At 39.8% G+C, this 144,179-nt stretch overlaps 7 protein-coding genes, 1 long non-coding RNA gene and 2 pseudogenes across 17 annotated transcripts; 5 read left to right on the top strand and 5 right to left on the bottom strand.

Annotated features, from left to right (window-relative positions):
• Window positions 1-4,771: 4,771 nt before the first annotated feature.
• LOC104443234 (disease resistance protein RUN1-like) lies at window positions 4,772-6,455 on the top strand. The gene is made up of 2 exons (XM_018872718.2): window positions 4,772-5,331; window positions 5,540-6,455. Exons 1-2 carry the CDS (start codon window positions 4,772-4,774, stop codon window positions 6,453-6,455), a joined length of 1,476 nt encoding a protein of 491 aa, XP_018728263.2.
• Window positions 6,456-13,055: 6,600 nt separating this feature from the next.
• LOC120292649 lies at window positions 13,056-17,334 on the bottom strand (annotated as a pseudogene).
• Window positions 17,335-42,122: 24,788 nt separating this feature from the next.
• On the top strand, window positions 42,123-45,926 carry LOC108959241 (toll/interleukin-1 receptor-like protein). Of its 2 annotated transcripts, XM_039311211.1 has the most exons (4): window positions 42,123-42,831; window positions 43,027-44,130; window positions 44,575-44,856; window positions 44,941-45,926. In XM_039311211.1, the coding sequence occupies exons 2-4, from the start codon at window positions 43,507-43,509 to the stop codon at window positions 45,901-45,903; spliced, it is 1,869 nt and encodes a 622-aa protein (XP_039167145.1). In that variant the 5' UTR covers window positions 42,123-42,831; window positions 43,027-43,506; the 3' UTR covers window positions 45,904-45,926. The 2 variants fall into 2 exon arrangements, with proteins under 2 accessions (XP_039167145.1, XP_018728266.2); XM_018872721.2 differs by lacking the exons at window positions 44,575-44,856; window positions 44,941-45,926 and having other exon boundaries at window positions 43,027-43,487.
• Window positions 45,927-51,504: 5,578 nt separating this feature from the next.
• LOC120292786 lies at window positions 51,505-59,463 on the top strand. Of its 6 annotated transcripts, none has more exons than XR_005550391.1 (13): window positions 51,505-52,500; window positions 53,112-53,201; window positions 53,422-53,470; window positions 53,596-53,906; window positions 54,006-54,124; window positions 54,236-54,375; window positions 55,400-55,493; window positions 55,775-55,882; window positions 56,156-56,274; window positions 56,961-57,101; window positions 57,882-57,977; window positions 58,075-58,271; window positions 58,989-59,463. It is a non-coding gene; the product is annotated as an uncharacterized LOC120292786 (long non-coding RNA). The 6 variants fall into 6 exon arrangements; XR_005550392.1 differs by having other exon boundaries at window positions 51,505-52,513; window positions 53,601-53,906; XR_005550388.1 differs by having other exon boundaries at window positions 51,506-52,500; window positions 53,601-53,906.
• Window positions 59,464-60,963: 1,500 nt separating this feature from the next.
• Window positions 60,964-66,709, bottom strand: LOC120292785 (peroxisome biogenesis protein 16-like). The gene is made up of 8 exons (XM_039311213.1): window positions 66,501-66,709; window positions 63,654-63,711; window positions 62,950-63,166; window positions 62,561-62,865; window positions 62,210-62,478; window positions 61,974-62,041; window positions 61,814-61,875; window positions 60,964-61,712 (listed from the first exon to the last, which is right to left on the bottom strand). The coding sequence occupies exons 1-8, from the start codon at window positions 66,567-66,569 to the stop codon at window positions 61,651-61,653; spliced, it is 1,110 nt and encodes a 369-aa protein (XP_039167147.1). The 5' UTR covers window positions 66,570-66,709; the 3' UTR covers window positions 60,964-61,650.
• Window positions 66,710-68,879: 2,170 nt separating this feature from the next.
• Window positions 68,880-71,707, top strand: LOC104442193 (serine/arginine-rich splicing factor RS31). Of its 3 annotated transcripts, none has more exons than XM_010055548.3 (6): window positions 68,880-69,062; window positions 69,199-69,335; window positions 70,362-70,474; window positions 70,611-70,840; window positions 70,930-71,175; window positions 71,320-71,707. In XM_010055548.3, the coding sequence occupies exons 2-6, from the start codon at window positions 69,230-69,232 to the stop codon at window positions 71,348-71,350; spliced, it is 726 nt and encodes a 241-aa protein (XP_010053850.1). In that variant the 5' UTR covers window positions 68,880-69,062; window positions 69,199-69,229; the 3' UTR covers window positions 71,351-71,707. The 3 variants fall into 3 exon arrangements, with proteins under 3 accessions (XP_010053850.1, XP_010053849.1, XP_010053852.1); XM_010055547.3 differs by having other exon boundaries at window positions 68,882-69,062; window positions 70,930-71,184; XM_010055550.2 differs by lacking the exon at window positions 68,880-69,062 and having other exon boundaries at window positions 69,200-69,335; window positions 69,817-70,474; window positions 70,930-71,184.
• Window positions 71,708-72,070: 363 nt separating this feature from the next.
• On the bottom strand, window positions 72,071-72,967 carry LOC120292876 (calcium-binding protein KIC-like). The gene has a single exon (XM_039311400.1). The coding sequence runs from the start codon at window positions 72,682-72,684 to the stop codon at window positions 72,280-72,282; it is 405 nt and encodes a 134-aa protein (XP_039167334.1). The 5' UTR covers window positions 72,685-72,967; the 3' UTR covers window positions 72,071-72,279.
• Window positions 72,968-73,810: 843 nt separating this feature from the next.
• Window positions 73,811-77,425, bottom strand: LOC120292707 (annotated as a pseudogene).
• A 12,908-nt stretch (window positions 77,426-90,333) lies between these two features.
• LOC104442190 (myb-related protein 308) lies at window positions 90,334-92,193 on the top strand. The gene is given in 4 exon segments (XM_010055544.3): window positions 90,334-90,727; window positions 90,730-90,744; window positions 91,070-91,219; window positions 91,222-92,193. Coding segments are annotated over 4 exon segments (888 nt in total). The 5' UTR covers window positions 90,334-90,612; the 3' UTR covers window positions 91,830-92,193.
• Window positions 92,194-100,866: 8,673 nt separating this feature from the next.
• On the bottom strand, window positions 100,867-101,749 carry LOC120292676 (probable alkaline/neutral invertase F). 2 transcript variants are annotated; one of them, XR_005550281.1, is made up of 2 exons: window positions 101,404-101,461; window positions 100,867-101,303 (listed from the first exon to the last, which is right to left on the bottom strand). XR_005550281.1 is itself a non-coding variant. In XM_039310975.1 (2 exons), the coding sequence occupies exons 1-2, from the start codon at window positions 101,588-101,590 to the stop codon at window positions 101,100-101,102; spliced, it is 249 nt and encodes an 82-aa protein (XP_039166909.1). In that variant the 5' UTR covers window positions 101,591-101,749; the 3' UTR covers window positions 100,867-101,099. The 2 variants fall into 2 exon arrangements, 1 of the variants encoding a protein (XP_039166909.1); XM_039310975.1 differs by lacking the exon at window positions 101,404-101,461 and adding an exon at window positions 101,546-101,749.
• Between the last annotated feature and the right edge of the window lie 42,430 nt (window positions 101,750-144,179).

The following is a 144,179-nucleotide window of genomic DNA, read 5'->3' as shown; positions in this document are numbered from 1 at the left end:
TTTACAGTTAATAATTTAGCCACCAATCAAAGATACGATTGGAGGAAATTTTCCTAACGAAGTACAGAAGAAAATATTAACCGTGATTAAATGCAACTACATCATTTAAAAATGAGGAAAATCACTTTAAATTAGATAAATTGTCATGACACTCTTAAGGTTCCATGAACGTGAAACCTCATTCTTACATTTAGGGAAAATGTTATTTTACCCTCATAACTTTCCAGTTCTTCATTAATTTACATTCCCCCTCCCCTAAACCAGAACTCATATAATTATACACTAGTTAACCCCAATAACCTTTTCCCTTAACATGTGTCGTGCACATGCCACATCTAAAAGTTCCTTTATCAATTAATAATATGTAGTAATTTAAAGACGATAAATGTCACAAGTGGAAATTTCAGTTGGATTATTAACGTTGTAGTGAAGGAAAGTCTGAATTGTTTTTTTCCATGTTCATAATTATTAGGATTAATACCCTAAAAAACCCCAAACTGGTACACTTGTGACAAATTTACCCCAAACTATTTTTTTGACCACCAAAAACCCCAAACTGGTATACATTTGACAAATTTACCCCAAACTAGTACACTTGTGACAAATTTACCCTCTGTTAGTTTTCGATAAATTTTATTCTCAAAATATTAAGTTAAATAACACGTGACGGTTGGCCGGTATACCAATTTAGGATTTTACGCTCCGTTTGTCACTGTTTACAATTTTTGTGATTTTTTTGTGGTATTAATTCAATTTAGCATATGGTATATTTGTCACAAATTTACCATTTTGGGGTTTTTTCAATCAAATAAATTAGTTTGGGGTGAATTTGTCATAAATGTACCAGTTTAAGGTTTTTTATAGTCAGTCAGGGTAACTTTGTCACGGGTATACCGGTTTGGGGTTTTTCATGGTCAAAAAAATAGTTTTTGGTAAATTTGTCACAAGTGTACTAGTTTAGGGTTTTTTAGGGTATTAGCCCTAATTATTAACTTGCTTGATTGATAAGTCATAAAAGTTCTCAAATTATCATACATTTCAATTGTCCATATTAGAACTCCATAGGCCTTCAAATTTTAGGCAATGCAATTAGATAGTTATACTTCTACATTCTAACTCGAAAGTTATTGGTAGTTGGATCCTCTCTCTCTCTCTCTCTCTCATAAAGAAAGAACATGAAGAAGCCTTCCCGTCGCTCGGGAAGAAAAAGAAAGCCAGTTGAACGAGACATACTATAGTGTAGCTATCTGAATGAGTTTGAACGCATGTGAACATGTTGATAACTTGCTATAGCATCTAAAGCAAACATATGATTGAACTAGACTTACAGGCCAAATTGCATAGCTTTCTAAATGACTTTAGGTACATTTGAAAAAAGTTGAGCAATTTGAACTATACTTTCCATTAAAAAGGAAAATTTAAAGTGGCTTTTCTCATGTTTTGGGGGTAGTTGGTGGGCTCTTATTGGGTGTTAGGTGGAGATACCAAGCATCGATCTTTTTGCTTTCAGCGTTTGTTCCTGGAATGGGGTGCATTGTTAAGTTATTGAGGCTGTGTGGATCCAAGGAAGATCTTAGAGAGGATTGAGATGGGGATCCTCTGTTGCATAAAGAAATTCTCTTTCCTTTGCTTTTTTTTTTTTTTTTTTTGGTAAAGGTAAGATATCTCTTTCTATTGCTTTTTGTTTCTGAAAAAAAAAAAAAAAGTAAATGCACGATAATAGACTTGTAAAACCAAGGATGAAGAAATAAAGAGCAGAGCGTGATAGATTGCATTATACTAGCCCTACAAACCCATTCTTTACTGAACGGAGGACCTCCATCTCGGTCCACTGGATATTCCTTCAATTTGTGCAGGCTTAGCAGGTTAACAACGTACCTCATTCCAAGAACAAACACTGCAAGTGCCGGTTTGATTAATAAGTTTCTCATTCCACAGAAACAAAAATATCTCTACCAAACACCCAATAAGAGCCTGCCGCCTTGCTTAATTCTGCTGATCTTAGTCTTTTGATTTAGCCCAAAAATATAAATTAAAAAATTATGCGTTTGGAGTACTAATTCAAAAGTCATCCATTAGGGAAAAAGCAAGATGCCGGTCAATCTTTAGGGCCTACAAGTGCAAAGAGTCAATCAAAGCGACCCACTCTAATTGACTCCTTTGCATTCGCTAACCCCTAAAAAATGAGCAAGACGATTGTAATTTTCTTTTGTAATGGAAAGTCTAGTTCAACTTTTCTTAACTTTTTCAAATGCGTCCAAGCTCATTCAGAAAGCTATGCAATTTTTGGCTAGGAAGTCTAGTTCAATTGTGTGTTTAGAGTGTATGCAATAGCTTCCGAATTAGAATATGTAGGTAAAACCACCACCAGGTGTATTTGCCTCAAGTAGTCACCTGAAACTTGAAGGCATCTCTAGATTCCCAATGTAGACAAATGAAATGTACAACACTTTGACAGATTTTTTGAATTATCAATCAAGTTCTATATGCACTTCATCCTCCCACCTCACCTCCTACTTCCCTTCTTCCTCTTTATCAACGATACTTTGAATCTAGCGTGGAGATACTCAAGTGTCATTTTGAGCTCAAAACCATCCAAAAGAGTCAAGTAACTATCTTATTTTACAAGAAGATTCGACCAAAAAAAAAAAATCTTATTTTACAAGAAGACAATTGTAGTTTCCCCGCCTTGAAATATAAATTATGAAAAACTTGGTTCTACATGATCATAAAAAGTCTTGACTCCACATAAATGTCATACTAACAAAGCAAACACCATGTATTATGTATAATGAGAAAATAGGGACAAATTGAACAACGACTATAATTATTTGAGGGCTCAATTATGTATACCATCACTAAACGCGCATCTTTCATTTATAGCATGAGTCTAGTTTAGAAATATAAGCTCTACTATGGATAGTCATATTATTATTTTTTTTTTAAGACGCACGATAGGGGCTGTTTGGTAATGTTTCGTTTTTTTTTGTTCCAGGGGAACGAAACAAAAAAAAAAGTGTTTCATTCCGGAAACAATTTTTGAACAAAAAGATGCGTTTGGTAAATTTGTTCCGGGAATAAAAATGAATAAAAACACGTTTGGTAAATTTTTGTTCTTTTAATTTTTTAATATTTTTATTTTATTTTTCATTTTTTCCTTTTTTTTAATTTTTCTTCTTTCGGCCGGTCACCGGCCTTCGCCGACCGGTCGACGGGGCGGCAGCCTTGCCCGCCATGGCGAGGCTCGGCGGGGCGGCGACGCTCCGACGAGGTCGCCGACCCTTGACGGCGTCGCCGGCCCTCGACAATGGGCGGCCATGGCCGAGGCCGAGGCCGGCGACCGGCCAAAGAGAAAGAAGAAGAAAAGAGGAAGAGAAGAGAAGAGAGAGAAGAAGAAACAAGAAACAAAAAATTGTTTCTTCAAAATTGTTTTTAGAATGAGAAATAATTTTTTTTTGTTTCTCGTTTCTATTCTTTTTGAGTTCCGGGAACAAAAAAAAAAAAAGAATGCAAACGCAACCAAACGCGTTTTACTTTCTTTTTTTGTTCTCGAACAAAAGAACAGAATTTCTGTTTATAAACAAAAAAGAAAGTGAAAACATGCAGGGCCATAGCATCCCGGAAGAATTAGAACAAGAACAGCGGGAACTCATTTTACAATATTAAAAATTCCATAAAAGTTTACCAAATCCAGAAAGCTGTTGTTTCGAACGAAAGTTGTACCTGAAGGAAGGGGCTAAACATTCCCCAAACGGTACGCACACTTTGATCCAAGGAATTCATGTCGTAAGAGTCTTCTTCCGGGGTCCATTCAGGTCAGATCATAATCATCAACAAACTCATAATTAGAAAAAAATAGATTCAAGTTGAAAATTTAATTATTTTAATTGGGGCGTGGCATGTAATGTTTTGTTAGAATATTTAATTAACAAATTACACCTTAATCTAATGACTTAAGTTTTTAGAATAGTGGATTGTGCTCCCTCAAATCCTAAGTTCAAATTTTTACATACCCCGTTTGTCTCCCAAATTAAATTTCCATGTTTACTATTAGGCAAAAGACCAGGACTGAATTCGAGGGGGATTATTAGAATATTTGATTAATAAATTACTATTTCATCTAATAACTTAAACTTTTAGAACAATCAATCGTGCTCCCACAAAATCTTACTTATTTCATTGCGTAGTTGCTTAAACAAATCGTATGCAATCGCGTATAATGAGTTCATTAAATCTATGGCGCAATTATGCACAGCCGTTTGTTGAATGATAAGTATTATTATATCCTATGGAAGTGGTTAGGGCAAAGACATGATACGCGGTAATTATTTATAAAATTAAATTAGCGATTTAACAAATAACAGCGTAATCGATGCAAATCGGTGGGCCCCACCGACAACTAAATCCCACTTTGCCAGGAGAAAGGGCATGGGTGGTTCGCGAGGACGCCGACTTCACACGCAACGACTAAATCCAGTAGAGTGAAAAAATTGTACCAGTCGATGCAAAACGGTGGGCCCCGCCCACAGCTAAATCCCACTTGCCCTAAAGGAAAGGCATGGGGGTTCGCGCCAGCTTCACGCGACGACTAAATCCAGTCATTTTCTAGTAATTTGTCTACTTTTTCCTCCCGATCCATGTGCATCTTGAAGGTGTGAAGTTCCAAAAAACTCAGATCTCCACGGTCACCTTGTTGGGCAACCCGAATAGAGGCATTTCATTCTTCGATATTCACGGAGAGATCGGTTCAAGAATCATCGAAGGAGTAAAAATGAAACGTGATCTAGTGCTCGCGCACAATTCTGTCCAAACCAACGAGACGAGCGCACGTCGAAAAGCTGATGATGCCAGTGCGTGTAGCTCCTCCGCCGCTTCGACGGGTAGCGACAACTATGACGTGTTCTTGAGCTTCAGTGGTAAGGATACTCGCAAAACCTTCGCGGATCACCTCTACAATGGCCTTGTCGATGCCGGAATCCACGTGTTCAGAGATAACAATGAGCTTCGCGAAGGTGAGAAGATCGGCACCAACCTTCTCCAGGCCATTAAAAATAGTAAAATCTCGATCTCGATTCTCTCTCAAAACTATGCTTCGAGCAAATGGTGTCTGCAAGAGCTCGTTGAGATGACGAAGTGCATCAAAAGCGGGCACGTTGTCTTGCCCATATTTTACCATGTTGAACCGACCGATGTGCGAAACCAAAAAGGGAGCTTTGGAGAGGCTTTCTCCTGTTTAAGTAGGAAGTATTGGGAGGACGTTGAGAAATGGAAAGTAGCACTTCAAGAAGTAGCTTCCCTAAAGGGATGGGAATCGGAGAAAACTGCTGACGGGTACTTCATTTCCATCAAAGCTTTGTTTACTTTCTTGCAATAGGATCTTTCTTGTAGAGGTTCTACATTCGTGTGTTTCTCAACTTGCGCTCGGTTTTTTTTTTTTTTTCTTTTTTCAACTCTTATATGCTGTAGTGTTATAATGATGAGATATAATAGGATATGATTGCTTTTCTAATGCATTTTAGCTTGAATGCCTTATAAACAGCCATGAAGGAGAATTGGTGAAAGTGGTCATCAAAAAAGTTTTGAGTGAGTTAAAGAAGGCTTTTCAGCTAGTTGTTACCGAGCAACTTGTCGGAATCAATAATGTTGTGGAGAAAATTTTGAGATTGTTGGATGATAACCCTAGTGCTACCCAAATTGTTGGTATATATGGAATGGGGGGCATCGGTAAGACAACTTTAGCCAAGGTCGTCCACAATAAGCTCTCCGACCAATTTCAGTATAGTAGTTTTATCACAAATATTCGAGAATCGTCGCGATGCAATGGCATTTTTAACTTGCAGAATCAATTAATATTTGATCTGAAAGGGAGAGACCAAGTGTCTAATATGGATGACGGAATTAGAATTTTGGAATCTAGATTTAAACTTAAGAAAGTCCTAATTCTTCTAGATGATGTGGATGATCATGAACAGATCAAAGCTTTTGTTGGGAAACATGGCTGGTTTGAGATGGGAAGTAAGATAATAATTACCACAAGGATAAGGACTGTTCTTGATGATGGGGTGAACTGCAAGTACGAACTCCAGGAAATTGCTAAGGATAAGTCCTTGATCTTGTTTAGTAGACATGCTTTTAGGAGGGACTTTCCTCCATGTGAATTTGCATCTCTCTCTCATGATGTCGTGTCCACTACTGGAGGGCTCCCCTTAGCCCTTGAGGTTATAGGTTCGTCTCTGTGTGGGCAGAACCAAGGATTTTGGCAAGACACCTTAAAGAAGTTGCAGAAAGTACCACATAAGAAAGTGCGAGATAAGTTGATGATAAGTTATGACGCATTAGAAAAGGAGGACAAGCAGATATTTTTGGATATTGCTTGCTTCTTCATTGGAGATGATTTAAGATACGCATTCTACATGTGGGATGCTTGTAATTTTTTTTCCAAAAATGGGGATTGAAACATTGAGTTTTATGTCGCTAATAAAAATCGGAGATGATGGAAAGGTGCAAATGCATGACCAACTAAGAGACCTTGGTAGGGATATTGTTTGTCAAGAAGATTACGTGCCTATGAATCGAAGTAGGTTATGGGTGCATGAGGAAGCCTTGGAAGCACTTACAAGAAATAAGGTAATTGTTACCTTTATCATTCTTCTCTCTCTTTTGACATGAATTTTCTTGATTGGAATGAATTGTTAGACCTCATGGCCAAAATTACTCTCTTTATATTATTTCCTTGATATGATTAGGAAGCATCTGTACATGGTAGACATTTCCATCGAATTGGAAAAAAAAGGAAAAAAGGAGAAAACTTTAGGTTTAAACAATAAACTCACTACTATTTAGTGGTTATTTGTGCAATTGGTGTCAGTATCGCCTTTTTTTCGCTTGAATTGACCTATTGCGCTGATCCTCTAATCGGATAAAAGAAGGAATGTAAGCAAGGGGAATAATTTCATCATAGAAAAATAAATAATCACATATATGATAAAAAAATGTGGTCTGAATTGAGCATCAACGTCACCACAATAGAATGAAGGTAAAGTGGTATATATGGGTCCACTGTTAGTTGATTTGATGCAACATTTGTGAAGGGAAATCAAAAGGATCGCGTTCAGGCCCTACGTCTTGACGAAGAATGGATGCATTGGGACTCTTTTACTTTTTTAGGAAGATCGGAGAGGGAATTCACAACTGAACAATTTGAGACACTACCAAATTTAAGGTTCCTTTCAGTGTGTCGTGCAAAAGTGATTGGAGATTTCAGAAACTTGCTTCCGGAGTTACGATGGCTCGAGTGGAAAGAATGTCTTGCGTCCGTGGCCACCAATTTTTGTCCAGAGAAATTAGTGATACTATGTATCAAGAAGTGACATTTCCGAGCTTTGGGAAGATTGGAGTCATTTTAAGGTTAGAAAGGAGACCATCTTGTTTTGTCTTTTGTTTCTAATGACTTATTCTTAGCGAAAATTTATCAATCATTTTGTTTTGTAGATGTTGAAGCTGTTAAAAGTTCTAGATCTTAGCTATTGCAACTATTTAAAAGTTACTCCCAACCTATCAGCCTTCCGAAATTTAGAGATATTTCGTCTCAAGGAATGTAGGAGTCTGATGCAAATTCACCCTTCTATTAGAGTAGCCGAGAGCCTCATTTTTTTGGACTTAGAGGGATGTTATAAACTCCAAGAGCTACCCCAAGAAATGGATAAGTTGGAAGAACTGAAGGAACTTTACATAGCCAAGACTGCTATAGTGGAAATTCCTCCATTTATAGGTTCTTTGAAGAAGCTAGAGGTGCTTAATGCCGCTGGTTGCAAATCATTGGTTGGACTTCCCGATTCAATTAGCCTTCTGGTAAATTTGTTGACCCTTGACCTGAGTTTTTGCCCCGGGTTATGTAAACTTCCAGAGAATATTGGATCCCTCATGGAATTGCGGCGATTATCATTCGGATTTAAATATACTTCCCATCATATCACCGACTCTAGTATGTGGCACCAAATCGGATGAATTGAGACAGTTTGATGCAATTAGTTGTGATTCACCTGAATTCACCGGGAATTTGGATATGAAATTTGATCATATTTATAGGAGTAATGAATTGAGTAATTTACCTAGTACTATTAGCAAGTTGGGCAACCTTGAAGAATTAGATGCCTCATATTGTGAGAGCCTAGGAGGGGAAATAGATATAGATGGGTTGGCTTCATTGAAGATCCTTAGATTAAGTGGGATAAAAGTTTCGGGCTTCCATGGCACATTCAATAAGCTTTCTCGTCTTGAGAGACTTGAATTAGACGGCTGCGAGATGCTTCAGTCGCTGCCAGAGCTCCCTGCCTCTTTAAAAATTTTGAAAGTCACCGGTCAACAACGTACGTTTCCTCAATTTTCTCATTTAATCCACCAAGAAAAGCTCTATATTAGTAGTTGCCCATTGTTGGAATCCATGCCGGAGCTTCCTCAGGACTATTGAAACTTTATGTCTACGGTTGTCTTGAGTTGAAAGAGTTCCCGAGTTTGTCAACATTGGAATTCTTGTCAGAATTAAATTTTTTTGGTGCAAGAAGCTGACAGAGATCAAGGGCCTAGAGGGATTAAAATCCTTAATAAGACTTATTGTAGGTGACTGCTGGAATTTGTCCAACCTTGATGGCCTTGAACATCTAGAATCTTTGAAACTCTTGATTTTACGTTCAACTGATCCAATATGGAAAGATGGTCAAGTTCCAGGCTTTGAAAAATTGAAAAACTTGGAAAAGCTAACTGTACAGATCTGTGACTCCCTTGTAAGAGTGGACGTTTCCCAATTAACACATCTAGAGACATTAAGAATTCATAATTGCAAGAATCTACTCAAAATTAAAGGTCTTGAGAGATTGAAAAACTTGACACATTTAAGTCTTGTGGAGTGCCCATCCATGGAAACTTTACCAGACCTCTCGTTCTTCCATAACCTGAAATATATGTGGGTTGGCGGGTACTCGAACAACCCTGTTGTTTTGGCGAGGGTCAATCTCGCATGAACTTCCGGATATCGCAGAGCTCCGGGAATCGAGGCGTCCAAGCTCTAAAGGCATTCAGCGATGCAACTTATTGGACGAGTCAGAGGTATTTGGCCACAACGTGCGGAACGAGTCACGTTTCTTGGAGAAGGTAAATGAAGCAAATCACGCTATTCATTGTCGTCGTCTCCCACCACTTTACGGCCTTAGTCTCGAGTCTCACTTTTCAAGTCTTGATGTTCAGGAGGTCAAGTCCAATTAGGTGCTATTGGATATATGCCCTAAAGCTACTATGTAATAGTTATATATTAGGGATTTCAGTTGTAATATCATTATTATTATTTAATCAATGGCAATGATGTATTTATTCACATGTCCAATTATTTTATATTTATGGAATAAGATCAGTTGCAATCAGTTGCAACTAGACATATTCTTGAGACGTCAAGAATATATGTGGCAAATTCATAATTAGACTGAATCTTTAAATTGTTCCCGATCGATAGATTATTGAGTGGATATTAATAATCCTGTTGAGACCAGTGTGTTCTTAACTTCATCATTAATTATTGGATATTTAAGGGAATTATGAGTCATAAGTCATTGGGTATTATGATGCCTAAGTTAAAAAAACAGGTGTTTTTTTTTTTTTTTTTTTTTTGGTGACCTAGGAAATCCCAAAGCCGACAGCTAGCGGGAAGAACCCGGGCCGACGCAAGCCGGCCACCACACTCACGCCAGCCGGTTAAGTCACCCCCGACGCATTGGGGATTCGAACCCCTCCCCTTCATGAGGGGAAGAGGGCCCAAAGCCAGCAACGCCACCCAGGTGGGTAGTTTAAAAACACAAGTGTTTGTATTAGATAAGTTCATTGAACGTAATGCATATGAAACGATTAGCGACATGAAAGCTTTGAGCATGGTCAATGTCTAATTGTTTATGCTTTGATCTTGTGTAAATAATCCTTAGACCTGAAGAACAATGTTAACTTGTGTGTCGAACAACTATGGTTTACGGGTGCACATAATGCCAAGTCATTGATCCGTCTTTATACCTAATGGTCATAGTTTGTTCATATACAAAGTTGCACATGTGCGCAATATGGAATCTGTCTTCTTGTTACATGCAATGTATAATAATGACGTCCTATGCAATTTGATTATGACAATGTATTGAAATCTTCGGTCGGGATTGTAACCGAGAATAAATTGTTTATGTCTCAAATAAAATGTATGTCAATTAGATTTGTGCATATGATCGAATTGGTGACTTGATAAATATTCCATGATCTTTGTTTGATCGAGACATAATAAGATAGAGGAATTGAATTGCATTGTAACCAAAGCTGATAGGTTCATTATGTTTTTAAAATATTCACACTATTTGGGTAGCCATAACATATTGCTAAATGTCAATCATGGCTTATAAGACCTAAAAGATTAATCAAGACAATTAATTTTTTTTAGAGTACTAATGTGTTAGTACAAGTCTTATTATCAGCTTGATAATGAACCTAGGGATGTCACACACCATAAACAATTAGGAAGTGAAATATTGTTGCAAATGTGTTTGCAATTATTGCAATCAAATTCTGTCGATTTGAAATTAAATTAAATGAGATTTAATTTAATTTGTATTATAGTCACGAGCCTATTTGCATATGATGCACATATATGCTCAAAATGAATATATGTTAATGTATTTTCAAATGTACACATAAAGATTATGTCATATACATACATACATATATATATGTATGTATGTATGTATATGGATTGATTAGTTATTTTTATTAATTAATCTATGTGTGTTTCTTTTAATTATAATATAATATAATATAATATAAAATAAAATAAAAATTAAAGGGAGAGAATCGTGCATGAATGGTCAGCAATTGCTGACCAACCGCTCATGCACGATGGTTGTGCATGAGCGGTTATATAATTTTTATTTAAATTCTATTTTTTGAGGACAGAAAAAGGTGCTCCTGAAAATAGAGAAAAGGGTGTGTGTTCTTGGGTTGTCTTCAAGATGCAAGAAAGAAAAGATTTTCTCTCATCTAAGCCGTGACTAAAATATCAAGGACAAGGCGGATTGTCTCCATGAGATTGCTAGCATAATCATAGTGGTGATTATCTGAAAGTTCTCTCTTTCATTTGACGTCTATTGTTAGTGTGTCTGAACTAGAAATCCGACGTTTGTGGACTCGAATTGTAGAACATCTTAATCAATTTGTATAAAGCGCGCTTCGAGAGATAATTCGTTTAACTCTCTTTTTATATTCAGATTTTTTATTAAAACGCACGAACAATGCTTTCGGAGAATCATATATAAAATATTTTTTTTTTGTTTTTGCTGTGTTCATTTTGTTAATTTTACCTATACATGATTTATGAAACACCAACAGTACCGCCCATAACGTCAAAGTTAAGAAAGCAGAGGAGATCGAGTTCGAAAACAGCGCACGCAGCAACGTCATTCTTGGCGGTGAAATCCAGGTAAGTCCAATTAGCGCCTCCGGGGGGCGATGATGCTTCGAAGAAGCACGACAAGAAGGAACAAACGGCGTGAGTCTTTTTGTGTGGTGAAAATTGCTGAGAGCTTATTCATCCACGATTCTTGTTCAAAGGGGCTTTTGAAGGACGGGTTGCACAAAGTACTTGAATCTGGTGAAGCTCCCTGTACATGGGCTGTCTCCAAGAGGTACAGTGAGCGACGCCGTGAAGTTCCCCTCTCGGTCGAGTCGCTGCTGGAATCGTCTCTGGCGATGGCACGCTCTTCACCGAGGATGGGGGAAGGGTTTCAAGCGAGGGCGAAGCACCCGCTGGAAAAGATCAAAGTCGAGGACTCTGGCTACGGCGATTGTTTTTAGCCATCTCTTCTGCGGACATCATGATACAGGTGTGGTTAGTAAAACACGAACTAAAAAATGATTTTTCCAACGCACCGATAAATTAGTTAGTGATCGTTTTTTTCTTTTTTTTTCAAAATATACGAGCGTGCACTACAATAGAATTACAAATATTTCTATAGAATCAGTAAGTTACAAATTTCTTCTATCATTAAAAATTTTCCCCAACTAAAAATGTTTATAGTTGATCATGATTATTTTCGTTTTGTCTACTTTCCCTTTGCATAAAATAATTAGGTCGAATTTAATCATTTTCCACGACAACAGCGTAGTGTTTTCCTTCTCTTGCGTGATTCAAGCACCAGGGGAAGCTAATGGAGGAGGATGGCATGATGCTTCGGAAAAATCACTCTCTTGATAATGCGAAAAAGTCATCGGAATGCCTTCTAAGAACATTACGTGTTGTAGCCATCAAGTAAGATTGTTGATCCTAGATAACGACTATCACTAGCAAATTTGAGTTGTAATCTTCTCGAAGTATTGAGTTCGAAGATGATTTGCTTCCTCCTTGACATCTATTTGGTTATGTTTATTCGTCTACGCAGATACTTTTGATTACATTTTATCCATGAGGATGCTATGTTGTACTCTTCAAGAAACCCCCCAACTTCAGTACTTCAGTTATCTCAATCCCTTAAGAATTTAAGAATTCTTTTCATGGTAAGTCATTAACATATTTTTGATACACTGCTACATTCTCTTCACAAGTTTCCTTGGCTATTTTGGATTCTTGATGAGACTCGCGTGTCGAATTTGACCGAGGGCAGAATATCCATCAAATCAATCCCGTCTGGAAAAATCAGCTTCAGATTTTCTTCCTCAACCCCCCACGAAAATTGAACAAGATCGAACCCCAACTCTGAAGTGAAGTCTGCACAATGAGAACTTCCTTCCAGATGCAATCCAAGCTAGAAGCAAAATCTATTTCCAACAAAACCAAGAAACCAGTGTGCAATTGGGGATCTGCAGCAGAACTTCACCAGTTATTGCGTTATTTTCCAAAAAATCAAAATGTCAATTTTCATTGCCAAGACGTCGTCCCTCAACTTCTAGTAACTCATGAGGATAGTGGATACAGTCCGTGTATTCTGTTTCTGGGAGGCGTGGCAGCTCCATGTGTAGACCAGCTTTCTAAGGCTTCACTCTTATGAGCCCGACATGTACGTATACCGTGTTTGGGCTCCCACAATCAGCTCTATGACTTTTGCTGCATGAGTAAACATAAAGGAATGAGCACAATTGCCCATGATAAGTAGCCTTATCTTAGCCAACGTAAAAAATAGAAGCAAAATGGACACATAGGAACACCTGTAAGAGCCCCAAAAAGGGGAACAGGCTCCGACAATTTACTCTGCTTTGTCGAGCCTTTCCCTGAAATATCAGAGAAGGAACATGATTTACCATGAGGAAATTAATCCCAGAAATGTAAACTTCACACTGGATATAATTTCTAGTAGCTATAAGTGTACCTTGTGTATTTGCTTAAAAATGGATCTCTCATGAGGTAGGGTGCCCAGAGTAGCTTTCTTCTTTTCAACTACTTACGGGGAAAAAGAACATAAGTTGACACGTCATGAGAGAATCATTAATCTGGACATTAGATGGCTGAAGAAAGGCCAGTCCAAAAGCATTGTGATACAAGCCAGGGCATGCATGCTAAATGGACAAAATCAAATGAGCGAATACATATTTAGACTCTAACCTCATCTTTTTCTGAAGTGGTGTCCTGAAACTTGTGGTCTTTACTACCCCACGCAGACAAAGTAACTTGAGGAAAGATGCCAACGCCAACCACATCCATGGCCAGCGTAAGAAACCAAGGAGTCCAGGACCGAGTTCCATACTTTCTAATAAACAAAACATAGATTAGTGGCCTTGCGATAAATAGGATCTCCCCCATGAGAAATAAAGACCCATGAACGCCCTTCTCGGACAAAATAGATGACAATGTTGATTTCTCTACCTTTGGAGGTGTCATAAAACAAAATGCATCAGCGAAAGTACATCATACAACTTTACCAGGGTTCAACTAACAACCTCCCGACACACCTACCGAGAGATTCCACAATAGCATTCTGTTGCTGCACCCTGCACAACCACGGTGGGTCAGAAACCATTCTGACATTCTCTCCAAATCTGCTTAACGCTGACAGTGCTCTTCCTTCCAGATTCCACCCATTCTACCCAAAGCTATTCTTGAAAGAACCAGGCCCACTATAAAATCCAGGTTTTCTGGAATCTCCAGGTCTGGACTGTGAGGAGGAAACTTCTGATGCCTTCTCAGAATTTGGAATCTCTCCGCCCTGTAGAAGCATCATATAGCCATTATTCCGAAACATGGCTAACCTAACCAAATACCTGGTTCAAACAGACTACTAGAACATCAGGAAACTACACAAACTATGGCTACATGAAAAGTCAGCTAACATCATCTAAACTCACTTAATAGCCTCTGTAGTGGCAATGAAGTTCCACTTCTTGGTATCACCATAGTAATGTTGTGCAACAACTTCAACGAGTGTTTCCAAGTCCTGCAATGCAGATATGCATAACGAATAAGGAAATGTAGAAGGCTCAGGATGACAAGTGTGGATCTGAGATGCGGCGGTATCAATTATGTGTTCATTGACGGCAGTTATGACACCCAAGATAGCAGTCTTTGCAGTAAAATGACAAACTTTCCCAATAAACTACAAATTCTTTCATTACACATGAGGGAAAAAATGTGGAAAACAATAGTCAAAATTCTATAAGAACAGGCAGCCTAAATTTTAATTAACATGGGCTTGCGTTTGCACAGTTTACTCCTTGAATAAACCCGCACAATTTAAGGAAGTGATGGCCTATTAATCAAACATGCTCTCTTGAGTTTCTGTATATGTAGAGATTTAAAGCAATGAAAATACGGAATGTGCGGTTCCACTTTGACCAAAAAATCTCTCCTTTTCTTAGTAACTTTTCTGTTGTCCAGCTCACGTAGAGCTTTATGTCAATGCAATTGCAGACAATGGATCACTACAAGTTAGTCAACTGCGAAATCTTCCAAGTAAGAACCATATTGAGAAAGGAGATACAACAACACGATAAAAATTTATACAAGAAGAAGATCGACAAGATCCCAAAAGACTCGACAATAGAATTGATCCTCCAAATGATGGCCATTGAGAGCCATCAATTAATAAAGTTAGGTTAAGATTGCCAAAGATAGTGTGATGTGCTCTTCGACAAGCCACGCCCCTTAGAGAAGTACAATAACAAGAAATGGAACTAATTAAATGGCTTCTTATCCTCTCTGCACAATATTTTTCCTTCCAGCACATTTAATAATCCTTCTTCCCAAACTGAAGCTTCCACCACCCAATAAAGACCCACAATGATATGAACCAAAATCTATGGCCACCCATTCACAAGGAGTGCAATGAAAGATGGCTTAAGCCTTCTTATGGATATGACACGTACACATCAGCCAACTAGGATAATTCCAATAGAAATATCATTAATGACAAAGTCGTCCTCACCTGGATGCCCAGGAACGGGCTGCATCAACACTAAATAAATACTGACGAAAGGAATGCAATGGGCCTTGTTACGATCGATCATCTTTTGTCATACAACTTCGAAGACCCATCAAATCACAGAATGATATAGAAAGTGAGATAGCTAGTATAAGCACCTAGAGGGGGGTGAATAGGTGCATAAACAATTTATCGAGATACGGAAGCGATTCTAAGCAGCCGATAGAAAATAGTTCACAAAATGATTTACGATCAAAGTAAAGAGAGTAAGGAAGAGAAGATTGAACACAGGACTTATAGTGGTTCGGCTTATTCCAAGCCTACGTCCACTCTTCCGCACTGACAACCCACCGGCTGGATTTCACTATGAACAAAAGAGAAGTTACAGCTCATCTTTTCCTTGATTCCACAGTATAGATGTTCTATCACACCTCCTCAAGGTTTCTCACGAATATAGACTCTCTTTTGTATACAAGTATTCGCTCAAAGAAATTGTCTAAACAACAGGGAGCTTCAGACTTTGGAATTCTTCTATCGCGCACTCCTTAACAACTTAGAACGTCTTCCTTATATACTCATTTATGCCATCATACCCGTTGGCACTTACCAAAGGAATTCCTCCAATCTACCCGTTGGACGGAATCAATTAGGAAGATCATTCTGACTATTAAAGGAACGTGTCGATAGCCCATCAATCATGTTCGCCCATACAATCGGGATCTCGGTTTCCATAAGTAGAACCTTCCGATAATATTTAGGCAATCATCGATTCCTTAATCTTCGAGTCAATCACAATCAATCGAAGAATTCGGTTGAGTCTTTTCCAGCCACGAGATCTTCTCCAGTTGATAAGGTCAAGCCCTTAACAAAACATCCAGTTCTGGGTAACCTTTCTTCAACGGATTAAAGATCACAATGAGGATAGACTTTGAGTCTTGAGTCCGGCTGTCCGAGGTCTTCGGACTTTAAATAGCAAAGACGCAAACCTTCGGACTAGACTCGATGAAAACGTTTTGTCAGCTTCAAAATACTTCAAGAGGATTTCTCCAACAATCTCCCCCTTTTTTATGGTGACAAAACTTTCTTGCAGATTTGGACAACTTTGACCTGCAAAACATTTCTCAAACACATATGCATATCTTATAGAGATAAATGGCTAAATAAATAACACTAGAATCTGCAACCACAGAAAATAGTCTAATAAGTGATAAAGCCATCCATAAGATACCAATGATAGTTAATAAAAGCAGTCAAGTCCAAGTCTAGTTCAGTTCAGACACAAAAACAAAGTAAAACAATCCACAAAATCCAACAATCAGTCCAACACACCAACCACACGATTAAAAGTTAAAATGTTCAAATCTTGCATCTCTCCCCCTTTTTGTCAGCATTAAAAAGGTTGAGATGAAAATGGAATGAAGTCAAGATTGCTTGGGAACGCGGACAAGCTGGAAATCTCCCATAGATCGAACGATGCCTTCCAAATTTTCAAGTCTTCCTTCAGTGTGTGATCTCCTCACCCTTGGCATTGGCCTGAGTCTGAACAGTGAGGGCTTGGATTTTATCATTCAATGAACATGAAGAAACTTGACACGCAGTTTGCAAGTTTTGAACCTCGCATCCCAAGGCATAAATTTGACCTCACATCTCCAAGAGAATATCCATGATTCTGCGAAAATCTGCTGCATTATCGGTCCCGAGTACTTGCTTCGGCTCGATCTGATGGAGTAAATGTAGACGATGGTAGATCAGCATAATCTCGCAGGTTTGGCGATGAAATTTCATGACCTTCTTCTGGAAATTGAGAGGCATAAACATCCTCTGGGTCTGCAGGTGAGCGACTGACTCATTCACTTACGTCAGGATATGAGGACTTCCCTCTTTTCTCTTGATCTCCCCCTGTTTCCATGCCTACAGGTGAAGAAGAGTGTTCGTCAGGTTCTCCTTCCTCTCCTCTTTCTTCTTTTGTCTCAACTCTTTCCTTCTCAGCTTCTCTTTCTTCTTCTTCCTTCTCCTTTGCTTCCTTCTCCTCTACTTCTTTCGCCATTTGTTCCGATTCTTTTCCTAGAACAGGACGACTTAAGTTCTTCAAAGCTATTGCAGAGATGGTGAGATTTGCATCATCATCTTCATCTTCAACAATAAGAGCTCTTCTTTTCGGTTTTGAAGCAACCAAGGGCTCATTTCCTTTCCGCTTTGATGAAGAAGAGGGTTGATGAGCTTTGAGTGGAGTCTTCTCCTTGAATTTCTCCAACGCCTTGTTCAATTCCTTCAGATGCATCTTGGTCACCATTTTCAGTCCTACCACCATATGATCGCATGATCGAACACAAAAGATTTGCGGAGGCTGAATATTCAGATGTCTGAATAACTTCGTCACAAGACTTGGGTAAGGAAGTTGGCATTTGTCCTTCATCATGGCTCTATACATGTGGAACATAAGAGTGTGAGGAAGAGAAAACCTTTTCCCAGTGAGAATGGCATACATCAGCTTTGCCTCTGAACTTGAAACATCAGTCTTGGAAGTTGATTTTGGTCGAAGGCAATTGATCACAATCTTGTGAAGCAAGATGTTGAATGCACTCATCCTTAAGTAGGAAATCTTTTCCTCTGTTCTCCTGTCCTTGACAAGTTCCAATGTAGCACCAGCAATAGAAACTTTGATCGGTTGATATCTTCCCCTCTCGACTCCCAACACATCTGCCAGTATATCCATATCCACAACATAGTCTTGATCTTTGACACTGAAGGAAAATCTATTCGCATCTAAAAAGCTAAGATTTGAATAGAAATATGCGGTTAGTTCAGCACATGCCTCTATAGTGTTGGAGCAGAACTTTTCAAGTTGAAGATAACCGAGCTTTTCCCTCAAGTTCACATTTACAAAGATCCAGAAAATCAAAATTCACACTCCTAGGGTTTATTACCCCACGCTTCAACAATTTCGAGTACAAATCCTTTTGTTCCTTCGATCTGAACAAATCTCCTCTTTTTCCTCGACTTTCAACCGCAATACCCATTCTCGGTTGAAATTGACTGTACAATTTGTCATCATCATTCCCATCTACAGGATTCGGTCCCCAATCACGAGGATCACTCGGGATGTTCGCAAGTTTCCTCGGCCAGCCCTTTATGAGCAATTCCCAAACTTTCCATTCTTCACAGAAAGATGTATTCATTTCCATACCCTTTCTCTTTAATAAAATCATCGACATATTTCAAGGGAGTACGCGTTGCTTTTAAGGCACGATACAACTTATAAATAGAAGCGGGCTTTTGAACTCTTACGAGTCTCGCATCCTCGATGATTTCGTCATCTTGTTGATGATCAACGCCTTGAGGGCTAGATGGAGGAGAGTGATGCTGCTAAGAATGTTGTGGGCTCGATTGCTGTTCTGGAGCCACATCTTCTTCAGTGAGATCAAAGTGCGTAGGCCCCTTACTCATTCGACGTGGTCCCCTGCTTGCGATTCTCGAAGACTTTCTTGAAGACGACATCTTTCTTAATTTTTGGAAGATTCCTTGCTTGACTTTCCCAAGAAAGATGACAACTTTTTCGAAGATTAAATAGGGGAAGAAAACGGGAATGGAGGATCCATGCTTTCTAGGGTTTTGAGAGTGAAGTGAAGAGTAATCAACGGTACACGATCGGTTTAAAAGAAAGATAAACGAAGCGTCACATTTCAACATAACTGTATTTTTCCGCGAAAATAGTCATTTAAAAAATAACTTCCTTTTTTTTGAAAATGAAACGATGCAGTAATTTCATCGATTAAATATAGCAACAATCTAAACACAGTCTGACGATCGTACCTCTTCAAGATAAGATTCGAGAGAGAGAGAAAGAGAGACTAACTTACAGTCGACGGTCGTACCAAAACTAACTTAAAGTCTTGTATGTCTGAGTCTGAAAGTCTTTAAACTTTGATTTCCTCATACCTCAAAATGTTGAGTCTGGTATGGATAGACTCAAATTGATTTTTCTCCAAAGGCTTTGTGAATATATCCGCCGCTTGATTCTTTGAGTCAACAAATTGAATTGAAACATCTCCATTTTGAACATGGTCTCTAACAAAGTGATGTCGAATCTCTATATGCTTTGCTCTTGAGTGGAGAATTGGATTTTTGGTGAGGTTGATAGCGCTGGTGTTGTCGCAATTAATCTCTGTGCATGAGTCTTCAATTCCAAAGTCTCTTAGCTGTTGTTTTATCCACAGAATTTGTAAACAACAACTTCCGAGAGCTATATACTATGCTTCTGCCGTAGAGAGAGCTACTGTACTTTGCTTTCTTGAAAACCAAGACACTGTCCTGCCTCCAAGTAGTTGACAAGTACCCGAGGTGCTCTTTCTATCGACTCTCGCATCCAAAGAAGGTCAACGTCTGAATATCCAAGAAGAGTAAAGTCTCCCATTTTTGGATACTAGAGACCAAAGCTTGATGTTGATGAAATATACTTGATAATACGCTTCGCAAAGATTCAAATGAAATTCTTTTGGGTCCGATTGAAATCGACACAAATGCAAACACTAAACGAATGTCGTCTAGAGGCAGTAAGATAAAGAAGTGATCCGATGATACTCCTGTATAGCTTTTGGTTGACTTTCTTTCCTCCTTCATCTTTGTCTATCTTCAAGGAACTTGACATTGGTATGTCAGCCTTTTTGCAATTTTCCAGTCCAAACTTTTTGACAAGATCATTTGCATACTTTTCTTGGTGAATGAAAGTTCCTTCCTCCAGTTGTTTCACTTGGAGCCCGAGAAAGAAGGTTAACTCACCCATCATGCTCATTTCAAATTCATCCTGCATAGTCTTAGAGAATTTCTTGCACAAGCTTTCATTAGAAGATCCAAAAATAATATCATCCACATATATTTGAACAAGTAAAAAGCTTTTGCTTTCTCTTTTAATAAAAATGGAAGTGTCTACTTTACCTTTAACAAATCCATTTCGAATTAAAAACTTACTTAATCTGTCGTACGAAGCTTGAGGTGCTTGCTTTAAGCCGTACAAGGCCTTTTTGAGTCTGAATACTGAGTCTGGTTTCTTTGGGTCTTTAAACCCTGGTGGTTGTTCCACATAGACTTCCTCACGGATGAAACCGTTTAGGAAAGCACTTTTGACGTCCATTTGAAATAACCTGAAATTTTTATGACAAGTAAATGCAAGTAATAAACGAATTGCTTCTAACCTTGCTATCGGTGCATAAGTCTCGTCATAGTCGATCCCTTCTTCTTGTGTGTATCCCTTGGCCACGAGTCTAGCCTTGTTTCTTATGACTTTTCCTTTCTCATCCATCTTGTTCCTGAAAACCTATTTAGCTCCAACAATTGATTTACCTTTTGGTTTAGGAGTCAGCTCCCAGACATCATTAACTCGAATTGTCTGAGTTATTCTTGCATAGCTTCAATCCGGCTTTCATCGGATAAAGCTTCTTCTATGCTCTCACAGGTTCTATTTCAGAAATAAGAGCCACAACACTAGACTCTTCTTGCCTTTTGGATCTTGTGCGGATTCCTTCATTGATGTCGCCAATAATAAGATCTTTGGGATGACTGGACTTATGTTTCCAGTTGCTGGTTAATTTATCAGATTGATGGTCACTTCCTTCACCAGAATCTTCAACAGCCACTTGTTGCTGGTCCTTCAAAGTCTGAGCTTCTTCTTGAGAATTAGACTTTGTAGAGTCTAGAGTAGATTCAGTCTCTTCAGAATGAGTCTGAATAGATTCATTTTTTATAGAATCTTTGAATTTGACATTCATTGATTCTTCCACTGTTTGAGTCTTCTTGTTGTAGACTCTGTACGCTTTGCTTGTGGTTGAATATTCAAGGAAGATGCCTTCAACTAACTTTTCTTCAAACTTATCAACTCGATCATTTGCATTTTTCAATATGAAACATTTGCATCCAAATACATGAAAATATGAAACAATGGGCTTCTTTTCTTTGAATAATTCATAGGGGGTTTTTTCTAGAATAAGCCTTAGAAAAACTCTATTGATGATATAACATGATGTTGAAACTGCTTCAGCCCAAAACCGTAAAGAAATATTGCTTTCAATTAAGAGAGTTCTTGCCATTTCTTGAAGAGATCTATTCTTCCTTTCCACAACTCCATTTTGCTCTGGAGTATATGGAGAATAAAACAAATGCTTTGTAAACCAGATTCGTCACAAAATTTAGCAAAATCTTGATTTTCAAATTCACCTCCATGGTCTGTTTTTATGCTTGAAATAACATACCCCTTTTCATTTTGAACCTTCTCAGCAAATTTTTCAAAGTAAGAGAAAGTTTCAGACTTACTTGTTAAGAAATATACCCAAGTAAATCGCGAGTAATCATCCACAATTACTAGGCAATATTTCTTACCTCCAATGCTCTGCGTTCTTGTTGGTCCGAAGAGATCCATATGCAAGAGCTGCAGTACACGGTTAGTGGAAACATAATTTATTGGCTTAAAGGAATTTCTTACCTGTTTTCCCAATATACATGGTGTACATAGATCAGACTTTTGGTATGATAAATTAGGTAGACCGCGAACAAGCTTCTTTGCTGAGATTTTGGCTATCTCGCTTCATGTTGATATGCCCAAGCTTTTTGTGCCATAAGTTCGCTTCGTCTTGAATTGAGATTAGACATTGCGATTCATCTAGTTTCACGTCTAAGAGGTAGATATTTCCATGTCTTCGACCCATGAAAGACTGAGTAGAGTCTTTACTAGTTCCTGAACAAATACCCTCTTGAAAGTTGATTTTGAAACCGGCATCACAAAGTTGACTGATACTAAGCAGATTGTAATTGAGCCATTCAACTAAAGAAACATTGCTTATTGTGAGGTTCCCAATCATTACAGTTCCAAATTCCACTATTTTTCCTTTGCTGTTTCCTCCAAATGAGACTTTTCCTCCATTCACTTGAACAAGCTTTATGAAACAATTTGAATCTCCTGTCATGTGTCTCGAGCATCCACTATCTAGGTACCATTTCACATTTTTCTTGATAGTAACCTGCATTTAAAAAAAAACTCAAACTTTCTTTGATACCCATATTTTCTTAGGTCCTTTTGAGTTAGTCTGATATACGGTTTTTGCCCAGACTTTATTGACAGGTCTCCAAGCCATAGGACATTCTTTCTCAAAATGATCTGCACTATTGCATTTTGAACATCTAAGAGCATTGCAATCTACTTTGGTTTTACAAAGGTCATTTCAAAGTGATTTTTGTAAGCATTCCTTGTTGGTCTATGTTTAATTCTTTCTTTTACTTTAGGAAAATCGATTAAATGAATGGTTTCAAAAGTAGTCATTCCTAAACCAAATTTATTGAAATAAGGTCTTTGAATAAAAAGTATTTTCTCCAGTTTTTCAGATCCTAGAGAAAAATTTTTGGAAATATTTGAAATATCATTTTTCAAAAATGCATTTTCTTTCAAAAGATTATCTTCACTTTCTTTGAGAGAAGAAACATCCCGGTCTAAGCATTTCACTTTTTCTTTCAAAACATTCTCTTGTTGTTTTAAAGCAGAATTTTCCTTTTTGAGTTCAGAAATTCTTTTAAGAGAAGTCTTAAGACTAAAACATAATTCATCAATGTATTTTGAAACTTTAATAGGGATTTTGAAATTACTTACCTCGAATTCACTTTTTGAGTCTGAATCAGTCTCGGAGTTTGATTCTGAGTCTGATTGTGCCATTAGACATATGTTAGCATAATCATCATCATTATCTTCACACTCTGTATCACTCCAAGTTTTAGCTTTGAGAGCCTTTCGATACCTTTCAGTTTTTCCTTTCTTCTTCCTCAGAAGAGGACAGTTGGGTCTGATGTGTCCCTTTTTCTTGCATTCAAAGCAGACTACATCTGTGTTTGATTCATCATCTTCAGCAGACTTGGTCTGTTGCTTTTGAAAACTTTGTTTCCTTGAATTGAATCTGCTTCCTTTTCTATTCAGCTTTCTGAATCTTCTTATCATGAGAGCAAGTTCTTCATCATTCATGTCATCTTCAGAATCTGTTACATCAGAATCATCATTAGATTTTAATGCAATTGATTTCTTACCTTTAGGATCTTCGTCTTCATTGATTCTTTCCACTTCATAAGACTGAAGGGTCCCAACCAGCTCATCGACAGATAGTGGCATGATTCTTTGAGTCTCTCTGATTGAGGTTTTAATGTAATTCCAATCCTTGGAGAGTCCATGCAGTAACTTGTTTACTTTCATGGGATCGGACCATTCACGATTTCTGTAAAACGACTAAATATGTCAGTTATAGATTCTCCTGGTTTCATTCTGAAGGCTTCGTATTGACCGAGAAGAATGTTGATTCTTGTCTCTTTCACTCGATTGGTTCCTTCATAGGTAATGTGTAATCTATCCCAAACTTCTTTGGCTGTATCACAAGAAGATATTCTGTTATATTCAGTGGGTGATAAAGCACAATATAAAGAGTAAATTGCTTTTGCATCAAGAGCTTGTCTCTTGATTATCTCCTCCTGACTCATTTCGCTAAACTCAACAGTGTCCTTTCCTCTTTCTGAGACAGATGCAGCTTTAGGAATGATTCCTTTTTCTACAACGTCCCATTCCAGAGGATCCTTTGATCTTAAGAACGCCTTCATCTTGTTCTTCCATATGTTGTAGTCATTTCCATCAAAGTAAGGCGGTCCGGGTGTTGCTTTGTCCTTCTACCACCCGGAGCCAACATACTAGCCATGGATCTTTTACTCGAAGTAAAACACTTCAAACAAAGTGAGTATACGAGCTCGATACCAATTGAGATAGCTAGTATAAGCACCTAGAAGGGGGTGAATAGGTGCACAAACAATTTATCGAGATACGGAAGCGATTCTAAGCAGCCGATAGAAAATAGTTCACAAAATGATTTACGATCAAAGTAAAGAGAGTAAGGAAGAGAAGATTGAACACAGGGTTTATAGTGGTTCGGCTTATTCCAAGCCTACGTCCACTCTTCCGCACTGACAGCCCACCAGCTGGATTTCACTATGAACAAAAGAGAAGTTACAGCTCATCTTTTCCTTAATTCCACAGTATAGATGTTCTATCACACCTCCTCAAGGTTTCTCACGAATATAGACTCTCTTTTGTATACAAGTATTCACTCAAAGAAATTGTCTAAACAACAGGGAGCTTCAGACTTTGAAATTCTTCTATCGCGCACTCCTTAACAACTTAGAACGTCTTCCTTATATACTCCTTTATGCCATCATACCCATTGGCACTTACCAAAGGAATTCCTCCAATCTACTCGTTGGACGGAATCAATTAGGAAGATCATTCTGGCTATTAAAGGAACGTGTCGATAGCCTATCAATCCTATTCGCCCATACAATCAGGATCTCGGTTTCCATAAGTAGAACCTTCCGAGAATATTTAGGCAATCATCGATTCCTTAATCTTCGAGTCAATCACAATCAATCGAAGAATTCAGTTGAGTCTTTTCCAGCCACGAGATCTTCTCCGATTGATAAGGTCAAGCCCTTAATAGAACATCCAGTTCTGGATAACCTTTCTTCAATGGATTAAAGACTGTCAATGAGGATAGACTTTGAGTCTTGAGTCTGGCTGTCCAGAGGTCTTCAGACTTTAAATAGCAAAGACTGCAAACCTTCAGACTAGACTGATGGAAACATTTTGTCAGCTTCAAAATACTTCAAGAGGATTTCTCCAACAAAAAGGAACAATACCATATGGGAACATTTGTCAGGTCATTCATCCTAATAGTACTAACTCAATCTTGGTTACCTTTTGACGAGGGATCTACTGAAAAATGCTATAATGGGGGAAAAAAACGAAATACCAAGTGGAAGTTTAGTAAACTTAACTTTGAATTTGGTCCTTTTATGTGTTCTACTACGCACTTGCTTTCAAGTAAAAATAATCCGTTTCACTTGATCCAATACAACATCTTCTAAAAATTTTCCTTCTAATGTCTATTTGAACTTTTAGGTACTTATTTCTTTCCACATGCTTACCCCAAAAGTTTCTCGTACAAGTTGAAAACAGAAAAAGAAATCTTTTCACTTGCATATAATTTGATTAGCAAATACTCCATTTTTCCCTAGCTTAAGCCTAGACCTTTCCATACAATCGGAGAAGTGGCCAGTCAAAAACATCATATTTTTTACATTTCCTACAGTTGACATTGGTAATGGTGGGCACTCGATTCATCTTTCTAAGTAGACAAGACTTAGCAATATCGCTGAAACTTTTATGATGGTCATGACTCTCATAAACAAGAGCAGTCACTTTCTGATGAAAATTAAGATTATCCACATACAAACTAGCTCACTGAGGGAAACTTTAGCAGTTCTTTTATGCCTCCGAGAACTTGCGACTGCTCCAGTAAAGCATTTTGCGGATTACAGATAGTAGAAGCACATAAAAGTACAAGTACGCCTAAATTTATACGACTAGCCAATCAAGGGTGCTTCTTCAGCTCTTGCTTCTCGAGAACTTCTACTGAAACTTCCCATTTACACTCGTACTATTTGAACAGAATCACAAACAACAAGAATCCCCCTCGACGGCTGAGAAAATTTACTTCACACCAAACTAACCCACCAAAAGAAAAAAAAAATAATCAAAGAAGAAAGGGGTGGTCATGAAGTGAGTGAAGGGATGGAGGTAATATACTCATTGAACATGGACAGAGATTCAGGCCCGTGGAGGTGTCGTTTGGCAAGCAAAGCTGCTTCCATGACAAGAGAGAGGACGTCCATGGCATCCTCGACTTCGTATATTCATCCTTTGCATAATCCATCTTCTTCAACCTATGCTTGAAAAATTTTCTCATTTCAAATTCCAGATTTCAACCATAGTTCTCTCTCTCCTCCAACTCCAACAGTCCCAACTGTCAATGCTCCCAGTTTATTCAACAATTGTCCCGAGACGTACATTGTTGGCTTCGATGGTCTTCAGGAGTTGGAAGAGTAAGGCAATCTCTCTTTCAATTTTGGGACGACCCCGAGGATGGCTCTGATCAGGTTATTCTTCTTCCTTACTTCAAATCTCTTCATGTTCCTCATCTTATGATCAGTGCTTTCCCAGTCAGTCTCAAGAGATCCTTTCCATTCACCAGGATTCCATTCTAGCATATGTTTGTGTTGCGATTGGGGCGATCAAACAAAATATAGACAAAAGAAGAAAAATAAATCGAACACCAGGTTTACGTGGTTCAGTCGTAAAGACTTATGTCCACAGGGAGAGCAACAACGAATTTCACTATAGATCAAGCGATACAAGGAGATTACACACTCAAGTCACTCAAACACTCGGTGTTTCCCAAGCCCCAATTACACCCAATACACTAATTTTCTTGAATGTAAATCACGAATAAGCTTCGCAGCACGAATAACACGAAGACCCAAAGCCAAGCACCCAGCACCTACGGACGTCTCTCACAAACAGAGAAAACCATGGCACTCAAAATAAGAACGGCGCTTCGATCAACAACCAACTCTTCGGTGGCATGCAGCTTCTCCTTTTATACGTAGGTCTTTTTACCTCTTCGTAGGGTTTCTTTTCTTTTAAACCAACTTCACGCGCACGCCAAAGAAGGAAATCATGTGCCCATGGTCAAATAGTTGACCTGGGCCCACCAACGTCGGATTCACGCGTACATGTAGGCAGAGAGCTTTCCCTTTTTATTTATCCATCAGCCCATCCCTGTAATATTGAGTGCGCGTGTGTGCCCACGGTCAAACTTTTGACCTTGGGCTCACCACTTTAACAAATCTTCACATGCAGGGCTTCATATGAATGGGCTTCACTGCAGAGGCTTCTTTCTTCGGCGTGGATTGGATGAGGTAACTTGCTCCTTTTAATTTTATTTCCTCTTTTCGTAATTCCTTCGCGAGTCCACCGAATATCACATTTTAGCAAACGCTTAAACTCGAGTCATATTTAACAATCTCCACATTGGCTCGATGTTTGAGCTAAGTCACAATCGTTTCGTAAAAATTCAAATTCTGCCGCTACTTTCCCATAGCTCCCGACGGGCTCAACCGCCACAGATATTATCCAAGCCCAAGCTTCGCTTGAACTTCGCCATAACTGAGGACCTCATCAGAATACTAACTCCACATACACCTTTAACTGCTCCGCAAGGATTTTCCAACGCAACCTCCTTAACCGCAGATAAAGTAAAACCATTGTTACATTCATATCTGTTAGGAGATCGAATACATACCTTGTTAATATCAGCAGTTACAGCAACCGTTGGCTCTATAAGCTACACCTTGCTACAAGCATCATCTGTGTTGATTACTTTGCTAGTACTCGTACTCGCTACCTCAGGAGTTTCTGGTTGCAACTCCACCTTAAGCTGAACACTGTTTAGATCCGTATTAACATTGCCACAAACCCTCCTAGCCAGAACTATCGGAGACTTGTCAAGGGTAACTTTTCGGCTGTCAACAGGTGAATTTATATCTGGGCACCACAACAGATCACCCCGCTCACCTTATGCATAGCCATGGAATATGCACATTGCCCTCCCATCGAGCTTACCATCACTCACTCGAAAATAACATGGGCAACCAAACATTCTAAGGCTGCGTTCGTTTCACAGAAAATAACTTCCAGGAAAATGTTTTCCAGATTTTTCGGTGTTCGTTTCACGGAAAATCAACTATTTAAGGAAAATGTTTTCCATCAATAGTAAAAATTACCTTTAAACATAAGGAAAAGTGGAAAACATTTTCCATAACTTCTTCGCCTTATATCTTTTCTTCTTTTTTTCCTTTCTTTCCTTTTCATCTTTCTTCCTTAGCTTGGCCGGTGGCCGGCCCCAAAAGCGGCCGGCAACCGACCGCGGTCGCGAGCCAGCTTGAGCTCGGCCCCGGGCCAGCGAGGTTCCACCTAGCCCGATCCGTGGAAGCCTAGCTCGCCCGAGCTCGGCAAGCTCGGGCCTCGCCAGATCGGGCGAGGCGGAGCCTCGTCAACTTGGCGCGGAGCTCTGGCCTCGCCAGATCCGACGAGCTGGGTGGGGCTTGGGCCTCGCCCGAGCTCACCAGAGGTTTGGCGAGCCGTGAGCTTACGGCTCGCCGAGCCCGACGAACCTCCCGCCGAGCTTAGGCGAGATCGCCCGAGCCTCGAGCTCGTCGGATCTGGCGATCGGATCTTGGTTGGCCGCGGGCGATCGGCCATCATCGGGCGTGCGGCGGCGGAGGAAGGAGGAAGGAGAAGGAAAAGAAAAGGAAAAAATAAAAAGAAAAAGAAAGAAAAAATAAATGAACGGTGGAAGATAATAAAAAATTGTATTTTTTAAAAATACAAATATCTTTGGTCAATTAAAAATATTAAAATTTAATTTTTTGATAATTTTTCTAAACAATTAAATTAGTTAACGAACGGTGGAAAATGTTTTCCACTTAAAATTTAAGTTTTAGCCGAACATCGGAAAATATAGCCATTTTCTTGGAAAATGACTTCTGGGAAAATGTTTTCCGGAGATGGCCCATTTTCCGTGAAACGAACGCAGCCTAAGAATAGAATAATCAGCAACGTTACCTGACAACACTTCTTTAGGAGTCTGCCATTCAATAGCAGTTGATGGGGATCTATTCACCGGGTAGCTTACCGTACTTAGCACACCAGCTAGGATTCTCTTAGCAATACCAGCACTAGAGATAATTTTCCGGGCCGTCTCTAGTAATGTTCTGTTCATCAATTCTGCAAATTGTTATGATTTATTGGCATTAGTGCAGTCTCCCTCTCGATCAAAGCTCTTGACTGCAAGATCCTGACACCAGCATCAAACTTGTGCCTTGGCACAAACACCAAAGTCTTCCTCGAGCAGTCAATAGACTCTTGAACAGATGCATCCGACGTCTCCGCAGCGAAATTTATCATTGTCTTACCTTGAAGTTTATATAGGCCATCGTGCTTAATTCCTTTCATTATCACCAGGGCACCTCGAACAATCTTCATAACTCCACCTTTTGAAGAATACCTACAACCAGCTAAATCTAGGGCACCCAAGGAAATTAAGTTCTTTTTCAATTCTGGAACATGTCTTACTCCAGTCAATGTCCTCACAATTCCATCATGCATTCTGATTTTAACATCACTAACACCCACAATATCGCACTCAGCGTTGTTCCCTAACTGGACTTTATCACTACCCGTGCACTGATAAGTGATAAACAAATTTCTATTTGGTGTGACATGAAAAGAACAACCAGAATCCATAATCCATCCATCAAACGATGAATAATCAGTGACAAACAAGACATAATCAGCATTATCTGCTACAGCTGCAACATTATCTGCAGAATCAACTATAATTCATTTACCATTCTCATTCTTCATCTTAAGGCAATCCTTCTAAGATGCCCCCTCTTGCCACAACTCCAACAGACAACATTAGCAGTCCTAGATTGACTACGTCTGTTCATATTAGTACTACCATTACCCACACGTGTTACAAATCTTCCTCTATTTTCACCTACTAGAGCAGTAGATTCGCCAGATTCTCTTCTACGAATATCCTCGCTCAGAATTAAATCTCAAACCCCATCGAACGTCAAACTTGTTGACCTAGAGGAATTACTAACAGCGAGTAACGGTAGTATTCCAACTATCGTGCAATGAGGATAATAGAATCAAAGCACGTACCTCATCTTCAAAATCAATCTCAACTAAACTCAATTGACTAACAATCACATTGAATTCATTGATATGATCTGCAACTGACGCACCTTCTTTCATCTTCAAGTTAAACAGACGTCGCATCAAAACAGACCTTGTTGATCGCAAAGGACTTCTCATACATATCGATGTGGGCTTGCATCAAATCGCCAGGGTCTTCTCCTTCGGGATGTTAAACGCGACGTTACGAGCCAACGTTAGCCGAATAACAGCCATAGCTCGTCTATCCAGCAAATCCCAATCAGCTTGCTTCATCGTCTCTGGTTTCTCCCCAAATAAAGGTAAGTGCAGATTCATCTGGTAAAGATAATCTTCAATCTGCATTTTCCAGAAACTAAAATCATTCCCATCAAATTTGTTGATTCTCACTTTTACTTCTTCAGTCGCCATCGATTTGCTTCAACTTAACCAAACCTAGTTCGATACCACTTGTTGCGATTGGGGCGAGCGATCGAACAAAATATAGACGAAAGAAGAAAAATAAATCGGACACCAGGTTTACGTGGTTCAGTCAAAAAGACTTACGTCCACAGGGAGAGCAATAGCGAATTTCACTATAGATCAAGTGATACAAGGAGATTACACACTCAAGTCACTCAAACATTCTCTCGGTGTTTCATAAGCCCCAATTACACCTAATACACCAATTTTCTTGGATGTAAATCACGAATAAGCTTCGCAGCACGAATAACACGAAGACCCAAAGCCAAGCACCCAGCACCTACGGACGTCTCTCACAAACGAGAAAAACCATGGCACTCAAAATAAGAACGGCGCTTCGATCAACAACCAACTCTTCGGTGGCATGCAGCTTCTCCTTTTATACGTAGGTCTTTTTACCGCTTCGTAGGGTTTCTTTTCTTTTAAACCGACTTCACACGCAAGCCAAAGAAGGAAATCATGTGCCCATGGTCAAATAGTTGACTTGGGCCCACCAACGTTGGATTCACGTGTACATGTAGGCAGAGAGCTTTCCCTTTTTATTTATCCATCAGCCCATCCCTGTAATATTGAGTGCGCGTGTGTGCCCACGGTCAAACTTTTGACCTTGGGCCCACCACTTTAACAAATGGGCTTCACTGCAGAGGCTTCTTTCTTCGGCGTGGATTGGATGAGGAAACTTGCTCCTTTTAATTTTATTTCCTCCTTTCGTAATTCCTTTGCGAGTCCATCGAATATCACATTTTAGCAAACGCTCAAACTCGAATCATACTTAAGTTTGGTCGAAGAAAAGTTGTAGATTTAGGTCTTGTTCCAGTTCTGGACTCTAAATTCTATCAGTGGTACCTAAGGCTAAAACCTCACATGATACATCTCCGGGAAGGAGCCCGAATCGACCTAGCTTTGGAATTTTCTTGCTTCGAACTTAATCCTAGAACCTGGCTCGTTAGGTTTTCCTTTTACCTTCTGGTCTTCCTCTGCTAATTGGGCCTCTATGGATCACCCTCCTCGACATATTTGCCACTACTGGTTTCTCTCCTTAGGGTGCGAAGGCTCATGAGATAGAGGTCTCATGATCCATTCATCGAAAAATTTTGTGCTCTTGATTTTAATATGCAGGAAATAGAAAAGGTAACCTTGTGAGCTTGATATCGTTCATAATGGATAACGTATTCACTTGCGCATCATTTTTTAGATAATGACATTGCAATTGCTTGAACTTTTATTCATCATGACACCTAAACTTACCTTTGCCTAACAAGTATCTCAACGTTCTAAATTTTGCTCATTGAGAGACTTATGCACCATGTGACAAAAATATTAGTGACGATTGACACGAGATGTGCGTTTATAGTGATAGTTTTTTCAGTTTCTGAAGCAGCTTGTTGAATGGATGCAATTTATGAAGGTGGCAACTCGTAAAAATTGTTCTTGACAATTCAAAAAGCATGAGATTATGGAATAATATATCCAACTACTGATTTGTAAGATTGACACTTGACAGCGAGTTCCTTATGAACATCTTAACATTAGAAACCGAGGGCGTACATGCGGAGTATCAGGGCTGGGCATGAACTAAGTCAATATTCAACGATTTCCATTCGAAATTCTTTTGTTCAAGAGAGAACGTATTTGGAAGCTAGAACAGTTGCTGACTAGATGTCAAAAAGCTGTTTGTTGACGATTCAAATGTCTTTTCTGGACGCCCTTATAGTAAAATCAAATTCGTTTGTCCACATCGTGAGATTGTTAGCATTAGTTAATTAAGTACCGAAGTACAGCGTAGTTTGTTTAATTCACATTATTTGGCATTCTAAACTTGTACACGGGTCTTGAATTTTGACGTCCATGGCCAATATAGGTTCTTGTTTATGGAATTATAATGGAATTCCATAGTCAGTGTCCATTACTCTTCCAATTCTGCAGGAAAGGAAAACAGGGGCGCTTTACAGTATTCTCTTTTCTTTTTCCCATTTGTTGCAACGGAACAAGAACAGACAAAGACAAACAGCAGGAAGAAAAAAAAGAATTAAAGAAGAAAGGGGTGATCATGAAATGAGTGAAGGGATGCTAGGTAATATATTTCGGCAAGCAAAGCAGCTTCCATGACAAAGAAGAGGACGTTGATCGCATCCTCGACATCAGAGCATAGATTTCACCTTTCCATCTTCATCTTTTGCATACTCCATCGTCTTCAACCTCTTCTCCCAAATTTTTCTCGTTTCAAATTCCAGATTTCAGCCATAGCTCTCTTTCCCTCCAACTCCAACAGTACCTACTGTCAAAGCTCTCAGTTTCTTCAACTCTCGTCCAGTGCCGTACATTGTTGGCTTCGATGGTCTTCAGGAGTTGGAAGAGCAAGGCAAGCTCTCTCTTCAATTTTTGGACAACCCCGAGGATGGCTCTGATAGGGTTATTCTTCTTCCTTACTTGAAATCTCTTCATGTTCCTCATCTTATGATCAGTGCTTTCCCAGTCGTCTCAAGAGATCCTTCTCATTCACCAGGATTTCATTCTAGTATACGTTTGGTGGAAGAGAAGCCGTAGATTTAGGACTTTTTCCAGTTTTGGATACTAAATTATATCAGTGGTACCTGAGGCTAAAACATCTCTTGGAACAAGTCCGAATTAACTTAGCTTTCGAAATTTTCTTGCTCCGACTTACTCTTAGAACCTGGCTTGTTAGGTTTTCCTTTTACCTTCCGGTCTTCCTCGGCTAACTGCGTTTTCTCCACCCCCGAAAAAAAAAAAACCCACCCCGGGGACCTCTATCCATCACCCTTCTGGACATATTTGCTATTACTGATTCATATGTTAATGACCCGACCAATAAAAAAAAACTTTCTTATGATCCATTCATTGAAAAATTTGGTGAGCTTGATTTTTCATATGTAAGAAATAGAAAAGGTAACTTCGTGAGCTTGATTTCGTTTATGATGGACAACATGTACGCTTGCTGTCATTTTTCAGATAATGATGTTGCAAATGCTTGGACTTTTATTCATTAGATACCTAAACTTATCTTTACCTAATAAGTATCTCAACATATTAAATTTTGCCCTATGAGAGATTTCTGCACCATGTCACAAAATTATTAGCAATGCATTACAAGTCTAACTAGGTGAAAGTGTCGCATCATTCTTTTTAAACTCAGCCTGTCACATATTTGTTCTTTTTGCGCTTTGGTCTTTCTTCTTCTTCCGCACTCCATAGCAGCTGACTTTGCTCCGCTCCTCCACGGCCACTGTCATCAGGTTGCAACAGCACCACCACAAACTCCAAAACCGAATCAGTCGACCGTACTCAACGTAATGGATAGCAGGCAGCAACGGCTGCTTATAAGGTTCCTGCGTGGGAAGTTCTCTTTCGGTCTACACAATATTGTACAGCATCCCTATATAGCAGCAGCTTTTTGCCATGCCGTCGTTTCTAAGTTCGTCTACGTCAAAGAGATGATGTTACGATTATTGATCTCAAAGGGTAGTCAGCAAAATTGATTTGCAAAGTTTGCATTTATCAAATTTTTTGTTGGTCGTTTAAGCCCACCCATCAAAGACCAATGCAACATTTGATACACTCAACGAGCCAATTTTATAAAGGCAGAATTTCTTCAACCATACCTCTTATTGGTGGGTTATAAATTATGTACATGAGCTGCATATAAATTTAATCAAAATTGAATTTGAGATCTATTCTTGTAACCCACGAATCAACAGTATAAGTGGAAAGGAATTTTGTCTAACTGGGCTGTAGGAAAGATTTTGTAATCATGAAATTACTCTTTTGATGGAATTACTATTTTCTCCTCTAATATAGTACCTTCAATTATCATGAATTCGACTTTTCATTCCTTAATATCATACCAAATCAATTAAGTTCAATTCTCCGTTCTCTCACTTGATTCCATCGGAAATGGATGAGTTCTACTTCACATTCAAGAGGGAATCTATACCTATTAATTTGGCAATGTTATGTTGAGCGAAATCAGAATAAACGACATGTTGGGATGTCAAAAATCTACATTTACTAATTTATCAAATTAAGTTAAGTATCAAAGAAAAACATAAAACTATCTTTTTGCAAGTAGCGAAATCCTCTTAAATCTTACAAATAGATATCGATTTAAGTTGGTACCATGCACTAAATCATTGATAGAGTTGTTGCCTCGTGCTATTATGGGCTCCTGGAAACAACATGTCATCTCTTCACAGGGCATACATGCACACGTAATCTTGTATCAAACTTCTTGAATTCATTCATTGTCCTTGGGATAGAATACTCGCACGAAACTTAACTTTTGGTAACCTAATATTGACGGATCAGGCGACTCATTGACAGGGTTGTCCCGAGAGAGCGTAAATATTTTTCATCTTGTGGGGAATAACATTGCAAGTTTCGCTGGAGTCAATCCACCAACCTTCATCATCGTTCGCCATGAGAACCCCCATGATCATCGCAACCACGTCATTGTCCTCCGCCAAATTGGCTTCATTCTTCTTTCGTCATAGTAAAAGGGAGCCCCATGATCCATTTTGCCACTCCGAAAGCAAGTCTCGTTCAAAAATTCACTAAAATTACTAGATGCCGGTTCCTCAACATCATGAACTTTGTTCACTTTTTGCTTGGTTTTCAAATACATCATGATTTCTGGCCTAACTTTCAACTTAAATGCATTGAAGCGATCGATCCAAACTCAAAAGACTCTTTCTAATGCTTAAAAGCTTTTGGCAGTCTTTCCATGGAGATGGAAGTTTACCAACAATAATAGAAACGAGAAAGGTCTTGGAGATTGATTCATCCGCATCTGCATACGCAGTTACAATATCTCTCAATTCGTTGACTTCATCGGTGATAGGCATAGAATGATCATTTTATAATTGAGGTACTTGTTAACCAAGAAAGATGTTACTGGTGTTCTCATTTATGTGCCTCTATCGGACGCCTTTCCGAACATCATTAGCCGTCGATTCATGTGAGGATGTTGAAAAGAGGGTTGTCCATTGCGTCGTGGATCATGAATAGGCTGTTTCGGTCATTTTCCATTCGCTTCTTTGGACCTCGATGAGTTTCCTATTGGAAGATTCATCTCGTGCATGTAGTTCTTAGAGCATAGCCAAACTGTGCAACAATCAATTGGCAGCACATCTTCGTGCTCCATCTCCTGTGCTTGAAAGCATTGAATTTCTCGAGCTTTTCCACGTCTTGAACTTGTGCCTTCGGGAAGACGTAATCCATTTGAGACAATAACTATGTCAAACTTGCTGTGGAATAAAGGTCACAAATTCAAGTTGAACAAAATTGAAACAGGAAATTATAGAAGAATTGGACGGAGACACGGCATTACCTGTTCAAACTCCACCGTTCCAACAGAGGATCATTTAATTTGCTCAAAGCTGGTCAAATTTGTCTCATGGCACCAGTCCCTTCTTCTTATTTGCTTTTCTTCCTTCTTCAGTATGTAAGTCAATAAATATATAAATATCAAATATCAAACACACACACACACACACACACACACACACACACACATAAAGTGGGTAAACCTCACATGAGGTGAGTAACATAGCACATTCACATAGAAATTTTACCCAGCTATTTGCTTTTAATGGTCACTTTAACAAATCTCTAGTTCTTCATTTATGATTCTTAACCATACCTTTGATAGGTGTCCAAGTTATGAACTGTAAATTTAAATAAAATTAAATATGAGTATTTTGCAAACTTGTAACCCATCAATCAAGTATGACGTGGAATAAGGAAAACATTACCTATTAGACAATATTTTGTAATGTAAGTATTTTGGTGCATGGAGAGGGAGCCTTTGAGGAGTTGATGTGCCTTTATCGACACCTAACTCACTTTGCTTTTTGTTTTCTCCTTTTTTCTTAATTTCTCAACTATGTCATATTTTGTGTTGCTAGCTTCCTTTTAAAAATTGCAGATTGCCTCGAGAAAAATTAAAGACAAGCATAACAAGAGATCCCATAATTAAACTATTTATCATTATAATAAGTTGTCTAATATTAAAAAAAAAAAAAAAAAACTGCAAAGCCAATAGTATTGATAACATTTGGGCCAAAAGTTGAAAAAAAGAAGAAGTAAGAACATCAGTGTTTGATAATCAAATTTATTACTTTTGGCGTCCCAAATTATTATTTTTTCTTAAAATTAATAAGTTAATGAAAAGCAAATCGCGGATGTGCTCCCGCAGAAAAAGAAACCATTATTTTTTAGAGCTTAGAATTAAGCTTATAAAATAAATAGTGTCTAATGTATGATCTAAAATAGATGCAGTGAATCTAAAATAGTGGCCACTCAATGAAAGTGCTTTGGAGCATTACTTTACATTTTCTAACAAATTAGATTCACTATATCTATTTTAGATCTATACAACGGACATAATAGATTAGATCTATACAACGGACATAATAGATTTTTATTAGCTTAATTCAAGCTCCAAGAAAATATTACTTTCTTTTCTTGCGCTAGAACATCAACAATTTGATTTTCTTTAACTTATGAACTTTAATGAAATAATATGACAAGTGTACTGGAAATCCTAAAATTTGTCACAAACTCCGTAAAGGTTCTCTGTCCATGCACCATAATACTTACATCATAGATTACTATCTAATGGGCCATATTTTCCTTATCACATGCTATGCCTCTAATTGGTGGGTTACAAATATGAAGACCACTCACATTTAAATTTAATTAAGTTTACAGTTCATAATTTAGACACCAATCAAAGATATGATTGGAGGAAATTTTCCTAACCAAGTACGGAAGAAAATATTAACAATGATTAAATGCAACTACATCGTTAAATAATGAGGAAAATCACTTCAAATTAGATAAATTATCATGACACTCTTAAGGTTCCATGAACGTGAAACCTCATTTTTACATTTAGGGAAAATGTTATTTTACCCTCCTAACTTTGAAGTTCTTCATTAATTTGCATTTCCCCTCCCCTAAACCTGAACTCGTATAATTATACACTAGTTAACCCCAATAACCTTTTTCCTTAACATGTACTGTGCACATGCCACATCTGAAAGTTCCAATTTCAATTAATAATATGTAGGAATTTGAAGACAATAAATATCATAAGTGGAAATTTCAGTTGGATTATTAACGTTGTAGTGAAGGAAAGTCCGAATTATTTTTCCATGTTCATAATTATTAACTTGCTTGATTGATAAGTCAAATTATCATACATTTCAATTGTCCATATTAGAACTCTAGAGACCTTCAAATTTCAAGCAATACAATTAGATAGTATAACTAGGAAGTTATTGGTAGTTGGAGAATTCCTCTCTCTCTCTCTCTCTCTCTCTCTCTCTCTCTCTCTCTCTCTCTCTCTCTCTCTCTCTCTCTCTCTCTCTCTCTCTATCTCTCTCTCTCTCTCTCTCACACACACACACACACACATAAACATTGCTCGAGAAGAAAAAGAAAGCAAGTTGAACTAAATATACTATAGTGTAGCTGTCTAAATGAGTTTGAACACATGTGAACATGTTGATAACTTGCTATAGCATCTAAAGCGAAAATATTATTGAACTAGACTTACAGGCCAAATTGCACAGCTTTCTAAATGACTTTAGGCCCATTTGAAAAAAATTGAGCAATTTGAACTATACTTTCCATTAAAAAGGAAAATTTAAAGTGGCCCTACTCATGTTTTGGGGGCCAGCAAGCGCAAAGAGTCAATTAGAGTTGGCCACTCTAATTGACCCTTTACACTTGTAGGCCCCCAAAGAATGACCAACATCTTTCCGTAGCGTAAGCAATGCGGCAAGTTTTTATTGGGTGTTAGGTAGAGATACCAAGCATCGGTCTTTTTGCTTGCAATGTTTGTTCCTAGAATGGCGTACATTTTTAGGTTGTTGAGCCTGCGCGGATCCTATGAAGATCTTAGAGTGGACCAAGATGTAGATCCTCCGTTGCATGAGGAAACTCTCTTTCCTTTGCTTTTTGTTTCTGAAAAAAAAAAAAAACAAAATTATTATCCTGCTATGCACGAAAATAGACTTATAAAACCAAGGAGAAAGGAAGAAAGAGTAAAGCGCGATAGATCGCATTATACTAGCCCTACAGACCCATTCTTTACGCAATGTAGGACCTCCATCTCGGTCCACTGGAAGATTCCTTCAATTTGCGTAGGCTCAGCAACTTAGCAACGTACCTCATTCCAAGAACAAACACTGCAAGTGCCAGTTTGTTGAATAAGCTTTTCATTCCACATAAACAAAATGATCAATGCAAGATATCTCTACCAAACACCCAATGAGAGCCTGCGACATTGCTTAATTCTGCCGATCTTAGTCTTTTGATTTAGCCCAAACATATAAAATGAAATAAAAATTGCGTTTGGAGCACTAATTCTAAAAGTCTCCATTGGGGAAAAAGCAAGATGCCAATCATTCTTCGGGGCCTACGAGTGCAAAGAGTCAATCAGAGCAGCCCGCTCTAATTGACTCTTTTGCAATCGTTGGCCCCAAAAAATGAGCAAGGTGATTGTAATTTTCCTTTTGAATAGAAAGTCTAGTTCAACTTTGCTTAACTTTTTCGAATGCGCCCAAACTCATTTAGGAAGTTATGCAGTTTTTGCCCGGGAAGTCTAGTTCAATCGTGTGTTCACATTGTATGCTATAGCAAGTTATCAACATGTTCACATGCATTCAAACTTATTCAGAGAGCTACACTATGGTAAGTCTAGTTCAACTAGAGTTTAAATGTCCGACTATCATCACCTTCTGAGTTAGAACCACTACTAGATATAATTGCCTAAAGTAGTTGCCTAGAATTTAAGGGATCTCTATATTCCCAATATGGACATATGAAATGTATGGTACTCTAATAGATTTTTTGAATTATCAATCAAGCTCTTTAAACGAATTCGGCTTTGGTTTTGGGTTATATATAAAAGTGTTGTAGGACATCCATAAATTATTAAATGAGTTTCGACTTTGAGATTAGTCTTGATAAATCGCATTTCAATTTGAGACATTAATCTCAATAGTTTGTTTACGAAATGTATATCTCGCCACTAAAGTATGGTTTTTATTTCGTAGACGCTTGCAAAGCTTAATCTTGTCCAAATATATCTGGATAACACGACAATTAAGCATTAAACATCTTTTAGCTACTCAATTTGATATGCTAGATAAAGGTGAAGATTCAATTAAGGAGTGTCTGGTATGAATTACAAAGCTATGAATTATATCTATCAACCTCAACATTTGTTGTGTTTTTTTAGAATTTTATAATGGAAATGTGGCCACAAAACCTTAAGGACATTTTATTTGAAAAAAAAAAAAAACTTGTGGACATATGTAGTCGAGTCTAAAGTCACCCGAAAGTTTACTTTCGCAATTTTTTTTTTTTTTTATATTTAATGATATTTCTATTTTAGCAGAAAATTTAAAAGTGAGTGAAAATAAGGGCCGCGAGTATACGACTTTCTGAGAGGGCCTTCCGGAGATATATTATTGTGGGGTCCACCGTTTTGACAACCGTGACGGCCGTTTCACACCCTTTGGCGTGTCATGCACGCAGCTAGATTTTAATATTTTAAATCTATTTTCACCAAATTGTTAAAATGTCTAGCAACTCATTAAGAGCCTAACCCCAGACGTATGAGTAAAATTGGGTCTGTGTCTTATTTTGACACTTCCGAAGTTCTTTTCTTCTTTCTAACGTGAGTGTTGCAAAACGATTGCACGCAACCTAAATTAAATTTTTAAGCAGAAAAAAGGGCTAAAATAAGACAAAAGACCAAACTTGACCTTTCGATCGCTCCTCACGCTGAATTTGGGATACATGGCTGGAAAAATTTGCTGTTACCGACTGTTAGCCTAGCAGCACCCCGAAGTTGCTGGCTTTGGCATGAAATTGAGGTTCTGGTCTTATGGGTGCGGATCAAAATCGTTCAAACGTCAATTTAGGAAAGGATGTTTGTTGCATTTGCTCAAAATATGGGTGAATTTGGAAGGCGACCGGTGATTTATTCAGTCTTGTGCCGTGGAATGTACATTTCGTCCAGGTTGAGCCCCACCCCATGACCAAAAGCGCAGAACGAAAGTGAGAGGAAAGAGAGAGTAACGACAGCAGAGAGAGAAGAAACAGTATTAGCGCGGACCGCGTTGATATGGTAACTCGGGACTACCTCGTAATTGCTCCGGCCGGGCCTGGAAGAATCGGACAAAAGCAGCTGGAACTCCCTTTGCAAAGCAGACGCGCTAGTCAAAAAGATATTTTACGGTCTGAAACTGACAGCGGTCAAGAGAGTCCCTCAGCTAAAAGAGCCTGTCTGCTTCAATACTTGTACTGATACGTCCGCTCCAATAATTGTACTCTTTTGCATTAGAGCTCATCTTACCGTGCTCTGATAATTTGTCCCGTGGGTCGTTTTGCCGGGCAACCCGAGTAAAGAGAGGCTTTCTGCGCTTGCATATTGATAGAGTGACTCGGTCGGTGAGTCATTGAAGGAGAAAAAATTAAACGTGACCTAGTGCCTGGGCGCTCTTTTGCAGGGTTGGTTGGGTCGATTCCTCTCTCTGTGCTCGCACGCAATTCTGTCAAGAGCAACAAGAAGAGCATACGTCATGATGATTAAGTTCACTTTAATCCAATTTAATATTTTTCCTTTTGGTCCAAGCCGCGTATAATCATTTTCATATGACTTTAAGTACACTTCTAGAATAATTGTTTACCTTAATCTATTTCTCAAGTTCTTTTAGCATGGGTCTATAGGCTAGTATAATGTCATCTATTAAATTCATTTCTTTCTTTTTCTTTTTTATTAGATGCAAATATTAACGTCGGGGCCAAAAAGGACTGTAATTTACGGAGGTAATTTTCGTCTAGTCCATTCACAGAGCTTCCTTGGATTCGTGCAGAATCAGCAACTTAATAAACTCTGCAAGTGCGGATTTGCTTAAAGACCTCTCATTTCATAGAAACAAAAAGATCAATGCTTGTTATCTCTACCATAACACTAAATAAGAGCCTACCCATATTACTTACTCTGCTGATCTTACTCTTCTGATTTAGCCCTAAAATACAAAATTAAAGATGTTTCTGTCCGTAGCGCCAATTCTAAAAGTCATCCATTGGAGAAAAGGCAAGATGCCAGTCATTTTGAGATGTCTACAAGTGCAAATTTATCAACTAGAGCAGCGTCCGGTAATTTTTGGGGACCTACGAGTGCAAGGAGCCAATTAGAGCGGCTCGCCCCCAAACAATAATCTGTCATTTGCATTTATCAATTATCATAATTACGAGCTCAATATTTTATGCCATCGCTATGTCAAAGCATCATCGCTTTAACACAGATCATTCATTCAAGGCATGAACGTCTAGTTCAAAAATGTAAGCTCCGCCATGTATAACAAGAACAGCTGGAACGCACTTTGCAAAGGAGACGCAACAGTCGATGCAAATCGGTGGGCCCCACCGACAACAAAATCCCACTTTCCCAGAAGAAAGGGCATGGGTGGTTCGCGAGGACGCCCACTTCACACGCCACGACTAAAATCCAGTCTTTCTCTATTGATCTGTCAACTCGTTCCCTCCCGATCCATGTGCATCGTCATCTTGTAGTGTAAAGCACCAGAAAAAGAACCCTCTTTGCACGGTCGTCTTGTTGGGCAACCCGATTAGAGGCATTTCGTTCTTTGATTTTACCAGAGAGATCGGTTCAAGAATCATCGAAGGAGTAAAAATGAAACGTGATCTAGCGCTCGCACGCGATTCTGTCCAAAGCAACGCGGAGAGCGCCCGTCGAAAAGCAGATGATGCCTGTGCGTCTAGCTCCTCCGCCGCTTCGACGGGTAGTGACAACTACGATGTGTTCTTGAGCTTTAGTGGTCAGGATACTCGCAAAACCTTTGCGGATCACCTCTACAACGGCCTCTTCGATGCCAGCATCCGCGTGTTCAGAGACAACAATGAGCTACGCGAAGGTGAGAAGATCGGCACCAATCTTCTCCAGGCCATTAAAAATAGCAAAATCTCGATCCCGATTCTCTCTCAGAACTACGCTTCGAGCAAATGGTGCCTTCACGAGCTCGTTGAGATGACAGAGTGCATCAAAAGCGGGCACGTTGTTTTGCCCATTTTTTACCACGTTGAACCGACCGATGTGCGAAACCACAAAGGGAGCTTTGGAGAGGCTTTCTCCTGTTTAAGTAGGAAGTATCCGGAAGATGTTGAGAAATGGAAAGTAGCACTTCAAGAAGTGGCTTCCCTAAAGGGATGGGAATCGGAGAAAACTGCTGACGGGTACTTCATTTTCCATCGAATCTTTTTTTACTTTCTTGCAACGGGATCTTGCTTGTAGAGGAGGCTATACATTCGTGTGTTTCTCTACTTGTGCGTTGCTTTTTTTCACTCTCATATGCTGTAGTGTTGTGATAATCAGATAATAGAATATGATTGTTCTTCTAATCCTTTTTGACTCGAATGTTTTGTAAACAGTCGCGAAGGAGATCTGGTGAAAATGGTGATCAGAAAAGTATTGGGTGAGTTAAAGAAGGCTTTCCAGCTGGTTGTTCCCGAGCAACTCGTCGGAATCGATAATGCTGTGGAGAATGTTTTGAGATTGCTGGATGATAATCCCGATGATAATCCCAGTTCTGCCAAAATTGTTGGTATTCATGGAATGGGGGCATCGGTAAAACAACTTTAGCCAAGGCCGTCCACAATAAGCTCTCCAACCAATTTCAGCATCATAGTTTTATTGCAGATATTCGAGAATCCTCACGACGCCATGACATTTTTTATTCGCAGAATCATTTAATACGTGATCTGAAAGAGAAAGACCAAGTGTCTAATAAGGATGAAGGAATCAGCATCTTGGGATCTAGATTTAAACGTAAGAAAGTCCTAATTCTTCTAGATGATGTGGATGATATCGAGCATATCAGAGCTTTGGTTGGGAAATATGACTGGTTTGATATGGGAAGTAGGATAATAATCACCACAAGAAGCAGGTCTGTTCTTGATAAAGCTGAGGTGAAATGCAAGTACGAACTCGAGGGAATGGTTAAGGATGAATCTTTGGTATTGTTTAGTAGACATGCCTTTAGGAGGGACTCTCCTCCGTATGAATTTGAATCTCTCTCTCGTGCTATCGTGTCCACTACCGGAGGGCTACCCTTAGCTCTCGAGGTTATAGGTTCGTTTCTGTGTGGACGGAACCAAGCATTTTGGCAAGATGCGTTAAAGAAGTTTCAGAAAGTACCACATGAGAAAGTGCAAGAGAAATTGAAGATAAGTTACGATGCATTAAACTATGAGGAAAAACAGATATTTTTGGATATCGCTTGGGACTTTCAGATGGATAGGGCCAGATGGGCTTTCCACATGTGGGATGCTTGTAATTTTTTTCCGAATATGGTGATTGAAACATTGTGTTTTATGTCGCTAATAAAAATTGGAGATGATGAAATGCTGCAAATGCATGACCAACTGAGAGATCTTGGTAGGGAAATTATTCGTCAAGAAGATTACCATGCTCCTATGAATCGAAGTAGGGTGTTGCTCTATGAGGAAGACTTTAAAATATTTCAAAGAAATAAGGTAATTGTAACCTTTATCATTGTTCTACTCTCTTTTGACATGAATTATCTTGGTTGGAATAAATTGTTAGACCTCACAACAGAAATTACTCTCCTTATATTATTTCCTTGATGTTATTAGGTGGTAATGGGCTTTGCATGTATACATGGTAGACATTTTCTATCGAGTTAGGAAAAAAAAAAAACGAAGAAGAAGAAGAAGAAAACTTTTGGTTTAACCAATAAACTCTCTACTGCTTAGTGGTTACTTGTGCTCTTGGTGTTAGTATTGGTTGATTCTAAGTTGTTATTCAATGTAATTATTGCGATTTTTTCCCTTGAAATGACCTATTGCACTGCTCAAAATGATAAAATCTGGTCTCACCTTGAGTGTCAACTTCACAACTATAGAAAGGCAAAGTGATAATGAGTCCAGTTTAGCTAACTCGATGCAACATTTGTGAAGGGAATTGAAAATCTTAACGTTCAAGCCCTTGCTCTCAAAGGAGATAGCTCGCAGAGTGAATTCACAACTGAACAATTTGAGAAACTACTGAACTTAAGATGCCTTGTGGTGTTAGATGCAAAACTGATTGGAGATTCCAAAATCTTGCTTCCCAAGTTACGAATCCTTAAGTTGGACGGATGCAGATTCATGGCTACTAAATTTCATATGGAAAAATTAGTCGTACTTTTGTTATCAAGAAGTGACATTTCAGAGCATTGGGAAGGTTGGAGTTATCTCAAGGTCAGATAAAGGACATGTTGTTTTGTCTTTTGTTTTTATTGACTTATTCTTAGCAAAAATTTATCAAATCATTTTGTCTTGCAGGTGGCGAAGCAATTGAAAGCTCTAGTTCTTACAAATTGCCCTCGTTTAAGAGTTACTCTTGATCTCTCGACCTTTCGACATTTAGAGATATTAATCATCAAAGAATGTGGTAATCTAGAGCTAATCCATCCTTCTATTGGAGAAGCCAAGGGCCTTAGTTTTTTGAGCTTGGATGGGTGTGTAAAACTTCGAGAGCTACCCCAAGAAATGGGTAAGTTGGAAGAACTAAAGGAACTTTACATAGGCAAGACTGCTATAGAGGAAATTCCTCCATGTATAAGTTCTTTGAAGAAGCTGAAAATTCTTCGTGCCAATGGTTGCGAATCATTGGTTGGAATTCCTAGATCAATTAGCCATCTGGTAAATTTATCAATTTTTGACCTAACTAATTGCTCGAAATTATGTAGACTTCCAGAGAGCATCGGATCCCTTGTGAACTTGCAGCAACTACTTTTAAGGCGAGCGCAATTTTCAGGAGATTTACATATCCCCAACTCAATTGGGAAGTTGGAATGGTTGACAATATTGGATTTGTCATTTTTAGGCATTTGTAAATTGCCTGAATCCATTGGGGATATGAAAAACTTGACAATTTTGACAATACATTGTTGTGAGAACTTGAGTAGTTTACCTAGTACTATTAGCAAGTTGGGCAACCTAGAACAATTTTATGTGACGGGGTGCAAGAGTTTGGGAGGGGAAATCCCTACAGATGGGTTGTCTTCACTAAAGATCCTTCGATTATGTGAGACAAGTGTTTCTGGCTTCCTCGGTGGATTTGATAAGCTTTCTCGTCTTGAGAAACTTGAAGAATTAGATGCCAAAAAATGCAAGAATCTCGGAGGGGAAATCCTTATAGATGGCTTGTCTTCACCGAGGATCCTTCGATTAGGTTGGACAAGTGTTTCTAGCTTCTCGATGCATTCAATAAGCTTTCTCGTCTTGAGAAACTTGAAGAATTAGATGTAACGGAATGCAAGAATGCGGAAGGGGAAATTCCTATAGATGGATTGTCTTCACTAAAGATCCTTCGGTTACGTTGGACAAGCATTTCTGGCTTTGCTGACTTATTCAACAAGCTTTCTCGTCTTGAGAAATTTGAAGAATTAGATGTTAGAAAATGCAAGAATCTAGGAGAGGAAATCCCTATAGATGGGTTATCTTCACTGAAGATCCTTCGATTAAGTATGACAAGTGTTTCTGGCTTCGCTGACTTATTCAATAAGCTTTCTCGTCTTGAAAAACTTCAAGAATTAGATGTCAGAGAATGCAATAATCTTATAGGAGAAATCCCTATAGATGGGTTGTCTTCACTAAAAATCCTTCGATTAAGTAGGACAAGCGTTTCTGGCTTCCTCAATGGATTTGATAAGCTTTCTCGGCTCGAGAAACTAGAAGAATTACATGCCACAGGATGCAAGAATCTGGGAGGGGAAATCCTTATAGATGGATTGTCTTCACTGAGGATCCTTCGATTAGGTTGGACAAGCATTTCTGGCTTCTCCAATGGATTCAATAAGCTGTCTTGTCTTGAGAAACTTGAAGAATTAGATGTGAGTGAATGCAAGAATCTAGAAGGAGAAATTCCTATAGATGGGTTGTCTTCACTAAAGATCCTTCGATTAAGTAGAACAAGCGTTTTTGGCTTCCCCAAATTATTCAATAAGCTTTCTCGTCTTCATAAACTTGAAGAATTTGATGCCACAGGATGTAAGAATTTAGGAGGGGAAATTCTTATAGATAGGTTGCCTTCACTGAGGATCCTTCGATTAGGTTGGACAAGCATTTCTGCCTTCTCCAATGGATTTAGTAAGCTTTTCTGTCTTGAGAAACTTGAAGTATTAGATGTTAGACAATGCAAAAATCTAGGAGGGGAAATCCTTGTAGATGGGTTATCTTCATTGAAAATCCTTCAATTACGTGGAACAAGCGTTTTTGGCTTCTCCAACTTATTCAATAAGCTTTCTCATCTTAATAAACTTGAAGAATTAGATGCCACAAAATGCAAGAATCTAGGAGGGGAAATTCTTATAGATGGGTTCCCTTCATTGAGGATCCTTCGATTAGGTTGGACAAGCATTTATGGCTTTTCCAATGGATTCAATAAGCTTTCTTGTCTTGAGAAACTTGAAATATTAGATGTCAGACAATGCAAAAATCTGGGAGGGGAAATCCTTATAGATGGGTTGTCTTCGTTGAAGATCCTTCGATTAAGTGGAACAAGCGTTTTTGGCTTCCCCAACTTATTCAATAAGCTTTCTCGTCTTGAGAAACTTGAAGAATTAGATGCCACAGAATGCAAGAATCTAGAAGGGGAAATTCTTATAGATGGGTTGTCTTCACTGAGAATCCTTCGATTAGGTTGGACAAGCATTTCTGGTTTTTTCAATGGATTTAATAAGCTTTCTTGTTTTGAGAAACTTGAAGTATTAGATGTCGACAATGCAAAAATGCGGGAGGGAAATCCTTATAGATGGGTTGTCTTCGCTAAAGATCCTTCGATTAAGTGGAACAAGCGTTTTTGGCTTCCCCAACTTATTCAATAAGTTTTCTCGTCTTGAGAAACTTGAAGAATTAGATGCCACGGGATGCAAGAATTTAGGAGGGGAAATTCTTATAGATGGGTTGTCTTCACTGAGGATCCTTCGATTAGGTTGGACAAGCATTTCTGGCTTCTCTAATGGATTCAATAAGTTTTCTTGTCTTAAGAAACTTGAAGTATTAGATGTCAGACAATGCAAAAATCTGGGAGGGGAAATCTTTATAGATGGGTTGTCTTCACTGAAGATCCTTCAATTAAGTGGAACAAGCGTTTTGGGCTTCCCCAACTTATTCGATAAGCTTTCTCGTCTTGAGAAACTTGAAGAATTAGATGCCACAGGATGCAAGAATTTAGGAGGGGAAATTCTTATAGATGTGTTGTCTTCACTTAGGATCCTTCGATTAGGTTGGACAAGCATTTCTAGCTTCTCCAAGTGGATTCAATAAGTTTTCTTGTCTCGAGAAACTTGAAGAATTAGATGTTAGTGAATGCACGAATGCGAAAGGAGAAATCCCTATAGATGGATTGTCTTCACCGAAGATCCTTCGATTAAGTGGCACAAGCGTTTTTGGCTTCTCCAACTTATTCAATAAGTTTTCTCATTTTAAGAAACTTGAAGAATTAGATGCCACTGGATGCAAGAATCTAGAAGGGGAAATTCTTATAGATGGGTTGCTTTCACCGAGGATCCTTCGATTAGGTTGGACAAGCATTTCGGCTTCTCCAATGGATTCAATAAGCTTTCTTGTCTTGAGAAACTTGAAGTATTAGATGTTAGACAATGCAAAAATCTGGGAGGGGAAATCCTTATAGATGGGTTGTCTTCACTGAAGATCCTTCGATTAAGTGGAACAAGCGTTTTTGGCTTCCCCAACTTATTCGATAAGCTTTCTCGTCTTGAGAAACTTGAAGAATTAGATGCCACAGATGCAAGAATCTAGGAGGGAAATTCTTATAGATGGGTTGTCTTCACTGAGGATCCTTCGATTAGGTTGGACAAGCATTTCTGGCTTTTCCAATGGATTTAATAAGCTTTCTTGTCTTGAGAAACTTGAAGTATTAGATGTCAGACAATGCAAAAATCTGGGAGGGGAAATCCTTATAGATGGGTTGTCTTCGCTAAAGATCCTTCAATTAAGTGGCACAAGCGTTTTTGGCTTCCCAACTTATTCAATAAGCTTTCGTCTTGAGAAACTTGAAGAATTAGATGCCACAGGATGCAAGAATCTAGGAGGGGAAATTCTTATAGATGGGTTGTCTTCACTGAGGATCCTTCGATTAGGTTGGACAAGCATTTCTGGCTTTTCCAATGGATTTAGTAAGCTTTCTTGTCTTGAGAAACTTGAAGTATTAGATGTCAGGCAATGCAAAAATCTGGGTGGGGAAATCCTTATAGATGGGTTGTCTTCGCTGAAGATCCTTCGATTAAGTGGAACAAGCGTTTTTGGCTTCCCCAACTTATTCAATAAGCTTTCTGTCTTGAGAAACTTGAAGAATTAGATGCCACGAGAATGCAAGAATCTAGAAGGGGAAATTCTTATAGATGGGTTGTCTTCACCGAGAATCCTTCGATTAGGTTGGACAAGCATTTCTGGTTTTTTCAATGGATTTAATAAGCTTTCTTGTTTTGAGAAACTTGAAGTATTAGATGTCAGACAATGCAAAAATCTGGGAGGGGAAATCCTTATAGATGGGTTGTCTTCGCTAAAGATCCTTCGATTAAGTGGAACAAGCGTGTTTGGCTTCCCCAACTTATTCAATAAGTTTTCTCGTCTTGAGAAACTTGAAGAATTAGATGCCACAGGATGCAAGAATTTAGGAGGGGAAATTCTTATAGATGGGTTGTCTTCACTGAGAATCCTTCGATTAGGTTGGACAAGCATTTCTGGCTTCTCTAATGGATTCAATAAGTTTTCTTGTCTTAAGAAACTTGAAGTATTAGATGTCAGACAATGCAAAAATCTGGGAGGGGAAATCTTTATAGATGGGTTGTCTTCACTGAAGATCCTTCAATTAAGTGGAACAAGCGTTTTGGGCTTCCCCAACTTATTCGATAAGTTTTCTCGTCTTAAGAAACTTGAAGAATTAGATGCCACAGGATGCAAGAATTTAGGAGGGGGAAATTCTTATAGATGGGTTGTCTTCACTTAGGATCCTTCGATTAGGTTGGACAAGCATTTCTAGCTTCTCCAGTGGATTCAATAAGTTTTCTTGTCTCGAGAAACTTGAAGAATTAGATGTTAGTGAATGCACGAATCTGAAAGGAGAAATCCCTATAGATGGATTGTCTTCACTGAAGATCCTTCGATTAAGTGGCACAAGCATTTTTGGCTTCTCCAACTTATTCAATAAGTTTTCTCATTTTAAGAAACTTGAAGAATTAGATGCCACTGGATGCAAGAATCTAGAAGGGGAAATTCTTATAGATGGGTTGCTTTCACTGAGGATCCTTCGATTAGGTTGGACAAGCATTTCTGGCTTCTCCAATGGATTCAATAAGCTTTCTTGTCTTGAGAAACTTGAAGTATTAGATGTTAGACAATGCAAAAATCTGGGAGGGGAAATCCTTATAGATGGGTTGTCTTCACTGAAGATCCTTCGATTAAGTGGAACAAGCGTTTTTGGCTTCCCCAACTTATTCGATAAGCTTTCTCGTCTTGAGAAACTTGAAGAATTAGATGCCACAGGATGCAAGAATCTAGGAGGGGAAATTCTTATAGATGGGTTGTCTTCACTGAGGATCCTTCGATTAGGTTGGACAAGCATTTCTGGCTTTTCCAATGGATTTAATAAGCTTTCTTGTCTTGAGAAACTTGAAGTATTAGATGTTAGACAATGCAAAAATGGGGGGGAAATCCTTATAGATGGGTTGTCTTCGCTAAAGATCCTTCAATTAAGTGGCACAAGCGTTTTGGCTTCCCCAACTTATTCAATAAGCTTTCTCGTCTTGAGAAACTTGAAGAATTAGATGCCACGGGATGCAAGAATCTAGGAGGGAAAATTCTTTTAGATGGGTTGCCTTCACCGAGGATCCTTCGATTAGGTTGGACAAGCATTTCGGCTTCTCCAATGGATTCAATAAGCTTTCTTGTCTTGAGAAACTTGAATTATTAGATGTGAGACAATGCAAAAATCTGGGAGGGGAAATCCTTATAGATGGGTTGTCTTCGCTGAAGATCCTTCGATTAAGGGGAACAAGCATTTTTGGCTTCCCCAACTTATTCAATAAGCTTTCTCGTCTTGAGAAACTTGAAGAATTAGATGTCACAGGATGCAAGAATCTAGGAGGGAAAATTCTTATAGATGGGTTGTCTTCACTGAGGATCCTTCGATTAGGTTGGACAAGCATTTCGGCTTTTCCAATGGATTTAGTAAGCTTTCTTGTCTTGAGAAACTTGAAGTATTAGATGTCAGGCAATGCAAAAATCTGGGAGGGGAAATTGTTATAGATGGGTTGTCTTCGCTGAAGATCCTTCGATTAAGTGGAACAAGCGTTTTTGGCTTCCCCAACTTATTCAATAAGCTTTCTCATCTTGAGAAACTTGAAGAATTAGATGCCACAAGATGCAAGAATCTAGGAGGGGAAATTCTTATAGATGGATTGTCTTCACTGAGGATCCTTAGATTAGGTTGGACAAGCATTTCTGGCTTCTCCAATGGATTCAATAAGCGTTCTCGTCTAGAGAAACTTGAAGAATTAAATGTTAGTGAATGCAAGAAGCTGGGAGGGGAAATCCCAATAGATGGGTTGCCTGCACTAAAGATCCTTCGATTAAATGGAACGAGCATTTCTGGCTTCCCTAACTTATTTAATAAGCTTTCTCATTTAGAGAAACTTGAAGAATTAGATGTTGCAAGGTGCAAGAATCTAAGAGGGGAAATTCTTATAGATGGGTTGTCTTCACTAAGGATCCTTCGATTAGGTTGGACAAGCATTTCTAGCTTCTCAATGGATTTGATAAGCTTTCTTGTCTTGAGAAACTTGAAGAATTAGATGTCGATAAATGCAAGAATCGAAAGGGAAATCCCTATAGATGAGTTGTCTTCATTGAAGATCCTTCGATTAAGTGGGTCAAACGTTTCTTGCTTTCTTAGTGGATCCGATAAGCTTTCTGCTCTTGAGGAATTTCAATATACAACTACAGGACTTTCCAATCGTTGCCGCAAAGCATTGCTTAGCTGCCTTCGTGCAACTCCTTCAATTAAGAAGGCGTCAAAATATTTGGTCGCTCCCACAACTTCTTGCCTGTTTAACAGATTTAAGAGTTGCTGCTAAAAACAAAAAACAAAAAAAGAAAGAAAAAACAGATTTAAGAGTTACCTGTCAGCATCACACATTGCCTCAACTCTCATCTGGTCCACCTAAAAGTGCTCGTTTTTTATATTTTCCAACTGTTGAAATCCATGCCGGACCTTCCCTCTAGATTATGGGAGCTTTGTGTTTACAATTGCAATGAGTTGAAAGAGTTACCAAGTTTGTCGAGATTGGTATTCTTGTCAAAGTTAGCTCTTTCTTGTTGCAATGAGCTGACAGAATTCAAGGGTCTGGAAGCATCAAAATCCTTAGAAAGATTCTTTGTACATAGATGCCAAAAGTTGTCCAACCTTGATGGCCTTGAACATCTATCAAAAAACTTAGAAAAATTGAGTTTACCTAGGTGCAGATCCATTGAAATATTACCAGACCTCTCGTGCTTCGATAACCTGACATATTTGAACATGAGAGGGTGCTCAAAGCTTCGTGATGTTCAGGGACTAGAGAAAGTCACAAATGTATACAAATGAGGGATTTAGCTTCGAGCCTCAGCAAATTGTCCCCATCTGTGGAAATTCGAAATTTTAATGAAAAGATGGGGTCAATCTCGCATAAACTCGTGGAGACCACAGAGCTCTAGGAATCGAGGTGTTCAACTCTAAAAGATGTTCAGCGATGCAACTTATCAGAATTCCATTCGTTCATTGCACTACTGCAGCAGAGAGAAACAATGGGTCCCCGAATTCACATTTTGCTTTGAAAGGTAAATAAAGCAGGTAACACTGTTCATTTTCCAGATGCATTGCCGAATTTCATCAGCAGTTCCTACTTGATAACACCATTTTGCTTGATAGCCCGATATTCTTCTACATTTGTCTTTTAAGTAGTTCAAGGAATGTTGACTCTGGTCGTGGAAGTTGACACGATGCTTCAGGGGTATCGTGCTATGGATCTTGGAAGGAGTTAATAACAAATTTACAAGGAAAAGTAGAAGGATTTACCAACGTTTTAATAGATCGGAAGATTACTGATGTCTTTCAGATTTTATAGGCGTGGTTAGTAAACTACCGACTCAAAAATGATTTTACTATCGTACTCATATATTAGCTAGTGCCCAATTTTTTCAAATTGTACAAGTGTAGCACTTCAATAGATTTACAAATCTGTCAATAAATACGTAAGATACGATTTTCTGTGACTATTAAATATTTTCACCGACTAAAAAGTTTATGTAGTTAATGTATTAACCCTTTGATATTAGCAACCTATGAATGAGGAGGTTTGCTTTTTGTCTCCTTTCTTTTACATGAAATAACTAGGTCGAATTTATTCAATTTTCATGGGTGTTGTTTTCCTTCTCTTACGTGATTCAAGGAACGTGGAAGCTGATGAAGGAATATGATATGATGCTTTAGAGAAATCACTCTCTTGATAATGCCAACAGTCAGATGTCATAGCCATCAAGTAAGATTGCTCACCCTGGATAAGCTGTTAATGACCATCACAAGCAAATCAAAGTTATAATTTTTTGGAATTACTGAACTTGAAGAATGATTTGTTTCCTCAGTTGACATCTATGTGGTTTTGTTTATTCACCTATGCAAATACTTTCAATTTCATCTTATACGTGAAGATGCTCAAATGGAAGAACAGTTGTCTCAAATGAGCCATATGTACTTTTCAGGAAACCCCTCAACTAAAGTTATCTCAGTCCCTCAACAATTTTTTTCGTGGTAAGTTATTACCATGTTTTATGCATTGCTATATTCTCTTCACAAGATTACCTAGCCATTTTGGATTCTTGATGAGATTTATGTGTCGAATTCTTGATGAGATTTATGTGTCGAATTTGACCAAGGACAGAGATTCAGGACCTGTGGAGGTATCTTCGGGCAACCAAAGCAGCTTCCGTGACGGCACCCTCGACTTAGCATTTGCTTCCTTTAAACGTTCGCCCTCTGTAGTTCTTGAAGTTGGCCATGCAGCTCAGTAAGTTTTGACTGCACTCCTGGCTCAAATTGTCATCTGTACAACACCCGCTTGGTCTCAATGTTCAGATTCCCTGGGGTGAACGTGGTTCCTAGTTAGAACTGGAAATCGGAGAACCAAACCAGAGTCCCGGTTCTAAAGAGATCGGTTCCGGTTCCCAATTTCTTTTTTTTGGAACCGGTTAGATTCCAAGAAAAGCCCTAACAATTTTTATGTTTACCATAGTCTCAGTTCTCTTCTCACTCAGTTCACTTCACACTTCACACTTCACACTCACAGTTCTCCTCTGTCTCTGCCCGACGCTGCTCGCCCTTGATGAGTTCCTCGACGAATCTCCACACGGAGTCGGGCCTCAAGTCCCTCGACGAGTTCCTCTCCGGCAAGACCTACATCTCCGGGTAACACTTCAATCTCTCTCTCTTCTTCGCACGGGGGATCTATCGGTTGATTCGGCATCTTGGGCCCCCTTGCTTGTTTGGGATGTTTATCGGCGTCGTTTTCGATGGCAGAGATCAGCTCACGAAGGAGGAAGGACGACATCAAGGTGTACGCCGCGGCTCTCGAGAAGCCCGGAGGCTCGTTCCCGAACGCCGGCAAGTGGTACCGTCATTTGTGCTCTCCCACAAAGGAATGCACAACAATTACAAAGGTGTGTGATCTTGTCTCTGTTGATTGCGTTTCTGAATGAGAGAAATAGATCATCGCAGCCCTGTTAGCAAGGTTAAGTAGTTTGTAGCTCAGAGGTGTCAAGCCTGGACTCATCGTTTTGGCTGCTTAAAATATCGGAAGTGAATGTTTCGTGAGAAATCGATACAACTGAAATCGTATGCATCAAAATCTGCACTCGTGAGTTTTAAAAGCCTATTTGGGTAGCCAGCGTACTGACACTTTTAACAACTATATGCAGGCATTTTTCTTCTCTGCAGTCAAAGCTGAGACACTCCGATGTTATCTTTTTGTTAAAATCAAGACATTTCATGTGGAGAATCTAATTTCCCCTTCAAATGGTGTTCGTAAAATTATCGAAATATGTACGATGGAATTTATTCACTGGTCAAATTACTCTAATTGTCTCTATGTGTGCATGCGCCTTTTTCAATAAACACACATAACAAAAGAACACAATCTAACTCAACATGAATCGTAATTAGCTGGGCCTAGGATGGATCTTTCACTTGCTGCCTCTGTCTGATCTGGGATGGCATGCATGTTTTGATTAGTAAATGTGCTTCCTGCTTGCTTGCCTACTTATGTTTTGCTTGTCCCGATTTTCTTCTGTCCTGTGTCCCCAAGCATTTTGAAATATCAAATTGTTGGTTTCAGTTCAGCTGCAAATTCGAAAGTACATCTGCAAACCAATTCGGTACCAAAGACAGAACTAGGAGGGTGGACGTCAGTGAAGTCAGCAAAGCAACTTTTTGCTTCTAATATGCCAATTATGAAGCACGGGCAAAAAGATGTGTTATCAAACAGAAAGGTGTTTCTGCTTTTTCAAGTTTCATTTTGCTCACCATGTGGCAATCGATAATAAGACATGCTTGTCAATTCTTCAAATGAAGGATTGGTACAAGTTGTCTTGAGTTGTTTGAAATCATCTCAGTGATTTTGTTGCACATATGGTCTTATCACCTGGTCAAAGGGCAAGTTCATCTTACTCGTGGCATTCTCGGCAGGTCAGGGTGGATGAAAGAGACTGTCGACTTGCCATTGAGTCGGATGAGGAGATTGACAGTGGATTTCCTTGCTTGTTTGATGACAGGGAGACGGGTAAAACTAATTTCTATTCCTTATGGAATGATAAGTACCCGTCAGCTGCTACTAGTTGGGAAGTAAATGGAAGTATCACCAGATTTACAAAGGCATTCAGGACCAAGATTAAGTCCATCAGCTCCACTTAAGATTGACATGTAGAATGTTATTATTTTCCACAAACCTGATACCATTCATGAAAGCTAGTAAACAGATTAATTTTAAAGATATCTCCAGCTTTGTGCAGCTATATAGATGTTTAAAAAAAGCACTATCCCTCATCAAAATTCCTTGGGCAGATAAGGGTAGCTCCATAACAGATGAAGTCAAGGTAGAGACAGTGCGTATTCTAAGGAAAGTGAGGAAACAAAAGTGGAGGTCTTCCAAAACTATAGTCATTATTGAAGGTCAGTAACTCCTTTTCTATATGAGTTGCCACACATTTAGTAGTGGTAGACTAGTAGATGTCTGCAAATAATATTCTCTCCAGCGTTGTGCTTCAAGTCAGGAAGAATTATAAGTCATGGCAGATACAATTACATCTTGTAGTACCCCTATCATCGTAAATCAAAGCATTATCGAAGATTCGTTTGTTGTTTATTGGCCAATTATACTGCAGTAGACAAAGTGGTATTTGTTTGTAATGCCTAATTCATTCCCACTGGGGGGTTACTGGATAGGCCAATGCTTCTTCCATAGTTCTCCGTAGCTTGGTGTTGGAAATAAGGCTCAATCCTGGCGGAGAGGAGGCAAGCTTCTTGGAAAAGCAGATCCAATTCTGACGAATAACCACCATAAGGTATCTTCTCACCTGACCGAGCATCGTAAACTGCTGTAATTGTTAATAATATATGTAAATCTGGTGTAACCATGTCACGGACATTTACCTAGTTGTTTGCTTCTTCTTCTTTTTTCCATTTACCTCATAAAAATAATAAATAAAAATCTACTAAAATGTACACACTGAATATGTCTGTAGCTTTTCATGATTGATATTCTGGAGAATGGAGTTGTGTATTAGACTGTCGCTCAAGATAACAAAGCAGTGGAGTGATCAGCTGAATTATGAGATGAATTTCTGGCAATTGATAGTGGAATATGATCTCTAGAACGACGCATGCCAGTAGCACCCTGTCTAGCCCAAAATAAAATCCATGATCCCTCCTCTGCTTGAGATTTTCTCCCTTTTGGGCCAACCCCTTTGCTCCAACCTTTAAAACGGTTGCATCTTTTGCCATTATTTTTGTAGTTTTCCCTAACTGACCTCTTTACATATTACTGCTGATCATAAGCATTCATTCCAACTCGTCTCTATTCTGCTGTATCATAAAACTGAGGCATCTCAGAGTATTCTGCTCATTTTACTAATGTCTTCCTTTGTTTTCAATTGCCACTGCTTTAAGATGCTTGCATATATTCTTACTTGTTGTGCTAGCATGTTATCGAGGTCCTTACTTATACAGCCATTCGATATTGTTATTGCAGGTGACAGAAATACACAATTTTAGTCAGGATGATTTGATGACCGAAGATATATTTGTCTTGGATTGTCACTCAGCAATCTTTGTCTGGTTGGGACAACAAGTTGACTCCAAGATGAAAATGCATGCTTTAACCATTGGAGAGGTATGGTTCAACTTGAGGCATAGAGGTGGCATGGTATTTTGAGTCCCATGTATTTTTACATGTTCTTCTGCTCAAGTGTTTAGGTCCATAATTGAAAGCCTTTGATGCATGAGCAATTTTTGAGTTGTAAATTAAAAATCATTGTTTATGGTTCATAAAAGATGATGAACACCAACCGTAATAGAGCCTGTATGTGGCAGAATGTTTCTGCATAAACAGAATGAAATTATACATGGCCCGAGACTTGTAGATGCTAATGATAGCCAAATGTTGGGAAATCCGCATCATAAAGTAGACAATATGCACCTGCCTTGACTGATTATGATACTCATCTTAGCACCGTGAAGGGGAATAAAGAAACAGAATGTCAAGATCAAATTTGATCTAACAGGTGCTATTCTGGAAACAGAAGCCTTATATGGTTAGATGCAGAGTAGATTCTTTCTTATATTCTCTTTTTTTATGTTCTTAAGTTGATGCTTGAAGGTTTGGTTTGTATTGTTGCTTTACCTTTTCCTGCTCCATTGGATATTCATAAGTTGGCTGCGATGAAGGTCTACGAGAACAGTTTATCTACTTTCAATGTGTTCTTCAGTATCTGATGAGATTTCATAATACAGATTATTGGAGGTGGTTTGCAAGTTATCTTGTGGTTACATGACCTTGTTGTAATATTTAGATCATTTTGTGTTATTTCCTATTTTCACTTTCTGGTCATTCTCTGCTCCCCATATAGACATGTTCTGTGCCCCTTCAGTAGATATTGCTTTTCTTTCACAGCTTTCAGTGATCACTGAGGAGCGGGATAAATATCAAACTCTTGTCAATGAGCTGAAGAAGCCGGAGAAAGATGAAACTGGGAGTAAAGTGGCAAATGTAAACTTCTGCAATCTGTGGTTCACCGTCATCTTTGTCCCTCATTTTAATGCTATTGCCACATATCCTGACAATCCTCTGTGTTTATATGGAACAGGAGTTGCAGTTGTCTCTTGCCAAGAAGGAATGCTGTATCAAAGAAATGGAGAGCAGTTTAAATGAGCAAAAGGAAGCTAATAATCCGCAACAGGAGGAGATTTAAATGAGAGGCTAAATAATGAAGCAAGAAGGATAAAATCACTGGAAAGGGAAAGTGATCGGCTTAGATCAGAAATTTCTCTTTTGGAGTCAAAGGTAAGGTCTTTTAGGAGTTTGCAAATTCGCATCATTTTCTGTTGGCTCAACTCTTTTCCTTATTAGAGTGAAGTATCTGGCTATGCTAAATGATCTGTGATCTGGGCAATCACACCATTTGTTTTTTGTGGTTAATACTGCTGCTGTTTGCTCTATGGTTTTGTGTGCATAAGACTGGTGTCTTCATCTTTAATAGGTCCATATGCTTATACAGGTTGCACGTGCATCTTGATTTGATGTATTTATTAGAAACAGTGAGAGATTTGTGTGATGAAGTAGCTTTTGGTTCATGCTAGCCTCACCCATGATAGTCTTGAACCTGCATAAAATAATAATGGATGTGAACTTAACATCTTGCAATTGTTGTGGACATTTCTGTGACCTACGTAGATACCGAGTGCAAAAATGAGGAAATATATCCTGGCATCTTTTGTGGGGCCAAAAAAGGAAAAGTGTTTTCCCATCAGGCAATTGCTTTGCCTTTAGGCAGTGGTTATGCTTCCACCAATACAAATGTTGTATCCCTGGAGGAATCTAAAGATGTGTTGCTTCATCTTTTATGATCAAAGATCTGGTTTGACTCAATGAAAGCCTTCACGTAACTATTACACAGTAATGCTCACTTTGGGACTCATTTTTGCTTCTTTCTTTTTATATTTCTTATTTATATCTGTTTATTGCTTCACTCGACTAAAAACATGTCTGCCTTTTCTGCAGCTGGGTCATGGTGATTTTTCTGCCACAAGTACAAAAGTACTGCGCATGGTGAATACACTTGCAATTGATAATGAGGCAAAGCAAACCATTCAAGGGGCAGGTCTCTTGCTTTCAATGCACTAGCTGCTAATTTTGAGAATCCAAATGCAAGAAATCTCTCAACACCACCAATTGTCAGGAAGATCTTTCCAAAGTCTGTCACCCCTGATTCAACGAAATTGGCTTCCAAATCTTCAGCTATAGCAGCTATCAGTTCCACTTTTGAGAAATCACCACCAATACGAGAAGTCATCATACCCAAATCTATCGAAGGTACACCATAACTTATAAATTAATGCTTAGGGAAATACACCAACAATTGACTATTGTTTCTATGGAGTTTTATCTTATCATTTTATTTTACCGGGCGGTGAGTCCTGAGACACCAAAACAGAATTCAGAGCCTAATAACAAAGAGAACTCATGCTTGGTCGAAGTTTTTTGCTCGCATCAATGATTTTCTTGTGTTTGTCACAACAAAAGTTGTTAAGGTGCCATCATTTTGGATCTTGACTTGAGTTGACATAGAAGCTTTGGTTTGTGTCTTTCTTTTTCGTTATAGTTCAAATCTGAAAATGAAACAAAAAAAAAAAGAACCCATTGGAACCTGGAACTGACCCTAGAATCTATGATAGGGTAGGTTCGAGGTTTTTGCTTTTGACAGATAAGTTCCAGGTTCCAAAAGATGAGGAACTTATACCCGAGAGTAGGTTTCGGGTTCCTAAGAAACCGGGAACTGCTCACCCCTACAAATTCTGATATATTTATGTGGGCGATACGACCTGTTTATGAATAAAAGATCAAATTAAACCATCACGCAATATAATTTCTTCGTCATTGCCATCCCTTCATCCATTTGACAAGCCAAAATATTGGTGATGTTGTTCCGAAAAGGTCGATGAGAATGAGATAATTCATTTGCGCGCCCACCCCCCCGGCACAAATAATCTCCTCCTCCGAAACCTCAATGACCGGAATTAAAGTTGGCTTGTGAATGAAGAGAAGGTTTAGTGAAATTGTGAAACCACATAGCCTTTGCAGGCACATTAATTTTACTCTCAGATGTTTTCGCCACTTGGTGTCTATTCTTTCTTTTGACCCATTGACGCCATTTACTCTTCATCCACTCCGCCATACACTTTTTCATGAATATACATCCATGCATGTATAGAGTCTATAGACGTGTAAAGATATCGTTCGCCAGTGAAAAACTGTCCCACATTCATCCTCAAAATGTCCATGCTAATGCGGGGGCCAACAACTAGTCATATTAAGCGATTTTGATGAAGAACAAGCTGGATATATTGATGTCGAAACTCATTGTTTTGGCTTGAATGCAAGCGTCATGCTTCATGCAACAAGCATCAAGGCCATCGCAGAATCTCTCCCCCAAAAGAAAAATTATACAATCAATCCTATATATTCCAATTTAGTTATAAATTTTTCATTTTTGTCAATTTAGTTATAAACATTTGCCAACCAATTTTCGCATCGCTGAAAGTCATGACTTAACAATGTACCATATAAGATAACCGGCGAGGACTAGACTGACATCAAATAAATTAAAAGTCTGGAATAATATTATATATCGAGCCAAAATTCATACACTATTTGTATTATTATCCTAATTTTTCCCCTTGCTTATGAATTTGATAATGACCAAGTGAGATGTCATTGATTCCCTACCAATTTTTCTATCGCTAGCGATACGAGACTTACACAAATCTTGTCATTTAAAATATTTGTGTGGTACGACACTTCAAATAGAAAGTACAATAAAATACACTGGGATACAACATTTTTATGATGGAGAATCAATCCCTCGAGAGATCAGAGAACCCTGTGACTTCTTAAGTCTTTTAACACGCTTGGGAAGTGTTGTGTGGACTCTTTGAGATGTTAAAAAGTAGAGAGAAGATAGACAAACTCTGATCAATAATAGAACAAAATCCACTTACTCAAATCTAAAGGTTTCCTTCATCTGAACCGAAGAAACAATGTCACTCCATTATCAAACTGACTGCAATATTCTTCTGTACGCAGGGATCTAAACAAAGGGCTTGGCTTAAAAAGAAACAAGGAAAGAAACGAAAGGGAAGAAGAATTAGTGGACGGCATAAAGGGCATACAAGATTTTCTTCCTCAACCCCCCAAGAAAATTGAACATGATCGAACCCAACTCTGAAGTGAAGTCCGCACAATGAGAACTTACTCCCAGGTGCAATCCAAGCTAGAAGCAAAATCTGTTTCCGACAAAACCAAGAAACCAGTGTACAATTGGGGATCTGCAGCAGAACTTCACCAGTTATTGCGTTATTTTCCAAAAACATCAACATGTCAATCTTCGTCACCAAGACATCATCCCTCAACTTCTAGTAATCCAAGCTAGAAGCAAAATCTGTTTCCAACAAAACCAAGAAACCAGTGTACAATTGGGGATCTGCAGCAGAACTTCACCAGTTATTGCGTTATTTTCCAAAAGCATCAACATGTCAATCTTCGTCGCCAAGACATCGTCCCTCAACTTCTAGTAACTCATAAGGATAGTGGATACAGTCCTCGAATTCTGTTTCTAGCAGGTGTGGCGGCTCAAAGTGTAGCACAGCTTTCTAAGGCTTCACTCTTATGAGCCCGACATGTATGTATACCGTGTTTGGGCTCCCACAATCAGCTCTATGACTTTAGCTGCATGAGTAAACATAAAGGAATGAGCACAATTGCCCACGATAAGTAGCCTTATCTTAGCCAACGTGAAAAATAAAAGCAAAATGGACACAAATGAACACCTGTAAGAGCCCCAAAAAGGGGAACAGGTTCCAACAATTTCTCTGCTTTGTCGAGCCTTTCCCTGAAATATCAGAGAAGGAACGTGGTTTTCCATGATGAGATTCATCCCAGAAATGTAAACTTTGCACTGGATATAATTTCTAGTAGCTATAAGTGTACCTTGTGTATTTGCTAAAAAATGGATCTCTCATGAGGTAGAGTGCCCAGAGTAGCTTTCTTCTTTTCAACTACTTAACAGGGAAAAAGAACACAAGTTGACAAATCTTGAGAGAATCATTAATCTGGACATTAGATGGCTGAAGAAAGGCCAGACCAAAAGCCTTGTGATGCAAGCCAGGGCATGCATGCTAAATGGACAAATTCAAATAAACGAATACAAAACTATAGACTCTAACCTCATCCTTTTCTGAAGTGGTGTACTGAAACTTACGGTCTTTACTACCCCACCCAGACAAAGTAACTTGAGGAACGAAGCCAACGCCAACCACATCCATGGCCAGCGAAAGAAACCAAGGAGTCCAGGACTGAGTTCCATACTTTCTAATAAACAAAACATAGATTAGTGGCCTTGCGATAAATAGGATCTCCCCCATGAGAAATAAAGACCCATGAACGCCCTTCTCGGACAAAATAGATGACAATGTTGATTTCTCTGCCTTTGGAGCTGTCATAAAACAAAATGTATCAGCAAAAGTACATCATACAACTTTACCAAGGTTCAACTAACAACCTCCTGACATGCCTACCAAGAGATTCCATAATAGCATTCTGTTGCTGCACCCTGCGCAACCATGGTGGGTCAGAAGCCGTTCTAGCATTCTCTCCAAATCTGCTTAACGCTGACAGTGCTCTTCCTTCCAGATTCCACCCATTCTGCCCAAAGTTATTCCTGAAAGAACCAGGCCCACTATAAAATCCAGGTTTTCTGGAATCTCCAGGTCTGGACTGTGAGGAGGAAACTTCTGATGCCTTCTCAGAATTTGGAATCTCTCCGCCCTGTAGAAGCATCTTATAGCCACTATTCCTAAACACAGCTAACCTAACCAAAAACCTGGTTCAAACAGACTACCAGATCATCAGGAAACTACACAAACTATGGCTACATGAAAATTCAGCTAACATCATCTAAACTCACTTAATAGCCTCTGTAGCTGCAATGAAGTTCCACTTCTTGGTATCACCATAGTAATGTTGTGCGACGACTTCAACAAGTGTTTCCAAGTCCTTCAATGCAGATATGCATAACGAATAAGGAAATGTAGAAGGTTCAGGATGACCAGTGTGGATCTGAGATGGGGCGGTATCAATAATGTGTTCATTGACGGCAGTTATGACACCCAAGATAGCAGTCACTGCAGTAAAATGACAAACTTTCCCAATAAAACTCCAAATTCTTTCACTACACATGAGGAAAAAAATGTGGAAAACAATAGTCAAAATTCTATAAGAACAAGCAACCTAAGTTTCAATTAACATGGGCTTGCGTGTACACAGTTTACTCCTTGAATAAAGCCCCACAATTTAAGGAAGTGATGGCCTATTAGTCAATCATGCTATCTTGAGTTTCTGTAAATGTGGAGATTTAAAGCAATAAAAATATGGAAATGTACGGTTTCACTTTGACTAAACAATCTCTCCCTTTCTCAATTGATGCAGAAAAGGTCCTTAAAAACCTAAATTGAAAATATGTAGTTTAACATAACCAAATTCTCGCACTTGTATGTTCAATTCAGCCCAACTATATCTTATAGGGCAAGCATAAAGGCATTTGATGCAGAAAAGGTCTTTCAAACCCCAAGTTGAAACATGTAACTAAAAGTTACCAAATTTTCACAAAACCTGCTTCTGGTCCTATCTCTGAAGAAGAGAATCGCTCGGGCAGCAGCCATGTAAAACCCTGATGCACAATTAAAACGTCCAGATGAGATAAGGGCATAAGTAGAGAAGAGTCTGCTTTCATCAGAAATCAGCACTCATGACATTGTAATTCACCTAAACCATACATAGAATAGTCCAAACCAATCTTTAAAATAATAATAATAATAATAATAATAATAATAATAATAATAATAATAAAAGCACACAAATAGAGCTTTTGTATGTCAGATCAAGAATATACTATGGAGTGAAGCAAATAAGACTTTTTTTCCACCCAGACAGAAAGGTACCAATACTGATGGATCTAGGGGGTCACAGATTGTAAGCAACAAGATGCACATAACTGAAATGGAAGCTAGGCAGCATCCAAGTTAATGCTAGGCTGCGAATGCATAATACTACCATTTTGCTTGTAAATTTAAATCGAGTTCTGAATATGCTGTAAATGAAAGAGGGTGAGCAGGGAAAAAAAGGCCAAAATGCAGATGTTGGTCAAAGACATATCTTCTCGCTTTTTAACCACTTTTCTGTTGTCCAGCTCAGATAGAGCTTTATGTTAATGCAATTGCAGGCAATAGATCACTACAAGTTAGTCCACTGCGAAATCTTCCAAGTAAAAACTATATTGAGAAAGGAGATACAACAACGTGATAAAAATTTATACAAGAAGATCCACAAGATCCCAAAAGACTCAATAATAGAATTGATCCTCCAAATGATGGTCATTGAGAGCCATCAATTGATAAACTTACATTAAGATTGCCAAAGATAGTGTGTTGTGCTCTTCGACAAACCATGACCCCTAAAAAAGTACAATAACAAGACAATGGAACTAATTAAATGGCTTCTTATCCTCTTTGCACAATGTTTTTCCTTCCAGGACATATAATAATCCTTCTTCCCAAACAGAAGCTTCCATCACCCAATAAAGACCCGCAATAATATGAACCAAAATCTATGGCAACCCATTCACAAGGAGTGCAATGAAAGATGGCTTAAGCCTTCTTATGGTTATGACACATACACATCAGCCAACTAGGATAATTCCAATAGTAATATCACTAATGACAAGGTCCTCCTCACCCAGTTGCCCAGGAACTGGCTGCATCAACACTAAATAAACACTAATGAAAGGAATGCAATGGGCTCTGTTATGATTGAGCATCTTTTGTCATACAACTTGGAAGATCCATCCAATCACAGAATTGACATAGAAAGAAACAATACCATATGGGAACATTTGTCAGGTCATTCATCCTAATAGTACTAATTCAATCTTGGTTACCTTTTGACAAAGGATCTACTGAAAAATGCTATAGAGGGGGAAAGGAAAAACCGAAATACCAAGTGGAAGTTAAGTAAACTTAACTTTGAATTTGGTCCTTTTCTGTGTTCTACTATGCACTTGCTTTCAAGTAAAAATAATCCATTTCACTTTATCCAATACAACATCTTCTATATATTTTCCTTCTAATGTCTATTTGAACATTTAGGTACTCATATCTTTCCACATGCTTACCCCAAAGTTTCTTGTACAAGTTGAAAACAGAAAAAGAAACCTTTTCACTTGCATATAATTTGATTAGCATATATTTCATTTTTCACTAGCTTAAGCCCAGACCTTTCCATACAATTGGAGAAGTGGCCAGTCAAAAACATCATATTTTGACATTTCCTATGGTTGTCAATTGGTAATGGTGGGCACTCGATTCATCTTTCTAAGTAGACAAGACTTAGCAATATCACTGAAACTTTTATGATGGTCATGACTCTCATCAACAAGCCAGATCAAAAAAAAAAAAAAGGAAAAAAAAAGATTGATTTGTCACAGTGACTGAGATTGCAGTTAATTATTGAATGATGGGCTGCGAAACCGATGACATTTCTCTCAATTCCCTGCATTAAATTCTCTTTCTTCTCTTTTTCTCTGCACTTCTCAAGCAAGCTACTACTCTCTTGCTTCTCTCTCTCTCTCTCTCTCTGATTTGTCATAGTTACTGAGATTGCAGTTAATTATTGAATGATGGGCAGGGAAACTGATGACATTTCTCTCAATTCCCTGTGTTGAATTCTCTTGCTTCTCTATTTCTCTCCACTTCTCAAGCAAGCTACTACTCTCTTGCTGAAGCACACGATACTCTCTCTCTCTCTCTCTCTTTCTCTCTCTCCGAACTTGCAACTGCCCCAGTAAAGCATTTTGTGGATTACGAATAGTAGAAGCACATAAAAGTACAAGTACACCTAAATTTGTACGACTAGCTGATTAAGGGCGCTTCTTCAGCTCTTGCTTCTCAAGAACTGAAAAAATTTAGTTCACACCAAAGTAACCCACAAAAAGAGAAAAAAAAAAAAGAAGTAATTAATTCCGTTCCATTGTCTCATGCTCTAATCATCACCCTATAGCATTACAAACCAAATGATTAGTCTACAAACTTCAACTGTACATAGCAGTCGCCAAAACCCCTCGGCGGCAACAACTAGAACACCAAAACAACCGTATCACGTCTTTCAATTCAACCTACTGCAATCGGGAAAAAAAACAAAAAACAAAAAAACTTCGCATGGATTCCTCTCATCCCAATCTTCACCTAAGAATTTCTACAGACCGATCAACAAAAAATTACAATATCAGCCAACTCATGCACACGCCTGCTGCTCACGACCCCCAAGATCAGAACTTCGCGGGGACATTCGGCGAAACACAGTTTCATCGACTCGCGCCCCACACCAAAATTCACTCCATGCACGCACCGCCGACCGATAACAGAGAACGCCAAGCGAGATTCGAGAGAGAGAGAGAGAGCTTACGTTGGCCAGAGACTCCAACGAGTGCACGTACTCCTTGTTCCTCCGAACCCACCGCTTGTACGCCTCCATGGCCGTCGAGCGCACCCAGCTCCGACCGGCGCGGCCTCCGGCTCCGGCTCCGGCTCCGGCTCCGCGGCGCGGCGCTCCGGACGATTCAGGCTCGGGCAAGGCCGGCACCGATCGGAATTCCGAGGCTTTTCCGAGGGAAATTGCAGGACTTCTGATCCGGTCTGGATATTTTCGTCTTTTGGGGGACCCGAGGGGGAGGTGGAACCGCGCTTCGCTCGTCGGCCGTTGATTGGAAACTCGGTGATGAGTTTTCGGCCGTCGAGATCGTTCGGGGCCCCGCTCTTCCGCCGGGGCCCCTGATTTTGGACGGTGGAGATGGGGTTTGTGATTGATTCGCCGCGCGCGGTCGATTTCGTCGGGATATTTTTTGCTGGGGAGAGGATACGGATTTCGCGCACTCCGATGCGTGAGGAAACTTTTGGAGGAATTTCGCTTTGTTAGAATTATCAAATGAGACAACCAGCTATATATATATATATATATAAAAGGAGTTTTAAATTTTTCTATCATTACTTTGGTCGATATAATTAACACTTTGATGATGTTGATACGATAAAAATTCCGATATAAATATGATAAATTTATCTTAAGTTAATATTTTTTACTAATAAAATCACAAATTGGTATATCTTGTTATATATTTATCCGTTAATTTTCATTAAAATTTACAGTCAAATTATTGAGTTAAGTGGCATATGATAATTGAAAATGTAGAGATTTAAAGTTTTACCCTTTGTTTGTCACAAATTTATTAGTTTATGATTTTTCGTTATATTAATCCAATTTAATGAAAACTAATAGAAGATAAATACGTCACAAATGTATTAATTTAAGATTTTTATAGTAAAAAAATACATTCAAATAAAATTTATCACATGAATATCAGTTTAAGATTTTTCGTCATATTAATCTATTAAACTATTTTCATGACTATTAAAGCTTAATATGGCAACACCAATAGAGCGGGGAAAAAATTGGCTTTTCTATATACTTTTTCCAGGCTCTTTTCTTTATTTCGTTTTTATCGATTCCGATTCAGTCCGCAAACTATTTCGAGATATTCGGTGAGATCCTCTTCTCAAGCAGCGTAGATATAAAATCGCTTGTACCAACACTGATATAATCGAACTAGCGGTACAGAATTTGGGAAGACGAGGTACATAATCGATGTGGAGTGCCAAGTTGCCAACCGGCGATTGAAGTCTCACTCGACATTGAGGTACGAGATCGAAAACGCAACTGAAATGCATGGAAATATTCGAGTTGACCGAATGTAATAATGACTCGGTCGTTTGCCCACCCAAACGGAAATTTCGGGAAGTCCTTCGTGCGCCCGCAACGGGAGTCAATCACGGAATCGGGACCGCACCCCGTGTACCACGATCTCTGACCCTTGCGTTTTAACATTAAAAGAGAAAAAAAAAATTGAAATTCTCATCAAATCTATAATTTACATAGAAAAAGAAAAAATGAGCCTTTTTTCATAGCGTTTGTCTCCTTTTCACTCGAGCCGTTGCTAAATGCTAGATGGATGGAAATCTTTGTGTAAAAAGAAGAAGACAAGAGAAATTATATCCAATTGGCAAATTATTATTCCTTCGGTTGGAAATTATTGATGATTACCGTACATATAGAAAAGATATCGCATGTAATTGATAGACGATCCACACTCTAGTGTCGAAATTCTAGAGATCGTTTTCGAGATCAACTTTTATTTAGTTAAAATTAATGGCTGTGTAAGAGACAAAAGAAGGTGGCGTTTCTTTTAGCTAGGGTAAAGGGCAGCGAAATGTAACGTAAGCTGAGTTAAGTAGGTATATTTGATTTGCAATCTCATCTTAGATGGAACATATCTATGTACGAAAAGGGAGGAATCCATAATGAGATTCTACTTAAAAAATTATTAAACGGTAATTTAGGTGCGAGATTGTATTTCACTATTCAGTATCGGTGATAGAATAAGTCGATCTGGCATTTCAATGTGCTTGAGGAAATATAGATCCAGTTCCATATTTTCCGGAATCACATACAAAAACTAAGGTTAAAAAAAAACAAAAAAAGAATATGTCGAGCTACTTAAAAAGGAATTTCTAAACAGATGGAATTTGCGAGAAATAAAGATTTCTCCAATCACATGCTTTGGGCCTCTTCCGAACCGGCCCGCCCCATTTTCGGAGTAGCCCAAACCGACCCTGTGCCAATCGACGGACCAGCCCGCGCCACGGCGGACGGACTTCGACGGCTAGATTTTCGAGGACGGGGTCTAGGGCCTAGGCAAGGAAATTTGATAACGTCACCGACTCGACGGTGATCCGAGTACGAAACCCCCCGTCTTCCTCCCGGTCCTAGGGTTTCCTGTCGTCGATCGGTCGTCCCCATCGAAATCCCAGTACCGAGCTTCCACCATTACACACATACACACACACTCTCTCTCTCTCTCTCTACCCTTCTCTCTCTCTCCATTCGTCTGCCGAGAAGCTTTCGAGCCGCGAGGTTTGTTGGGAACGCTGTTCTCCATAGAAGCATTAGGGGACTAGCTATGGCGAGGAGTCGTGTCCCGCCCTTTTTGAGTTTTTCCGCATCCTGCAAAGTCGAGGTTTTTGATTCGTCTCTGCGACTCCCTTGGCAGGTGGAATCTTGGGCTTCCTCGATCAGCCGAAATGAGGCCGGTTTTCGTGGGCAACTTCGAGTACGAAACGCGCCAATCGGAGCTCGAGCGCCTCTTCTCCAAGTACGGCAGGGTGGAGCGCGTCGACATGAAGTCCGGTAATTGCTTTTCTCTTCCGGTTCCTGATTAGGGCTTGGACCCCACGTGAGATCGCGTGCTTAAGGATGTAGTGTCCGATATGCCGTGCTGATTTCGGGTTGCGCGGTCGCTTGGCTGCCTTGCTTTAGGTGTTCTTTTTATTTCGGACTTGATTGCGCTAATTTGACTGACGATATATGCGTGATGCGCACCAGAGGGAATAAGTGCGGCTACCTGCCGATCTTGTAGCCATAAAAGAATTGAATTCAATGGCAAGTAGCAGGCAATGTTTTGGGGGCAGGAAGATTTAGCTTACTGGAACACATGGATGGATTAACTGTGAATGGAAATGAAATGGAAAGAAAAGCTTGTCTAAGCTTTTGTAGAATAAGATGTGAGTTGCACTAGATTTGTGGGTCGCCCTCGCGTGGTTGCCTGCAGCCGAGGAATTTTCGATTTAATTGGAGAAGTCTCCATATTTAAGTGTTTCTTTTGACGCAGGAATCTCTACTAAAGGAAAATGAGCTGAGACATCTCTGCACAACATTCCTTTTGGAAAGGAATGCTTCATGCTTGCCTGCTCTCCCGCCACATTCAGATGGCACCATACTGCATTCCTTGCACTTCCTCATCCTTCACTCATCCTCCTCACTGCTATAAGTTGCCATCTTACAAGAATGGTCACGCCAGGCTCTATCGATTTTATTGCCCTGTCTATCGATCACGACAGATATAGGGGGATCAGTGCATCCTGTCACGCCAACTTCCGTTTCTGATTCGTCTCTGAATGCTGAACTGAAGCTTGCTTTAGCAATGACATCTCAGAACTGAAACCTTGGATTTAGACATTTAATATGCCACCACCATGACTTAGTTCAGCTTGCCACGCCTCTTCAAACTTTCTGTACATCAGCCCTTCTCATATATGCAGGTGTCGTACGTTTCTAGTTTCAGCTAGGGAAAAGGAAAATGATTTAGTTATTCGCATTTCTGTTCTCCAACTGTCCTGCTTTTATATCTCCCTCTTAACTTTTAATTCATGGCAGGGTTTGCTTTTGTCTATTTCGAGGACGAGCGTGATGCTGCAGATGCCATTCGTGGGGTGGATAACATGCCATTTGGTTATGACAGGCGCAGGTTGTCAGTGGAGTGGGCTAAGGTGTGTTTTTGTTTGCTTACGCGTTTATGTACAATTTTTGTCTCGTCGTTGAGCTTTTTGTTTGCATTTGCTAAAACGTTCAGAGTGGTTCTTGGTCCAATAAAGTTCATTTGATTGGTTTTTTCACCTTTTCTAGGGAGAAAGGGGACGGCATCGAGATGGTTCTAGGTCGGTGACTAACCAGAGGCCCACTAAGACTCTTTTTGTCATCAACTTTGATCCCATTCGCACAGGAGTTCGTGACATAGAAAGACACTTTGAAGCTTATGGAAAGGTTCTTAATGTTCGTATACGTCGCAACTTTGCGTTTGTGCAGTTTGAGAGTCAAGAGGAGGCTACAAAAGCTTTGGAGTGCACTCACATGAGGCAATAAATGCTTTTTATGTTTATTTATTGTGTTTTCTGCTTTGCAAATCTGGAATCAGTACATTGAAGATGATTTTGCACTTTTGCAGCAAGATATTGGACAGAGTTGTCTCAGTTGAATATGCTTTGAAGGATGATGGTGAGAGGGATGAAAGATATGGCAGCCCTAGAAGAGGAGGTCGGCGTGCGGATAGTCCTTACAGGAGGTCACCTAGCCCACTGTACCATCGGCGACCAAGTCCTGATTATGGTCGAGCTCGAAGCCCAGTGTATGATCGATACAATGGTCCAGCTGGTGCAGCTTATGATCGTCAGAGGAGTCCAGAATACGGCAGGTACCGCAGGTACCATTCTCCCTTTTGAAGAAGGCTTATGAATTTGCTCGATGAAGACTTTCTTTTTGGCCTTAATGAGGACTTGTTGTCATAATATATGTGAGTGATGGTTCTTGACTTTTTTCTTTTTGTCCATTTGAACAGCCGCTCTCCTGTTCGAAGATCAAGAACTTGAAGGTCCTCAAGAAGCTGAGTAGAATGTGGAGATTAAACCAAATAGATAGCTGCAGACTTGTTACTTGTGTAGTTTTAGGGACTTTTTGTGGAGAATATTCTCCTCTCTCTCTCTGGACCTGCTTGTTGCACTTAAATGATCTCTGGATGATCATTAATGTTGAACCCTGTTGCTTTCTTGCATTTGGTAACCCTGAGTTGGCTGCTGTTAATTCGCCCTTCATGTGGAAGAACCTTCTACTTTACTGAAGATTGTCGAGAAATTATCTGCATCTTGTGCCTTCTATATTGATGGGAATTGATATGTACAATTGTGAAGCACATTCTTGGTGTCCCATTAAATGTTCCATTTTTGTTATGAGCTTCATAGTCATGAACGTAGGCATAGTCAAGAATGTAGGAGCCTATTTTTGGGGCCAATTTTGTACTTGAAAGGGCTGTTACCTGTCTAAAGTCGGGAATTAATGTGCAAAACACTTTCTGTTTATTAGAACAATTTGCAAGTTAGAAGAGAATGCTGCTTATTGTGCATAATGATGTACATGTGGAGTTTGCGACAACCTGGTTGTTCTTTTTGGGCGGGTCATTTTGTGTCATCTTTTTTTGGAGCTACGCAAGGAGTAGCATGATGGATTTTGCTGCCTAACAGATTTTGAAGAAAATGGGCAGATGCGATGTCTAATGATTCTGCAGTAGATATGTATGGTATGATGCCCATTCGTACGATGGGAATGTAACCAATGAAACAGATGAGCTGCAACTGGCTTTTGGGCATTGTCAATAGATGCAGTAGATGCAGGAACATGAAAAGTGAACGTGTGGTTCACGTAGTCCTAAACTCTTTCCTACTTATTCCACTGGAAGGACCATCCGCGATGGAAAGAAATTCGATGAGTCCTTCCATCGCCTTTGTTACAAACTGGGCACCGTTTAGTGATTGGAAAATTCTTCTGAACTCGTCGGAGGAACACGAGTCTGACCGGAAGCTTTGGCGAGCTCCTCATCAAGGGCCTTCTGAAGCCAAGCCTCTGCATCTTGCATCAATTCAGGGCTGAGCCTCACCATCAGGATGCAAAACTCTGTTTGGTTAAGGACACCGTCCCCGTCGAGATCTCCCTCTTTCACCATCGCCTCGGACTCTTCTACGCTCATTCCTTCCATTCCCAGAAGGGCTGAATTCTTTCTCAGGCTCTCTGATGTTATCAAACCACTTCCGGGTTCCGCCAAGAGCCTGAATCCCCCACACAACTCCGACACGAAAGTCTCCACATCGAGCTTCTCTGCCATCACCGGCAACATGTCCTCAAACTCCCGGTCGTTGTTGGTGGCTGCCATTTCCTTGGAACGGTCACTTTCCTCTCTCGAGGCTACAACTCACCAGCCTGATCAGTGAGATGGGCGAGCTTTTGAGATGCGAAAGAAGCGCCTGTGATGGCAAATCTTAGCAGATGGGTCATGTGAAAGGGAAGGAGTTCTTGATGGGGTGGAAACTGTGATGGGTTTTTCTTGGATAATATAGGCAGGGTGGTGGGGATGGGATCCGGGGCGATTTGAAGTTGTCAACTGGAACAGGGCTTAGGTGTCCACCATACAAGCCACCCATATTGGGAAAATCAACGTCGGTGATAAGACCTAACCAAGAGAGAACCTGTTCCTTATGCCCTGTATTCTCTCGCGGGGAAGGACTTCTAGGAAAGTGCCTACCGTTTGGATGGGAGGGAATACAGGATCTCCAAGGTCAGGCCAGAAAGATAGCTTAATTTGTCCGGAGCTGCAGCTTCTGAGAAGCTTCCTTTCTCTCCATCACCATCCCGTTGGTTGCTTCTAAAATGCTTATTCTTCCTTCTGTTCTTTTCCAAATGACATCTGCCGTCCAATTTAATAATTCACGCCCAAACAAAACGGAGAGGCGTGAGTCGCTCGCACTGTCATCATCTTATTTTGATCGGTTTATTATTGAAATTTTCTCATTTCAAAAGGGGGGCGGGGAAAACAGGTCTAACCCATGAAGCCTGGCAAAAATTAGTCCACACAAAACTTCAACATGTGATTATGCATTTGGGTTAGTAACTCCTGAAATCTCCTCTTCCCTATGAAACACCATGGCAAACCAGAGCATAGCAACATTAGGATGAATGGTGGCTACCTAGTATGAGGGAAGGATGTATTGGCACAGTCCGTAGGCTGATTTATTGCTTAGGACATGACCATGTAGATTCTTGTCTTTGTTATAGCCAGAGAAACATGAAAATAGTGAGGTCAGCATTCAGTGGTATGACCTGATATTAAGTAGCGAAAGAAGGGTCTCTCTCTTGCTTTCATTCTTTGCAAGGGTTACTTATTAGAAAAAGAAATGATGACTTTTACGCGGGATTATACTCATGCCTCCTGCATAGACTGAAAAGAGAGGCAACCATATTAAAATAGAATTACGCTTGCCGAGAAGAGCTGCAAAGAGAACTTCAAACGAAGCATAAATTTGGGATGGTTGGGCAGCAGGACAAACCGCATCTAACATATTGTCCGGGGATTATAGCTCATATGATAAGATCTTGTACAAGTGAGAAGAAAAGAAACGGTGGCAAGTTACTCGACAGGAGAACCCAAAGTGTGCAGATGTATTGATCAGCCTAGGAGAATCGCAGCAGGTGTTATTATTAATGAATAGTTAGCTTTCTCTTTGTCACCCATCTCTTCTTGGTGGCCTCCAAAGCTTCCTCTCTCATTCTTGAAAGTTCAAGAAACCAATGCTGATATTGTGCTTCAATTGCATCTAGTTCCAACTTCAGCTCAAGATCCATATCTTTCTCCGCAAATGATAACGAAGAACAGCTGCTTGTGAGGCTCATGACGTTAGATATTCCGCTCAAATCGGCAAAGGACGATGTTGAGTTCCTCAGAAAGTTGTTCATTTGGAAACAGTCTCCTGCTCTAATATCATTCTCAGACGGTCTGCAATCCTCATAATGTGAATCCCCAAAATCCTCGGAGGCATACCCACTCGAGTCATTGCATAATCCGTCCATGGTACAATCTACAAATTCAGCTGCTTCATCATGTTTATGTTCTAGTATCTCTGAAGCAACCGATGCCCCTGAGTCTTGATCTCCCAAATTAGCCAGGTGCTGAGACGAATAAAAGCCATTGTCGTAAATGGTTCTGCCAATGCTATCATAAGAGTCACCCTGAATGCCTTGCAGCCTAACATCCGGCAGACCTGCATCTAAAATAAGACCATCGTCTTGCTTATTCACTAGTTCAGCAGGCACGCTCGTTAGTATTGAAACCGACAGGCTACCTTCTGAGACTTTGTCTTTCCCATGAACTGAGGAAATTCCGGGTACCCCCACTCCATGCGACATATAATTGGAGGAGGGCTTCCAACCAGGTAGAAGTCTAATTATTAGAAAGTCAATAAACTCAGCAATGAAGGTGACATCATGATCTGCCAACTCCAAATGTTCAACCATCTCCGCCGCCACCGAGAGTGCAGTATCACTTTCAAGGTAAAAGAGGAAATGTATGTTTCTGACTCGACCTGAGAGAGAGAGCAGCCAATTACATGTTATTACCTTGCAAATGTTACCACGGTCAAGGTTGAAGAGATACTTCAAGGGAAGAAGAGAGAACAGTCAGAATGCATTTAAACTAACCAGCTGAGTCAGCAATACGCAAGGTCAATGAAACAGTGTTGTCTTCATTTTTCATTCCTTTCAGCCTGAACTCATTATTGTTATTCGTCCTCTGAAATTCTAGAACGGGGCAATGCAGATTTTCCTTGTTGCTTCTACTACAGGTGCTTAAGGACAGCAGCTTATAGTCAGTGTCAACATCCATGGATAGAGGACCTGACAAATTTAATGACCTGGGGCTTAAATTAGGCAATGACAAAGGATCACGAATCAATTCCTTTGGATTCTCAGTTTGAAGGAAGGCGTCAGTCAGAAGCTCCTTTGCAGAAAGCCTATCGCTTGCTGGAACGAGACATTTTTGAATGAACTCCCTAATTTGAGGATCACTCACCTTACTAAGAGAAGCAGGTTTTACCCCCTGCAGCAAAGCACAAAAATAAAACTAGATGCTCCAACAGAAAGAGATTATCTGGAACTTTTAAAGATGACAGAGCATTAAATGATTATTGGTGACTTTACCGAGGTAACTTTCTTATATATCTGAGCTGCATTTATGCATTCACTGTAGGGATATTCACAAGTAACCATCTCCAACATGCACATCCCAAAAGAGTATACGTCAACAAGTTCATTATAGTTCTCTTCATAAAGCTCTGGTGCCATAAACTCAGGAGTTCCTGCAGAAAATACATAAAAACTATAAAAGTTCATCAAATCTACTATCTCAAAGCAGACGAACTAGTCTCTCACCTATAACACTCCGAGCTGTTGGTTGCTGCATAACAGTTGCTAACCCAAGATCTCAATTTTAACTTCTCCATGATTTCCATTTACGAAAATATTGTCACACTTCAGATCTCTGTGAATGATTGGAGGGTTTTGACTATGTAGGTAGGCCAGACCTTGAAGAATCTGCCTTGCCCAATTTTTTATTGCCTTCATGTCCACATTTTTATGCTTCTTGCGATACCTGACAGCCAAAAGTGGCATGATTACTCTGATTAAGTCCATAAATCTGACCTGGAGTGACTGTTCAGAGGAAAGGCTTGAATAAGAAGAAATAAAATTTTATGAAATAAAAATTAATTAATAAATAAACCAAACGATGTGAGTAAAATGGACAAGAAACTCAAGAGAACATACTGCCGCAAGCTTCCTGATGTGAAGAGTTCAGTAATCATGTTAATAGTTTTCTTCTTGTCATCCACCCAGGAATCGTAAAACTTTAGGATATTTTCATGCTTCGACATTTTCAGCAAATGAACCTCCACATAGAGTTTTTCCAGATCTTCTGGTGACTGCAAGACATCATCAATTTTGACTTGGTTCCATGCAACTTCTATTCCTTCAACTTCGTCAAATGCCTTATATCTGAGGCAGAAGATTTTCTGGTGTTAACAAAATTCTCTCATCTCCACATGGATATTGCTAGAGCTGCTTAATAAAAACAGTTTCAAACTTCAATAGGAGAGTGAGGGGAACGAGAGATCATACACAGTCTTGAAAGCTCCCTTGCCCAAGATCTCGCTATACTGCAACAGAAGGAAAGAAAACACCGATAACAATAGCTGGGAGAAGGAGGATGATAAAACAACTTTTGCAGTCCCTATTGCATAATGTATTCAACCTAGTTTTGCTCCATGAAAGTACTTCTGAAGCATATATAAAGTGCTAACATAACAACAGTCAAAACTTGACAACCATCCAAGACAACTTTAGTAGACAAAAGCCAGGATCACGAACTTGAACATTCGGTACAAGAAGCAAAAGCTGCTGTAGAATGTGATGTGCCATGTCCACAACATACTTTGATGTTACTTGATGCTGCTGATCAATTAAGGAAGCTCAAACACCTATAACACCGTAATTTCTGCATTCATAGGCGGATGCTTACCAGCACTAATACACAATTGAGTATACAATGTAATACCTATTGAAATCAAGCATTTTATCATAGTTGCTAATCCAACTTCAATGTCATTCCATGAAATGGATAGAACTCAGGTGTCATTTATCAAAGGCGCGGACATACCCGAACATAGCGCCCAGCAGGATCCTTCTCAACGTAATCGGAGTCGGAATCATTGCTGCCATCCTTTAACGAGCTGGCGTCACTGGCAGGGAGGACGGCAAAAGAATTCATTCTGGCCAAGAACCACACGGAAACCAGGAACCCGAGGAAGAAGCAGGCTGTGAATCTGGGAATTGAGAGACGGCAACGGCTCAGACAGCCAGTCGCCGTTGATCGACCCCACGAGGAACGGAACAATGGCTGCAGCAGAATGGACGGTGGCCCTTTGGTAAAGAGGAGAATGCCGATCCCGAGGATCGGGGTCGGCATCCGAGAGCAACGTGAGATTGCTGTTGCTGCTGTCCAAGGTGAGGGTGAAGGAGGAGGAGGAGGGAAGGAGGAGGCAACGATGAGCTTGACGCGCGCAGAAGCCCACTTGCCGCGCCACCAAACCCACCATATTCTCACACCAAACCCAAACCACAACCAAAACCAAAACCAAAACCCATCATTCGTTCTTCGAGCTGCGTCAAACCCGCCCGTCCCCACCAGCGAGAAAAGTGAAAAACAAGAACGTTGACGTTCCAGAGCAATGGGGTACGAGGAGGATCCGAGGTGGGAAAAGGAAAGAAAAGGGGAGGAAAGAAAAGGAGAGCAAGAGCCGAGGTTATATGAACGCCATTGTCGGGGAGGCAGGAAGGTGAGCGCCCGCCAGCGAAGGGATGGCCACCACTTGTGCGGTTGATCCTGCGGTTACTCGGTTGCCATTTTGTTGCTCTGCAGGCTGCAGCTTCCAGTTCCCACCATTGAGGACGTAACGGATAACGAATTACCGAACGGACGCCCCCGCCCATCGAGAAGGGAAAGGACGCCACGGCCGTTTCGGACATCCTGGGCCTTTCTCATCATCAGCCCACCACGGTTTCGGGTCGACAGCAACGTTAACGAAGCCGAGTTCTGAGGCTCGTTGAAGGTGAGTGACCCGTCCAGGGGCGATTTGGAGAGAGGAGGTGGGCCCAAATACCAGTCATAGATCTCCTTTTTTGGGAGCAAGAAGTTAGGTAACGTTGTTGGGCTCGAGCTACTTCCACCCGTCGAATAGCTTTATAGACACACGATGAAGTTCGAATTGTTCGAAATAGCCCTCATGGCCACTTCATTCGTGGTAAAATTGAGGAAAGAGGAAAAACAAATTCATTTAAGGGTAAGCATCAGTCTAGGTTAGACATCAATCGAGGTGCTGAACCGAATTAGCGGACCCACCTTAGACCGATCTTGGACTGACCCCACTTTAACTATGTTTGTCGTTTGTTTTGTTTCCGTGTTTAGAGTTTGGAGCAATCTTTATGGATGAATGATGAATGAAGTTCTACAATTCATGTTTTATGTTACGTGTTTTGAACTTTAAAAAATTGTCCAAAAATTCTAAATTTATTGCACTTTTTCCAATTCAATCATAAAAAAAAAAAAAAAATTAAGTCCTAAATCTCTTCATGTTTTATAATTTTATTTCACATGTTCATCTTTCTATGAGTTGTTGCTTTTAGCAAGTGAAGAATTCTATTGGTACTAACTTTTATTTTGCTTGACTAAGGAATGAGTTGTATAATTCCTTGTTGCTTTAGAATTCTATTTGTCTTTACTATTGCTTTACTTCTCGTCGTTTTGTTGCTAAGTATCATTGTTCTAAATATTCTGTGTTGATGGATATATACTTTGAAAAAGTAAGTTTATCCTTTCAAGGAATACAAAAAAATTAAACCAAAAAGAAGAAAAGAATTTGGCTAGTTCCCTAGACCAATCTTGGAATCAAATTGGACCAATAAGTTCAATCCAAAGTCAGTTCCAGGATTTACGAGGTTGCTTCCAAATTCCAAAATTGAGAACCAACCCTGTGCGAATAGGTTTCCAAGTGGCAAGGTTGGATCGACCTAATTTGGAAACTGCTCACCCGCAGATTTATTGTACTTTCGACAAGAGTCCTCTAAAATTAGAGTATTTTAATAAACCTAATTATTCGAATTCTATTTTAAAAGAATGTTTATAAGGTTATGATGTCTAAGAAAATCAATTTACAATCTCTCCCTAAAGTTCAATCTCACTCATCAATAAAGTTATAATGTCATATACAGTGGAAATATGGTTAATGTTGTAAACTCTTTATACTTATAATTTAGCTTTCTAAATAATGTTAATTAACAAGGATTATCGACAAGAGTCTAACTCATTGCAAAAATCCTTCATAGAATTCAGCTTAAGCACATTAACAAGTGTAAAGAGAAGATATAAAGTTTGTATAAAAGTGAACGAAAAATAACATAAAGCGGTGAATGAAACAACGTTGTTTTGATCGATACAAATGATCTTGCATTTTCATGATGATGTGCAGCTTTTTCCATTCGCCGGTTTTAATCAATCAGTTTTCTCGAAATTATTTCAGTCGACTCAATAAGTTAAAATGTGCTATAATCATTCTAAAAATGGAAATAGCGTGAGCCCATTGTTAACACGATCTCGAAGTTGTTCTTTTTTTTTCCCCTTCCCGGGAAATGAGGGAAGGAAAAAAAAAAAAAAAAAAGGCACCTTATTAAAGCTCCTAGTGTAGTACCTAATTCATGCGATTATGCTCGTACTGGTTATAACACTTGTACATCGGTCATACATAACATATTCTTATCGGTTAAAGCCTGTCTATATATCATGCATTGTACATCTCATGTCCATCCTGATTAAAGAGGCTCTTTAAGTGTCTGTCCTAGTCTAACTAAGTAGGGGCATAGCCTCGTCCAACATAATATGTTAATCTTTCAGGTTTGGATGGATCCGGAAGGTTTAGTAATGATCGGCACTCAACTTAAAAGACCACGTTTATCTTAACAAACGATTATGTCATTTCACATTGGACGGATCTTATGAATAATTATCTCGAAGGTACTGATTAACCATATTCAATAAGAGACGGTTCAATTATCAAAGTAGGAATTATATATTATAAGAGTGGAATCATGTGCACTCAAAACTATAAAATTTTCCACACTGATTGTTTAAAAAGTGCCAGCGAGGCATCTGTTAATAAATTCCATTCCATTTAATTAAAGAGGTTGGTTAAAATAATTTATCTCCTTAACCTAAACTAATGGTCGGCCATATATTGTAAATTTGATAGTGATTTGACCGGAAGCTATGGTGCCTCCCCTCTACTTTCGTTTTCTTTCGGGGCAAATGGAGACAAAACCTCCGATCAAAAAAAAAAAATGGAGACGAAACCGGACCACTTGAGTGGGTGGGCATGGATCGAAAATAGGTCCAAGGCAAATCAACTCATTTTAACTCGGTCTTTAATCCATTTTTACGTAGTATAATGTTAACGATCCATTCTCGACCTAACCCTCCCTGATTCCTGCCAATATCCTTCTCAACCCACACTCCAATTCTTAGCAAACTCTCTCCTTAAATATACAAAATGGCATACTGGAAAAAAAAAAAACTAAAAACAAATTACACATGAACAAAAAATAGCAAATAAGAAACAATGGATTGTAAATGAAAAGTCATCCTCCATGGGATCCCGTCGAAATAGCAAGAAGTCGGGTACGTATTTAGCATGAAAAAGCCCATATAAATAGCGAGGAAAACTAACTGGATATACAAAATATACAACTAGAGGATCGGCATAATCAATAAGAACATAGATACCATATCCACTTCATTGCAGATCGATCAGAATATATGTTTCATTGGTGCATTTATTTCACGGAAAATTCAAAATATAAAATAATTTTTTTGAAAAATAATTGGTTATATCGCTTAGAAAAATTAGTCAATAGAAAATACTTTCGTTATTAATAATAATTTATGACTAATTATTTTTGTGGGTGATGAAAATATTTTTCATTAATTTATTTTTATAAGCGATACAAGTGATTATCTTTTGGAATTTTTTTTTCAAATCTTGAAGTTTCAATGAAATAGACACAATCTAAGTGTATTTTAGATGGACCACCCTTCATTTAGACATCTAACTTTTGGACCGATCACTTGTTTGACTAAGCAAAAGGATGCAAAAGCGAAAAATTAAACTTAAGTTTCCCCTTACATTGTACGTTTAGAGTATATGCACTTTAATTATGGAAGTAGAAAAACAAAAACAAAAACAAAAAAGGGAATAAATTTCATTCAATTATTGACATTACAAATGCCGAAAAATAGCGTGTGCTAATTGAAAGATTATTGATCTCTTATCCCTAATATTCTAAGAAATTCTTTCAAAAAAATAAAATAAAATCCTCGTAGGTGAACCGCAGTACAATCTAGACAGGTTTAATGTAGCTAACTAATAAGACGAGTCCGAGTCATATCCATTTAGACTCATTTTTAATTGGTATTTGTTTTTATATAATTTATTTTGACGCATCTATAAAATCGAAGTGATCCATTTTAAACCCAGCCAGACAAATATGAGTGGAAAAATGAGTTGTTCGATCCATTTCGCCCCCATCTAGACAAGAACGAAGTCCACCGAAGTGAGGTGTAGTAGTTATTTTGTTACGGATACACATGTTGACCATTATGGAAGACAAATTTATTGTAATATCACGAAGAGCTATAGACACACCCTTAAAATTTAAATGATCCAAAATAATCCTTGCGAAATTGGCGAAAGAGGTTAAACATAACATTACTATGGATCAATCAATCTCGGGATGATTATCCATCTTTCCTTAACAGTTATTTCCTCTTCTTCTGTGCTCGAATAAGAGAAGCTTTACAGATTTATTTATTTATTTATTATGAGGACCCTTTTTAAAATTTGAGTATTTTTAAAACTTTTGCATTGAAATTCTATTCTGAGATGATAATAATGATAATAAATCTATGATGGTTAAAGCATATATTTACAACCTCGCTCTGAAGTTCAATCTCTTATCTCCCTATCATACACAATAACTCTGACCTAAATTCTTTCTTGAGTGGAAATCTTTTGGTTAAAGTTATGATCCTTTTATGCTTATAATTTAGCTTTGTGATATATTAAATAACAAAAACTATCAACAAGATTCAAACTCATTGCAAAAAATCCTTCATAAAAATCAGCTCAAGCACATTAATAAGCATAAGAGAGGAAATAAAGATCATATAAGAACGGCAAATAAAACGACATCATTTTGATTAGTACAGATGATCTTGTGATTCACCTCTGTGATTTTAATCAATTCGTCTTCTTCAGATTATTTTCGTCGACCCAAGAAGTCGATGTGTTGCCTTTTTTAAAATATGAAAATAGTGTGAACCCAAGCCTCTCTATTCATCGTGCATAGTACTTCTCATTTGATTCTGTACTTCTAGCGTTACAACAGTTGTACTTTGCACATCCATAGCACCTAAGCTGTTTTTTATTTGTTGCAATGGAAATAATCGTGGGCATCCGACGGTCAGTCTGGTCCTTTTACCATCTCTCGTATGCAAATCCATCAAATTCTCAAAGTCGGGTTTGAGGACGACCAACCATTCAACTTACCTGCGAGTACATGAAACATTAAATGTTTGCATCGAACGGGTTTTATTAACGAGTGTTTCGAACCACTGATTAACACTATTTAAAAATAGAACCTTGTTTGAATTTCAAAGTGTGAATTACATACGACACGAGTTAAATCTGTCAAAATAAGTTATAAGTATATTTCTTAACTTGTATATAATAATAGGTTGAGTTTTATATATGTTAGTTATATTCTGTAAATGGGTCATAAATGTATTTAAACATAATATAAGTGTTAAATGGGCTATAGTTGGGTCATAAACAGGTCTACAACTTACTTAAATCCAACACACTTTTATGACTTTCTTTTATTCTCTCTCGCCGTCTTTCAATCACACATTCACCCACTTCGCACTCGTCTCAATTTGGATGAAACTTTTCTTGAATTTGGTTAAATAAGGAAGAGTTTTTAGTAATATGCGTTGAGTCGGGTCTCTAAATTTCCACCGAATGGAAATGGGTTAAATTGGTCTATTTGGATTAAATCATTTTCGACCTAACCTACTTATTAATAGGTCTAACGTGAGTGAAGTCCAACGCATTAAAAATTGTAGAGTTTTCTTTTATCAATTGTTTAAGGAGCCATCGTGATTCACGGGGGCATTTGTAAATGAAATGATGCGAAAACTTTGTTACCCATAACCTAAACTCGTGATCCACCATTTATGGCAATTTGATAGTGATTGATGATGGGAAGGGAATAAGCATCGTACAAACAGCCGGAAAGCTATGAAGCTTTGGGCTCTCCTCTACTTTTGTTTTCTCGTGGGGGCACAAGGACATTTCGATTAAAGCGACTCAGCGAAAGACGAATCAAGAAAGAGGAGATCGGGCGGGTCGAGTCAAGTCGAGATTGAGTGGTCGGAAATCAAATTCGGTCCGAATTTACCTATTTGATCCCTACCGACTACTCTTTTTTTTTTTTTTTTTGTAATTGAAGTTTAATAACCGATGCTCGATCAAACCCTATTCAAATCAAATCAATACTCAACCCAATTCAAGCTCCAAATTTTAACAATTTTTTTCCTTAAATGTAAAAAATAACGTGCTGAAAAACAAAACTAACCATTTAAAAATAAATTAAACACGAAAAAGTGATCAAATAAGAAGTCCTCCTCCATGTCCCGTCCAAATGATAAAAAGTCTATTACATCATTGGCATGGTAAGGCTCATATAAATGGATAGTAAAATGAACTACGTATATTGAATATATATAGCTACACAATCGACATAAGAACATCGATACCGTACCTACTTCGCTACATATTTGTCATTTGACTATAATTAATGTTTCACTAGAATCTAAATCGTGATTGGAATCAAAGTGTGTTTTAGATGGACCACTCTTCCTTTAGATTTCTTTTTGGTCCAGTCACTTTGTCTGACGCAAAAAAAAAAAAAAAATAGATAAATCATAATATTATATAACTCTTTAATTATGGTAGTAGAAAAAAGAGAAAAAAGGAATAAATTTTCATTTTAATGATTGACATCGCAAATGCCGAAAAAACGCAGGTGCCCATTATTAGTTAATTTTCGCTCCTTATAACTAATTTTATCCCATGAATAAAATCGGTGTCACCCATTTTAAATTGGGAAAATTAACCTATCAGTCATAAACATATTGTAAAGATGTTAATTCAGTCTAAAACTTTCTAATTTTGTCAATTCAATCCTGAACTTTCGCTCGAAAATTCAATATAATCCTTCAGTCAATTTTCGTCGGAATAGCTAACGTGATGATCAAATTATCACCGGCTGTCTTATGTGGCACATCGCCACATCAACTATTATGACAAAAGTTGATAGGAAAAGTTACATTAGAATTACGCACAAAGATTTAGGACTAAACCAGTGAAACCGAAAAGTATAGAATTTATTGGCATCTCGTACAACATGTTTAGTATTGATTGGATAATTTTTGTATTTGTAAATTCAATCTAACAAATATGAGTGGAAAACCGAGTTGCTGGCTCATTTCGCCACTTCCAGACTAAATCGAAGTCCGCCAAAGCAGGTGTAGAAGTTATTTTGTTAATTGCGACAACTACGGGAAGGATCATACCACGACGGCTCAATCGAGAGACTAGCTCATTCAATATATATAATCCTGGGACCTAAAAATATAAAATAAAAATGCACGCAACCTGCTCCCTAAACAAGAGATGCTTCTATTTGACCAAAATACCAAAAAAAGATGCTCTAAACTGTGAAATTTTATAGGTTTACAGCCGATCGTTCAAAAATTTATAATGTCAAATGAAAGCTTTATTTATTATTTAAATATTATAACATTTTTCTCTTATGTTTAATCCGGTCTTTTTGCCTAGTATTAAGCGTGGCCTCTAACTTTGATACCATCTAAGATTTTATAGAATCATATTCAACCGTTCTCAAAGTTATTAAATAAATGTTTGATTTATTATTTAAATATTGGGTTAATACCCTAAAAAACCCAAACTGGTACACTCGTGACAAATTTACCCCAAACCATTTTTTTGACCACCAAAAACCCCAAAATGGTATATCTTTGACAAATTTACCCCAAACTAGTACACTTGTGACAAATTTACCTTTTGTTAGTTTTTGTTAAATTTTATTATCAAATTATTAAGTTAAATGACACGTGACAATTGACTAGTATACCAATTTGGGATTTTACGATCCGTTTGTCAAAGTTTACAATTTTTATGATTTTTTTGTGATATTAATTCAATTTAGCGAAGAGTATATTTGTCACAAATTTATCAGTTTGTGGTTTTTTGCGGTCGAATAAATTAGTTTAGGGTAAATTTGTCATAAATGTACCAATTTATGGTTTTTTATGGTCAGTCGGGGTAAATTTGTCACAGGTCTACCAGTTTGGGATTTTTCATGGTAAAAAAAATAATTTGGGGTAAATTTGTCACAAGTGTACCAGTTCGGGGTTTTTCAGGGTATTAACCCTTAAATATTTTAATATAAAAAAAGAAAAAAAACAAAGGATGCCATTCTCAGTGGCTGCATTATGCCAACTGCAAATGAAAAGAACATTAAACTCTTTTTTTTTTTTTATCTGTATGTTTAAATGTTACGTGTAATGAGAAAAAACAATGTCTTATGAATGTCTTATTGTTGCAACCCTTTTGAGATGAACCTGAGGAGGTTTGACGGATTATCAAGTGGGCACAAATGCGAGGCATTGCTCGTGCTGGCGTGTGTTTTTCCAAACCCTTTTGATTGCAAATTAGTTTCTTTAGTTGATTATGGAAATCATTTCTACTTTAAGAGTCGCTATTAACTTTTTCGGAAGCCGGTTAGGAGCCAGGTAAAGCACAAGAGGTCGCTTACTTCCACAAACTAGGCATTCAGGTCTGGGGATTTGGTCATGCTAATTGTCTGATTATCACCCTTTCAGTACCTAAACATGCTTTGTTAATTATGTCGCATAGCCTTATCCAGTTATGAATCCTGGGTACATTTCATAGTTGAGCACAACATAATAAATTACATATATATAATCACCAGCCAAATGAACAAAGTGAAAAATCATTGGGATTCGCCCCAGTGGCCACCCTTCCAACATGGAAGGGGGAGGTGAGGGGTTCAAATCTCCACCTTCTTAGGAGAGGATGGGATGGGGACAAGTAAGTTTCAGGAGTGGGTTTTTCGACTCCCACGCTGGCGAGGCGTATGCGAAAGTCTGAGGGTGAATGTAAAGTAGGCATAGAGTAGGACCGACAAAAAAAACAAAGTAAAAAATCAAAGTGCAGTCAAGGTATGCTAAGTAAAATCTAATATGAGTTGGGCAAAGAATATACTTGACATCGTTATTACGCCCTGGGGCAAGACCCTCATAAGTGGGGTATAAAATAAGCACGCCAGTCCAGACAAAATATGGATGGAATTTCTAATCATGAAATCCACCACATGGACAAAGAGAAAATGAAAGTCATATCTAAATTTGCAATAATATTCAAATACTAAATGATACCTCGTTATGCAATCATGAATATTCCTTCTTCTTCTTCTTTTCTTTATATGAAATCATGACGTGCAATTCCACTTTGCACCAGTTCAGGTTCCCTCATTCGTTCCCCGACAAGCTCTCGCCATCACACATACCAAAAAGGATGACAAAGGACGAGGGGCAGAGCAGAGGCGCCTACCCCCGACCCCCGCCGGCCGCGTCGGCAAATATCGGCCTGGGAGCGGCACATTCCAAGGCGGTCCGCCGATCGCGACCTAGGTGACGCCTCTGTCGCAACTTCCAAAGGACAAATCTCCCGTCTAACAAAACGTAGAGACAGAAGAGAGTTAAGTCTCTAGAACCAATCACTCCAATGATCTTAACGATGATTTACCCAACACAAGTGATCAAATCGGTTCAAAAAACGACGCCTGCTTTCTGGCACGAACGTGAACAAATATCCGAAATCCTCCTCGAGTCGGTTAAACCCGGGCCCTCCCACTTTCGCTAAAGGTGATTCTCGAGACCTTCTCACAATCGGTCTTTTTCCACACCACCATAAATTACAGCCTTGCATTCCGCGGTCACAACACCGGATGATCCAACGTGATTGACTCACCGATGATGATGAAGGGGCGAACAGCAATGATTGACTAAGCAGCAACGGTGCAATAAAATCTGCTGTTCTTTCTAAATGAATCTGCCCACTTCCTGCGTATCATCCTCTGCTCTCCTTGCTTTCTTGCGCGCCCATCTCCTTTCCTTTCCTTCTTTTGCGTGCCCTCCCTCCTTGCTTTGCCTCGCATTTTTTTAATCTTGTTCAGCTAATCTCTTGCCCTCTACCCCAATTCATGAACCGAATGCTCTGCCCATTTTGAGTAATTCAAAATCCAACAACTTGACCTTTAATAAAATGAATTTTTTCTTTTGTGGGAAAACAAGTTTGACTATTTAAAAGGAAAAAAAAAAACATATACAAATTATCTTTAAGCAAAAAATTAGGCGTTGACACTTATAGATAGAAATCATAAATAATGTGGCTGCAATTTAGAAATCCTTTGTTTAATTGTGGATCTTTACTCAAAACTTCTTGTTTGCCAACTGTGCTTGTCATTGACAGATTTTTATCTACATTTCTTAGCAGCACCTCGAATTTACCAATTTTTTTAGAGATTACTAACCTTAATAATAAGTGCAACTCACTCATTTTCTCCAATTAAGTCACCAACTAGTTTTGTGTTATTAGCTCTCATTCGAGTTGCTACCAACTCGACTTTTCTTTTAATTACCAAACATCTTATTTGTTATCAAATTTTATTTACCTTTTTTTAGATATAAATTAAATTTACCAACTCTTATGTAAAGTTGCTAGCTTTAATTTAACGATTTAGGGGAAAATTTCAAAATGGGACCCGAAGTGCCATCTTTTTCTCAAATAAGGGCCCAAAGTGAACATTGTTTTAAATAGGGACCTGAAGTGCCATCACTTTCTCAAATAAAGGCTCCTAAGTGAATGTTATTTCAAATGAGGACCTAAAGTGATTATGTTTGTTTTACATAAGGACTTGACTTTTCGACAATCAAGAGTATTTTTGTCTTTTGCCATTTTCCGCCTTTTTTCTTTCCTCTTTTTTTTTTTTTTTCTTCTTCCTCTTCGCTAGTGGCCGCCGACCACACGGCGTGCCCACAGAGGGCTGGGCAAGGGTCACCCTCGCCGGTGAGGGCTGCCCATGCCAGCCCTTACTAGTAGCTAGCGAAGGCCGACCTCGTAGATGACCCCTGGGTGAGGGTCGCCACGCCCAAGCAACGCCATCCCTTGCACCGTGGCTAGCGTGGATGGCCCTCCACCGGCAAAGGCGACCCTCGCCCCCGCCCTTTGGGGCATCATCGATGGTTGGTAGCCATCGACAAAGAGGAAGAAGAAGAACCATAAAAAGAAAAGGGGAAAATGCCAAATGATGAGAATACCCTTGATCGATCGAAAAAGTTAGCTGGTTGGCAACCGGCGAGGTCGGGTCCCTATTTTGAAACAACCAAAGTTACTTCAAGCCCATATTTGAAACAACCAAAGCCACTTCAGGTCCTTATTTGAAACAAAGTCTACTTCTACCCTTATTTGAGAAAATAATGACACTTTGGGTCCTTTTTTAAAATTTTCCCAACGATTTATTAATTTTTTGTAATAAAGTTATCGGCTAATTTTGTGTTACCAACTCTCATTTGATTTAGTCATTAATATCTATTTGGTCTTAAGTAGGGCAAATCAAAGTTTGTAACTCGATAGAAAAAACAAAGAAATTTTGATAAAGCAACTCAAATGAGACTTGATAAATCAAATTGATTGGTAACCGATAGGAGAAAAATCAGTAAGTCACGGAAATAAAGGTCGGTAAATCGTACAAGAGTTGATAAAAATGAGACTTAATAAATCAAAATTGGTGATAACCGATAGGAGGAAAATCAGTAAGTCACAGAAATAAAGGTTGGTAAATCATACAAGAGTTGATAAAATGAAGGCATCTGTAAGAGAGACAAAAAAAAAGTTGGTAATTGATAATAAAAAAGAAAAATGTTGGTAAGTAACTCAAACAGGAGTTGGTGACCAATATTGGTTAGAATTTTTATATAAAAAAAAGTAAAATTTGATTAAAACAATCAAATAAAGTATAGTGAATCTTATAAGAGTTGGTAAATTCAAGACATTGTTAAAAATACCAAAAGATAACAAAAATTGATCTTGTAAACTATCAAAAAGAGTAAATGATTTCATAAAAGTCTCGGTAGGATATCAACATGTTACCGAGAATTCATGTGATCGGTAACTTTCTTACCAACCGCTTTTTGGTATTTATAAATTCTTTCAGAATTCTACCGGTACCCAAAAAAAAAAAAAAAAAACGTTATTTTGGGAATGGAACAATAGAATGGTCAAAGAATAAATAAACGGTAAGTAATTGAAATGAGAGTTAATAACCATAAGTGGTTAGAATTTAAAAGAAAAAAAATTTGGTGAGTCACTTAAATTAAGATTAGTGAACTCTCATGAAAGTTGATATATTTAAGACGTTGATAAGAAAACAAAACAGAAGGCAGTAAAAGATAATGAAAAAATTGATTACTTGTAAACCGTCAAAGAAAATTATAATTTGAGAAAAGTCTCGGTAGTTTATCTGAAGTTTATGGGAGAAATCGGGTGACCGGTAGCTTTAATACCGATCGTGTTTTTTTTTTTTTTTTTTTTGTGTTTTTAATACTTACCCACTTTTTTAGAAATCTGCCGGCATGGAAATTGAGCTGTTATTTTCCACATGGTATTGTACAAACGGAGCAGTAGAACTGTCGAGCAAAGCATACATGCACCTAGAAAGAAAGGAGGGATTCCGCCATCATCGCATGAGAAAGTGCACTGACTAGAAAGCTCCAATTGGGAGGATCTTATGATAATGTTGTCTTTGAAGATCTCGATTAGCGGGGCATCCCCCTTTTTAATTAATCTCGCAAGCCCTTGTATGAACTTGAGCTTGCCTGTTGTAGTGCGTTGTCGTGCCTCCCGGTTCCTCATTGGCTGACCCGTCTGACATTTCTCAAAAGATCATTTCCGACGGGCCCTGATCTTTTGGAACTCGATCGGCCCGCTTCAATTTCAGGGCAGTGCGGGGTAGCTTGGAATGGAATCACGCACTGCGCTTCCCATGCACGACTTAGTACAGAAGCACGTGAGGGAGAGAAAGGGCAGATAGCGAGAAGGGTCGCTGCGTTCGTTCGGGAGTCTTGCGTTTAGACTGCGCACTGGTGGACGCAGCTTGGCCAACATATTTATATCTTCCTGGTGACTCTATAAATCACCTCAACTTTATAGCTATACCCCCATCAATACTCGACGCACCTCCCTGAGCCTCTCTTTTCCCCCTATTGGCAATTCGTAAGCTGTCTTCCCGCCGTTCCTTTATAGGAACCGACGTAACATCCAATTTTTTCGCAAGGCGATCCGTAAACTTAAAAAGGCCGGCAGCCTTCTGTTGGTTCGTGCTCGAAAAGAGTACGCCGATCATGCCACTCGCTGCAATTGGATGTGCCCTGTTGACATCTTGTCGCAGTTGACCCATTGTCGAGAGAGACGGAGAGACGGGAATGGGGAGGGCTCCTTGCTGTGCGAAGGTCGGATTGCACCGGGGTCCTTGGACTCCTAGAGAAGACTCATTGCTTGTTAACTATATTCAAGCACATGGCGAAGGCCATTGGAGATCCTCCCTAAGAAAGCTGGTAATTCCTCATTACTCAGCTTTGGCTACTAAATTGCCCACGTAATTTGAAGCCCTAACTAATATTAATTGCCTTCATTAATTTCTTGTTCTATATTCAAAATTGAAATGGAATTTCTCTATGCCTGAGTGGTTATAATGAACTTTGATTCAAAAGCCAAAAGGACTGGTGATTCGAGATAAAATACATCCTAATAAATAAGATGAACACCCCTTTAGCGATTTATTTATTACTCAAAGCGTGCCACAACAGTCCTCAAAATATTCACTTCGTAAGGCTGTATTCATGCTTACTGAAAATCATGGGCGTTACAAAATGCATGAAGGGCTTCTGAGGTGCGGAAAGAGCTGCCGACTTAGATGGATGAATTATCTCAGGCCCGACATCAAGAGGGGCAACATAACTCCGGACGAGGACGATCTGATCATCAGATTGCACTCCCTTCTCGGCAACCGCTGGTCTCTCATTGCCGGTAGGCTCCTGGCCGAACCGATAACGAGATAAAGAATTACTGGAACACCCACCTCAGCAAAAGACTCCTGAGAAATCAAGACAATCACCCGACCCATCGTCCACCCTCCACTAAGAGGAGGAAAACGACCGCCGAATCCACTAAAGAGAGCACCAAAAAATCGAAGCACAACAACAAGAAGAGCCCTAATAGAGCATCCGCGGAGGCCACGGAGAGGCCCAAAGTTCATCTTCCCAAGGCCATTAGGGTTACTACGTCCTTCTCTTTACCTAGAAACGACAGTTTCGATTGCAACACTGCGATTAGCTGGTCCTCCAGTCAAGGAGGGTTACTTGACAGAGAAGTGGCTCATGTTGCCAGGTCAGATGAAACTGCTGGGCTATACGGCTTCTTTGTTGGTGATCCGCAAGATCGCGGTCACCATGAATTTTTTAACGGTGCAAATGACGACAGTACTGCCAACCCTCATCGTCTTGAGTGCCCATCCGAAGAAGAACCAGGAAAAGATCAGAACGGGACGCTCGAGAATCTCTACGAGGAATATCTGCAGCTCCTGCGGACGGAGGATGATCTTGTTCAGCTGGACTCTTTTGCTGAGTCGTTGCTGATGTGAGAGAGAGAGAGAGAGAGAGAGAGAGAGAGAGAGATGTTTCAAGCCATGCAGGCCAAGCGCGTCAAAATCAAATGGGCGTTTAGGTTTACACTGTGGTTTTGAATCGTAGATCCACAAAACACGTGCTTACCTTCTGGCCAAACTCGGGGACCCTGGATGCCTTTGTAAGTTCTCAAACTATGAGAACGGCCACCTCTTGTAGATTTTCCATCCCCCCTGTACTTTCTAGGGTTTTGTTAAATGTATATGATGCCTATTCAACTTTTCTCCAAATCCTATGATGTACTTTCTCAAGGCGATGTCATACTCGTTGACTAGTGTATAGCAAAACACCCTCGGTATGAAGTCAAAACATCCTTTTACACAAGTTATCCAAGTAGTTCCACTACAACAAAATGAACTAGCGCGTTTCAATTCTATTCGATCTCATCTTATATGATGCTTACTTCTACTCTTGCTCGCTTCTATGGATATAACCAATTAGCCAAAAGCAATGAATAGAAAGAGGAGCAATCTTAAGTCCGCACTCATGCAAAGTCTATATTGTCTACTCTCATCAATTACCTTGAATGACTTCGTTTATGATCATATTCACGTGCCACATCCACTCCCTTGACTAAAGAATTAATAGAAAACCTAATTGCTAGTGTCTCAGCGGAGATGCAGTGACGGGCTTGCTAACCCTGGACCTTTGAACCATGGGTGGAATTGAGCAAAAATGCCTCAACCCAAAGTAATTATGACTTGATTCGAAGCAGTAATGGCTCAATTTGAACATTCCATAATAAGATTGTGATTTTTATGACAGATAGCTAACGCCAGTTGCTAAAGAAAAGAATAGACTGAACACCGAGACTTTTGAGACTGTCAATCAAATCAATATAAGAACTCATCTTTTCACGTTGGCAATTTTATAAACATGCTCACATCCGTATGCGCGCACGTGTTCATTTCTTGGATGAATCGGACAACATCGTCTACTGCATACATCTTGGAGATCTCCTATGGTCTAAACAACTTATCAAACCCCTCCCAATGTGGCGCATGTGCACCCTCATCTAACCAAAGAGCACCTCGCACACTAATCAACTTATTAACGTTCTGCACTCATGCAATGTCTATATTGTCTGCTCTTATCAATTACCCCGAATGACTTCATTTATGATCATATTCACGTGCCACATCCACTCCTAGAAAACCTAATTACTAGTGTCTCAGTGGAGATGCAGTGACGGGCTTGCTAACCCTGGACCTTTGAACCATGGGTGGAATTGAGCAAAAATGCCTCAACCCAAAGTAATTACGACTTGATCCGAAGCAGTAATGGCTCAATTTGAACATTCCATAATAGGATTGTGATTTTTATGACAGATAGCTAATGCCAATTGCTAAAGAAAAGAATAGACTGAACACCGAGACTTTCGAGATTGTCAATCAAATTAGTACGAGAACTCATCATTTCACGTGGGCAGTTTTATAAACATGCTCGCATCCGTATGCGCGCACGTGTTCATTTCTTGGATGAATTGGACAACATCATCTACTGCATACGTGTTGGAGATCTCCTATGGTCTAAACAACTGATCAAACCCCTCCCCATGTGGCGCATGCGCACCCTCATCTAACCAAAGAGCACCTCGCACACTACTCAACTGATTAACGTTCCGTCAAACATTCGGATACCGAGCACCGCTCATCGAGAAGGGCAACCAGCGCCTCGTTTAGGCTGTAGAAAAGTTAGCAATTATTGACGCTCAAGCAGAAGGGTCCAATCCCCAGTCATCGACAACGATAATGATCAGGGTGTCTGCATCATTTTCCCCTTTCTTTTTCTCGGCTGCGGTTAGCTGGGCTCGTGATCAACTTCTGGTCCGCCTTCCCTGGTAGATGACGGAATGAGGTCAAGACGAAAAAACGTAAAAACACAAAAACAGGAACCACATGCCGTAAAAGCGATGTCGGGGCGAGGGGGATGACGCAGATTTTACATAGTCCCAACCACTCCACTGGTCCCCACGGCGACCTTGATTTAATTAATTAATCTCGATTACCAATCGGGCCGACATGGAAGTAACCGACGTCAGGCTAGAATGCAGAGACTCCATGGCCCGTGAGAAAGGAAGAAAAAGAGGCATTCGCCCAAGCTCCTCACCTCCTTGTACAAAACTTAGCACCACAAGAAATCTCAAACCGATTTGCTCGTGCCGCTCCGAATTGCAAAAGAAATCCCATGCCAGTCCTCCCATGCCATGTTTTCCCCAAACTGACTTTTGTGTCACAAAAAAATCCCAAATTAGTATGCTCATGACAAATTCATATTCTATAAACTTCCATACAATATCCTCTTCAAATTAGTGGCATGGAAACACATGTCGTGAACAAGGTGATTGGCACGGGACAAGGACATAGAAATTCAATATAAATGAGTCTCCTAAGCGACTTCGTTTTGAGGAAGTTAAAAATTCTACTAAATCTACAAATTTTACCCAAAGAGTTCTCTCATGTTTTGAAAATATCTACTAATTCCTAATTTTACTTTGCCCTAAGACTTGAGTAGATTTATTATGGTGTGTACCGGTCTGAAATTTTATTTTATTTTTTGTGATACTAACCCTGCAATGGTTGGCTTGTTTGATATTAACTAATATATTTATTTTTTAATTTCCGGTCGACAAGGTCCAGAATATTCTCTCATGTAGTTAGATTGTCGAATGTGACTTTACATTTCACAACTATTTAACATTTTCTAACAAAAGAGTAGAAAAAGTGAAGTATATATTTTAATGAATGAAGGAATCAATTCCTAGTAATAAAAGTATTTATATTTTGATTGTCTACTCCCTTGTCTTGGGCTGCATAAGCGCACGTGATCTTGAAAATAGCTTATAGCAAGTGAAGGGATTAAGACAAAATTGCTAAGTGCTTCACTAATTAGTTAATTAATCACACCAGTGGGAGATGATTCGTAGTCCCACCCACTAACATGAATGTTTATTGGAAAAGGAGACGTGCAAACACTTTTTCGTCATATTTTTGTTGACTTTAGGGTTTCCTAGGTTGATTATTTTTATGTGTATGATAGATTCCTCAAGTTTTTTTTTTTCTAGAGAGACCGTGGAAACTGGAAAGGAGAGACTGATTGGATTGACTGTAGAAATTAATGATGGCGAAGCATTTTCTAATCAAAAGAAAGAAGAAAAAAGATTTATCTGCTGCTCTGTATTTTGTAACTTCTCATAAATTTTATCTAAATTAGTGTTCATTGGGCAGGGTGTTTCATATAATGGATGAATTAAGAATTAATCGTTGGAGAAATGGGAATAGTGAATAAAGGTAGAAAAATATTTCGAAAGTCATAATTCATGCTTCCATTTACTTCACAAGCTAAAGTAATATGTCTGTTACACTCGAATCATTTGAATCTAAGTAAATTATTTATTGAAAATGAAGTAGTCCTTAAATTTAAGATAAATTGACCATCATTCATTTAATTTAGTACAAATTGAAACGATTTAACTCATAATTTTACGGTGAAAGAATGTTAGTGGATATCAAAAGTAGGCGTATATCACTTCTTCAATAGAGTTTTTCAGTTGCGTTACTCCTTTTCTTGGTGGAAGGATAAGGTTGAAAAGACCCTCCTTAAATGAATGGGTAGTTGATCAGACAGGCTTAACTTTTCAACTAATATAAAATTTAAAGGAAAAATGATACTAATAATTATCGAAAATTTCTTAAACCCAATCATTGTGATCTCGCAACTTTTTAATTGATCACATAAATATAATTACTTTTAAAAATTATTTACTCGAATTACTTCATTAATCCAAAAGGGTTTTTTCATGATCGTAACTCAAATCTAATTTGTCATTATAAGAAATTCAAATTGACAAAATATTATCGAGTTTCTTAGTCCAAAGAAAATTTGAATCATTCATTTGAATTTAAAGTAATATGTCTGTTACACTCTGGAATCATTTGAATCTAAGTAAATTATTTATTGAAAATGAAGTAGTCCTTAAATTTAAGATAAATTGACCATCATTCATTTAATTTAGTACAAATTGAAACGATTTAACTCATAATTTTACGGTGAAAGAATGTTAGTGGATATCAAAAGTAGGCGTATATCACTTCTTCAATAGAGTTTTTCAGTTGCGTTACTCCTTTTCTTGGTGGAAGGATAAGGTTGAAAAGACCCTCCTTAAATGAATGGGTAGTTGATCAGACAGGCTTAACTTTTCAACTAATATAAAATTTAAAGGAAAAATGATACTAATAATTATCGAAAATTTCTTAAACCCAATCATTGTGATCTCGCAACTTTTTAATTGATCACATAAATATAATTACTTTTAAAATTATTTACTCGAATTACTTCATTAATCCGAAAAGGGTTTTTTCATGATCGTAACTCAAATCTAATTTGTCATTATAAGAAATTCAAATTGACAAAATATTATCGAGAGTTTCTTAGCCCAAAGAAAATTTGTTGCACGTGTCACAAGATTCAGCCTTGACAGAAGGAAACGAGAGTTGCTTTCCTTCGCACGTCTTCCTCTATCTTAACAAATGCGAAGCTCCATGAGCAGCAACTCAAGCTCATCTTTGTGCAATACATATCTTCTGCTTCAGTTCAGGAACCTCTTTTTTTAGCTCGGCGATTTTCTCTACAAATTATTATGTAGTTATTAAAAAAAAAAAAAAACATCATTTAACAATTTATGATCTCGTCTTAAGAAAATTAAGAGGCATCTACCTCGTCCTCTTCGACTGGCAGTTGGACCATCAAAGAGAGATGCGCTTGCTCTGTTATATCTTCGTCGCTTGATTCACAGTGAGTGTCACTTCAAGTCATTCAATTGAGGCTTTCTTCCTCTCTTTTGAACTCTACTTCCTTTCTCTTGAGCAGTGGACAATCCACCTTTATCTGACTTGGCCTTTTGCGTTCAAAGCAGGTAATTCTTCTTCACCTTTTAACATCATCTTTGTTTTCACGAAATCTCCTTTTGGTTAGCCGTCCTCATCGACCTTTTTCCATGAATTTTTTTTCCCTTTTCTCGTAAGATTCTTGAATCCAACTTTGCTTTTCATGCTGCGCTCATCACTTTCCAGCTCACCTTACAGCCCCGGTAGAGTGCCCATCATCCCATCCATTACTAGTGGGTTGACACGAATTAAAGCCTTAACATGACTCTATTTCTTTGAAAGAGTGTCACGGGTTGATCAATCTAGTGTTCCTTAACTCATACGGCTTTAAGATTTCTCCCAAGTCAATCATAATCACACTTGACTCACTAACAGGAATCGTAAAAAAGATTTTTTTTTAAAGAGAGAAGCTCATTAGTATATTTTTACTTGTGAATGAGATGATACAATTCGGAGGAAATCTCCCTATATATACAAGTATGAGGCTAACCATAATTATAGATCTCCTCTTTAGTCTAACAACAGAGTTTAAATCTCTGTAGTCATTACGTAGGTGCATTATCCCTTTTCGATGAGTATTTTAGAACACTAATGGTTTCGTGAAACTGAAGAATCGATTACTCATAGATGAGCCACAATCCTTCTGAACACATCAATTTATCAAGCCATGACAAGAGCATGTATCAATTTGTCAACATTCTCTAGATTTGCACAAATCTTACTTTGACTAGCAAGACCATCGATTACGTCAACGTACCTCGTGTACATTCGAATGGTCCTTTCATTATAACTCATCACGAATATGTGATAGCTTCCTAAGATGGTGTTCATTTTGGTCTCGCTCTATCATCTCTTCAAAAGTGACTTCGTGTCTATTTCATATTCCGTTCGCTGGACCACAGGGAGAAAAACTAGATGACGAAGAGGAAAAAATAAAATAAAATAAAAATATGAAGAGTTTTGAGCTTTTAAAGTAAGTCCTTTTGTCTATTCTTCTAGGGGATTGCTGCTGCTGGCGGTACTCTATTGATAGGAGCTGCTCGTAATCAATCGTTTGGATGTAACATTTTCATTCGGCATTTCCAATAATCATCAAGTCAATTCCTTGAAACACTGGAGGCCTCAAGATGGGTTGACACTTAACAGCTGAGGGTCCAATGATGTTAGCCATTTCAAAAGATCTTTATGCTTTGAAATAGGACCCTTCAAAAAATAAGCAATTGAGTTATGATACTAATTGTTAATGCCGACACAACAACCTAGAGGGGATCAACAGGTTGTTTTAAATAAATTTAAAACATTTCACGAAATGTTTGCAAGTAAACTTTAATAGAAGTAAAAAACTAGAAAGAGTTTAATAAGAGCCGGTACTTCTATCGGATACGCAAGTAAATGAGTTTAAAGGATAGAACATTTTAAGAGGAAATTGTAATGATTGAACTTATAATCAAGCCTACATCTACTCACTTAGATTAACAGTCAAGAATCAGACTGGAATTTGCTAGCAATCTTCAGAAAGTTACGGATAGTAGCAGGTGTTGATTCTACACAAAGCTTATGAATCACTCTACCAAACACAAGCACCTCTATCACTCTTAAACGGTCTATCCCAAGCAGATTACAGGCAGTTAACATTTTAGGGAGTTGAAGCTTCCTCAATTCCGCCAGGTCCTTCAGCAGTCTTTATTTAAATCATTTTCATATTCTCCCAAGCTTGAATTAGTCGTTGGACAGAAGATCACCTTTACCGGCCTGCAGTCTCCTCATACAAACTATTATTGCTAGGCACAAAGGGAGGTTTCCTGAAATGGAGTCTGTCTACCTCTATCAAGTTGTGAATTGACTGTTTAACTGCTTGCAGAAAATGCGACTGTTGATTTTCTGCTGCAACTTCTAGACCCTGAACCTGGTTATTAACCGCTAATTTGAATTTCAAATCTATCCAAGAGAGCTTCTAGTCTTCTTATTTAGATGAATTAATATCCTAAAAAACCCCAAACTGGTACACCTATGACAAATTTACCCTAAACTATTTTTTCGATCACCAAAAACCCCAAACTAATATACATTTGATAAATTTTACCCCAAACTGGTCACTTGTGACAAATTTATCCTCTATTAGTTTTTGTTAAATTTTACAGTCAAATTATTAAGTTAAATGACACATGCATGCGGTTAGTGATATACCATCATTTGTCACAGGTTTATTTTTTGTGATTTTTTTTTGTAGTATTAATCCAATTTAGCGGATGGTATATTTATTACAAATTTACCAGTTTATGGTTTTTGCGGTCGAATAAATTAGTTTTGGGTAAATTTGTCATAAATGTATCGTTTAGGGTTTTTTATGGTCAATCGGGATAAATTTGTCATAAGTATAACAGTTTAGGGTTTTTCATGATCAAAAAAATAATTTAGGATAAATTTGTCACAGCTGTACCAATTTAGGATTTTTCAGGGTATTAATTCTATTTAGATAATAAAAGCACATCACACAACTTCGACTCCTTCAACCCGTTGTATTTTTGCTTTTTCACCGAAACAACTGTTCACCTACTATCTTCGGTTCTTGCAAACATATTGGCGATGCTGGTTCCACTCAACTGTTCACTTTTCCTTGATTCATCCAAGTCCTCACAAATTTCTCATTTTATTATATTTGTTCAAGCTCTACTTAGTCCAGCCAGCTTTCAGACACATTGGCCTCCAATACCTTGCTCGCCCTTGATGGTGGCAGAGCAATCCTTACTTTAACGGATTTGTTGGATCATGAATTACATATTACTTGCACATCTATCGACCAATAATACACACATTAGTAGAATCGCCAGGGTTTTCCAATAAGTTTTTATTGCTTTGTAGGAAAGTATCAAAACAGTCATAAACCTATTGCATTTGTGTCAATTTAGTCTTAAACATTTTAACTTGATGTCAATTCAATCATTCCAACTAATTTTGGTCAGATATTGTTGACATAGATATTAGCCGGTTTTACGTGGAATCGGCAACACTAATGTGGATATATTTTAATAATTTTTTTATTTTTAATTTTTCTCTCCTTTCTTCTCACCAATAAAAGGAAGAAGAAGAAGGAGAGAAAAATTAAAAACTATTAAAATGTTATTAAAAATAGTTGGTGATATCACCTAAGCCGACCAGCATTCACATCAGTAATGTCTAGTTAAAATTAGTTAGAATAACTAAATTGATACCAAGTTAAAAAAATTATGACTAAATTGACACAAATGCAACAGGTTTGGAGCTTATCTAACAATTTTCCCCATTTTGTATATAAATGACATGATTGCAGGAGAGCCAAAAATGAAAATCAAACTTCTTTTTATATGTAACTTAGACGTGCACAAATCTTCTTGTTGCCAAAAAAAAAAAAAGCATAACTATATTTTGGTAAAAATTAAGAAAATATGTTGGGGAAACATAAATTTTATTCCAAAACAAGAAGAAACATATGAATTGTTGTCCAGTTATCCCCAAAGCAGAGTGGAAGAATCAGAAACATGGCCAGTCCAACGGCGACGGCACCATGGGAACAGCTTCTCCTCGACGCGCTGCGCTCCAACTCCAGCCTCAAGCACTCCTTCCAGCTCGTATCACTTCGCGCACCTCGCTCTTTGAGGAAAAAAGTTGCGATTTTTAAGGCGATGCTTCCTCTCTGCTTTCTTGGTGTCAGGCGACTGTCGGATCCAATGGAAGACCCGCCAATCGGACCGTCGTCTTCCGGTCTCTAGCTCCCATTTGCACTTTTTATCCATCACCATCACATGTTGCTTTACGGAGTAGACGTAAGATAGACTAGCTACAAAATTAATAATTTAGGTTGCGTTGCGTTGCTTAAGCATGGCTGCAGCCATTAAAAAATGCAATTGGTATTGGTTTGCTCTGAAGGCTACTGGGGATAGAAACCTTAGCGCCACGTAATGATCTTCTCTAGCCTGCATCAGATGATGCTCTGAGAGGTAGGATTCAACTCTCGATACAACAGTAACTAAACAAACTAAAAGTGAATTCTTAATTCCTCGGATATGCCAAGCATGCGCGCAGCCATTTTGACAAGTTTTAGCTCAATAAAACTCAAGAAAAAGAACGATGAGAAAACTCGCCATTCTTTTTCAATCATGCTACAACCATCTGCGCAAAGAAGCGTTGGGAATGTGTCAAATCCATAAGATAGGCAAAGGATAAGTATCAGCTTCATTCCTTTCTGCACAACTGGCAGGTCTGCAAGGGAATAATCATGCGCGCACTTTGTAAGTATGATCCACCAGAACCCTGAATCAACAGGTGCGACTCTTCCTATCGCACTGCCGCCAAAATCCGCCACTAGTCTCTCCTTTTTGTCTTGCAAGTCAAAACCGACTTTGAAGCTCTCAGGCATGACTCCTTCTCCAAGAGTGAAGTTATCGATTCTCTTTTCCCAGCCTTGGGATGAAGGGTCCTTAACAGGAAGTTCTTCACAATTTCTGGTTCCATCTCTTTTTTCATCAGGCAAGCCAATCCACTAGGTACAAAATCTCTAACAAAGACCTGAAATTCATACATAAAAAAATATCAGCAAGAAACCACACTCCAGAGACAAATGCAAAAGTGCGATGAAAAGATCGGCTGATGGCAGCGTAGACCAAACCGAGAAGCCGAATGGAACAGATTCAAGGGGAGCTGTCATGCCAAATCAGATTGCACTCCTTCTTGGCAACCGCTGGTGTCTCATTGCCAGTAGGCTCCTCAGTCGAACCGATAACGAGAGCAAGAATTACTGGAACACCCACCTCAGCAAAAGGCTCCTGAGAAGTCAAGACACCCACCCGGCGCATCGTTCACCCGCACTAAGAGGAGGAAAACGACCGCCAAATCCACTAAAGAGAGCACCAAGAAATCGAAGCACAACAACTAGAAGAGCCCTAATAAAGCATCCGCGGAGGCCATGGAGAGGCCCATAGTTCATCTTCCCAAGGCCATTGGGGTTACCACGTCCTTCCGTTACCTAGAAACTACAGTTTCGACTGCAACACTGCGATTAGCTGGTCCTCCAGTCAAGCAGGGTTACTTGGCAGGGAAGTGGCTCATGTTAGGTCAGATGAAACTGCTGGGCTATACGGCTTCTTTGTTGGAGATCCGCAAGATCGCGGTCACCATTAATTTTTAACGGGGCAAATGACGACAGTACTGCCAACCCTCATTGTCCTGAGTACCCACCCGAAGAAGAACCAGCAAAAGACCAGAACGGGACGCTCGAGAAGCTCTAAGAGGAATATCTGCAGCTTCTGAGGACGGAGGATTATCTTGTTCAGCTGGAGTCTTTTGCTGAGTCGTTGCTGATGTGAGAGAGAGAGAGAGAGATGTTTCAAGCCATGCAGGCCACGCATGTCAAAATCAAATGGGTGTTTAGGTTTACACTGGTTTTGAATCTTAGATCCACAAAACACGTGCTTACCTGCCAGCCAAACTCGGGGACCTTGGATGCCTTTGTAAGTTCTCAAATTCTGAGAACGGGCACCTCTTGTAGATTTTCCATCCCCCACCCGGGGCCCCGGCGGGGGGGGCTAGGGTTTTGTTAAATGTATATGATGTCTATCCTTATAACTTTCACACTTTCTCTAAATCCTATGATGAACTCTCTCAAGGCAATGTCATACTCAGTAGACTAGTGTATAGCGAAACACCCTCGGTACAAAGTCAAAACATCATTTTACACGAGCTATCCAAGTAGTCCCGCTACAATAAAATGAACTAGCGCATTTCAATTCTATTCAAATTCATTTTATATGATGTTCACTTCTACTCTTGCTCGCGTCGATGAATATAACCAATTAGGAGATCATAATTTTTTGTTTGATTAGGTTCATTCTGATTCTGATTTGGTAATCAAATGCTATTTTATGTCATCTTCTACATGCTACAATTACATTAACCTTTGCGTGCACCGTAAGTCTAGTTATCTAAGCGTGTGTGGATAGAAGCATTCATGCCTAGAAATCGTTTCCTCGTTTCCTAGCCGAAAGCAATGAATAGAGAGAAGAACAATCCCAAGTTCTCGCACTCATGCAAAGTCTATATTTTCTGCTTCATCATTACCCCGAATGACTTCGTTTATGATCTTATTCACATGCCACATCCACTTCCTCGACTAAGGAATGAATAGAAAACCTAATTGCTAGTGTCTCGGTGGGGATGCAATGACGTGCTTGCTAACCATGTGCCTCAATCCAAAGTAATCATGACTCGATTCCAAGTAATCATGGCTCAACTTGAACATTTCACAACGGGATTGTGATTTTTATGGTAGATGGCTAATGCCAGTAGCTAAAACATCAAGATTTTTGAAATTGTCAATCAAGTAGGTATGAGAACTTGTCTTTTCACGTAGACGGTTTTGAAAACATGCTTGCATTTGTACGCAAGCCCGTGTTTATTTCTCGGACGAATTGGACAACATCATCTACGGCATCCGTCTTGGATATCTCCTATGGTCTAAACAACTGATCAAACCCTCTCACATGTTGCGCATGCGCACCCTCATCTAACCAAAGAGCACCTCGCACACTAATCAACTGATTAACGTTCCCTCAAACATTTGGATCCTCAGCACTGCTCATCGAGAAGGGCAACCAGTGCCTGGTTCAGGCTATACAAAAGTTTGTAATTATTGATGCTGGAGCAGAAGGGTCCAAGCTCAATCATCGACAACGATAATGATCAGGGTGTCTGCATCATTTTCCCCTTTCTTTTCTCGGCCGTGGTTAGCTGAGCTCGTGACCAACTTATGGTCCGCATTCCTTGGTAGATGACGGAATGAGGTCAAGACAAAAAAAAAAAAAGAACGTAGTAACAGAAAAACAGGAACAGCATGCCGTAAAGACGATGTCGGGGCGAGGGGGATGGCGCAGATATCACATAGTCCCAACCACTAGACTGGCCCCCACCGCGACCTTGATTTAATTGATTAATCTCGATCACTAAGGGGCTGGTTGTTTGTATTTCTTTTTCTGTTTATAAGCAAAAATCCTTTTTTTTTTTTGTTTTGTTTTAAACAAAAAAGAACAAAAACGCATTTGTTTGCATTTTTTGTTTTAAATCTATTTTTCTTTTCCTGGGAACACATTTGGAACATAAATAAGAAAAAAAAAAAAAAACTTGCTTCTTGTTTCTAGAACAATTTGGAGTAATAAATTTTCTCTCTCTTTTTCTTTTCTTCTTCCTTTTCTTTGGCCGGTCGCCGGCCTCGGCCATGACCGGCGACCGGCTGTCGAGGGTCGGCGACACCATCGAGGGCCGGCAACCTCGCCGGAGCATCGCCGTGGCTGGGCGGGGACGCCGGCCCTCGTCGGCCGGTCGCCACCATGGCCGAGGCCGGCGACCGGCCAAAAGAAGAAAAAAAGAAAGAAAAAAGGGAAAATAAAATAAAATTTAAAAATTAAAAGAAACAAAAAAGAACACAAATTTACCAAACGTGTTTCGGTTCTTTTTTATTCCCGAAACAAGTTTACTAAACGCGTTTTTCTGGTTAAAAATTGTTCCCGAACAGAAATAGTTTTTCTATTTCCGTTCCTGGAATAATTTTTAACGAAACACAAACAAATGCACCCTAATCGGCCGACATGGAAGTAATCGACGTCGAGGCTAGAATGCGAGAGACTCCATGGCCTGTGAGAAAGGAAGAAAAGAGGCATTGCCACAAGCTCCTCACCTCCTTGTACAAAACTTAGCATCACAAGAAATCTCAAACCGGTTTGCTTGTGCCGTGTTTATTAGGCATTAATTTCCAAACTGCAAAAGAAATCCCATGCCGGTGCTCCCATGCCATGTTTTCCCGAACTTACTTTCGTGTCACAAAAATCTCAAATCAGTACGCCCATGACAAATCTATCTTCTATTAACTTCCATACAATATCCTCATCAAATTAGTGGCAGGAAACACGCGTCTCAAACAAGGTGATTGGCACAGGACTTGGACCCGACATAGAAATTCAATATAAATGAGTCTCCTAAGCAATTTCGTTTTAAGGAAGTTAAAAAAATCTACTAAATTTGCAAATGTTACCCTAAGAGTTCCCTCATGTTTGAAAAATCTATTAATTCCTAATTTTACCCTAAATTTGCCTTAAGACTTGAGTAGATATCACAAAGTACCAGTTTGAAATTTTTTATGACAAAAATATTACTATGAAGTAGCGTGAATGCACGGTTTGAATTTTTTTTCTTTTGGTGATACTAACCCCTTCGATAGTTGGCTTGTTTAATATTAACTAAAATATTTATTTTTTAATTTCCTGTCCACGAGGTCCAGAATATTCTCTCATTTAGTTAGACTGTCGAATGTGACTTTCACATGTCACAACTATTAAACATTTTCTAACAAAAGAGTAGAAAAAGTGATGTTATAATGAATGGAGGAATCAATCCTAGTAATAAAAGTATTTCTATTTTGATTGTCTAATTCCTTGTCTTGGGCTGCATAAGCGCACGTGACCTTGAAAATAGCTTATAGCAGTGGAGGGATTAAGACGAAATTGCTAAGTGCTTCACTAGTTAGTTAATTAATCACACCAGTGGGGGATGATTAGTAGTCCCACCCACTAACATGAATGTTTATTGAAAAAGGAGACGTGCAAACACTTTTTCGCCATATTTTTGTTGACTTTTTAGGTTTTCTAGGGTGATTATTTTTTATGTTTATGATAGATTCCTCAAGTTTTTTTTTTTTAGAGAGACCGTGGAAACTGGAAAGAAGAGAATGATTGGATTGATCGTAGGAATTAAGGACGGCGAAGCATTTTCTAATTTAAAGAAAGAGGAAAAGGATTTATCTGCTGCTCTGTATTTTGTAACTCCTCATAAATTTTATCTAACGTAGTGTTCATTGGGTAGGGTGCTTCCATTTACTTCACAAGCTAAAGTAACATGTCTATCACACTCCCGAATCATTTAATTATGAGTAAATTGCTTTAATGAAAATGAAGTAGAGTCCTCAAATTTAAGAAAAACTGACCATCATTCATTTAATTTAGTATAAATTAGAATGATTTAACTCATAATTTTACAGTGAAAGAATGTTACCAGATATCGAAGGCAGTTATGTATCACTTCCTAATATTCCGATGACTCCATAGATTATATTTTATTAAATATTTGGAAGATTCTTCAATAGAGTTTTTTGGTTGCGTAACTCCTTTTCTTGGTGGGAGGATAAAGTTGAAAATACACTCCTTAAATGAATGGGTAATTGGTCAAATAGGCCTTAACTTTTCGACCAATATAACATTTAAATGGAAAAATGAGATTACTAATTATAAAAATTTCTTAAGCCCGATCACTGTGATTTCACAATTTTTTAATTAATCAGATAAATGTCATTACTTTTAAAAAATATTTACTCAAGTTACTTCATTAATTCAAAAGGGTTTTGAACTCATTTTCGTGATCATAACTCAAATCTAATTTGTCATTATAAGAAATTCAAATTGACAAAATATTCTTGTTGACATCTAAAATTACTCTTGAAACCACGTGCCAATCACGAGAAGAACATTGAGTAAAAACGCTTCATTTTGAATCACAAAGTTAAGGGTAAAATAGCTTTCGTGGAGGCTACTTAAGCGAAGCCTCAATGGAATTTTAGAAGCCAACTCTAGAGTCAATAGCTAGGTGATTGATTGCTATGTGTCACACTACGAGGATAGTACACTAGATTTGAAGATAGAGCAAAATTAGCATTAGAACTCAAGCGAGAATAATTGTTACGGAAAATGCAGGAGTAGTTATTTGTTTGATAGGCAAGTTGCATGAACGTCGTTGACGGATCAAGAAGCGATTGTTAAGGGATAAGGTCGTTGAGAAAAATGAAAACGTGAAGAACGTGAAGAGTAGCACCCGAGGAAAAGCAACCGACTGGGAACATCGGTCCACTCCATAAATACTATAGCCCTACCATTGAAAAGCTTCCCTGAACAACACAACAATTATCTTTACTTTATCGCATTTTAGTTACTGATTTTCAGGATTTTCTTTGTTGATTAAATTCCAGCGTGCATTTCTATTTGATCCAGCATCGTCAATTAAATTCTGGTGTTGTTCCATAAGCCCAGCGTTATTGATTGAATTCCAGCATTGTGTTTTCTATCCAAATGTATTATTGTTGATTAGATTCTAGCCTTACGCCTAAAACAGGCTGTGTCGTTGATTGAATTCCGACATAATTTGAGTTCGAGAGCACAAACTATCCAGTTCCTAGTGTCCAGATTATATCATTGATTAAATTATGGTGTGATTTACACTCAGTAGTGGTTAGGCCCCGTTTGGTTTGGCATTTGGTAGGGGCTTTGGGACTCTAAAGTCCCTTGGCCAAATGCAAACGCGTTTGGTTTGATTTTTTTGGGCGACTTTTAGCAAGATGCAATTATATCTCCAAATGGCTCTAAAGGCTTTTAACCCAATGTAGCTCTAGAGGTACTTTGGAAAGTTACATCTTTGGAATGCAAGTCCCACGATACTATTCATCTTCTTCGGAGAAACGAACGAAGGCTGATGATTGCTAGCCAAAGAGTTGCCCGTGCCAGCGACCATCACCTGGGGGTTGCGGCCATTCGGCGATCTCAGGCGTTTGGGTTGCGCGACCTAGGCGTCGCCTGAGGTCCAGCAACCTCAAGTGGTGGTCGCCTGGGTTCGCACGACCTAGGCAATGGAGGCTTGAGGTCACCAAACCTCAGGTGACGCCCGGGTCGCGCGACCCGGTGATGGCGCCTAGGGTTCGCGACCCAAGCGGTCGTCGCCTGGGTCGCACACCAGGCAGCACTTGGGTTGCGCGACCCAAGCGACGGCCGCTCAACTCAGGCAACGGCACCTAAGGTCCGGCAACAACAAGCGACCCCTGCCTGAGGTCGCCAACCCAAACATCCGCTTGGGTCACGACCTTAGGTGAGGCTGTCCGATAGCCAGATCTGACCGCCGGTGGCTATATTAAAAAAAAAAAAAATTATACATAAAACTTAGCAAAAATCTTTTACAAAATGTAATTTTTACCAAACGATGTTTAAGTTAAGGTCCTTTCACAATGCACTTTAAAACTACAATTTACTAAATGCTATTTGTATTTTCACAAACCCCTTTAGCTCAAAGGTATTTGCATTTTCCCAATGACATTTGCCCAAAGCCGAACAAAATGGACCCTAGTCTTTAAGTCACCCTAATATTGATTGTCAAGGCTGTAAATACAAGCTGATAAATAAAACTCGTCCTTACATTTGACATTTTCTATCCAAACTCAAAACCTGACTCTCCTCTAATAAAATCAAAATGCAGCCTTTGGTGAAAGATTTTTCATAGATCAAAACCGGTGAGACAATTCTCGAGAGTTTCTTAGCCCAAAGAAAATTTGTTGCACATATCACAAGATCCAGCCTTGACAAAAGCAAACAAGAGTTGCTTTCCTTTGCACGTCTTGCTCTATCTAAACAAATGCGAAGTTCCTTGAGCAGCAACACAAGCTCATCTTTGTACAATTCCTATCTTCTGCTTCAGTTCAGGAGCTTCTTTCTTTAGCTCAAGGATTTTCTCTACAAATTATTATGTACTTATAAAAACATCATTTAATAATTAATGATCTCATCTTTAAGAAAGTTCCAAGGCATCTGCCTCGTCTTCTTCGACTTGTAGTTGGACCATCAATGAGAGGTGCGCTTGCCGCCATGTCATCGTCGTGCGATTCACATTGAGTGTCGCTCCAAGTCACTCAATTGAGGCTTTCTTCTTCTTTTTAAACTATCATTGCTTTTTCTCTAAGGGGCCAATTCCATAAAAAAGCACGAACTTTAGGTGTTGTCTCAAATCTAACCTAAACTTTATTTTGTCTAAAAAAAAAGTACGAACTTTAAGTATTGTCCCAAATTTGGCCCGAACTTTATTTTGTCGCAAAAAAGCACGAACTTTCACTTGTGTCCCAAGTCTGGCCCTCCATTAACCCTCATCCCACAGTCATTCGATGTGACATTTCCACGTCAGCAATAATATCCAACACAGCAAAACGATGATGCATTCAAGTGTTTGGAGGAAGTGTTAAATTTAAGTATGCCCTCCAATGAGGTGAATTTTATAGATGATTCTCATGAGAAAAATAATTCAGCAACTTCAATTTTAGGGAACAAGGCACATAGCTAGGGCCATTAGATCAATTAACAATTGTCAAGCTGTTTGCAATGTCGAAGCTGTGTTGGAAGCGAAGATTACATTGCCTTAAAGCGAGATATTAAAAGCGTGTGCATCTTGTAGTTAAATAGAGATGTGAAGCCTATTTGTAATAGACTTACTTTATTTTGTCTCAAATAAAGTTCAGGCCAAGTTTTGGACAACACCTAATGTTCGTGCTTTTTTTTTTAGACAAAATAAAGTTCGGGCCATATTTGGAACAACACCTAAAGTTCGTGCTTTTTTTTTTAAAATAAAGTTTGGGCCGATTTGGGACCACACTTAAAATTCGTGTTTTTTTTTATGAAATTGGCCCTTTCTCTAAGTAGTGGACAATCCCCTTTGTCTAACCTGGCCTATTGCATTCGAAGCAGGTAATTTTTTCACCTTTTAACATCATCTTTGTTTTCCCGAAATCTCCTTTTGGTTAGCTGACCTCATTGACCTTTTCCATTGAATATTTTCCCTTTTCTCGTAAGATTCTTGAATCCCCTCGTTTACAACGATGCGTCTTCATCTCCCGTCTTCATCCTTCTGTGAGGGTGAATCCAACTTTGCTTTTCACGCTGTGCTCATCATTTTCTAGCTCCCCTCACAGCCCTAGTAGAGTGCCCATCATCCCATCCACTAATAAGGGGTTGACACGAATTAAAAGCCTTGACAGGACTCCATTCCTTTGAAAGAGTGTCATGGGTCGGTCGATCAAGCATTTCCTAGCTCATGCAGTCTTAGGATTTCTCTCGAGTCAACCATACTCACATTTGACTCATAAGCATCGTAGAGAAAATCTCTAAAGAGAGAAACTCAGTAGTGTATTTTCAATTGTAAATGAGATGATATAATTCAAGGGAGGAAACATCTATATATACAAGTATGGGACTAATCATAACCATAAATTTCTCTTTGATTTGACGGTGAGGTTTCAATCTCCCACAATCATTACATAGGTGCATTGTCCCTTTTCAAGGGGTATTTTAGAACACTCAAGAAGACCTAGGATTTCGGAAAGCGGAAGGATCACTTGCTCATGGATGAGCCACAACCCTACTGGAACGCATCAATTTATCGGCCGTGAGAAGAGTGTGTATCAATTTATTAACATTCTCAGCATTTGCACAAGTCTTGCTTTGACTGGTGAGACCATCGATTGTGTCAGCGTACCTCATGTACATTCGAATGGTCCTTTCATCTTGCTTCATCATGAATATGTCACAACTTCCTAAGATGGTGCTCATTTTGGTCTCACTCTGTCATCACTTCAAAGGTGACTTCGAGTCTATGTCATATTCCGTCCGCTGGACCACAGGAAGAAAAACTAGACGACGAGAGGGGACAAAATAAGAAACAGAGAAAATTTCAAAAAGAACCCGAAGTGATCTATTTTCCCTCAAATAAGAACTCGAAATGGACTTTGTTTTAAACAAAGATCTAAAATGATTTTGATTGTTTCAAATAAGGGCCTGAAGTGGTTGTGGTTGTTTCAAACAAGAACCCGACCTCGCTGGTTGCCGGCCGACTAAATTTACCAACCGATCAAGAGTAATTTTGTCATTTGGCATTTCCCCCTTCTTCTTTTTTTTGGTTCTTCTTCTTTCTCTTAGCCGGTGGCCGGCCACCAGCAATGCCCACAAAGGGCGACGAGGGCCATCCATGCCAACCACATGGGAGGGACGACCTCACCCGGGCATGGCAACCCTCGCCCAGGGGCCATCCGTGAGATCGACCCTTGCCGGCCCCAAGCAAGGTTGACCCTCACCAAACCTCGCTCGTGGCCGAGGGCTAGGCGACCCGCCGACCCTTGGTAAGGTTTAGTGAGGCCACCCTCTCCCGGATTTGGCGAGGGTCACCTCACACACAACCGATCCTCGCCGGTTTGGCGAGGTCGCCTCACTTAGGGCTAGCACGGACCAACCTCGCAAATGGCCCCCACACGAGGCTGTCCCTCACTTGTGGCCGACGTGAGTGGCCCTTGCCAGCTAGGGCGACCCTCGCCCAGCCCTCTGTGGGCATCGCCGATGGCCCTCTAGCCACCAGCGAAGAGGAAGAAGAAGAGCCAGAAAGAAAAAAGAAAAAAAAAGGAAAAAAGGAAGAAAAAGGGAAAAAATGACAAATGACGAAAATACTCTTGACCATCGGAAAGTCGAGTCTTTATTTGCAACAGATATATTCACTTTGGATTCTTATTTGAAACAAACATAACTACTTCATGTCCTCATTTGAAACAACGTTCACTTCAGGTCTTTATTTAAGAAAGTAATGGCACTTTATATCCTTATTTGAGAAAAAGAGAACACTTTGAGTTCATTTTTGGAATTTTCCCTCAAAAATATGAAGAGTTTTGAGCTTTTGAAGCGAGTCCTTTTGTCTATTCTTCTGGAGGGATTGCTGCTGCTGGCGGCACTCTATTGATAGGAGCAGCTCATAATCAATCGTTTGGATGTAACATTTTCATTCGGCATTTCCAATAATGATCAGTTAATTCCATCAAACATTGGAGGCCTCAAGATGGGCTGACTCTCGGTAGCTGAGGCTCCAATGACGTTAGCCATTTCTAAAGATCTTTATGACTCGAAATACAAGACTTTGGAAAATAAGCGATGGAGATATGATACTAATTGTTAATACCGACACAACAACCTGGAGGAGATCAGTAGGTTGTTTTAAACAAATTTAAAACATTTCACGGAATGCTTGCGAGTAAACTTTAATGGACGCAAAAACTAGAAAGAGTTTAATAAGAGCCGGTGTTTCTATCATATACATAAGTAAATGAGATCAAAAGATAGGACATTTTGTTAGGAAGTTGTAATGATTCGGCTTATTACCAAGCCTACATCTGCTCTCTTGGATTAACAATCAAGAACCGGACTATTATTCACTAGCAATCTTCAGAAAGTTACGGATAGTAGCAGGTGTTGATTCTATGCAAAGCTTATAAATGACTCTACCAAACATGAGCACCTCTATCATTCTTGAATGCTCTATAATAAGTGATTACGAAACACGAAAGCCTATTTTCACATAGAGAATCGGATTACAAGAAATTAAACATTTTAGGAGCAATAAGAGAAATCAAGACAATTAAGACCTATTTAATAATGTGCCAAATAGTGCATCACTCTATTCTTTTGTTTTTTGGAATAAAAAATGAATAGAAATCCATTAGATAACTTTTTTGTTCCCAAGGAATAGATTTGGAACAAAATCAAGAAACAAAAAAAAAGGTTATTTCTTTGTTCTTGAGAATAATTCTAAAATCAAGCTAAACTTTTTTTTTTCTCTTTTTCTTTTCTTATTTTCCTTTTACTTCCTTTTCTTTTCTTCCTTCTCTCAACCTGTTGCTGGTTGGCGGCTGAGCAAGGTCACCTTGCCCTGGCTCGGCGAGGCCGAGCTTCACGGTGGTTACGTAAGGTTGAGCATTGCCCAACCATCCGCAATGCTCAACCTCACTGGCCTAGTGAGGCTCCAATGAGTTCGTCAAACCTCGCCTAACCAATCACAGATAACTAGCTAGGAAGAAGAAGAAGAGAGAAGAAAAAGAAAAAGAGAAAATATAATAAAAATATTGGAAAAATTAAAAGAAATTTAAGTCACAAAAAATTTAAGGATCATATCAAATAAATTTTTATTCGGAAATAAAGATTTTAGATAGTTACCAAACAAATGCTTTCAAATACTTAAAAATTCGTTGAGAGAATAAAATAAAGAAAATCATTTCTTTAATTTTAATAAAAACTTATTGGAAAATCCTTGTGATGTTTTGAAAATGATATAATAATCAAAATCTATTAATGTGTGCATTATTGGTCGACAGATGTGCAGGTCATATGTAGATCTTGCTCCAACAGTTTCTTTAAAGCAAGAATTGCTCTGCCACCATCGAGGGAACAAGAAATTGGAGGTCGACGTGTCTGAAAGCTTGGACTGAGTAGAGCTTGAACGAGTCAAATAAAATGAGAAGTTCGTGAGAACTTGGACGAATCGAGAAAAAGTGAACAGTTGAGTGGAACCAGTGCCGCCATATTGTTCAGATTGTTTGGAAGGGTCAAAGATAGGAGGTGAATAAACGTTTCGGCGAGAAAAGCGAGAATACAAATGGTCAAAGTAGTTCGAAGATGTGCCGCGTGCTTCCATCACTTTGAACTACGCTTGGATGGATTTGGAATTTAAATTAGCGTTTAATAACCAGGTTCAGAGTTTGGAAGTGACAGCAGAAAACCCAGAAAACACAGAAAATCAGAGTCAGCATTTGTGCGAGCAATCATAGAGTCGATTGACAACTTATCTCTCAATCGACTCCATGATTGCTCGCACAAAATGCTGACTCTAGGTTTTTTGGATTTTCTACAGTCACTTCAAACTCTGAACTGGTCATTAACCACTAATTTGTATTCCGAATCCATCCAAGGGAGTTCAAAGTGATGGAAGCACGGCACATCTTCGAACTGCTTTGACCATTGTATTCTCGCTTCTCGATCATGCCGAAACGTTTGTTCACCTGATCTTTGACCCTTCCAAACAATCCAAACAAATATGGCAGCACTGGTTCCACTCAACTAGTTCACTTTTTCGATCCGTCAAAGTTCTCATGAACTTCTCATTTTAGTTGACTCGTTCAAGCTCTACCTAGTCCAAGATTTCAGCCACGTCGACCTCCAATTTCTTGTTCCCTCGATGGTGGCAGAGCAATTCTTGCTTTAAAGAAACTGTTGGGCATCCACATATGACCTGCACATCTGTCGACCAATAATGCACACATTAACAGATTTTGATTATTATATCATACTTTCAAAACATCACAAGGGGAGCTTTCAATAAGTATTATGATGCCATCGACTATTTTGTCGAAAAAAAAGTGTCAAAAAAACTATCACGGTTCGAGGGGAGGAAGATCACCGCATCTACCGTGAGACGGCCATCCCTTATGTTGAACCTAGTGACAAAAGCGAAGCTAGCTATCAATCGTTCGAGCTTGTGTCTACTATACACGAAACCCGGGACTTTGCCCCTCGTCCCTGAGATATCAAGTGCTGCAATCATGGTAGGAAAAATCATGGTAGGACACGGTTTCCTTCCAGGACAAGGGCTTGGTAGGAAAGGCCAGGGCATTCGTCAGCCTATTGAAACCCTAAGGAGACCCTATACTATCGGTTTAGGATATTCCCCAGATAAAAAAGCAAAGAAAAAAATCGGCCTTGTATATCCCCGTCTCGAGGAAACTTTCCCAGGCCCAGCTAGGATGATGCACGAGGAAGAGGAAGTGAATACTTCAAAATGGTTCAACCCCGGAAGCGCGAAATTGCCCATAATCCAGGAAGACACAACTTGGCCCTCACTTGAGAAAGAAGGGCCAGATGATGTGACCTCCATGTTCGGGGACATTTTCATAGGTGCCATTGAGGAAGAGCAATTAGAAGAGACAAGCGATAACTTCTCGTTCATCCAGCTTCAACACCAAGTCGAAGAATTACGTGAGACTGTACATCATTTGACAGAAAACTTCACTCAAGCTACTAGTGCATTCCGCTCTCGTCACAATGAGGAGCTGGTAGTAAATGAAGAAGACCCTACTGAAACGACTTGGCGAGGGGCACGGCTACCTTTATCCCCAAGAAGCACACGACAATATTCGCCTCTTCCTAAATCAATGACCATTATTTTCCCCATCCTCCTAGAGCAAAGGATAATTGGCAGAGAGTTGAACCATCCTACCCCCGAGTACTTCCTTGATTATGATCCATGCAAGCAATGTGATTACCATTCAGGGGAATTAGGACACTCGCTAGATGATTGCACCATCCCGAGAGACAAGGTCCAAGATCTTTGATGCTTTGGGGTATTCACGTTCCGCTCTCCATGGCTGTGTTTTGGCAATGATCACCTCCTCGTGGTACCCAAAGACACCGTACCATGTTCCCGAGCATGCTAAGGAGGCACATAAAGGAGAAGCAATCATAGACACTTTGGGCCAACCAAGTGGTAAATTTGACTACTATGTCAATCATTCAATTCCCAAAGTTTCTATGATCATGACCACAACATCGTCCCTGATGGATGGGGAGACGTGGATGATCTGAAATCCACAAAGTCGGGAGCACAAGGAGACGTGGCTGGCAGCTGGTATGAAGACTTCTTCGTGGGCGCTATTAACGAGGGACCGTAAGAGGAAATGGGTGCAGGCTCGCTCGAGTAGAATCCTTTTTAACTCCTCTGCATACTCCCCTACGTGGGAGCTTGTACATATTTCTTAAAGTCTGGCTTGTTTTGTTTTCAACAACAGTTCCACTCAAGGAACTATTTTTTTGAAACCACCTTGTAAATCCGTCTACTAATAAATAAAGTTGAAAACATTTTGAGGGCATGAGGAGACACACCAAACCAGCCCGTTGATGATAGCCAGCCGTCAAATGAAAGAAGAAATCTGAGGCTCGGGTCTCCTCATGTTTCCTTGTCTTTAATCTTTAAAAACAATTTATCACATTTTCAAAAGAAAGAAGCATGCATGCTACTAACCTTATTTGTTCCCTTAGCCTATCTACTCAATGACATATGAATAATATAGCGGCAGGCGAGGGTATGGGAACGGTCCAAACCAACACCATAAGTAGCCACGATAGCAATTCTGATGACTCAAATGATGATTTTGATGATTCCAACAAAATTCAATGGAATTGGAAGCGCCACGAAGAAGCAAGGCCCCTACTACGAAGACACCATAATTGTCAATTTAGGCAAAGATAGAAGATCCAAGGGAGATAAAGATTGGCGCAAACCTTCCCGAAGAAGAAGCCGCAAGCTTAATTGCCCTCCTAAAGAGATATCAAGATGTATTCGCATGGTCTTATGCCGATATGCCAGGCCTTGATCCAATGATCGTGGAGCACAGCTTGCCAACCAACCCTGATGTGGCCCCTAAGAAGCAAATGGCTAAGAAGAGCTAAGCCTGAATTGTCAAAAAAGATTGAAGAAGAAGTAATGAAGCTCCCGGCGGAGGCTTCCTCGAAGTCTCGCAATATCCTAGTTGGGTGGCAAACATTGTACCAGTAAAAAAGAAAGATGGTCGAATCCGGATTTGTGTCAACTATCGCGATTTGAACAAAGCAAGCCCAAATGATGATTTCCCGTTACCTCACATAGACGTTCTTGTGGATAGTACCGCTGGATTCAAACTTTTCTTTCATGGATGGGTTCTCGTGATACAACCAAATAAAAATGAAGGAGGAAGACAAGGAAAAGACGGCATTCATTACTCCCTGGGGAACTTTTCACTATAAGGTCATGCTTTTTGGCCTAAAAAACGCTGGAGCAACCTACCAACGTGCCATGGTCACCCTTTTCCATGACATGATGCATAAAGAAATTGAAGTATATGTCGATGACATGATCGCCAAAACCAGACATGGAGAAGACCATGTGAAGACCCTGGAAAAATTATTCGATCGACTTCGCCAATTCAAGTTGCGCTTGAACCTAGCAAAATGTGTGTTCGGGGCAACTTCTGGCAAATTACTTGGATTCATTGTGAGCTGTAAAGGGATAGAAGTGGACCCGTCAAAAACTAAAGCGATATTTGAGATGCCTCCTCCTCGACCGTGAAAGAAGTCCTGAGCCTCTGGGAAGATTAAATTACATTGCGCGATTCATTTCCCAGCTTTTCAAACTGCAAAACCTTTCTTTAAACTTCTCAAGAAAGATGCACAAATTGAATGGGATGATGACTGTCGACCGGCGTTTGAAAATTTAAAGCGGTACTGATGAAACCCCCGGTTTTAGTACCCCGACTCGACACCCTTTGACCCTCTACCTTACCATCAACAAAGGAATCCTTAGGTGCAATGTTGGCACGGAAAGGACCCCATGATGGGAAGGAGCGAGCCATTTACTATTTGAGTAAAAAGTTCACAATATCAGAACAAAACTACTCCAAATCAGAAAAGACCTGTGCTGCATTGGTATGGGTGTTGCACAGACTCCGGTAGTATACCTTGCATTACCGACATTCCTTGTAACCGAGAGTGACCCAATCAAGTATTTGCTTGGTTGCCCGGCCTTGGTGGGAAATTGGCCAAATGGCAAATCCTAATCTCGAATTCCGACATCCAGTGATGTCGCAAAAAATCGCTTAAAGGTCGGGTGATTGCTGATATGTTAGCAGATTGCCCTAAAGAAGTACGCGAGGATCATTTCCCGATGACCGAATTTCAACAAAGTAGAAGAGGACACATGGACTATGTTCTTTGACGGAGCTGTAAATTTGTCAGGTTCAGGCAGTGGGGCGGTCTTGATATCCCAAAATGGGCAACATTATCCTGTGGCTGCAAAACTGATGTTCCCATGCACCAATAATATAGCCGAATATGAAGCATGCATCCTCGGCCTACAAGCGTCTATTGGAATGGAAGTGTCAAAACTAAAAGTGTTCTGTGACTCCACCTTAATTATCCTCCGCATCAGGGCAAGTGGAAGACGAGAGACGCCAAACTAGTGCCTTATCACGACTACTTGGAAGAATTGGTAGGAGAATTCCAGGACATCTCGTTTGAATACCTACCTATAATTCATAACCAGTTTGCTGATGCACTAGCAACACTATCATCTATGTTACAAGTAACAAAGGGGTTAGAAGTAGAGCCTTTGAAGATTGAAGTCCTGACAAGACAAGCCCACTGCATGACTATAATCAAGAACCCGACGGGAAACCCCGGTATTACGACATCATGAAATACATCCGCAGGAATTCCCTAAAGAAAGCACTCCCTCCGATCGAAAATACCTTATGAAAATGGCTTCGAGGTTCTTCGACAGCGGTGAAAATTTGTACAAAAGATCATATAACTTAGTCCTGCTAAGGTGTGTGGATGCAAATGAAGCCACACAAATAATGCAAGAAATACATTGGGGAGTATGTGGCCCTCACATGAATGGACGTATGTTGGCCAAGAAAATAATGAGATTGGGTTATTACTGGTTCCCTTTAGAGAGTGATTGTGCTCAGCATGTGCGAAGTTGTCATCGTTGTCGCATTCACGGGGACAAGATAAATGTCCCTCCAACTGAATTGCATAAGTTATCTGAGCCGTGGCCATTTTCAATGTGGGGTATTGATGTAATTGGCCCAATCAATCCGAAGGCATCAAATGGGCACCGATTCATTTTGGTCGCGATCGACTACTTCTTAAAATGGATCGAGGCTGCATCCTATGCAAGCGTAACTGCACGAAACGTTATGAAATTCATCAGACGTGACATAATTGCCCGTTATGGCATACCGGAAGCTATCGTCACTGACAATGGGTCAAACCTAAACAACAAGTTGGTTGATCAATTGTTTTCTGAGTTCAAAATCCAACATCTGAACTCGTCCCCTTATCGTCCACAAATGAATGGAGCCGTGGAAGCCGCCAACAAGAACATCAAGAGAATCCTATCCAAGACAGCTGAAAATTACCGCGACTGGCATGAGAGGCTACCCTTCGCACTAACAGCGTATCGAACTTCGATTCGAACTTCCACTGGGGCAACGCCTTTTTCCTTGGTTTACGGCATGGAGGCGGTTTTGCCTGTAGAAGTAGAAATCCCTTCCTTGCGAATTTTATCCCAAGTAGGATTGTCCAAGGAAGAATGGACACAACAAATGCTTGAGCAACTGAATATGATCGACGAAAAACGACTGAAAGCCCTCTCGTCATGGTCGGTGTTACCAGCAAAGGGTAGCTCGATCGTTCAATCAAAAGGTGCAACCCAAGCACTTCGAGGTAAATGAGCTAGTCTTGAGAAAGACGCTGCCAATCTTTCCGAGCCCGGAGGCAAGTTCGCCCCAAATTACAAGGGTCCTTATGTAATAAATAAGATACTCCATGGAGGAGCCTTAATTTTGACTGAAATGGACGGGCGGGAATTCTCCAAACCAGTTAATTCTGATGCTGTAAAAAAGTACTACCCTTGAAAGATGTTTATTGTCTGGCATTGCCAATCACCTCTCTATTAGAATGAAAATGCTTATGCACCTTTATATATGAGTGATGTATTTACACCATCATAAAAAATGTGTGTTTGACTCAATGGAGAAAAATGAATGGTGATGACCAGTCTTCAAGGAAGTGTCATAAATCAAGAAGCAAACTCGATGGCATAACTTGAGCAAATCGACGTTACCCAAGTAGACACGTAAGAATAATCCCTGTCAATTTTGCCCAGCTCTGTGTAAAGGATGCGTCATTCAGAACCAGTCCTGGTTAAAAGAAACCTTCGTCCCCGACCAACAATCTTAGAATCTGAAGCCTCACTTCTTGTTCCGACACATGCTCTTGCAAGAAGTAATTGCTATTAGGAAACTAGAAGTTTTGATTGTCCATCTCAAATTCTATAGAAGCTTGAGGTACATGACTTTGCCTGATCAAAGGCAGAAGGAAAAATTCCACAGAAGGAAAGCATTGAAATGTAAAAGAGGCCGTCAGCAACTTTCCTAAGAACCAGCACAAATAAACTCTGGGGGAAAGGTAATTTGGCATCATTTCTAACACTCACTCTCTGAACTCATGTTGACAGGAGGCATTGGAATTCAAGAGCCAGATCAAATGGTTAAACAGGGCAAACCAAGTGATCCAAGCAAGGAAAAAGAAACAAAGATGCCCGATCAGATTCCCAACCCTCGCTGATCATTCATGTGTCATATCCCTAATCAATAGGGACAACCATCGACACCCCTTTAAGAATAACCCTTTATGCTAATCCTTAAAGCTGTCAACAAGGTCTTTTTGAGCAAAACCATTCATCTGTTTTGAGAGTACAAACTCTCTCAAGTTTAAAATGCTGCATGTCTTTTCCAAATAGATTTTGCATGAGGATTTTGTCTGTCTAAATCACTGATTCCATTGAGAATTATTAGAATAGACAACTAAATGAAGAATACAAGATTAATTGAGCATGCCGGATGAGGCGCTTTAGAATGATGAAAGGCAAGCCATATCCTACACACAATTCCCCCCATCTATACACTTGTGAGATGAGTGCAGAAGATTCCATGATTGCAGGGTAAAGAGTTCTCTCACGAATGGTACGATAACCAAAATAGTGAGAGGCATTCCATCGCTCACCCCATTGAGCCCCATACATTGGTGAAGCTTCTCTCATACCCTCGTCAAGAACCACCCCACACTAGGGCAGAGCGGAGGCAAAGCAGCATCACAAGGTGAGAAGAGGGATATAAATTTTCTTGCTCGCACTTGCATCAATCTTCGGGTGTCTTTATTGCATATGAACACTCGTATTAATTTAAGTGCCCTAGAATGACGAAGAGCAATTCTTTCTCTATGCACTTGTATTTATTGTACAACCCAAGTGAGTCTGTAATTTTACCCTCACATTGAGACAAAACAGAAGTTACTACCATTTAAACAGCATAGCTCGGAGCGCCTATTGAAGATGAAGACTCAAGAGTCTAATAACGGTGCTTCGATTGAACTTGTCAAGATAAGCTCTCAAGCAACAAGAATGAAAAAAAAACATGGGCATAAAAAAGCAGTGTACCTAGTAAGAGCAAGGTCAATGCCCATAAAAGAAGAATTGGAATAAAAATAGGGGCATGAAAAAAGCAAATGCTCCGGTAAAAGCAAGGCCAATGCCCCCAAGAAAAATGCAGCCAAGAAAATGTTGCTTTGTTGTGGTCCATAGAACCTCCATTTGATAGTGAGAAGAAGGATTGGTGACAAATGCCAAGGCGATCACCAGCTCTCACCTTTTTACACATGAATCAAGCCTACGTTGCATCCCATTGTAAAAGTCTCTTTAGACTAGGGGCACTTCAATTAATGTAGGATTTCATATGTCTATAAGCAGCACTCAGAGAAGTACGAGCAAGATTACTCTATCTCTTTTCGCAGGATTCTTGATTTGCAAACCCGGAGATGATCGTGCGGCACTTTGTTCATAAGCCTTAACCTCGACGGTCCCATTTGATGAGCCGTTGACCAAGTCTTCATCACAATTTCAACAAAGACCTCTCACATTGGTAAAGTCGTACCACTTGCGAGAATACTCAGACCCCTGTTGACATGATGACAGTGAGATAGTGTGGTCCTTATAAATCCCGCATCAATGGTTAGGATAGCCTTCTCCATGAGAGTGAGTGAAAAGTCCTTTCAGACTGAAAGTCCCTCATCTGGCATGCTCGAAGCATCTACATTCTAAATGAAGGTTGTCTTTCAAAATCTTCCACAGTGGAAATCAAAAGATGCAGAACTAACAAAATTATCATACATGAATCTCATTTGAACTCATGAATTTATTGCATATACAATAATGTGTGCATATTGTGCAAATAGCAGACACACTCTCAGAGATCAGAGATATTGCCTAGGTAAGCATATCCCTGTCCCAATTTGTCTTAAAGTACCTATCACTGTCTAGGTACTCTCTTCTTGACACTCGACCTATTTGAGTTGTCCCTTGAGTTTCAATGCTTACTACTGTCTTAGCATCCCATTGTTTTTTAGTACCGGCCACCGTTTGGATACTCCCTTTTCCTGACACTCGACCTGTTCGAGTTGTCCCCAGAGTATTGATACTTGTGACTGACCAAGTATCTCTTGGAATACCTACTGCTGTCTAGGTATCCCCATATCGTCAAGTACCCACCGTTGTCCAGGTACTTCCTTTTCATGACACTCAACTTGCCCAAGTTGTCCCCAAATAATAGCAAATTCAAGCATTCCACTGCTTTGTGTGCCTCGCGCCTACCTGTATGCTTTCTTACACTTGGACCAACCGAGTGGTCCCAAAGTTGTATCATTAAATACTGGTGTTCATCCAAGTATCCCAAGATTTGTACACTTGTAGCTATCCAGGTGTTCCACCCCTTTAAGTGCCTGCGGTAATCCAGGTAAGCCTCGTGCTACATTCAAATTCTCTTTACCAGGAGGTGAGAGACCTTCACGAATATCCGAGGTACGTCCTCGATATTCCCCTTTACCAGGAGGTGGGAGACCTTCACGAATATCTCAGTGCGCCCTCGATATTCCCAACTACTGGGAGGTGAGAGACCTTCACGAATATCCTGTACGTCCTCGATATTCCCCTTTACCAAGAGGTGAGAGACCTTCACGAATATCCCAGGTACGTCCTCGATATTCCCCTTTACCAAGAGGTGAGAGACCTTCACGAATATCCCAGGTACGTCCTCGATATTCCCCTTTACCAAGAGGTGAGAGACCTTCATGAATAAGCGGGGCACGCCCTCAACATTCCCATTACCAAGAGGTGAGAGACCTTCACAAATATCAAATGTATGTTCTCAATATTTCCAATTATCAAGTACCCTTCGATACTTGTGAATGTCCAAGTATCCCCCAAGAATTCATAATTGTGATCATCCAAATACCCCTTCAATGCCTATGGTCATCCAAATACCCATTTCGACGCTTGCAAAGGCCCAAATATCCTTCATGTTAGTACTTGTGAATATCTAGGTACTCTTTAATATGCCTGTGAATGTCCAGGTATCTCCCAAATCGATGCCCTGAGAAAGGTCAGCGCATCCGCCCGAGAAAGGTCGGGTTCCAATTGGTGTCTTCGACAGAAGTCAGGCACCCCACAAATCGATGCCCTGAGAAAGGTCAGTGCATCTTCCCGAGAAAGGTCGGGTTCCAACCAGTGTCATTGACAGAGGTTAGACACCCCAACAAATATGATGCCCTGAGAAAGGTCAGCGCATCTCCCGAGAAAGGTTGGGTATCAACCGGTGTCCTCGATACAAATCGGCACCCACAAATGAGATGCCCCGAGAAAGGTCGGTGCATCTCCCGTCAAGGCGACCGAAGAAAGGTTTGGGTCCTAGACAAATCATGGATTGTTTTAACAGCACAAGAATGGTTCGGGTCCCGGAGAAGCAAACTTCTCGTCACGGCGACCGAAGAATGGTTCGGTCCGAGACAAAGCATTGATTACTCCAGAAGCGACCGAAGAATGGTTTGAGTCCTGAAGGAGCAATCTCCCGTCAAGGTTCGGGTTCTAGACAAATCATGGATTATTTTAACAGGCGACCGAAGAATGGTTCGGGTCCGAGACAAACCACTAATTACTCCAGCAGGCGACCGAAGAATGGTTCGGGTCCTGAAGGAGCAATCTCCTGTCAAGGCGACCGAAGAAAGGTTCGGGTCCTAGACAAATCATGGATTGTTTTAACAAAGCGACCAAGAATGGTTCGGGTCCTGAGAAGCAACTTCCCGTCACGGCGATCGAAAATGGTTCGGTCCGAGACAAACCACCGATTACTCCAACAGCGATCGAAGAATGGTTCGGGTCCTGGAAGAGCAGTCTCCCGTCAAGGCGACCGAAAAAAGGTTCGGGTCCTAGACAAATCATTGATTGTTTTAACAGGTGACCGAAGAATGGTTCGAGCCCTAGAAAAGGAACCTCCTCATATCACCGGGTAAGATGACGCCTTGATACTTGCCAAAACTCGGGTTCACACCCTATCTCACTCACTCTCGGTAAGTAACTACAGGTATCTTCTTATCTGTCTTAGTATACGCAATGTTATATTGCTCATTTTCTGCATAGGACACTAGGTTTTAAATATCATATAATCTATTGCATATGTATAGACAAAATTTAGGTATCGGGTTTGTCTTTGAATGCAACCTCTGCGAACTCACCTTCAAAGAGGGGCAGCTGTTGACACCTAAATTATTTGTTTTAAATTAGGTTGCTTTTGTCTTTTTTTAAATTAAAAAAATCAGTAAAAACAAACAGAAAAAAGCAAAGCAAAAGCCCAACCCTTTTTTCCCTTTCTCTTCCCCCTCCGCGTGGCCCTTATGGCCCATTTTCCTTCACCCTTGGCCCGGCCCCTTTTCTCTCTTCTTCTTCCTCCTGTCTTCTTCTTCCTCAGTCGCTTGCATCTCACACGCGGTGGCTGGCGACGTGCGCGAAGGACGGCCTACGGCCGAGGGGAGTAGGCCGACGTCAGCCGGAGAGGATAAGATCAGCGCCATTAATGCCGAGCGAGCTTCGCTGAAAGCTCGATGGGACACCGGTTCAGCCGAGCGGAACCGGTGGGCAAGCCGAGGCCGGACCGAGCCCCTCCGTCGACCGGAGTTCCTTCGCCTATAAATAGGTGGCCGCAAGCATCGTCGGAGGGCGTGGCGAGCTAGGAGATCCTTCATTGAGAGACATCGGGAAGGGTTGAAGGGCGAGCGCAGAGAGAGCTCGAGTCGCAAGCTCCACCCACCTTCCACCGAGAGACTTTGGGGAAGGCAAAGGCGAGTGACTTCGAGAAGGTCGATCCGGCCGGTGGAGGCTCGGATCGGCCCGAGTGAGAAGAAATCAAGGCCGAGGAAGGTCCGGCCGAGATCTACGCAACATCTAGTTCTTTTTTTTGCTTGTTGTTGCCGCCGAACGTCGTTGCCTCGAAGGGTTTGTTGTCGTGTTCCCCCGGCGGAGCCATTGCCGTGATCGATCCGCCGAAGCCGCGCCAAATCGGGAAGCTGAGTTGCCGCTGTCGTAGCCGCCGCCGTCGCCACCGTTCGACGTTCAAGCTGCCGTTCACGGATAGGTAACGTACCGCCACCGTCGCCGTTGCCGTCGCAACCCCCCCGGTCGTCCAGTCTTTCATTGATGCCGCCATCGCCACGAACAGGTAGTGCTACTGCCGCCGCCGCCGCCGCCGCCGCTGTCGCCGTCACCGTCACCGTCGTCCCCGCGGTTGTGCCTCGGCCCTCTCCGCCCTCGGTGCCGCAGATTCGCAAACCCTAGGGTTTGCGATTTCGGTCACGGCGATCCGAGTTTGGAGAGCGGGTAGGGTTTCCGCGATTTAAGGGGCGGCGGAAATCGGGTTGGGAGTTGGGTCGGACCCGGGTAGGGTTTCGCTAGGAACCCGGGTCGTCGGGCAGTGCCGGCGTCCCCAAACGCCCGCCACGGCGTCGTTTTTTAAATAAAAAAGTCGGGCCCGTCTGCGTTTTTAGGGTTGACCCGGGTCGGACCCAACCCGCGGATCCGACCCGGTCGGCTTTTTATATTATTTTATGTAATATTTTATTTAAAAGAAAAAAAGACAAAAAAATCCGAGTCGGGCCCGCAACGTGTTCAAAGACCTAGGCCCGGCCTGACCCAACCATGGATCCACCCGGGTCGGTTTTATTTTATTATTTTAATATAAAACAATATTATAATAAATAAAAAACAAATATTTTATTTAAAAAAATCAAAAAGTGTTTTATTTTCAAAAAATATTAAAAAATGTTTTAATTTCCAAAAGTCGAAAAATATTTAAAAAATGTCGAAAAATGTTTTATTTTCTAAAAAATCAAGAAAAATAAAAATAATTTATTTTCCAAAAATATTTTGAAAATATTAAAAATATTTTATTTTCCAAAAAAAAAAAAAATAAAAAATATGCCAAAAATCCAAAAAAAGCCAAAAATTCATGAAAAGCCGAAAATTTCAGAAAAAGCCAAAAAGACTTGTATTTTTCCAAAAATACCAAAAAATCCCTTTATGTCCAAAAAGTGAGAAAATACTCAAAAATGTTTTTCCTCCCAAAAATGCATGGAAAATCTCTCAAAAATCCAAAAAGCCTTAGGTTTAAACAAGATTAGGTACCGAAATGGCATTAGTGATTAACTAGTGTAATCAAGTCCCCGATCCTAATTTCTCTGGTTGCGCAGAGCGAGTATTTCTCCCGATACTTCGCTGGTTTCTAATCGACCCACCCCAAACCGATTAGTGGCGACTCCGTTTTAAAATTAATTTACAGGTTAAAAATTTAGATTATTAAAGTCGTGAATTGGTGGACTTGGGAGAGTCCGGGTATAACAAATTTCAGCCGAGCCATTAGCCTCCTTAGGAGCTCGTACCCGATTGCGGGCGCCGAAAAAAAAGAGGTCGCGACAATCATCTTAACCATATGCTAATATCACGAAGTAGACCTTGCATCAAAACTATTACACAAATAGTCTTAGCCATGGCTCGATATTTAGATTGAACCAATCATTTCTTCGTTTCCCATGAAAGCAGCAATTCTCCCAACTTAACGCAAAATCCAGTAATTGTTCTTCTATTCATATGACAAGTGGCACTGTTCGTGTCACAATGAGCTGTCACTCCACATTACGATTCTAAGATAGAAGTCTTAGGCACCCTTTCAAATATTGACTTTCAACATTGTATTCATGTCGGATTGTTTTGGATTATGCATGAATTAACTATGAATCTATGTGTAACATATGTCAGGTCTATTCATTGTGAAATAGATGAGTTTTCCAATGAGTCTCTAGTAGCTTGATGGATCCTTGATCAATGGATCCTCACCAAAAGTTGGTAATCCGGCATCATACTCAATTGTTGTTAACATTTTGCTCGGTTGAATAATGGTTGGTTTGCATTATGACAACCCCACATCTGATATAATCTCTAACACAAATTTACGTTGACTAAGGTAGATTTCTTTATCTGATTGGGTAATCTCAATATCGAGAATAATTTCGGATGCCCCAAAACTTCAATGAGAAAGATGGAATGTGAATACTTCTTGAATTCTTTAATAGTAGACTCATTATTCCCATAATACGTATATCATCAACATATATCAACAAGTAGATTGACGATGTACCTTGTGTCCATGCAAATATGGCATGATCATGTTTGGATTGCTTGAATTGTGTAGTTGTGAATGTAATGGTGAATTTAATATACCACTGTCAAGATGCCTGTTTAAGTCCAGAAGAGGGATTTACGGAGATGATATACTCGAGACTCCCTCAATATGTGTAAACCTAGTGGAAGGTCCATGTAAATTTCCTCCTCCTAATCACCATAAAGAAAGGCAACGTGGATGCCCATTTGGTGAAGTAATCAGTAGCTAGGAGTATAAATGAACGTTTCTTACTTGATGGTGGGTATATATTCCCGATGATATCTATTACATATCCTCTAAAATGCCATGACTTCACTATCGGCATCAGCAAAGTGGCTGGGACATGTTGGATTGGGCCATGCATTTCGCAAGGTCTACATCCTTTTGCATAACTTATAAAATCTTGGGTCATCGTGGGCCAAAAATAACCGTGACGCTTCAACAGCCATTTCATTTTAATACCCGGTTGATGGGCTCCACAAATCCCTTCATGGACCTCGGCCATTATTAACATTGCTTCCGCCTTATCCAAACCCCTTAATAGTACTCATTCAACAGTATGCCAATAAAATTCTTCACCTAAGAGCACATATTTTAGCGCTTCCTTTCTTAATCCTTTGTCTCGTGATTGGGGATTCTTTAAATACTCTATTATCGGTATCCGCCAATCCCGATCATCTCCTTTTCTTGCAACTTCCAGTTGTGACATAGATGGCAATACTTTTATTTCATTCATTAAAGTGTAAGCAAATTCTTTCGAGATGCGATAGCCGAATGCCATCTGAGTAAGCTCATTGGCTTCCGCATTCTAATATCCTAGTATGTGTACTAGTTCCAAATTGGGAAATCTGATCAACAATTCTTTAGCTGTATTAAAGTGCTCCATAATAGTCTCATTAATACATTGATACTCTCCCTTTAGCTGTTTGATCACTAACTGCGAATCGCCCATCACTTTAATCGATTGCACATTCATGTCAACCAAAAAGTAGAGGCTAACTATGAGTGCCTCATATTCAGCTTTGATTATTGGAACATTTAAAGTCAAGCTTGAACTGAAATTTCATTTTGTGCCATCTTGGTGATACAATCAAAACCCCAACTCCTAATGCTATGGACATGGACGAACCATTAAAATATAGTAACCACGGGAGCAATGATGCATTATTTTCAGTTTCGATATCTTCGGCTTGGACACATGGGTACTCCGTGACAAAATCAGCCACGGCTTGTCCTTTCACTGCTTTCATTGGCACGTAAACTTTAATCCATCTCAGACAATGCGAAAGACCACTTTGCCACTTGTTCTTTCACTATAGGCCTTGTAAGCATGTACTTGATAACATCGGTTTTGCATATCATATGAACAACAGCTGGCAACAAGTAATGTTGCAATTTCGTACATGCAAAAGATAGAGACAAACTGATCTTCCAATAGCATTTTTATCTTTTCTCGGCATCGTTCGACATCCTATTAAGATACTATACTGCTTGCTTTTTGCCTTCATCATTCTCTTGTGCCAGCATATTACCAAAAGTTGTATCAGTGGCCAACACAGAGTTTTAGAGGCCTGCCTGCTTTGGCAGTATCGGCACTGGAGGATTCGTCAAATATGCCTTTATTCTTTCGAAGGCACGCTGGTGTTCTTCTTGCCAGATCAATTCCTCTTGATTTTTCGACTTCAACAAAGGAGAAAACATCTCTATTTTGCGAGATAGGTTAGCAATAAATCTCCTAAGAAAATTTACTTTCTCGATTATCATTTGCAATTGTTTCTTGTTAGTTGGAGGAGATAAATCTAGTATGGCCTTAGCCTTATACTTATCAATATCTATTCCTCATTGTTAACTAGAAAGCCTAAGAAATTCGCAACTTTTATACCGAATGCACATTTTAGAGGGTTCATTTTCAATTGATACTTCTCCATCCTAGTAAAAAGTTGCTCAAGATATTCGAGATGACTTATCTCTTCCGATTTGATTAGGATATCGTCAATGTACACCTCTATGAACTCTCCTATCATGTCATAGAAAATGAAATTCATTGCCCATTGATAAGTTGCTTCAGCGTTCTTCAATCCGAATGGCATAACTTTCCAAGCATGTCCCTATGGCTTCTAGGCACCTAAAAGCCGTCTTATGGACTTCTATGGCCAAGAGGCAGTTTTGCCACTAGAAATCATAGTGCAATCACTAAGGGTAAGGCTTCATAATGAGATCTTGCCAGAGGAGTATAATGAGGCGATATATATGCAATTGGACAAATTGGATGAGATGACATCAGCAGCCCTAGATCATGTGATTGCTCAGAAAAAGCGAGTAGCAAGAGCTTACAATAAACATGTGAAAGCTAAGTCTTTTGCCTTGGGGGATTTGGTTTGGAAGACAATCCTCCCATTTCACACAAAAATCGAGACATTCGGTAATTGGTCACTCACATAGGAGGGACCATTTCAAGTTATTGATGTGTTAAGTGGGAACGCTTACCGATTAGTGAACTTGGAAGGAGAGGAATTGCTGCGGTCCATCAATGGAAAATATTTGAAGTTATTTTACCCTATGATGTGGAAATAAGGGAGAAAGAAGAAGAAACATAGATTCAAACACTTCCTTCATTCAAAAAATCCAGCGACACATGACTACAACCGAGACTAGTGAAAGGGAAATATTTACAGCACACAACGTCCAATCCTAAGGCAGCGAAGGTAGCAAAGGCTAGTCCAAAAGCAACACAGGTCACATGCCCATATCCTTTGGCAGCGGTCAAGATGCAGTAAGGGCTACGGGTTAGCAATGGGAATGAACGTCAGCTAAGCTTTGATCGCCATCAAGAAATCCTTCAGGTGTCCCTCTATATGGGAGTGGGCCTGCTCACTTTGGGCCACCAACGGGTGCATCTTGTAGGTCTTCTCGAAGATGGGATCCCGCTCTTTCTTCAGGATCTCGATATTCACATCTTGCAAGCATGGACAATCTTTTAATTCGGCAACAAGGTCACCAAGTATCGTTATTTCCAGGCCAATATTGGACAGTCGTTCAATCAGCCCAACGGTACGGTCAGTATCAACGCGGGATCTCCCAGCAGCAATTTACTCCTCCTCTTTTGTAAGTCTGTCCCAATCGAGGTTGTTGATCGCGAATCTGAGATACCTTCTTCTCTGCCGAAGCTAGTGCCTTGTGGTACCAGTTCATAGTGCGAGCAACAAGGTCAGTACACTGGTCGAGGGACATAACCCTTTCTTCCAGGATGGCCTTCTCCTCGATCTGGGCGAGGTTAAGCTTGTAGGCCTTCAGACCCTCCGAGACAGGGAGACAGAAGGTGTCATATTGGCAGTGGAGTTCAGAACCGCTGATTGGAGCGATGTCCATCTCTGGAAGAATCCTCCTCACCGCAGCCTCTTTCTCTTCATCCTTGGCTATGGAAGCCAAGCCTCCAGAAAGCAACTCATAAAGTTGCTTCCACTTTCAATAGCTTCGACTGAGACTATGTGGATTAGGGAGATTATTGGGGGTGCAGCCATTTCTAGAAGTAAGAAGGAAGGCGATTTGTGAGGATGAATGAACCCAAAAAAAGGGACTATTTATAGCTGAAGTTTGCAATGGTTGGGAAGATCATGGATAATGGAGGAAAGCACGACCAGGTTAATTGGAAAATTGGAGGGATGTGCATTAATATGCAACAGATGGGAGTAATTGAAGTCTTGGGGATTGCAAGAGAAGCCAAAGAGTCAGGAAGAACATTATGGTCCAGGAGATCATCGCATCCTTGGAGATATAAAAGGACTCGATCGAATAGTGCAAGTGGCCTTTAATGGGCGGCTCGTAGCTGGTTAGGAAGATTCTAGCTACGGATAGGATTTGGTCCTGGAAAGAGATATGCTGACTTTATCAGTTAGAAAGCTGTACAGGAAGATGTGAGTACAGCGGCAGGATAAGATCAAATAATGGATTTAATTAATTAGATCCAAATAATAAGGCTGCCAGTTGATTACCTATTCGTGATTCAGAATTACGAAGAGATCAACATTGTGTATGAGTTTTGAAAAGAGTTCAGTTCGAGACAATATCTTGGAAGAATTAAAGATAGACAAGGGATCTTTTACAATGGATCAAGTCGTTCAGTATATATACATTACAAAGTCCAAGACATATCGAGATATAAGTACATTCCGTGCAAAAGAGTAACATATTTACAAGACCAGCCTAAATACAAGGAGGAACAGTTAAAAATCAAATTGTTGGCAGAATGTAAGAACAAAGCTTCTTAGCAGCCATTCTAGTGCCAAGTTCTCTGCGCGATACCGAGTCCTTCGGAGGCCTAAGCTCGGATATTTCTACTTAGGTCCTCACATTCATGGAAAAGAGACACTAAGGCATCTTGGACTCAGTGTATATCTCGAGTCAAAACAACAGCAAATTCTTCAGCCAGCTCCATCCGATGTAAAAGCTCCGCTGAAAACGGATTGTTGGGAGCGACACGTTGAAGAAGCAATGATGACCCTTGCCTATTGTCATTCAGATGTTCCATCCTGATTGTGAGTTCCTTTTCGAGATCAGCTTTCTCCGATTTTTTGCATCAGTATTTGGCTTCGAACGCTTCAACAGAGGCAAGCTTGACGCAATAGTCCTGATACACTTCCAGAGCGGAATTGATGGAGAGGAATAGTTCCCTATATATGTGCTAAAAAGCAAGACATGACACAGAGTTTATTAGGGATCCAAGCTTGACAATAAATAATTAATCTCTTCCATCATAAGCGGATTAGAAATGATAAAGGGATACCCATAAGACAAAATAGTGAACAATTTCCTCCATTTCTCTAAATCACGAACATTCATGGGTGAAGATAAGACACTGAAGGAGTGGTTAGCGCCATCGGTCGGAGGAGTACTGGTTCTGCTCCTACTATGACTAGATCAAGAACGGGAAGACTCGGCATGATAAGGAAGTGCTCTTATACGTAAGGTCTCCCGATAAGCTAAAGTGTCGCAAAGTATAGACCGAGGTGTATGGATTAGTATACTACGAAGAAGAAGGCATTACATCATCGCGACAGGACAAGAATCACGAAGCCGAGGAAGATGAACCCCTATTACCTTAGAAAGAATGGCCTCGATACCGGAAGCAAACAAAGTATCTTGATATGAAGCCCACCTATTCTCGAAAGAAGGCAAGCCCTTAGCGTCTATTTAAAAGCTACAATAGTAGGTGCATGCAACCATCTTGTCATCGATAGCCTCTTGGCATTTGAAAGCAGCTCGAGAATGACAGCGCTTCGATAGAGCGAAGAGGAAGTCGATTAAATTGATACAAGGCATATGGATTTCCTAGGTACCCCCAAACTGCCTAGCATAGTACGTGGATGGTACACCTCGAACCTAGGGGATAATTTGCCATCTTTGGAAAAGTATAATGGTAGATCGTCAGAAGTGAAGGCGTGCCTCCATAGGTACTCATCCTCTGGATACTGATCACAAAAATAGTCTGGAAATTGATCTAAGGCCGGTATAGACTAGAAAAGAAAACACGGTCGAACACCATGGATTCCTTCCGGACTGAGAGGAAATATTCCAAGAAAAAGGTAAAGGGAGAAAGAGGAGACAATGATTACTGCTTTAAAGGTTTGCAAAGGACTTCAATACTATAGTTGTCGGGGCCAAGAGGACCCGAGTGTACATCATACCACCTTCGAGGAATTTCGGGAACATCAGCGAACAAATTGGGAAAATACAGTATAACCCAAGTTTACAAAAGCCAAAGAGGACTAAAGAAAGGTTCGGGATGGTCAATGTTAAGACAGGATTGAAGGTCGATGATGGATCGGTATAATAGCAAGTATCATCTTGCCGAGGGGCTGATGAAGTCCAAGGGCTTTGTAGACGGCAAGAGCATTACACTTTTTTGAAATGGAGTTTGAAGGACTATAGAAAATGTATCGAGAAAATGAATATAACAGAAATGCCTTGTGCTCCTTACTAGTTTGTTGCAACTACTATCCATGTAACATCTCGCAAAGGCACTGGGATAAAGATCCAGTGAATTCAAGTCATTGAACTTAGGGACGTCGGTAATATACAAAGTGGCAGACTCATCACCATAAGGCATGAAATCGGTTAGGGCATGGACATCAAGTAAAGTGATAGACATGGGACCAGCAAGAAGAAAGAAGCAATGTATGGAAGATGACCAAAACAGCAAAGGCTGGCAAGTAAATCGTAATCAATAGAAAGAGGGATGCAACAAAGTTCAAGAGCTCGGGATTAGTCTTTTCCAAACATGCTCAAAATAAGGTTCAAGTGTCGATACCAGGCAATAAATACAGGATCAAGGCTTGGAAGATGAGAAAACCTGTCATTCGTGAGAGGCCACTGATGATCAATAAGGATCCCTTCTTGAAAGGGAAGTTGCTTTTTGTGGTTTCAAGGAAAACTTTCATCGAAATATGGAGGAGGGGGCAAGGTCTCAAAATAAGGGCCCAACCTAAGATCGGCAGGAATGGAGTCTTTCCAAATTTCTAGATCGACAATTAAATCGACAGAGTTAACCAGAAGCTTCCCTTTCTTCTCAAAGACAATACAATGCGGTGAGGCGACCCATGAAAGCATTGGAACGATATACATCCTTGCTAGAAGCTCTAGTATATGGAGCCATGGCATAAAAGGAAAGGAAAGAAGATCGAAGAGAGTAAGGAATGGAAGCGGTTGATGCCATTAAATAGAGAAAGCAGAATGAAAACTGCAAGAAGTAGTGGATAGTTTCGATAATGTAACCATGAAGAACGTAGGGAATGAAACAGTTCCACATTGGTCATGGGGAACATGGAAGAAGAAACTAAGCGGCACGTGAATAAACACCGTTGTAAGCCTAAGCGCGGGAAAATGAAACATCCATCAACATGTCCAACTGTGAAGAAATACATGTCCAAGAGTGAAAGAGAACTGCAAAGCCACAAGATACTAAATTGGTTCAAACATAATAAAGTCAGGGATGAGAGTATTCTCGCTCGACTAAAGAATGAAAAGATAGAAACTCCTTGTCACAAGCCAGGTTCTGAGCTAGAAGCTTGGGCTTCATCATCTTCTGATGGTCCAAAGCAACAACAAACTTCTCGGATTCCTCAAATTGTTCTATTGCCTAGTCAATTCTGTTGCTCAACAAGCGCCACGTGTCAGTCATATCTAGTTGATGGGACAGAAGCTTGCGACGCTCCTCATTGAGCTGAGCTTTGAGATTCATAGTTTTTCTTTTCAATTGAAGCTTGGTCTCCGTCACAACTAGAAATGACTGCGATGATCTGTCTCGACCTTCTGTTTCTGAGCCTTCTTAGCAAATGCCCGAACCCTACGTTCCGAAAGAGCCAAGGACTATCATTGTTCTTCTTGACAGTTCCAAGCTCTCGAGAAAGATAGGATGGTATTGGTCGCAACTGGTTCGGAAAGCGCGATGCCTAGCAAAAGCGGGATTAGAATAGAATGATTGAAGAAGTGCTTTAGCTTGTACCTCGAGTTGAGGGTCACCAAAGCACGACGCCTAGCAAATGCGGGATTAGAATAGAATGATTGAAGAAGTGCTTCAGCAGTTTCGCATTGGTCATGGGGAACGTGGAAGAAGAAACCAAGCAGCACATGAATAAACACCGTTGTAAGCCTAATCGCAGGAAATTGAAGCATCCATCAACATGCCCAATCGTGAAAAAATACATGTCCAAGAGCGAAAGAGAATCGTAAAGCCACAAGATACTATATTGGTTCAAACATAATAAAGCTAGGGATGAGAGCATTCCCGCTCGACTAAAGAACAAAAAAGACGGAAACTCCTTGTCACAAGCCAGGTTCTGACCTAGAAGCTTGGGCTTGATCATTTCTGACGATCTAAAGCAGCAACAGAGTTCTCGGAGTCCTCAAATTGTTCTGCTGCTTTGTCAATTCCGTTGCTCAACAATCGCCAAGTGTTAGTCATATCTAGTTGATGGGATAGAAGCTTGTGATGCTCGTCAGCGAGCTGAGCTTTGAGATTCAGAATATTTCTTTCCAGTTGAAGCTTGGTCTCTATCATAACTAGAAATGACTGCATGAGATGATCTGCCTCGACCTTTTGCTTCTGAGCCTTCTTAGCAAATGCCCAGACCTTGCGTTCCGAAAGAGCCAAGGACTAGAGCCGATCGCTGTTGTTCTTGACAGTGTCCAAGCTCTCAAGAAAGATAGGAAGGTACTTGTCGCAACTGGTTTGAAAAGCGCGATGTCCAGCAAAAGCAAGATTAGAATAGAATGATTGAAGAAGTGCTTTAGCTTGTACCTCGAGTCGAGGGTCACCAAAGAGTTCAGTGAGGCCTCCTCTAGAAATCTTCAAGAATAACCGGACCCGTTCTTCTGGGGTGAGCTTGGCGAGTTCCTCTGGACTAAATTCGAAAGGGGTAATAGAAAGCATTCGAGTAATTTTGTGAAGAGTTTGCTTGGCACTCTCGACGGCGTCAGAATTAGGAAGAGATACTTTCCTTGAGTTAAGTCGGGTCGTTGACCCGATGATTGTAGGAACAAGTTCACGACAGGGAATCTAACAAGATGGAAGTCAGAATCAATACAACGAATAGAGTAAAGACGAGATGAGAGTTGAACTTACATCAATAGGGACAGTACACTCTGACCCACTGGGTAGTAGCATGGGAATGGAAAAAGGCGAAACCGCAGTTGAAGTAATCCTGGGGAAAATATAGCTTCCAAAGTCATTGGAGCTGATGATGAAAAAATGAAGTCTCGAATTGGAGATAAAGCAAAGTCTCTTTCTTCCCCAGCACAGGAAGTAAAAGCAATTGGCGGCTCTTGAAAAGAACTCGAGGCAGCAATTGATGAGACAGGAGCAGCAGCGGGACTACTTCTCTTTTCCAGAGAGGGATTTAGAGCAAGAGGGGAATTCGGTTCTAAGTTATCTTGGGTTGGCGAAGAGGTTGGTTCTCCTCGAGGCACATTGGGATCATGCTTACTAGCGGTAGAGGAGATTGCCTCTCGAGAAAGGATCGGTTCTAGTGGGGTTTCTCTAGGTGTTGAAGGAGATCCGCTTGCTCTATCGGAAAACGAAGAAGCATGCTTTGACATAGGAAGATTTGCAGGACCTGGGAAGTTGTCGATATTGATCAGGGCCGATGCAGAAGTCTCGGTAGCAAGAGGAATCGAAGGTGCAAGACTATCGGCAAGAGAATGGCCTTGAGCTTGCAATCTCCACATCAATGACGTCAGGAGTAGAAGAGTTGGAGATTAGACGTGCTAACTGGAAAGATTGTGCAGTTGGGATAGACCTTGATAAGTGCCTCCTGGCCCTTCCACTTGCATGGAAGCAAGTATACTTGGATTTAGGGTGACGTGATCTGGGTTAGGCCGGTCCATCCCCTAACCCAAGGACCAACTCGCACAGTGTTCATCCTCAATTTTGGGACCAAGGACCGACTTTATTGAGCTTGAGACCGAGGACTAGACCGATCCAATGGATTCAGTCCAGTTTCAAGGTCAACCCAGACCGATCGATACTATTTTTTGTTTCATTTTTTGCACTTCCTGAAAAGGTGACCGAGGATTGGACCGACCCAATGGATTCGGCGACGAGCAAGTTAGTGAAGAGAGGTGAGCATTGAGTGGGGTGAGTGTCAAGCGATGAGTGGGGTGAGTGTCGAGCATTGAGCGACGCAAACAACCAAAAGCGATGGAGGCGAGTGTCGAATGGTGAGCAAAGAAGTTGTTTTTTTCGATTTTGGTAAATTGAAGACTAAGAGGACAAATAAGACATAAGAGAACAAGTACTGGAGGAGGATACGCCGTGAAAACTCCTTACAAAGACATTTTCTTCGTTTGTAAATATGGTTGTTGATGCCATAAAAGACATTAAAAGTCTAAACTATTAAAGAACAGTGTAAAATACTTATCACTGAGGAGTTGTTTAATGTTATTGACGTCATTTGACTTAGGGTTTTCACTATATAAAAAATTATAAATAATATTATATATATATATATATTATACAGTTATGATTGGCCTGGATTAAATCGACACTAAACTCTTAGGACCGAAAACCAACCTACACAATACTGATTCAGGGATCCTAGGATTGAGGACCGACTCAATCCCTCCGGCAACCGGACGAGGACCGCTAGGGTTGGGCCGGTCTAGGGTTGACCCGACCGATGCTCACCCCTACCTAGATTACCAGAACATCAGACTAAGGCTAGATCAAGAAGTATCACAAAGTCTAGAAAAGAAAATGCCGGAGTCTCGCGTTCTTTTCATTGCCCGATGAGTCAGAGAGATAGGAAGACTGGACGAACGTTCAGCAATATTGGTAACATGAGTTGTGGAGATGACCTTGCTAAGAATGTCTTCGAAATCTTCGATAAAAAGGGAATCCCAATAGGTCGTCCATCAAGTAGTGAAACTCTTGAGAACACTAGGGGTTGGGTCGTACGGTTTGATCGAAAAATGTCGAAGTATTTTGCTGGTGATGGCATGGTAGCAGAATAAGGGATCAGACAATTTGGTCACCCCAAAAAGGTGCTTCTCATCGAAAGGAAAATTCATGGAGTAGGGAGCCATAAGCGGAATGCCTTGGGACAAGCCCAGCTACCGAGCGCGATATTGAGGGGAGTAAACTTCCAAGCCTGACTTCAGTTTCCCTTTTAGTGATAGCCTCAATGTCAGGTCAGATGCAACTAAAACAGAACGCCAAAATTTTTTGTCGTCCTTCGTTCGACCGAAGTCAAAGACAAAGATAAAATATGTGCTTGAAAGTGGGTAGAAATCGTCGGTATTTAGAGAGTGATGGTAAAAACAATTGAGGAAATGTTGAAAAGATGAAAACCCTTCGGGAGAGGGGTGAAAATGGAAATGCAGCAGCTGTGCTCCTTTACTTTCAAGATAGAATGGTTCTTATTTGGGCCTTTGTGGAAGAGAGACTTTGGCGTCTGAGAAAAGGGATGGAAAATACAACTTGACCTATGCTTGGAGGATCTAGAAAGGATCATGAAAAACCCCAGAGGTAGGAACACACATAGTAACAGATGAGAAACCAAGGCCGCGATAAAAGGCAGTGAGAGTAAGGAAAAGATAAAAAGCTAGACCCTTGAAATCCCGAGCTACTTGAAAGGAGGGGCGACAAAAAACAAACCTAGACAGCCAGTAAAACAGAAAGGCAGCATGCTCCTCATCCTCAGCATCTCCTATTGGACAAGCGTAGGTTTTTTGGAAGTTGGTATAGGAAAGGTCTATACCTTTTTCAAAGAAGTCACAAGCCGAAGGAGCGATAGTGCTGGCATCATCACCATCCAGACTTAAACTAGTGATGGCGAACGCATCAAGAAGAGTCACTGATATAGGGCTTGACTTGAAGAAGAAATAGTTCACAAGACGGCGACCAGAAGCAAGTGAGGCTACCCAAAAATTTGTGATTGAGTTTCAAATCAAGAGTATAGAACTCCAAGGCCTTGTTGATTCGAGCTTTGCGCTACACCTCCTACTTGACGGCCTTAAGTCTATAGTACTAGTCGAAGAAAGTGCAGTCAAAGGGTGCGGTCGAATGGGTAAAAAGCCCTGAGTTTTTGGGAAGAAGGCAGCAAGATATGCTCCAAAAGATGGTCTTTTGAAACGGCAGCAGTTCCCCACATGTCGAGGGAAACATTTGATATCGCTAGTATGAGTACCTAGAGGGGGGTGAATAGGTATATAAAGGATTTTTCTTCACCAATTGCACAATACTGGACAGTTGAAGGAAACGATAATCAAAGTAAGACTGAGAGAAGAGAAAATTGAACACGCGGTTTATAGTGGTTCGGCATATCAAGCCTACGTCCACTCTTCTTCACCGACAGCCTATTGGCTGGATTCCACTATGAACAAAAGAGAAGTTACAGCACAGCTTTGCCTTGATTCCACAGTGTAGATGTTCTACCACACCTCCTCAAGATTTCTCACAAATATAGACTCTCTCTTTCTTATACAAGTGTTCACTCAAAGGATTTGTCTAAACAAAAAGGAGCTTCAGACTTTGGAATTCTTCTATCGCGCACACCTTGAACAACTAAGACAGTCTTCCTTATATACTCATTTATGCCATCATACCCGTTGGCACTTACCAAAGGAATTCCTCCAATCTACCCGTTGGACGGAATCAATTAGGAAGATTGTTCAAGCTATTAAAGGAACGTGTTGATAGCCCATCAATCCTGTTCGCCCATATAATCAGGATCTCGGTTTCCATAAGCAGAACCTTCCAATATTATTTAGGCAATCACCGGATCTTCAATTTATCGAGTCAATCTTCGATCAATCAAAGGACTCCGTTATGTCTTCTCCAGCCACGAGATCTTCTCCAGTTGATAAGGTCAAATCCTTAACAAAACATCCAGGTTACGGATAACCTTTCTTCAACGGATTAGAGACTGTCAATGAGGATAGACTTTGAGTCTTGAGTCTCGGCTGTCCGGAGGTCTTCGACTTTAAATAGCGTAGTCCTCGCAAGCCTTCGGACTAGATTGATAGAAACGTTTTGTCAACTTCAAAACACTTCAAGAAGATTTCTCCAACAATCTCCCCATTTTTGATGGTGACAAAACTTTCCTGCAGATTTGGATATGTTTGACCTACAAAACATTCCTCAAACACATATGCATATCTTATAGAGATAAATGGCTAACAGAATAACACTAGAATCTGCAACCACAGAAAATAGGTTAGTCAAGTATATGATGAAGCCATTCATAAGATATCAATATTCGTTAATAGAAGTAGTCAAGTCCAAGTCTAGTTCGGTTCTCATCCGGACACAAAACAAAGTCAAACAGTTCAAACCACAAACCACAAAGCAATCCAACAAACAAAAAGTTTAATGAATGAAAAGTTTTTGATTCAAATCTTGCATCTCTCCCCCTTTTGTCATCATTAAAAAGGATGAGATGAAGTCAAGATTGCTTGGGAACGCGGACAAGCTGGAAATCTTCCATAGATCGAACGATGCCTTCCAGCCTTTTAAAGTCTTCCTTTAGTTGTGCAATCTCCTCACTCTTGGCATTGGCCTCGATTCTCGAACAGAGGGTTTGCATTTTATCATTCAATGAACAAGAAGAAGCTTGACCTTCATTCTTCAAGCTTTGAACTTCGCATCCCAAGGCATAAATTTGACCTCGCATCTCCAAGAGAATATCCATGATTATGCGAAAATCTGCTCCATTATCGGTCCGAGTACTTGCTTCGGCTCGATCGATGGAGTAAATGCGACGATGGTAGATCAGCATAATCTCGCAGGTTTGGTGATGAAACTTCATGACCTTCTTTTCCGGAAACCGAGATGCATAAACATCCTCTGGGTTTGCTTGGTGAGCGACCGACTCCTTCACTTGCATCAGGACATGAAGACTTCACTCCTTTCTCCCGATCTCCCCCTGTTTCCATGCCTATAGGTGGAGAAGAGAGTTCCTCATGTTCTCATTCTTCTCTTCTTTCTTCTTCTGGTCTTTCCTCCTCTATTTCTTTTTCAGCTTCTAATTCTTCTTCTTCCTTCTCCTCTGCATCTTTTGTCATTTGTTCCGATTCTTGCTTTGTGGAACAGACGACTTAAATTCTTCAAAGCCAATGCAGATGGTGATGTCTTCCTCATCATCTTCATCCTCCACGAGGAGAGCTCTTCTTCTCTTGGATGGAGCAACCATGGGCTCCTTCTCTTTCTTTTAGCTGCGAAGAGATTTGATGAGATTTTGCGGGAGTCTTCTCTTTGAATTTCTCCAACTCCTTGCTCGGTTCCTTCGACGCATTTTGGTTACCATTTTCAGTCCTACCACCATATTATCGCAAGGTCGAACACAAAAGATTTGTGGAGGCTGAATATTCAGATGTCTGAATAACTTCGTAACAAGGCTTGGGTAAGGGAGTTGACCTCTGTCCTTCATCATTGCTCTATACATGTGAAACATCACAGTGTGAGGGAGAGAAAACCTTTTTCCAAAGAGAATGGCATACATCAACTTGGCCTCTGAACTTGAAACATTAGTCTTGGAAGTTGATTTCGGTCGGAGGCAATTAATCATAATCTTGTGAAGCAAGATGTTGAATGCACCCATCCTTAAGTAGGTGATCTTTTCATCTGTTCTCTTGTCCTTCACCAGTTCAAGTGTGGCCCAAGCTATGGAAACTTTGATTGATTGATATCTTCCTCTTTCGACTTCTAACACATCTGCTAGCATATTCATATCCACAACATAGTCTTGGTCTTTTACGCTGAAAGAGAATCTATTCGCATCCAAAAAGCTTAGATTTGAATAGAAATATGCAGTTAATTCAGCATATGCCTCCTCAGAGTCGAGCGAACTTTTCAAGTTGAAGATAACTGAACTTTTCCTCAAGTTCATATTCACAAAGATCCAGAAAATCAAAATCAACACTCCTAGGGTTTATTACCCCACGCTTTAGCAATTTCGAGTACAGATCCTTTTGCTCCCTAGATCTAAACAAATCTCCCCTTTTTCCTTGATTTTCAACCGCAACATCCATTTTTGGTTGGAATTGACTGTATAATTTGTCATCATCATTCCCATCTGCGAGATTCGGCCCCGATCCACGAGGATCACTTGGGATATTTGCAAGGGTTTCCTCACCACCCCTTTTCGAGCAATTCCCAAACTTTCCATTTTTTCAGAAAGATATATTCGTTCCCATGTCCTTTGTCTTTAAGAAACTCATCAATGTAGTTCAAAGGAGTACAAATTCCTTTTAAGGCACGATATAAGCTGGTAAATATAAGCGGGCTTTTGAACTCTTACAGTCCGCATCCTCGATGATTTCTTCCCGTTGTTGTTGATCAACGCCTTTAGGACTAGATGGAGGAGAATGACGCTCGCGAGAATGTTGTGGGCTCGCTTGTTGTTCTGGAGACACTTCTTCTTCAGTAAGATCGAAGTGCGTAGGTCCCTCACTCATCCGTCGTGGTCCCCTCGCTTGCGATTCTTGAGGACTTTCTTGAAGATGACATCTTTCTCGGTTTTGGAAGATTCCTTGCTTGACTTTCCCGGAAAGATGACAACTTTTTTTTTTTAGGATTAAACGAAGAAGACAAACGGGAATGGAGGATCGATGCTTTCTAGGGTTTTTGAGAGAAAAGTGAAGAGGAATCGACAGTTCACGATCGGTTAAAAAGAGGGATAAACGAACCGTCATAAAGGAAATAAAAATATGCCTTTTCAAAATAACTGTCTTTTTCCGCAAAAATAGCCATTTAAAAAATAACTTCTTTTTTGAAAATGAAACGTTGCAATATTTACGTCAATTAAATATAGCAACAATTTAAACACAGTCTGACGATCGTACCTTTTTAAGATGGGATTCAAGAGAGAAAGACTTACAGTCTGACGGACGTACCAAGACCGTGTCTTTCGGATAAAGTCTTGTAAGTCTCGAGTCTAAAAGTCTTTAGACTTTGATATCCTCATACCTCAAAATGTTGAGTCTGGAACGTATAGACTCAAATTGATTTTTCTCCAAAGGCTTTGTGAATATATCCGCCGCCTTGATTCTTTGAGTCAACAAATTGAATTGAAACATCTCCATTTTGAACATGGTCTCTAATAAAGTGATGTCGAATCTCTATATGCTTTGCTCTTGAGTGGAGAATTGGATTTTTGGTGAGGTTGATAGCGCTGGTGTTGTCGCAATTAATCTCCGTGCATGAGTCTTCAATTTCAAAGTCTCTTAGTCGCTTTGTTTTATCCATAGAATTTGCGAACAGCAACTTCCAAGAGCTACATACTCGCCTTCGTTGTTGAAAGGGACACAAGTGCTTTGTTTCCTTGAAAACCAAGACACTGTCCTGCTTCAAGCAACCGCGGTTCCCGAAGTGCTTTTTCTATCAACTCTGGAACCGGCCAGATCTGCGTCTGAATATCCCAAAAGATTAAAGTCTCCCTTCTTAGGATACCAAAGACCGATGCTTGATGATGAAGCAACGTATTTAATGATGCGTTTCGCAGCACTAAGATGGGATTCTCTAGGATCTGATTGAAACCTAGCACAGATGCAAACACTCAACAAAATATCGGGTCTAGAAGCGGTAAGATAAAGAAGTGAACAAATGATACTCCTGTACAGCTTTTGATCAACTTTCTTCCCTTCTTCATCTTTGTCTATCTTCAAAGAACTTGACATCGGTATGTCGGTCTTTTTGCACTTTTCCAGTCCAAATCTTTTGACAAGATCATTAACATATTTTTCTTGATAAATAAAAGTTCCTTCCTTCAATTGTTTTACTTGAAGACCAAGAAAGAATGTTAACTCTCCCATCATACTCATTTCAAATTCATCCCGCATAGATTAATCACGTCGTACCAAGCTCGAGGTGCTTGCTTTAAACCATACAAAGCCTTTTTCAGTCTGAAGACTGAGTCTGGCTTCTTTGGGTTTTCAAACCCTGGTGGTTGTTCCACATAAACTTCCTCTTGGATAAATCCATTTAGGAAGGCGCTTTTGACGTCCATTTGGAATAACCTGAAATTCTTATAACAAGCAAACGCAAGTAATAGTCGAATAGCTTCTAACCTTGCTACTGGAGCGTAAGTCTCATCATAGTCTATTCCTTCTTCTTGCGTATATCCCTTGGCCACGAGTCTTGCTTTGTTTCGTACAACTTTTCCTTTCTCATTCATCTTGTTTTTGAACACCCATTTAGCTCCAATAACAGTTTTACCTTTTGGTTTGGATGTCAATTCCCATACATCATTAATGCTGAACTGTCTGAGCTCTTCTTGCATAGCTTCAATCCAACTTTCATCAGATAAAGCTTCTTCTATTCTTTTTGGTTCAATTTCAGAAACGAGAGCCACAGCACTAGACTCTTCTCGCCTTTTGGATCTGGTGCGAATTCCTTCATTTATTTCGCCGATTATAAGATCTTTGGGATGACTGGACTTATGCTTCCAGTTACTTGTTGATTTGTCTGGTTGATGATCTCTCTCTTTGTTTGGATCTTCACGAACATCCTGATGAAGGTTTTCCATAGTCTGAGATGCTTCTTGAGTTGTAAGCTTTGGAATGTCTGGAGCAGGTTCAGACTCTTCTTGATGAGTTTGACTTGATTCATCTTGTGTTGAGTCTTGAAATTTGACATTCATTGACTCCTCCACGACCGGCTCTTCTTGTTATAGACTCGAAGGCTTTGCTTGATGTAGAATATCCAAGGAAGATACCTTCATCGATCTTTCTTCAAACTTACCAACTCGATCTTTTGCATTTTTCAATATAAAACATTTGCAACCGAATACATGAAAGTATGAAACAATAGGCTTCTTATCTTTGAACAATTCATAAGGGGTTTTCTCTAGAATAGGTCTTAAGAAGACTTAATTGATAATATAACATGCTGTTGAAACAGCTTCAGCCCAAAATCGTGAAGAAATCTTGCTTTCAATTAAAAGAGTTCTAGCCATTTCTGAAGAGATCTGTTCTTTCTTTCCACAACTCCATTTTTGCTGAGGAGTATATGGAGAGGAGAACACATGACTAAAGCGATTCATCACAAAATTTTGTAAAATCTTGATTTTCAAATTCACCTCCATGATCTGTTCTTATACTTG

This window comes from Eucalyptus grandis, chromosome 4 (assembly GCF_016545825.1).
Source record: "Eucalyptus grandis isolate ANBG69807.140 chromosome 4, ASM1654582v1, whole genome shotgun sequence".
NCBI lineage: Eukaryota > Viridiplantae > Streptophyta > Magnoliopsida > Myrtales > Myrtaceae > Eucalyptus > Eucalyptus grandis.
Note: the sequence above shows the minus strand (reverse complement) of the source record. Positions and strands in the feature narration are given on the sequence as shown.

Bases quoted from the DNA above. Each gene is read 5' to 3' on its own strand.
- LOC120292876 (XM_039311400.1), bottom strand. From the start codon at position 72,684: ATGGCAGCCACCAACAACGACCGGGAGTTTGAGGACATGTTGCCGGTG.
- LOC108959241 (XM_039311211.1), top strand. From the start codon at position 43,507: ATGGGAAGTAGGATAATAATCACCACAAGAAGCAGGTCTGTTCTTGAT. The intron at 44,131-44,574 runs GTAATTGTAACC...ACATTTGTGAAG, and splicing joins AAATATTTCAAAGAAATAAG to GGAATTGAAAATCTTAACGT. The intron at 44,857-44,940 runs GTCAGATAAAGG...TTTGTCTTGCAG, and splicing joins AAGGTTGGAGTTATCTCAAG to GTGGCGAAGCAATTGAAAGC.
- LOC104443234 (XM_018872718.2), top strand. From the start codon at position 4,772: ATGAAACGTGATCTAGTGCTCGCGCACAATTCTGTCCAAACCAACGAG. The intron at 5,332-5,539 runs GTACTTCATTTC...CCTTATAAACAG, and splicing joins TCGGAGAAAACTGCTGACGG to CCATGAAGGAGAATTGGTGA.
- LOC120292676 (XM_039310975.1), bottom strand. From the start codon at position 101,590: ATGCGCCGGGTGGGTGTCTTGACTTCTCAGGAGCCTTTTGCTGAG. The intron at 101,304-101,545 runs GTGGGTGTTCCA...TATGAATTTCAG, and splicing joins CTCAGGAGCCTTTTGCTGAG to GTCTTTGTTAGAGATTTTGT.
- LOC120292785 (XM_039311213.1), bottom strand. From the start codon at position 66,569: ATGGAGGCGTACAAGCGGTGGGTTCGGAGGAACAAGGAGTACGTGCAC. The intron at 61,876-61,973 runs GTACACTTATAG...CTGATATTTCAG, and splicing joins TTTTTTAGCAAATACACAAG to GGAAAGGCTCGACAAAGCAG. The intron at 61,713-61,813 runs GTGTTCATTTGT...TTACTCATGCAG, and splicing joins CCTTTTTGGGGCTCTTACAG to CTAAAGTCATAGAGCTGATT.
- LOC104442193 (XM_010055547.3), top strand. From the start codon at position 69,230: ATGAGGCCGGTTTTCGTGGGCAACTTCGAGTACGAAACGCGCCAATCG. The intron at 70,475-70,610 runs GTGTGTTTTTGT...CACCTTTTCTAG, and splicing joins TGTCAGTGGAGTGGGCTAAG to GGAGAAAGGGGACGGCATCG. The intron at 71,185-71,319 runs GTACCATTCTCC...CCATTTGAACAG, and splicing joins GAATACGGCAGGTACCGCAG to CCGCTCTCCTGTTCGAAGAT.